At 46.3% G+C, this 110072-nt stretch overlaps 4 protein-coding genes and 2 long non-coding RNA genes across 6 annotated transcripts; 2 read left to right on the plus strand and 4 right to left on the minus strand.

Moving 5' to 3' along the window:
• Positions 1–12704: 12704 nt before the first annotated feature.
• On the minus strand, positions 12705–42442 carry LOC132571071 (zinc finger protein 34-like). The gene is made up of 9 exons (XM_060237733.1): positions 42136–42442; positions 35860–35943; positions 35625–35754; positions 31936–32127; positions 27959–28663; positions 23337–23969; positions 18858–19082; positions 14688–14878; positions 12705–12870 (listed from the first exon to the last, which is right to left on the minus strand). Exons 2-9 carry the CDS (start codon positions 35932–35934, stop codon positions 12862–12864), a joined length of 2160 nt encoding a protein of 719 aa, XP_060093716.1. The 5' UTR covers positions 35935–35943; positions 42136–42442; the 3' UTR covers positions 12705–12861.
• A 5849-nt stretch (positions 42443–48291) lies between these two features.
• On the minus strand, positions 48292–61047 carry LOC132571075 (zinc finger protein 397-like). The gene is made up of 4 exons (XM_060237737.1): positions 60950–61047; positions 53325–54095; positions 52177–52297; positions 48292–50235 (listed from the first exon to the last, which is right to left on the minus strand). The coding sequence occupies exons 2-4, from the start codon at positions 54063–54065 to the stop codon at positions 48983–48985; spliced, it is 2115 nt and encodes a 704-aa protein (XP_060093720.1). The 5' UTR covers positions 54066–54095; positions 60950–61047; the 3' UTR covers positions 48292–48982.
• A 5705-nt stretch (positions 61048–66752) lies between these two features.
• Positions 66753–68161, minus strand: LOC132571139 (uncharacterized). Its single transcript, XR_009555376.1, has 2 exons — positions 67818–68161; positions 66753–67480 (listed from the first exon to the last, which is right to left on the minus strand). It is a non-coding gene; the product is annotated as an uncharacterized LOC132571139 (long non-coding RNA).
• An 8260-nt stretch (positions 68162–76421) lies between these two features.
• Positions 76422–77372, minus strand: LOC132571138 (uncharacterized). Its single transcript, XR_009555375.1, has 4 exons — positions 77267–77372; positions 77123–77181; positions 76978–77032; positions 76422–76885 (listed from the first exon to the last, which is right to left on the minus strand). It is a non-coding gene; the product is annotated as an uncharacterized LOC132571138 (long non-coding RNA).
• Positions 77373–80604: 3232 nt separating this feature from the next.
• LOC132571773 (zinc finger protein 665-like) lies at positions 80605–97394 on the plus strand. The gene is made up of 9 exons (XM_060238565.1): positions 80605–80685; positions 81124–81192; positions 81396–81516; positions 81914–82191; positions 85096–85150; positions 85381–85506; positions 86820–87347; positions 87456–88768; positions 97176–97394. The coding sequence occupies exons 1-9, from the start codon at positions 80605–80607 to the stop codon at positions 97392–97394; spliced, it is 2790 nt and encodes a 929-aa protein (XP_060094548.1).
• A 7854-nt stretch (positions 97395–105248) lies between these two features.
• LOC132571774 (neurotrophin receptor-interacting factor homolog) lies at positions 105249–108920 on the plus strand. The gene is made up of 5 exons (XM_060238566.1): positions 105249–105676; positions 105888–106002; positions 107134–107204; positions 107418–107544; positions 108907–108920. Exons 1-5 carry the CDS (start codon positions 105254–105256, stop codon positions 108918–108920), a joined length of 750 nt encoding a protein of 249 aa, XP_060094549.1. The 5' UTR covers positions 105249–105253.
• The last annotated feature ends 1152 nt before the right edge of the window (positions 108921–110072 follow it).

The following is a 110072-nucleotide window of genomic DNA, read 5'->3' on the forward strand; positions in this document are numbered from 1 at the left end:
CATGCGAGAATGAGCTCATAACAGTCCTCAAGTGGTAGAAAGTATTGTACCCCTTGTGCTTGCAGGAGAGAAGAATCCCATTATTTGAATGGTCTCCAGTGTTAAAAAAAAATAGAAATCAAGCAGCAAGAGGGTAGAATCTTTATTCCTGATCTGCTGGTTTTCTCTTGGCAGGAAAGTGTTTTTTTGATTGCAGAGAAACATTCAGAGCTGGGATCTGCTTCCTGCTGTTGGAAGTGGTGTAATCCATTTTAGCCCTTCCTTCCCACCTCCTTCTTCACGTGTGAACCAGGCCTCTTATTTCATGCAAGCCTGTGAGTTAGACAGAGGGAGGACATCTTGTAATGCTGGCATACCCCTTTGAATCCCTTCTTGAAATGCAATGAAGAAGCACATCCATGGCTCCTCCTCAAGTCTGCTTCCCACACCCTACCCTAGAACACCTGGAAAGCTTGTCTGGCAGGGGGCTGAGGGAAGAGATGACAAAACCAGTGGACGAAGGAAGTGAGGGAAGCTGCGGCTGCCCCATTTCTGCCTATTGTAAACATTTCACAGTATATGAGTTTCAAGGGGAGGAGATTTTATCAGGCACCATGGAGATTTTCTGGTTCTCTCCCTCTTCATTTGGGCTTAGATCTCACTGAGTTGCTCAACCTTGTGTCTGGACTCAATCAATTCTAGACTGCAGTTGATTATCATGGGGGTGAACACTCCCTTGTACAAAAGGTAAAGAATCCCTCTACATAGAAACCTAGCATGTCAGGGTGTGGGAAGGAGGGTTCAAGCACAGGAAAGTTAGGCTAAAACCTTTCTCCCTAACATGATAGGTTTCTAAGGAGAAAGAAATTTTGTTGATGTTTGTTTGTTCTGCACAGTGGAGAGTTCAGTTACGTGTGTCAGCTCTTCAGCTCTGACCTGGATAGCCCAGGCAAGCCCAATCTCGGAAGCTAAGCAGGTCTAACGCTGGCAAGTATTTGGAGGGGAGTCCTCCAGAGATCAGGAGTCAGGAGGCAGAGGCAGGCTTAGGGTTACCAAGTCCCCAGCTTCCTGTAGCGGGGGACTTTCATGCACGCAAAGCGAGTGCACGACGCAGTGACATCATCCAGAAGTGACATCATCAAATTGGCGGCTCTATGGTTTTCCCAGACACACTATGGTTTTCCTGGACACTCTAGCCATTTGGGAGGTAAAAACTCTGTGGTACCTATTGTATTGTAAGGCTTGGCAACCCTAGGCAGGCTATCAGTTGACTTCTCTGAATGGCCTCCATGCCGCAGTAGGAGTTGGCAGAGGTCATCATGACTCCCAGACATGGGCACACATGCACTAACAAACAAAAATGCAAAACAAAACCCCCCAAAACCCAAAATGTGTGTCAGGTCTTCCCACATTTGATAGTTTTAATGTCATGCTCTTTTGACACCTCCTGTATTGTGACTAAGGGATGTAATTACCTTTTGTCAACCTACACAGGGCTTTTTTTTTTGTAGCAGGAACTCCTTTGCATATTAGGGCATACATCCCTGATGAAGCCAATCCTCCAAGAACTTACAAGGCTCTTCTTACAGAGCCTACTGTAAGCCCTTGGAGGATTGGCTACATGAGGCAGTGCCGGATTAAGCCCTGTGGAGGCCCCTAGGCAGTCAAAATCTCAGGGGCCCCCTTGCAAATTATCTCAGAGTTGGAACGCCTGCATTACTGCCTGCAGCCCTTGTGGCAGCCTGCAGGCACTTTCTCAAAAGCCCCCTTGACAAAACTGCAGGGGAGAGACAGAGAGAGGCAAACTTAGTGACTACACCAGCAGCCACTGCTCCAGGCAAGTTGGGCAAAGAGTGGCTCAATTGCTGGCTGGGAGGCTGCAAGCAGGGGGGAAACTGGGGGTGGGGGGTGGGGGGTGGGGAAAGTCACCCTGGGACCCCTAAAGGCATGGAGGCCCATACACCAGTCCCTAATTGTTCATCCAGCCCTGACATGAGGGTTGTGTGGCCTAATATGCAAAGGATGTTTGCTCATCCCTTCAAAACAAAACCTCCCAGCACATAGAAAACTAGCACTTCAAGAATTCCTCCCCCAGCCCTTCTCTATAAAGACTTTCCATGCACAGAATTTATTTATACAGGGAAGTATTCAAACCTGCACTTCCTTCGTTTGCAGACTGAAATGACGGGGTCTGCTGCTCCTGTGTGTTTGATTTCACTGTAATGGTGGGACTTGCTTCCAGGCCCCCCCAGAGTCACATAGGCTTGCCAATTTGTGTGAATGACCCTTGCTTCTGTGCTTTGAACATCACCTTGAGCTACAGGCTTTGGCAGCTGATCATGTTTACCTCCAGCCATGAAATGTTTCACCTGCCAAGTTCTGTGGATCAAGCTATGGTTAAAGGTGCAGGAGCAGTACAGGCTGGCATTTTTGGGTCAGTTGGCACCCTTAGGTTGAAGTGTAGCTCTGTTCACTGGCTCACACTAGTTGCCCCTTTGAAAATTGTTGAAGATGTAAAACCAACCTTTCCTTCATCAGAAGCAGCAGACTTAAGACAATCGGTTTTTAAAAACTTTTCAGGCTGGCGTTTGGGATTTGGTTTCCTAAAGACTGCTGGAACTCATGGGTTCACTTTTACGGTTTTAAGAAGTGCTGATTTTTAAAATGAACTCTGTGCATACCTGCAAAATGTATTTATTTTGTAAATGTGTTTTGAGCTTTTAAATATCAGGAAAGGAAGAAAAGATCATGGGGTTTGGAAAACCTTGTAGGGAGAGACTGAGGTGGGAGGAATCTTGTTTTACTGAAGATACAGGAAATTTGATGGCTTTCCCATTTTTCACGTGCATCTTGGATTGTGTGGCTTTCCCTTCTTCATGTGATGATACAGAATGGAGAAACAGGAGAGGGAAAATGGACCAGAGATGCAACTCTTCATAATGGCAGAGCTGGCTTGTACAAACCAGACAATTCTACAAATGAAAATGTGGCTTAGATCCAACTGACTTACTTCTGCTAAGCAAGGAATCTCCCTCACTTAGCCAAAGAGTGTGGCTGGAAACAAGCCAGTATCTAGTGCCATTGGTTTTCAAACTGGTCCCTGGTGCCTCTTCAGAATGTTACAAGAGGCTTGGCACAGCAGATGAGGTTCCCTGTGAGACCATCTGTCCTCCATAACCATTTTTGTACTCATTCAATGTGGAGCTGCAAAGGATCAGTGCATTCCCACTGCCTCGGAGTCATAGCAAAATGTGAGATATCAATATTTTAATGAATAAGATACAGTACCTCAGCCCTATTTTGCACTGGGGGAGTAAACCTGTGTGGAAGTTGTATGACTGCAGTATTGATTTTTTTTTTTTACTGTAGCAATAACTTCTTCCACTGAGAAGTCGCAGGGAAAAGTGCCTAGTTAGGTATTTCTCTGGTGTACTAGTTTTCTGGATACAGGATTTCACCTTCTCCCTCAAAAATAAATGTTTCATCAAGTGAGCTCACATTTGTGGTCTGCTATGAACTAGACAGGAGGGCCTGACGTGACTTTGTCCATGGGGTCGTAGAGTCGGACTCAACTGTGCGACTGAACAACAACAAATGACCTAGTCAGTCAACAGTTGGCCAACCCAGCAGGAACAGGGATTTTGTGTAGAAGAGGCAACAAGCTAAGCTTAACAAGTCTATTCCCTGCCCTCAGCTCTGGAATGTGCCCCACAATCTTTTGCAGCACACAAACAGGTTCTGTGGTGATCTCTCAGGGGTTTCCTCAGCTGACCTGTCAAAGTGAAAGCAGTGAAGGTGAGGGTTTGAAAACCAACATCTTAAAAGTTCCCTATACTTGTCTACTCATGTTGGGGAAAATACTTTTTTGAAATGGCACTGTATGTGTACCAAGTCTTCAGATGTCTTCTCCTTGCCTTTTTTGAGGGGGAAAATAATCATTGTTACAGAGTCTCCCAAGGCACCAAGTTGTTAAACTGGCTTTTAAAATGACATTTTTCTCCTATGAATTCTTCCCCCCCCCCTCAAGTTTTGGAGATACTCAATAAACTTTGTAATTTTTTGGGTCTTGATTTTTGTTGTTGTTGTTGTTACTCCTTATACTATTATCCACCTTTCCCCCAAGCTGGCATGTGTGTTTTCATAAAGATGTTGCTTCCAACAGGTCTGGCTGGTTTTCATGAAGAAAAAAAATATAAAAATATTACTCTGCTTTGAATTCTGGCTATGAAGAGTATTGTGAGGGCAGTGTAATAACCAGTTCAACTGGGCAAGAAGAAAAGAGAACCCCTACATGCAGCAGAATGGTACCAAAAAAAGACAGCAGAGTCTAGGCAAACTTCCTTTGGTTTCAGAAACCAGAGCGCTGCTTCAAAAGGGGTGCGGGGGGGAGGTACATTCTGCAGTAATAGCTTGTTTCATTTCAAAATGGTACATAGAAACTGCTGGTGAAGTCCCCTTCCCCTTGGCGAGGTGTCATTTTCTTACCCTGTTGTCAAAAATGAGTCAGCATACCAGAAATATCATGCAGCATGCACTTTACGCACGCACAAGAAGAGTCCCCCACCAGAGAGATGGAGGGACTTGGCAACCCTAGCCCTCTCCCAGATCCATCCCAAAGTCTCCAGGTATTGTAGGAGACCACCCTCACAACTTGTAGCATGAGTAGGTCTCCTCTTATTTGGCTGTTTGCAACACTACAGTCTCTGAGGCGTTTGAAAAGAAACGTTTGCAGAGGGTACACAGTTGGCTTTGTATATTTTATTTGTTAAAGGGGAAGTGGGGACATTTAAAAAAGAGATAGAAGAAAAGCAAATCAAATTTTATGTGGGGAAGGCTGATATTGCATCATCAAAATGAATGTGGCATCTGTTTCAGCATGAAAACAGAGATGAACAACATGGCTTCCAGCCCAAATTACTAAGACCCACTTGAATTGAGCTCACTTAATTGAGGCGCAGTTGTTATGGCCTACTGATTTCAATGGGGCATGTGAGACGTGGCAGAATTTAGTATTTCTTAGAATGTACCATTTCAGACTTTACATGGGGATGAGAAAGAACATTTTCTCAGGAACAAAAATTCACCAAATGGAGAAACATAACATAAAGGTTAAGCTAGAACTCCCAAGCAAACTAGTCTTCTAGCTACAGAAGGATTTGTATAGATGGAAAATTCTGATCACACAATACTCCATGTGCTTCCTGAAGTAGTACATTCCAGCAAAAATTACTCTACTCAACATAAATATTGATTCTAACTTATGTGGGTTTAGCGCTTTAATCCTGAGGGCCGTATTAGAAATCGGCAATGCCCATTGTCAGTTCCTTAAAGTGCCTCCACTTTTTTCCCTTGACAATATAACATTGGACAAAGCAGTACACCTTACGAAGCCCAATTTTAAATCCAGAACAAATTCTAGCCAGCAGTTAGTCCTATTGCTATTTTTTAAACTTTGAAGGGATTTTCCCCCTCTTGCAAAAAAAAAATCTTTTCAAATGGTTAGTCCCACATATGTATCAGTCTACTAAAAAAAATTTAAGTGCAGCTAAAATCCCTAACTTTAAACAAACAGACAAAAGAGCAGCTTTGTATACAATTCAGAGAAAGATTAGTGCATTTGAATCCCATTGAATCCCATTGAAGACAAAACTGATTCACAAAGACAACTATCAATCAAGCCTTCATCACTCATGATCCACTAAGCTGAATGCTGCTCATGAACTCAGTAGCTGAACCTCTGCTTTGCATGCAGAAGGCCACAGGTTCAATCCCCAGCATTTCCAATTAAAAGAATCTCCGGTAGCACTACTTAGGAAATGCTGGGCACTTTCACACATGCTAAATGCACTTTCAATGCACTTCACAACTGGATTTTACTATGCGAAACAGCAAAATCCTGCAAACAACCGCTGAAGTAGATTGAAACTGTGTTATTTAGCATGTGTGAAAGAGCCTGCTGTCTCTACCTGGAAAGATGCTCATCAGCCTAGATAATACTGAGGGCTTTTCCACATGGATTTTTCATTGGTTCTGGCCCAACACTGCCTTTAGTTTCTGCTTTTTTGTTGTTCCCTTTTATCCCTCCAGCTCTTTTGAGAACTTTTACCCCCATCGTCTTCTGTTGGCTGATTTTCAGTCACCTTCTTCCTTATGCATAATATTTGTGTCAGTTTTGTCCTGTCTACACCCACCCATTTTTCAATTATTGGACTGTTGTTATCATCAAACCACACCCTTGCCTTCCCTGTGCCCTGAAGTCAATTGGTTTTGTGGTTTTTCTTTTAAAAAATGTGAAAATGCAGAGGGAAGGAAGATGTGCAGAAGAATTCCACCCAAACTTATACTAATGGTTGTGGATTGACTGCCAAGAAAATCAGGAGTAAATTGAGAGTACAGAAAAGCCCTGGGCTAGATAGCCTGACTTTGTACAAGGCAGCTTTGTATGTCCTGAAGAGGAGTCCTTATTGCTTTGAGAAGCCCCCTCACTCTGTTGTAGAATGCCTGCTCCATATACAAGATGATGATATTGGATTTATATCCCGCCCTAATATAATCTGAATCTCAGAGTGGGCACAATTTCCTTTACCTTCCCACCCCCCACAACAGACACCCTGTGAGGTAGGTGGGGCTGAGAGAGCTCTCACAACAGCTATCCTTTCAAGGACAACTCCTACAAGAGCTATGGCTAACCCAAGGCCATTCCAGCAGCTGCAAGTGGAAAAGTGGGGAAAACAAACCCGGTTCTCCCAGATAAAAGTCCACGCACTTAACCACTACACCAAACTGGCTCTCTAAAGGTTATTAGTTCAAACCCAGGTGTTGGGAATGACTGTCCAAAGACTTTCTACCAATCAGAGTTTACAGTACTGGATTAGATGAATTTAGAGTTGGATTCAACCCTTTTCAGCTCTGGCTGAGCTACCGTTTGCCATTTTACAACTGCATACAGCATGGCAGGTCAGACGTTGCATAGGCCTGAGGCGTGTCCCTTGACCCTTATGCCATGATTACTCAGCTGATGAAGTGAACAATTGTTGAACAATATTGCATTAGAGTTGATAGTTGGTAGGGTATGAAGAAAACTCAGTTGGTCAATTGTTCAACAGTTGTTCACTGATGAAGTGAACAGCTGTTGAACAATATTGCTTTAGAGCCAGTGCCAGTTGATAGGATATGAAGAAAACTCAGTCGCCCTGGCAAGTCTACCCCTTGATGACATACTCACAGAACGAACTTGATGGAGGTGCTTACCATTTCTATTTATGTTCTCACATAGCTTTGTGGATCCCCCCCTTGAGGATGCTAGCCTCCAGGGCATCCCATGAGAATTACAGCTCATCTCCAGACTACAAAGAATCGTTCTCCTGGAGAAAATGGATGCTTTGGAGAGTGGACTCCACTGAGGTTCCTGTCCTCTCTAGGGTCGAAACTGCCCCCCCCCCCAAAAAAAATCTCCAGGAGTTTCCCAACCTGGATTTGGTAATCCTACCTCCCCATCCTCTGCTGCTGGTCAGCAGGGACCAGGCAATCCTATGCCCCTCCCAAATACTCCCTCTTGGTTGTTCCTGTTCTGCAGTTTGACTTCCTTTTTACACACTCTTGATTTTTAAGGCTCTGTGGCCCACAAACTGCTATCTGCCTGACCTACTGTTTGCTACCAGTCAAAAGTAGGCAATAGTCCACTCCCTATCCAAAACTGAGGGAAACCCAAAACAAGCTTCAAGCACAGACGGGTCAGGGAAGTAACACCATACACAAGCACACGCTCAGATACCAGACAAGATCTTGGGACAAAAAATGCCAAAGCACGTTTCAAGTGTTTTGCTTACTGAAATGAAATGGGTTAGGCAGTGTGCCCCAATCTGTCGTATCCTCATTTATTTCAGTGAGTACAACAGGGTAACCCCAGGGGCACTGATGCAAGCGGGCAAACAGTGTCCTCCTGTTGATGGAACTGATACAGCAGCCTCATGTTCCCTCCAAGCTGTGGAATCTTGTGAGCAAAAATTCTACTTTGTGAGCTACTGGCATGAAAGTTGTGAGCTACTGCATAAATTAGTGTGCTCAGGGACCAGCCTTCCTGAACAGACTGAGCTAAAACAAAGATATTGATATTGGAATTATATCCTGCCCTATACTCTGAGTCTCAGAGCAGTCACAATCTCCTTTACCCCCCGCCCCCCCACACACACAACAGGCACTCTGTGAGGTAGGTGGGGCTGAGCAAGCTCTTACAGCAGCTGCCCTTTCAAGGACAACTTCTACCAGAGCTATGGCTGACCCAAGGCCATTCCAGCAGGTGCAACTGGAGGAGTGGGGAAGCAAACCTGGTTCTCCCAGATAAGAGTCCCCGCACTTAACCACTACACCAAACTGTGTGAGCCAAAGGCTAAAAAACTATGAGCTAGCTCACATGAAGTCCCAAGTTAAAACGCAGACCACACACAAGGCAAAGAGTTTTGCTACAACATGGAGGCCACAGCAACTTTTTTAAAACAGTGACAAAATAGTCACCAGCCTCTGTGGTGTCTTTATCCACTGGCTGACTTGCTGTGATGACATGGAATAGATCTTACAGCTTCTGCCTTCACAAGGGGCCTAGTAGAGAAAAGTGGGCTGTGTATGAAAGTCTGGATTAAAAGGATCAAGAATTCTCTGATTTTCTAAGGTCAGGTGAGTTCTTGTGGCTGCCATCCTTAGAGGCAAGCTGACCCATTCCACTTGGCAGAGGGCATCTGGAAGAACAAATGTGCTGATTTGAGAAGGTTGGGAGAGCAGCTGAATTTAAAGTAAGCCCACTCAGGCAAGCCATTCTGTGAATTTTTGCAGGTTTCATGTACCTACCCTAAATTGAACTTGCAGCATAGCCATAAACAGACATGTTCTTGGCTCCTTACTTCAAAAATCTACAGTACCCCAACAGAATGTGCAATGCACAAATTCTCTCTTGGGCTGTGTAGCATGCGCTCAGTTGACTACCCAATCAATTAATTTTTTTGGACTAGCTTAAAGGATGACCTCGATTCATCAGACAGATTTTTAAAGCATTGCATTTCTTTTAAAGACAGATGCTTAAGCTTCATTCAACTAAATAGGAATTACTTCCAAGTAAACACACATAGGATGAGGCTATTGGATGAGGTGATTGGATGACAGGCCTAATATATTACAAAATTTGTTTTTAGACAAGGGTCAGCCTGTATTTTCTCAAAAGCCACTCTATTTCCCAGGTAGAGGACAAGAGAAGAAGGAAAAGAGAGTGGATTTATACTCTGCCCTTCGCTACCCAAAGGAGTCTCAGAGCAGCTTATAAATCTCCTTTCCCTTCCTCTCCCCACAACAGACACCCTGTGAGGTAGGTGGGGCTGAGAAAGCTCTCCCAGAACAATTCTTGAGCTGAACAGCCTTGAGAAAACTTGTGGCTGACCCAAGGTCACATCAGCAGGTACAGGGCTTTTTTTTTTTGGTAGAGCAAGCCCAGCAGGAACTCATTTGCATATTAGGCCACACCCTTTGATGTCATCATTTCACACAGGGTTTTTTTTAAAAGAAAAAGACCAGCAGGAATTCATTAGCATATTAGGCCACACCCTCTGACACAAAGCCAGTCAGAACTGCGTTCCTGCTCAAAAAAAGCCCTGAGCAGGTGTATGTGGAAGAGTTGGGAATCAAACCTGGTTCTCTCAGATAAGAGTCCACACATTTAACCACTACACCAAACTGGCTCTAGAACTGCATTTTGTTCAGCAACCTTCACCTCTACAAACCCCGCTATCAGACCACAAAAAAAGGCCACAAGAATGTTAAGAAATGTGACAAAACGCTTTCTAGCCTGCTGGTTCTCATTAGCCACTGGAAAAACTGCTGTGATGTCACACAGTCTTAAAAATTGTATTGGCACAAAATACATACGGAGAGGAGAAGCTGTGTTCAGCTGCAAGGCCTTCCCTGGGTAAGCACAAATGACATATGAAGAATTAAACTTGCTGGTCTTAAAAGTACTTCTGGATTCAAAAGTTCTGAAGTCCAAAGGAAGATATGTAACATGAAAGCATGGAATCTTTTCTCTTGATATATAGCCATTTCTGAAAACAAATTCTCTTTGCTTCGCAAAAGATTGGTTAGTCTTTTAACCAAACTTCATTTTAAGCTACAGTAGGATCCTCTAGAGCAGCGGTGTCAAACTCAATTGTTATGAGGGCCGGATCTGACATAAAAGGGACTTTGCTGGGCTGGGCCATGAGTGCCACAGAACGTAATGCCAAGCACCAGAGATATAAACTCCAGGTTTCCCAACCTGGAGCTGACAACCCCACAAAGACTGAAAATGAAGAGAAGCATCAATGCAGCAGCTTGTACCCGATTGAGTCCCTCCCCCCCTGCTCCCCAAGACTCATAAGAACATAAGAGAAGCCATGTTGGATCAGGCCAATGGCCCATCCAGTCCAACTCTCTGTGTCACACAGTGGCCAAAAAAACCCAGGTGCCATCAGGAGGTCCACCAGTGGGGCCAGGACATGAAAAGCCCTCCAGCTCCAGGAGTTTCCCAGCCTGCAGCTGGCAACCCCATACAGAGTCATGTGGAGTCACCCACAGAGATCTTTTCATGAATTGAACCTAGGTAAATCCCCTGATTATGTAGATGCGCCTATGTTACCTGTGAGAGTGAACAGATCTTGCTGCTTTCTCAATTGTAATGGATAGCAGCATAGGGTAGAAGAACACTTTACTACATTTAAACGATTTCACTTTTGCCCACTGACTGTTCAAAGATTCTGCAACTCCCTTCAATGCAGCAACTGCAGGTGAGTGTTTTGCCAGCCTAACAAACTTCTCTCAAACTGCTGATCTCTTTTCCATCATCATTTTGAATGTTAACCTGACAACAGATATCAGACTGTGAAACCAAACGAGTTAAAAGCATGTTTAAAAGAATACGGTACCCCTTTCAATGCAAAAAAAAAAAAAAGAATAGGGGATTAAAACTGTCAAACAGTTGGCAATCTGGATGCACAACCTTTTTGTCCAGCCGCAGGATCCAATTCACACAATCTACTTCCCACTCCCCCAAAATGGGCTGTAATGTTACATGATAAACCAGTTCTAAAATCAGCACATATGAGTGCATGAGCGCGCACACACAAGTACACAAGAGTGTGTAACAAAAGAAGGAAAGGAATAAAAGGAAACCATTAGCTGCTCATCACAATGGCTGCTGAGCTATATTTACAAATCTATTTTGCTTTCAACGACTAGCCATGCTAGTTTGTCTATAACAGTAGAAAAGAGCAAGGGTATAATAGCACCTTGAAGACTAACAAAATTTGTGGTAGGGGATGAGTTTTCGAGAGTCACTGCTCACTCACAAAAGCTCATATCCTGCCACAAATTTTGCTACTCTTTAAGGTGCTACTGGACTCCTGCCCTTTTCTATTATATTGCTTTGTCTGCTATTGCAAAGTACCGCAGGCCCGATTCATGAGTTCACTTCTGACAAGGTAAATTTTACTATAGCATGACTTTCAGCATTGCTTCTGCATGGTCAGCACTTCTTGCGGAATATATCCTCAAGTGGCAAGGGCTGAGACAGATTGTGCCTCAGAGAGCTGTTTAAGAAACAATACTGGAATTGGCAGGACTCCATTCTTGCCATGCAGGGATGCAATCAACTTTAAAAGATGCCATGGAAAAACAAGGCTGCACAGCAGGCAAAATTTACTGTGGGAAGCATGACCATAAAAATAAAATATTTGTCAGCAAAACTGGAAAAACAAAACAAGAAACACGAAGCATTTCAAGGCAGCATTGATGGTGGATCAATCTATCCCAACCTGGGAAAAAAGACTTTCGAGAGATTGATCTGAATCCCTTTCTCCCACCCTCCCTCCCATTTTTTCTTGACCAAAATTATACAGCAAAGTAGCCCAAATTCTGCCTTGCCTCTCCACTGGGCTGCCAAGAGCTGCTGCAACCTCCCAGAATTCCCTACTGGGCTCTCTTTCACATTCACAGGATCACACACAAAATTGGGCCAAACTGGACAGTGAAATTATCCCGCAGCACTTTACACAAGCCTCCCGGGGTAACCCTGCATCCGCCACACTCTGTGGCCCCAGTCACCCCTTTCCTCAGCAGCCCTGCCTCCCACCATAAAGTTAAATTCCACAGCCTAAGTACAGTATGTAACTTTAACACATATGCAGCTATTTGTTCATTTGCATAATTCATTCTGCTGTTCCTGCTCATGAACTGAGGCAGACAGCTGCTCACGGTCCTGGTTTCTATCTCTCAGGCCACTGGTAATTCTGCTCAGTCCACTGGCTTCTCAGATTTCTTTGCATTCTTAACAGCTAGAAACTTGATATGCCCAAATTCCTCCGGAAGCTGAATTTTCTCAGCTTCTGTGCCTGTGCAATCCACCTGTGGAACAACAAAATACACATTGCCGGAAATGTCTGCGCTTCTGATATCTAAGCCACCAATCTCTCTCAGGATGAATTCTTCTTAAACGCAATCGCAACTTTCTCAGACCTCTGGTGATAATATTAGCATATTCCTAGGTGACATGCAGATTGCTACAAATTATCTTAAAAAAATAAATGTGATCCTTAAAATGTTAATATTTATAACTAAGGAAACTCTTTTTTCCTGTGAGTTATACAGGTCGGATGGACAAAGCCATTAATACTGGCGATGGAGTGAGAACACTGTTTTTCAAGTTTTTTTTCTCAAGACCGATTGCTTGTAAGGTGAACTCTGAAGGTTTTCTTTATTTCTTTCTGGACTAAGAGCTCAGGTGGGGCACACCGTCCTCCAAATGCAGGGTCCTCCAGCAGTTCCAGTGGACTCAAGAATAAAGCTGGAATTTGGAATAACTTCATTTTAAGCCATCTGCGGAAGGAGGGGAGGGGAAAAAGGGAGGGGGAAACAAGCAAAGCTTAGGACAATGGGTATTTGCCAACAAGAACAAGAGATAACTTGCCTTGGACTTTGCCAAAAGAGAAGCTTCTTTGGTTCAACTTGAAGTGGCATCCTGTGGAATACTTAAATTTGCATTGTGCTTTGGTGGAAGCTGCCCTCAGGGGAAAGGTCCTCAGAGGATGAAGCAAGCCTGTCTATTTTAAAGCACTCCTTTATGGAATTCAAGGTGATGGACCTGGGCTTTTCCAAAAAGGTCTCCCATCCAGACACAGGGCTAATCCAGATCCCCTCTAAACTTCAGTAAGGTGCCTTCAGACCACACCTGAGGACTCTTTCTATAAAGGTGCCAGGCAGGAACAAGTTCCCTGCTCAGGAGACTTGTGGGCGAAACACGGAGCAGGGATGGGGTGTGTGTCTCTACATCACTTCTGGTGAAAACCTGGAAGTGAATAAGGTAGCTCTAAGAATCGCTGAAAACTCTGTTAAAAATCATGTGGTAAAACCATGGAGTATCCAGCGATTCTTAAAGCTACCTTATGCCAACTTCAGGTATTCTCCAAAAGTGAAGTAGAGAAGCACAGGAAGGTGGCCTTAAAAATAAAATTCTCCGGCTGTCAGTTGGAGCTGTGGTAGGCGAGGCCAGCTGCTTTCCCCACCAAGTATCAGAAATCCTAACAACTGAACCAGAATCACACTGGCTAAATAAGCTACTCTCTCTCTGCCTGTCTTTACTGCTCATACAGCTATCACTTTAAGCAGAAATTAAAATGGGAAAGACCTTACTTAATGCTGTTTCCCAGCTATCTAATTATTGTCCTCATATATTTTGCCACAGGAAGTGTAAGAATAATAGAATCATTTACCTCTTATAGTAACTATGTTACCTGAGCTCTCATATTAGACAATTCTGTATTTTTAGGTAGAGGGGTGATTAAGCTAGTCCTCAGCTCATTAAATATGAGGCAATGAGCTAATTAAATGCCCAGATTGTGAGGAAAGGGAGGATGAGGATTTTTACCTGAAGATGTTTTTAGCTATTATTGTCAGCTGCCTTCCACCATGACAGAAGGCAGAATATAAATGTTTAAATAAAGTAATAAATAGAAAACATGCATTCCAAGACTTATCTCCCTGACAGAGACTAAGCTAATCATCATCGTGGCCTTTTTTTGAGCAGGAACGTACAGGAACGCAGTTCTGGCTGGCTTGACATCAGGAGGTTTGGCCTAATATGCAAATGAGTTCCTGTGCTAAACAATGGTGGTGTCAGGGGTGCAACATAATATGCAAATGAGTTCCTGCTGGAGGTTTTCTTTTTAAAAAACCATCATCATCAGGGGTTTTGCACAGAGAAGCTTTCAGTCCTGTATATCACCCTCCCAGGGCTCACTTTGTAGCAAGAACTCCTTTGCATATTAGGCCGCACACCCCTGATGTAGCCAATCCTCCAAGAGCTTATAGGGCTCCTAGTACAGGGCCTACTGTAAGCTCTTGGAGGATTGGCTACATCAGGGGGGTATGGCCTAATATGCAAAGGAGTTCTCGCTACAAAGAGAGCCCTGTCACCCCCCTCCCCTTTCAGTCTCAAGCTGTGAAGTCAATAAACAGGTTTACTATTTCAGCATGAACTTTGATCAACAGCTATCCACGGCACTCAAGGCCCACCCTTTGAAGACGACTCAGCCTCCCTTAGGCTCCCAAGACTTTTGTAGCCATAATGATTAGGAAGATGTTTTCTTTTCAACAAAAGCCGATTCCTGGGAGCAGCCATTTTTTAAAAAACCTACCCCACACTCAACAGATCCCCCCAATTCCTTGGCTGGTGGTTCCAGTGATCCAAGTCCATTTTCAGGGGTGTCCCTGGGCTTTAGGGAGAGATCCCCTCGTGATCTGCCCAGTAATGCATCATTGAGTTCTTCTAGCTCAGGGCTCCTTGGCTGAGGATTTTCTCCCAGGTGTTCAATCACCACAGTATGACCTAGTAAAGAGGAGAAGTCAGATGAGTCAGTTGGGGCTGTGGCTCAGTGGTAGAGCATCTGCTTGGCATGCAGAAGGTTTCTGGTACAATCCTCAGCATCTCCAGTTAAAGAATCTACCCAGTTAAACAATCCTCAGCATCTCCAGTTAAAGAATCTACCCTGAGCCCCTGGAGAGCTGCTGCCAGTCTGAGTAGACAATAGATAGATGGTTTGATTTGGTTGGCAATACATACAGGCATTGACAGCTTCAATAGGGGATCGGATAAACGTATGAAGCAGAGGTGCATCAGTGGCTATTAACCACAAGGTACAGATGGAACAGTATGTCGAGGGCAGGGGTGCTCTGTGTCCTTGGTTTTTGGGGGGTAAGAGTGGGAGGGCTTCTGGAGTCCTGGCTCCACTAGTGGACCTCCTGATGGCACCTAGGTTTTGGCCACTGTGTGACATAGATTGTTGGACTGGATGGGCCTGATCCAACATGACTTCTCTTTATGTTCTTATGAAGAGGGGATAGCAGGCCCCCAGGCCTACACTGGCCTTTTGGCAGGTTTTTAATAAATGGGAGCTTGGGCTTAGCAGACAGCCCCTCAGTAAGAGGGAGATCCTCCTGTGTTTTTGAATGCCACTGGGTTTTAGAGAAGACAATGTCCTCCAGTTGACAGACAGCATGAGGTAGAGAAAGAGGGTACAAAGAGTTTGTTCTCCCTCTCTCATAATCCTAGATACTCAGGGGCACCCAATGAAGTTAATGGGTAAAAGGTTTAGATTAGACATCAAGGAAGTGTTTCTTACCTCAGCAAGTAGTTAAAATGTCAAATTGAATGTCAGAGGATGTAGTGATGGCTGCAGCCACAGATGGTTTTAAAAGGAATGATACAGGTTCATGGAGGATAGATCTATCAGAAGCTACTACCCATAGTGACTAAAGGAAATCTATATATTCAGAGGCAGCAAGACCCTGAAAATAGCACTGCCAGGAGGTAACATCAGGGGAAGATCACAACCTCTATGCCCTGTTGTTGGCCCTCTGGAGTAACACATTGGCTGATGTGTGAGACAGGATGCTTGACTAGATGGACCTCTTTTCTTTTTCCCATAGACATGAATGGCTGCAATTAATTTCTATGGGCAAAAAGAAAACAATTGCTAAAGAGGACAAAGTTGCAGAGGGAGAGAGGAATCCTCCTTGAATCTGGATGACGTTAACCTTTGTTGTTCGACCCATGAATACAGACCTTCTCAAGGTGAAGTTGGATATTATGAAAAACTTTTTTTATAGTAACAGTGGAATCATCTACCTAAGGAGGTGGGGAGCTCCCTCTCACTGGCAGTCTTTAAGCAGCGGCTGGACAAACACTTGTCAGGGATGTTGTAGGCCAATCCTGCACTGAGCAGGGAGTTGGTCTAGATGGCCTGGATGGCACCTTCTAACTCTGTGATTCTACGCTGCATCTGTTTGGAGTATTACATTGATCTAGTCTAGGGGTGGCCAAACTTGCTTAACGTAAGAGCCACATAAAATAAATGTCAGATGCTTGCGAGCCGCAAGACAGGAAGGAAGGAAGGAAGGAAGGAAGGAAGGAAGGAAGGAAGGAAGGAAGGAAGGAAGGAAGGAAGGAAGGAAGGAAGGAAGGAAGGAAGGAAGGGAGGGAGGGAGGGAGGGAGGGAGGGAGAGAGGGAGGGGGGCAAATAGACGGGGATGGAGGAGTGAGAGGTGGAAAGAAAGCAACGTTAATTTTAAATGCATTCTCTAAGTCACCAGCTGGCTTGGGTTGGTAAAGTGCTTCTCCAAGCCAGCCAATGGGCTTCAAGAATCACACACTATATGTGAAAAAGCCACATGTGACTCCTGAGCCACAGTTTGGATCTAGTCCTTTTTGGGTTGTGGGCACAATTTCTGTCATAGCTGCAGTAGCTGGTGCTGATAGGAGCTTCCTCTCAACACTACCTGCGGTCAGTGTAGGAAGGTTGCCCTGACAAAAAAACTGCAAGCCAAACAGGCCATTTGCCAACATGGTTGAGATACTCAAGAAGCTCAATAACCAGGAGAAAAAACAGAGTGGAAACAAAATCTCGAGGAAGCACCCTGAACTCTAAAAAATAATCAATCATCATACAACATTGTGTGTCGTATAGCTAAGAGATCTAAAGATTGTCTGGCAGTCTTAAGTTCTAGCTCTTTTGTGGTGAGCTAGACTTATTTTGGGGCTGAGAGAGCTCTAAAAGAGCTGTGACTGACCCAAGGTCCACCCAGTGGTTCATATGGGGGGGATGAGGAATCAAAGCCAGTTCTTCAGAGTCCGCTGCTCTTAACCACCATATCAAACCGGTTCTCTCTAAAAATAATCAGTATATGAAAAAAATGGCAGGCAATGTTTTTTTTGTTTTGTTTTGCTTTGCTTTTTGAGGGACAAAGGGCTTCTTAGAGATGCTTTGCTGAAAGGGAAATCAGATAGAACAGCTGCCAGTAAAACCAGAGTGAATCAGGCGCAGATTTATACCAGTACACTTAAACGATTACGCAGGGTGTGCCTGTATGTGACTTATCATGAGACCTTGTGTATGTGTTTCATTTCCTAATAAAGGACTCACAAAAACTGGTGTTTGGGTGGTAGAAACTTTTACTGCTCAACCACTTCAATGATCGGTAATGTTAAGTTGTGCGTTTTCAGTGCTGCAAATGGGCTTTCTTAACACCAGCTCCTCCTTGGCTGAGAGCCAGTTTGGTGTAGTGGTTAAGTGCATGGACTCTTTTCTGGGAGAACCGGATTTGATTCCCCACTCCTCCAGTTGCAGCTGCTGGAATGGCCTTGGGTCAGCCATAGCTCTTGTAGGAGTTGTCCTTGAAAGGGCAGCTGCTGCGAGAGCTCTCTCAGTCCCACCCACATCTGTGTCTGTTGTAGTGGGGGAGGAAGATAAAGGAAATTGTGACCGCTCTAAGACTCTAAGATTCGGAGTATAGGGCGGGATATAAATCCAATATCATCATCATCAATCATCATCACTTCCACATGGTTTGGCTCTTTCATTGTATGAGGCTGCCAGCCCCTGTATGAGGGGTGACACTGAGATGTCACATTTCATTTTGCTTAAGGAAAAACAAAGGACACGGAACCATGAACCCCTCTGTCCCCTCTCTACTTGTACCTCATACAGAAAATGAATGTGTCATGAGGTGGCTTAGCTGGAACCCTTCTCCCTGACAATTTTAGTTTTCTGAGAGAAGATTTTAAATTTTGTTTTCTGGATTAAGGAGCAACATTCATTCATTCAGCTGCACAAGGGCCCACTCGCAGTTCCAAGTGGCATGGCCCCAAACAGGTTCACCACCTTAAGAACATAAGAACAGCCCTGCTGGATCAGACCAGTGGTCCACCTAGTTCAGCATCCTGTCTCACACACTAGCCAACCAGCTCCTCTGGACAGCCAACAACAGGGCATAGAAGCTGAGGCCTTCCCTTCATGTTGCCTCCTGGCACTGAGATTTAGAGTTTTATTGCCTCTGAATGTGGAGGTTTCCTCAGTCACCATGGCTAGTATTCGCTGATAGACTTAACTTCCATGAATCTATCTAATTCCCTTTTATAAGAACAAAAGAAGAACCTTGTTGGATCAGACCAGTGGTTCCTCTAGTACAGCATCCTGTCTCACACAGTGGTCACACAGTTCCTCTGGAGGGCCAACAAGAGTCCAAGACCTTCTCCTGAAGTTGCCTCCCGGCACTGGGATTCAAAGGTTTCGTGCCTCTGAATATGGAGGTTCCCCTCAACCACCATAACTAGTATTCATTGACAGGCTTACCTTCCATAATTCTACCTAATCCCTTTTTAAAGCTCTTTATTCCTTTGACCATCACTACATCCCCTGGCAGTGAATTCCACATTTTGATCCCTCTTTGTGTAAAGTGGTATTTCCGCTTGTCTGCCCTGAACCTACTTGCCCATCAGTTTCACCTTTGTGGAACAAAAGGTGACTTACAAGAATCACTGGCTCCTATGCCATTGTAAGCCAGGGAGAGGCCTTGAGGTGAGTCTGAAGGCTCTGGTTCTCCCTCAGGTGGACCCTGGGATGGCTCCACCAGTCCTTCAGCTTCCTGGTCACTTCCAAGACCTTGTCTCTCCTTGGCGCTCTGACTATTGGAAAGCCATGGCTCTCCCTGAGGTCTTGTATGGGACAGCATGTCAGGTGTGGAAATGAGGTATTCTGGCGTGGTGAAAACAGAAAAAAAGATTAAATTAGGATAGGAAGGTGGTTGAATTTTATTTGTTTTCTTTTATTAGTTTCCACTTTTGCATCCCATTGGGGACTCCAAATGGTTTAAATCACTCTCCTTTTTATTCTCACAACAACCCTGTGAGGGAGGTCACATGGAGAGGGTGTGACTGGCCCAAAGTCACTCAGAGAGCTTCTAGAATAGAATCAGGATTTGAACCTGAGTCTCCTATATCACAGTCCGACACTTTAATGAAGGAGAGTCCCCAACCCCTTTTGAGCCCGTGGACACCTTTGGAATTCTGACATAGCATGGTGGGTGCAGCTACAAAATGGCTGCTGTGGGAGGTGGAGCCAGCCACAAAATGGCTGCTGCTGTTTACCTTCATTCCCACAGTAAAGATCCTTATGCTGTGGAGAAAGCCAAAATATTTCTTAAAATCTGCACAGCTAATCAGAAGCCTTGCTAGGACACCTCCCATACGATCTCTCCCACTTTCTAAAAACACTTGGTGGGCACCAGAAAAAGCATCAGCAGGCTCTATCGTACCCATGGGCATAGGGTTGCCAATCCCCAGGTGGTGCCTGGAGATCTCCCACTATTACAACTGACCTCCAGGTGACAGAGATCAGTTTACCTGGAGAAAATGGCTGCTTTGGAAGGTGGACTTGACAGCATTGTACCCCACTGAAGACCCTCCCTGCCCCAAACCAGGCTCCACCCCAAAATCTCCAGGTATTTCCCAACATGTAGCTGGCAACCCTACATGGGCACCTTGTTAGGGACTAGGGTTGCCAGGTCCAACTCAGGAAGTATCTGGGGACTTTGAGAGTGGAGCCAGGAGACTTTGGGGGTGGAGCCGGGAGACTATGGGGGTGGAGCCGGGAGATTTTCTTATTCTATATAAATACATAAATAAAAATAAAGCAGTGAAGTTTCCCCTGATTACAGTCTTTATTTCCTTGTCCTCTTTTTTGTTCCCTAGCAGCTGCACTTCCACTAAATGGAAAGTGAACACACACTCACAAAGCAGCCAAAATAAATAGTTTGCATGCCCACACTTTTGTGATCTCCTTGGGGCAATGGTAGCTTTACTCACTGGAGCAGCGGAATGTAACAATCTGCTGTATTTCAACCAACAAGGAGAGAGAGGTCTAGGGGATGGAGTTTTCCTCTATCCCATAATCAACTTCTAGTTAACTTTTTACTATCCCTTTTACTACGCAAACAGCTTCTGAAAGGAATGCAAAAATGAACAGAGGGACTGGGCTCTCTCTCTCTTTCACACACACACACACACACATCTATGTCCACTTGCCGAGCCCCATGAGCTTCAATCTTGCTGAGATCTAAAGGCACACGCACACAAAAAACACCCCATCCAAAACACAAGCAGTTTGCTAGCTTCTAAACTTGCCTGAGATCTAAAGGCATATCATGGATGTAGGGGCGGGGCTTCCCCCTGCCAGCCAACCGGCTGACAGCAGGGAGGAGCCTGCTCGACCGGGTCCAGGGGACTGGCAAGCCTATTAGGGACTCATGCTGTGATCCCGACACCATGGTAATTATTCATTCTCTGGTGAAATTATTGGGCCTGTCTTACTGGGTATTTTGATGCATCCCCTTTTCTCTCTCTCAATTTTTCGCAACTAGTAAACACAGGGGACCTGTGTGGACGCACACGGGAGGGGGGCTGAGATCCCATTTTCCCTCTCCCCCTACCCTTTCATTCCAGGATCCACATTCTTTCTTTCCACATCACTGGCTCCACCACTACCACCACCTCTATCTTCATAGAATCATAGAGTTGGAAGGGACCTCCAGGGTTATCTAGTCCAATCCCTTGCACAATGCAGGAAACTCACAAATACCTCCCCCTAAATTCACAGGATCCTCATTGCTGTCAGATGGCCATCGAGCCTCTGTTTTGTTTATTCTGTTATCATTCAGATTTGTTCACATCAACCCCTTGCCACTTCCTGCTGGCCAACCACTACGTTGCTAGCCGTTTTCCCTCTAAGCTGAGTTAGCGTGAGCAGCTCGCAATTTTTAAGCCCCTGGCTCACACTTTTTTGTCTTAGCTCAGGAAAAAGGGCCCCAGAGCAAACTAATTTATGCAGCACCACACAACTTTCATGCCAGCAGCACACCGTCCTCCAAATGCAGGGTCCTCCAGCAGTTCCAGTGGATTCAAGAATAAAGATGGAATTTGGAATAACTTCATTTAAAGCCATATGCGGAAGGAGGGGACGGGGGAAATTTTTCCTCACAGGACTTGTAGTGTCTTGTGCTTAACTAAAGCACCGCGCAGCCATGCAGCAGAGGCGACCAGGGGAAGTCCCTTGGTCACTCTGCACAGCGCGCGAAAAGCCTCCGCCAATCAAGATCAGTGGCGGGAAGTTTGACTGGCCAGGATTGGACTGGCCAGCTGGAGGGCTGTTCCGGGTAGAATGTATATAAAGCGGGACCCGACCCGCATTGCCCTGTTCTGTGATGTACCATCCAATAAAGCATGTTGCCTTCCACACGTCTCGTCTCCGAGTACATTACAGGACTCCACGCCAACTTTGGTTGCCAGGGCAACTAAAAGCCCTGCTTGAACTCTGCCTGGGGAGTGGTGATGATCTACACACATGCAGTTGCTGCTATTAGCCTTTGGGAGGGTTACTGCCAAATTAGGGGGAACTGAAAATTAAGACTTTGAACACGTGAAGTTGCCTTATACTGAATCAGACCTTTGTCCATCAAGTCAGTGTTGTCTACTCAGACTGGCAGAGGTCGGTCACATCACCTACCACCCTGATCCTTTTAACTGGAGATGCCAAGGACTTGAACCTGGGACCTTCTGCATGCCAAGCAGAGGTTCTGCCAGTGACCCACAGCCAATTTCCCCCAGGTTTGCAAAACCTCACGATAGCTGTAGTTGACTCCATTGCTTGGATTTTCCCAACCACACGGTGCAGCCAGCCCTTGGCTTTTGGATATCATAAATATTAGAATTAGTAGGTCAAAATATTGATGATATTTTAGTCAATTAATTGTATGAATCAGTGCTAAAATCTGCTCAAAAGTGGATGGCGGATTAGGGTACAGAAGGATTTGCTGGCACAGAACGAAGGTGGTCTATGACTGGTGCAACCTTCTGTCCCTCCCTGTGAATAGTACAGCAAAATACGCATGCAAATCTACACCAATAATTTGTGTAGTATATATGGTAAAGTTAACTGTCAAGCTGCACCTGACTCATGGTGACCCTGTAAGGCTTTTCAAGGCAAGAGATGTTCTGAGGTGGTTTGCCATTGCCTGCCTCTGCAGAGCAACCCTGGACTTACTTGGTGGCCTCCCATCCAAGAGCTGACCCTGCTTAGCATTCAAAATCTGATGAGATCAAGTGGCCCTTGGACATCCTGGTCAGGGCAGCAGAGTACATACAGCAGGGGCCCCCAACCTTTTTGAGCCTGCAGGCACTGTGGAATTCTGCCGGTTGGACGGGTGCAGCTACAAAATGGTTGCTGCAGCAGGGGAAGCCAACCACAATATGGCTGCCATGGCTTACTTTCAGTCACACAGAGAATATTCTTGCGTTGTGGTGGCAACTGCTGCCAAAATAACATTTACAAAAATCTGCACAGCCAATCAAACATGTAGTGGCCAATCAGAACCTGTGGTGGGCAAAATCCCCACTTAGCCCTGCCCACTTTCTAAAAACACTTTGCAGGCTCCAGGAAAGGTGTCGGTGGGCACAATGTGGGGGGCCCCTGATACACAGGATGTAAATTTCTTGTTAAGCCAGTATTGTTATTCGATGCCAAGTGCTACAAAGTGCCAAGTCCAACTTTTAGGGTTTCCAAGTCCCCTTGTTGTGCTGGCAGGGGGATTTGGGGGGTGTTCCAGAATGTCCCCAACATGATAATGTCACCTGGAAGTGACATCATCATATCAGGGACACCACACGGCGGTGCTCTGGTTTTGGGGCAAAACTGTTTGGTAAAACCAGCTTCAAACCATAAGAGTTTCACTCTCAAACCAGAGCGTCGATGCACAGCATCCCTCACATGACGACGTCACTTCTGGGTGATACCATCATGTCAGGGGCATTGCATGGTGCCATTGCTGTTTGGGGGCAGGGTTTTTCCTGCCAGCCAGTGGTGCACAGAAGCCCAAAAAACCAGGGGAACCCTTGTCAGAACCTGGGAACTATCCCACTTTTCAGAACCTAATTCTGCAGATTTTGCTTCTCCCACCTGGGTGGATTCCTTCCGGAGGGTCAGGAAAGACAGAGCTGTCATAAAGACTCTCCCCATTGTCAAAGTACTTGTAGGCATTGTCCCCTGCATGGACCCTCTGGTGCTTGGTCAGGTATGGCCTCCATCGGAAACTCTCCCCGCACTGCAGGCACTTGTATGGCTTCTCCCCTGTGTGGATTCTCAGGTGCTCGGTCAGCGTGGAGCGGCGGTTGAAGCTCCGCCCGCACTTGGGGCACTCATAGGGCTTCTCCCCCGTGTGGATGCGCAGGTGGGCGTTGAGGTGCGTGCTCTGGAAAAAGCGCTTCCCGCAGGCCAGGCACTCAAAAGGTTTCTCCCCCGTGTGGGTTCGGTGATGCTTCACCAGTTCGAACTTGTACTGAAAGGCTTTCCCACACTCATGACACACGTGCTTCTTCTCGACTTGAACAATCTTGATCTGGCTGACGTCGGTAACATCGTTCTCGTCTGGGGTCAGCTCTGCCTCAGTCTTGATAGGCCTCTCCAGCGCCTGACCCCCCGAATCTTGTTTGCCATTGGAAAGCTCTGTGTTACACACAGACCCCTGTTGATTGGCTGACCCAGCATTCTGGAGACCTGCCTCGGTTTTCCCACCTGCCACGGCAATGTCTGCTGAGATGGAGGGCAGGGAGAGAAAGAGACAGAAAGAGAGAATGACTGGCAAATATTGTTGGAAGTGAATCTAACAAATACATTCAGCAAAGTGGCATTCATTTCTTGAAACAATGCACAAATGAAGCAAATGTATACCAAGTCAGACCACTGATCAGTCTAGTTCCAGATTATTTCCTCTGACTGGTTATAAGACCTCTGTGAATTTGCCAAGGCCTTTTTAGAATCTATGCAATGCTAATAGCCACAGCCAGATCTTGTAGCAGAGAGTTCCACAAGCCTACTGAATGTTCTGTCTCTACTGAACCTTTTTGCTGCCTGACCTCACTCACCCAAATTCTAGCAGGAAGAGAGACTATTTCTCTCTGTCTGCTGTTTCCATCCCATTTACAATTGTGTACATCTCAGTCCTCCCATCCCTACCTTTTCTCAGCCAAAAAAGCTACAAATGTTTCAGCCTCTTCTTTGAAGCTTGCCTTGCTCTCTTCTGTTCCATGCTGGGATTGCAATTTCGCTGCAGGATGCAGCCAAAATGCTGCAACCCAGAGGTCCAGTTTTTATGACGCCCCCAGCCAAATAAATGTACATTTAAAAATTATATTGATGTGATATAATTACAGGCTTGATTTATTAGATAAAAGAGGTGTGCAAGCGCACTCTGCTTGCAACGTTTATTTAGTTTGCAACTCTGCCTAGGGTTGTCAGCACCTTTTTTTTCTGTTGCCCCAGAAGGCTGGACCAGAACCAACAGGTTGAAATTAAATCAAAAGACTTTTCGGCTAAACACTAGGAAGAACTTCCTGACAGGGCAGTTCCTCAATGGAACAGGCTTCCTTGGGAGGTGGTGGGCTCTCCTTCTTTGAAGCAGAGGCTAGATGGCCATCTGACTGCAAAGCTGATTCTGTGAATTAGGCATACCGGAGAATGGAGAACCATTCATGCAAACTATTGAGATGTAACAAAGTCTATGTGAGCTGTTGCCTTAGCACAGGTTCCGGATTATAAGAAACATGACCAGTGGAAGTAGTAAATGAAACACAACTTGAACCTAGGACTCGCGTAGCCGCACCTGTTGGATTGAGGACTGCTACCCTAGGAAAAATCACACTGGAATCACAGCAGTTGGTACTGTCTGCGTCTGCCAACAAGAGGGATGTAAAAGACAGCAGACTGTGGTACTGTCATAGTATCCAGTGTTGGACCTTTATTTCTGTTGGATTTATGGACAATAGACTTATTGCTTCTTGAAATTGATATGAATAATAGATGAGAATTGCATGTAAGAAATGCGTTTGGCATTTATTTACAACATATAATCACACAGTGTTTTTCTGGCTTTACTGATTCTGTGAATTAGGCAGCTCATGAATGAGGCAGGAAGGGTTGCATCAGTGCTTAGTTCTTGTGGTCCTTTCTTACACGCCCAGGGAAATGCTGTTCATCACTTTGGGGTCAGGCAGCAATTTTTCTCCCGGCCAGTTTGGCGAGGGAGGTTTTGGGCATCTTCTGGGCATGGAGCAGAGGTCACTGGGGATGTATGTGTATGTGTGGGGGGAGGTATTTGTGAATTTCCTGCATTGTGTACAAGTTGGACCAGATGACCCTAGAGGTCCCTTCCAATGCTATGATTCTATGACAGAGATAAATTCCTTTGCAAAAAATATGCCTGCTTTGGAATGTGGACTTTCTGGTATTATATCCCGCTGAGGTACCAACCCTCCCCAAGCCCCACCCTTCATAGGCTCCGCCTCCAAATCTCCAGGAATTTTCCAGCCTGGAGTTGCCTCTTGACTAGCAACAATTCTGCATAAAGAAACAGCCTTTGAGATCATCCTTCCCAGCCAAACTGTACACGAAACTATATAACCAAAGTCAGACCCTGCTTTTTTCCCCAACAAGCACCCAAACTGGCACATACTATTCTCTCCTTTTTATCCTCACAACAACAACCCTGAGAGGTATTAGAAAAGAGCCAGAGGCCAGGAGCACCTTGGAAAGGAAAGGAAAGGAAAGGAAAGGTCCCCTGTGCAAGCACCAGTCGTTTCTGACTCTGGGGTGACATTGCTTTCACAACGTTTTCACAGCAGACTTTTTATGGGGTGGTTTGCCATTGCCTTCCCCAGTCTTTTACTCTTTCCCCCCCAGCAAGCTGGGTACTCATTTTACCAACCTCAGGAGGATGGAAGGCTGAGTCAACCTTGGGCCGGCTACCTGAATCCAGCTTCCGCCGGAATCGAACTCAGGTCGTGAGCAGAAAGTTCAGACCACAGTACTGCAGTACTGCTGCTTTACCACTCTGCACCACGGGTCTGCTAGCACCTTAAAGACTAACAAAATTTGTGGCAGGGGATGAGATTTCATGAGTCACTGCTTACTTCTTTGGGTATCTGAAGAAGTGGGCAGTGACTCAAAAAAACTCCTACCCTGCCATGGTTTCTGTTAGTCTTTAAGATGCTACTGGACTCTGCCTCTTTTTCGGGGCTTTTTTTGTAGCAGGAACTCCTTTGCATATTAGACTACACCCCCTGATGTAGCCAATCCTCCTGGAGTTTACAATAGGCCCTGTAAGAAAAGTCCTGTAAGCTCTTGGCGGACTGGCTACCTCAGGCGTTTGTGGCCTAATATGCAAAAGAGTTCCTGCTACAAAAAAAGCCCTGCTCTTTTCTATTGTGACAGACAGACTAACACAGCTACCTGTCTTGATCTATCTACTGTGAGGTACGTTACTCTAAGAATGTGCGTCTGCCCCAGCACCACTCAGCCAGAAACCTTCAGTAGCAAAGTGAGGACTTGAACTTGGTTTCTAGTCCTAGTCAGACATTCTACCCACTAAACTACATTTATTTATTTAGTATTGGATTTCTATCCTGCCCTCCTCGCAAGTGGGCTCAGGACAGCTCACACCAATTAAAATACAACCTAGCAATAAACAGGGTTTTGTAGAAAAGCCCAGCGGGAACTTATTTGCATATTAGGCCACACTCCCCCAACATCACCATTGTTGCACAGAGGGCTTTTCTGTAGAAAAGGCCCAGCAGGAACTCATTTGCATATTAGGCCACACTCCCTAATGCCAAACCAGTCGAAACTGTGTTCCTGTGCGTTCCAGCTAAAAAAAAAGTCCAGGCAATAAATATAGTTTAACCTAGAGGGAGATCCATCCGACAGGCAGCAATGTATCTATACCACTATCCACGTGATGCAGAAGTGACATCATCACATCCAGGACGTCTCTGGTATCTGGGCAAAAACTCTACGGTAAAAGCCAAATTTACCTTAGAGTTTTTGCCCAAATACCAGAGTGTCACCCCCAACACCTGGATGTGATGATGTCACTTCTGGATCACGTAAGCACTGATGTGGACATACACTGCTGTATGTCAGATGGGCCTCCCTGCTGCTCCTGGTTAAGTTTCCTCCATCCCCCACTGATTGCTAGGAGGGCCCTGGCAACCCTAGTGAGGGATGCCCCTCCCCCAGCTCCCATTGACCATAACAGCAACCTTGTAGGGCAGGGGCAGGTGGTAAGTGATCAACCATTAAGCTTCCAAGTACACTAAAGATTTGAACCCCAGCTTCCTCAGTCCAAGCCCTCTACTATAATGGCCCATTAATAGCTATTTGCACAAATAGCTAAAGAAAGCCTCCATGCCCAAACCAGTCTAACTCTGAGTAACAGCTACAAGGAGAGACACTGCCCTCGTGTTCAATTTTCTGTTCCACAGTCCCTGCGAGCATCCTGCTGGCCAACACTGCAGGGCTGGTCTTATAATCTCACTGAAAAACTGAATGAGAGTGCCAGACTAGTTCTTGGAGGCCCAGATTCAAATCCCATCTGTGCTACAGAGGTTTCTGGATAACCTTGGGCCAGTCAAATACTCTCAGCCTAGAATACTTCATAGGGTTTTTGTGGGAATCTTAACAGAGAAGGAGAAAAACGTTGTAAGGGAGAGTTACATGAATTACCACTGAAGAAAGAATTTGCTCACCTGGGTGGATTCCCTGATGATCAGCCAGGGATGAGTTTTCAAACATGGCTTCTCCATTGTCCAGGCCTTTAAAGGCAGTGTTCCCCATGTGGACCCTCTGGTGCTTAGTCAGGTACGGCCTCCATCGGAAGCACTCCCCGCACTCAAGGCATTTGTAGGGCTTCTCCCCCGTGTGGATCCTCAGGTGTTCGGTCAGGGTGGAGCGGCGGTTGAAGCTCCGTCCACACTTGGGGCACTCATAGGGCTTCTCTCCCGTGTGGATGCGCCGGTGGGCACTGAGATGGGAGCTCTGGATGAACCTCTTCCCGCAAGCGAGGCATTCGTAGGGCTTCTCCCCCGTGTGAGTCCTCCAGTGCAGCAAAAACTCCGATTTGCAGTGGAACCACCGGTCACATTCCGGACACATCAGCTTCTTCCGCCCCACGTGGAACATGCTCCTCTTGGAGTTGGCAGCCCTCAAGTGGCGAGAGGGTTCTCGCCACGTGTCCCCCAGCGGCATGTCCCACTGCCTCAGCAATCCACACCGGGTCTCACAGGTCTCGGGGTTCAAGCTGGCGTTCCCTGAGGATGACCCCAGTAAAGTCCACTGGGGCTCAGCTTGTTTGGGGGTTTCCTGTTCGGGGGTCTCTTCTTTGATCTCCCTCACTATGACCTCACTTGCTGGGACAGAGGGAGAATCCAGACAAATATTATTCCCTGTGATCCCTGTGGAACAGAGGTGGGAAAAGAGTAACAGAGATTCTGGAAAGGAGAACAATCCAAGTTTCTTTTTCTTTCTTTTGGAAATAGTTCCATGAGTACATTTGTTTTAGATTTCCTCCCCAATCAGTCCTAAAGATCCAGATTTAGAAGCAGCATTCACAAGAATTTGAGGGGAACCATGTTCCCTCTAAGCTGAGTTAGCGTGAGCTCGCTCACAGATTTTTAGCCTCCAGCTCACACATTTTCGTCTTGGTTCAGGAAGGATGATCCCAGTGCACACTAATTTATGCAGCAGCTCACAGCTTTAATGCCAGTAGCTCACAAAGTAGAATTTTTTACTCACAGGACTCTGCAGTTTAGAGGGAACACTGGAGGGGAACGTCCCTTTCGTAGGGGCTACAACTGTTGAACTAAAGCTGGGGAGACAAAGGTCAAAACCCCACTTGGCCAGAGCAGGCCTGCTCCACCACACCCCTTAAGAACTAAGAAATCGTGGAACGCATGCAAAATTTGCATAATCTCCTACTGAGGATTCAGCAGACCAGCTCAGGCATTTCAACAGGGGCTCGGCTCGGCATGCAGAATTCCACATTTCGATTCTTCCTTGCTCTCCAGTCACCTCCAGTTGTATCTCCCCGGAATGCTGTTCCCTATTAAAGATTCTCCGCATGCTCGGAAGGGATTACTAGGAATCCACCAGACCTTCCCACAGCTAACCTTCCCCCCACTCCCCAACCAAGCCCGCCATCTCAGGAGCATGTGCTTACATGTCTCCTGCCCACTCAAACTTTGAATGTTCCCTTAACAACACAGTGCAAACCTAATCCCTCCTTGAATCCTCAAACTGAACCTGTCACTATTCATTCCCATGCAAAACAAAGCTCAGTTTGTGCATCGATCCAGCTCACATTCTTCCTTTACTGTTCAGGATGAGTAGCCGTGATAGCCTCTCTGTAGTGGTAGAAAAAGCAAGAGTCCAGTATCATCTTAAACAACAGTCCCCAACCTTTTTGGCACCAGGGAACGGTTTTGTGGAAGACAATTTTTCCACAGACCGGGGTGGGGGTGGAGGTGATGGTTTTGGGATGATACAATTGTGCACTTTATTACTATTAGTTTGGTGTGGCGGTTAAGTGTATGGACTCTTACCTGGGAGAACCGGGCTTGATTCCCCAGTCCTTCACTTGCAGATGCTGGAATGGCCTTGGGTCAGCCACAGCTCTTGCAGAGTTGTCCTTGAAAGGGCAGCTTCTGGGAGAGCTCTCTCAGCTCCACCCACCTCACAGAGTGTCTGTTGTGGGGGGCGGGGGGAGGTAAAGGAGATTGTGAGCCACTCTGAGACTTTGAGATTCAGAGTGGAGGGCAGGATATAAATCCAATGTCTTCATCTTCTTCTTTTTATTATTACTACATTGTAATATATAATGAAATAATTATACAACTCAAGGCCCGGTTGCTAACAGGCCATGGACCAGTACCGGTCCACGGACCAGGGGCTGGGGACCCCTGATCTTAAAGACTAACCAGATTTGTGGCATGGTAAGAGCTTTCGTGAATCACTGCTCACTTCTTCATGAAAGCTTATACCCTGTCACAATTTTTGTTAGTCTTTAAGGTCTAGACTCTTGCTACTCCCTTAAGGTTGCCAGGTCCTCGCTGGCCATGGGCAGGGGATGGAGGGGAAGGGCTGCCTGATCCAGGTTGGGAAATTCCTGGACATTTGAGGATGGGGCCTCGGGAGGACAGGGACCTCAGTGGGGTGCAATGCCCCACAATCCACCATCCAAAGCAGCCATTTTCTCTAGGGGGACTGATCTCTGTAGTTTGGAGATAAACTGTAATTCCAGGAGATCCCCAGCCCCCACCTGGAGGCTGGCATCCCTAAATGTGACCTATGCCTTCCCCCCTCACCTCAAGTGTGTCACGAGCAGGCACATAGCCAGAAAATTCTCATTGGGGGAGCCCATGGAAAAAATTTTGGGGTGGAGGGCCCCATCTCTGGCAGCCCCCACTCTCCCCACCGCCCTTCTCTGGCGGCCCCACCCCCTTCCACGCAGCACCTCCCCCTCCCTCCCACCCTGTCATGTTCTCAAGGTACAGGCAGGCAGGAGTCCAAAGCCAGTCCAAGGTCAAAGTCTAGGAAGTCAAGCAGGAGCCAAGTCACCAATGCAGAATCACAAACCGGAATCAGAAGTCAATGTCCAAAAGCCAAAAGGTCAGGGTGCCAAGGAAATCAAGCAGGTCAGGATCAGGAAGGAGCGTGGATGCAAGCCAGAAAATAGACTTGTTGCTTCCACAAGGTTACCAGGTCCTGGGTGGGGGCTGTATGGGAGCCTCAATCAGCCTGCTCCCTGGGTGGCAGTGACTCTGCTAGAACTCAGGGTTGAGAGATCTGAAGCATCGGCGTGCCTCATGTCTTTGCTCTGAAAGTTCTTTCCAGAGCCTGCTTCGAACTCTTGAGATGGGCGGAGGAGAGCTTGGAGGAGATTGATCGTCAACAGCTGACACTGGTGCCTGGAGAGTGATTGATGGGCCAGCTGCTGTTTGTTCAGCTGAGGAACTGGCTGGCAACTCTTCCAGGTCTGTTAACCCTTCCAGCTCCTTGTCAGGGCTCATGACACACCTACCCACCAACCTGGCGAAACAGTAAAGAGAGGGCTCCTGGGGCTCTTTCAAGTCACCCCTCCCCTGACAATCACCCGATCGTGGGAAAAGCTGCGCCAAGGCCAGCGGTTCTCTACGCCGGCTTTCCAGCGCACACAGCAAGAGAACTGCCAGCCTCGGCAGCTTTTCCCGTGATCAGGTGATTGGCGGGGGATGGCGGGCACCTTGAAAGAGCCCCAGGAGCCTGTTCTTTACTGTTTCCCCGGGTTGGTGAGTGGAGGGGGGGAGGTGCTGCGCAGAGGGGGTGGGACTGCCAGAAAAGTGGCAGCGGAGAGAGTGGGGTCGGGGAAAATACGGGCCATAAAGGCCTAAGGGGGGATTGGGTGGGGGGCCATGCCACCCCCATGGCTATGGGCCTGGTCATGAGGCAATAATTATATTTACTTCCTTACAAGGATCTTGTAAAATGGTACATCATGTAAAAGATAGGAATGCTTGAAGCGTGTTGTATAAATGCAAGTATTAATGTCATAACATGCTATATCTTTGGCAGATTTATAACATGCTACCATTATTAACAACACTATTATAAGGTTATTATAGGTATTTGTTTCACCAAAAACAACAACCACGGACCTAAGTTTGTAAAAAATAATCATCTCTTCTCTCACCTTCACAAATATTTACAGGGATCTTTTTTTCCTCCAAAGGATAGGGGTTTAGGATCCATGGCTTTTTTTCTTCAGACACATGGGGATTTGTGATCCATAGCTTCTTCTCCTCAAAAGCCGGGGGATTTTGGATCCATGGACCTTCCCCTCGCTCTAGCCGAGAGATCAACTCAGGTTTTGGTATCGGAACGGCTAGGCCACACAATGAAAAAAGGAAAATACATTAAGATGACCCACAGACTGCAGCAGCTAGGGTCAGCAACCAATTTAATACTTTCAGTAAGTTTTCCTCAGACTTCATTGCCAAAAAACATGATTAGTAATATACTCATAATTAGTAACACTCAGTTAAAGGAAAGCCATGCTGGTCTTTAGCAGGAGAGCTGGGTTCAAGTTCAGCAGCATCTTAGAGACCAGTAAGGTTTTCTGGACATAAGCTTTCAAAAGTGAACACTCCCTTCATGAGATACAAGTCGGAATGGAGATCTCCCCAATCCCAGCCAGAAGCTGGGAGGGGAGTTGCAGAGAAAGGAGCTAGAATGTAAAGGTACAATGCAAAATGTAATCTGATGAAGGGAACGCTGACTCTTGGAAGCGTAGATCCCGAAAATGTTGTTGGGTGTCTCAAATACTGAGCTAATTAAATACATGAAGCTGCCTTCTACTAAGTCAGGTTGTTGGCTTATCAAGGTCAGTATTGTCTATTCTCACCAAACCGCCTTACTGAGGATTTGCACATCACCTCCTACTTGATCTTTTTAAGTGGAGGCACCAAGAACTGAACCTGGGATCTTCTGCGCACCAAGAAGAAGCTCTGCCACCAAGCCATAGCCTCACTCATTTATATGTCTTTCACTTTGAAAAATAACAAAGATTAGTTGCTAAGCTTTGAATGCAGCAACCTGAAGAAACTATGCAAATCAAGTATATTTGCATGTAGTCCTGCTTATTCTCATTTGACTGGGTCGTAAGATCTAAGCAGAGCACAGAAGCTACCCATCCTCCATCCATACCATTTTGCCTGTTTTTGCAATCTTCAGAGCTGGAAATCTGATTTTTATTTAAAGTGTAAAGAGTTTCTTAGGTCAACACATTCTGTACTTAGTATTAAATATCAATATTAAATTTGGCATACACACACACTCACACCCAGAAAACACACAGAGTCCTGCCAGTGTGGCCCTTGGTACCCAATTACCTATAAGAGCATACCCAAATGAGAATGAAAGATTAAAAAGGTTAGGGCTGCTTAGCTTGGAGAAATGACAATTGAGGGGTGACTTGATAGCTGTTTACAAATTATGCATGGGACAGAGAAGCTTGAGCATAAAGTACTTTTCTCCCTTTCTCACAATACAAGAACTCATGGGCACTCAATGAAATTAATGAGCATTAGGCTTAGAACAGATAAAAGGAAGTCCTTTTTCACCCACAGAGTAATTAACATGTGGAATTCACTGCTCCAGGAACCAGTGGCAGCTACAAGTAGAGATAGCTTCAATAAGGGGTTGAATAAACACATGGAGCAGGTCCATTAGTGGCTATCGGCCACAAGGTATAGAGGGAACACTGTGTCTGTCACTCTAACTAATGTCTGACACTCTAGCCAGTACACCACACTGGCTCCCTAATTAGGGTTGCCAGGTCACTCTTGTCAACTGGTGGGGAATGGGGAGAGAGGGAGGCCCAGTCAACATGCAGTGACATGTCTACATCACTGTCCACATGACCCAGAACTGATGTCATCATATTAGAATGACACTCTGGTAGTTGGGCAAAAACTTAATGGTAGAAGCTAAATTTACCATAGAGTTTTTGCCCACCAAAGAGTTGTTCTGACATCCTCAATATGATGACATCACTTCCAGGTCACATAGACATGTTGCTACACATCGGCTGGGCCTCCCTCCTGCTCCTGGTAAGTCTCTCCCCCCATCCCTCACCAGTTGTCGTGTGACCTGGCAACCCTAACTACAGAGCCACTGTGGTGTACTGGCTAGAGTGTCAGACTAAGACCTAGGAGATCCAGGTTGAAATCCCCAGTCTGCCATGGCTGGGTGACTGTGGGCAAAAAGAGCCAGTGTGGTGTAGTGGTTAAAGTGTTAAAACTAGAATCTGGGAGAACCAGGACTGAGTCCCTACTCTCCTATGGAAGCTGGCTGGGTGACCTTGGGCCAGTCACACCCTCTCAGCCTAATCTACCTCACAAGGTTGTTTTGAGGGGGGGGAAGGAGAGGAGAACAATAACAGCCACCTTGGGCTCCCATTGGGGAGAAAGTCAGGATATAAATAAAGTAAATAAACATCTGGAAACAAACAAAAAAACCCTGATAACACTATACATCCACTGTGTCACGCAGACCTGCTTTCAATCCTTTCGCTGCTAAATCGAAGGAAGAGATTGTTTTTCCTAGAACATATCTATCCCCATTTGCTAATACAAAGCTCCCCTAAGTTTTCGGCAAATCTGACTCGTAGTCAAAGTGAGGAGAAATGTGCATGACTCCTTTTTCCTCCCACCTCTCTGTAGGTGACCCATGGCCTCAGTGACACCAGCAATTCAGACACAACCCAGGGGGTTTCTGTAATGCTTATCAAGCGTGTCTTCACGACCTGTAGATGAGCTCAGAGCTCTCCATTTGGGACTGTTCAAACATCAGAGGCAGTGTGGCATAGGGGTTAGAGACCAAGGTTTCAAACTACCGTTCAGGGATAAATGACATGTAACTGGAATTAGAAAGATGCATATTATAGCCCTAAGAAGCAACTTGGTGGGCAGGTTTGGGATCTTAGTATGGGGACGTGAGTGCCAACTTTTCCCTCAGCACCGTTTCCTAGATAGCGAATCCCACCCACAGCCAAGGTTACCTCAACTCCCAGCAGGGCAAAAAGACAGTTATTCCATCAATCTTTTCTCTTCAGTGGGTTTAAAGCACCCTGCACTGGGCATTTATGAGCAGGAAAAAGGTGCAGCCCCTCCAAGTAGCAATTTAGAAATCTTTCATTGTTGCCTTTCAGAACCAACACCCCCCACCAGATCTGGAGTTCCATAACCGGAACTCCAAAGTCACATGAACCTAATATATATTTTTAAAAATGACTAAAAGATTCACTTCCAGAGTTAGGACCAAGTTCATTTTTTACAGTGCTAAGAAGCAGTTTGGATATTTTCAAACAAAAGGGGCCATACAAATAATCAATATAGCTAATTCTCAAGATGCCATCATCTGTGGGTACTGAAATCTGGATATTGAAGCCATCAACAGACAAGACAGATCTTTTTACAAACCAAAGAAAAACCCCAGGGTTGTGGGAAAATCTGAAATCTTAAAACGAACAAACAAACCCTGATCCTCATTTTTATCTCCACAGCATCCATCAGGCAGTTAGACTAAGAGAAAGTAACTGGTCCAAGGTCACCCAGTGAGTTTCTTGGCAAGAGAGGATTTGAACTCAGGTCATAGTCCAGCACTCTAACCAAGACACCACACGGGATTGAAAAACATTACACCCCAGTTTTTAAAAGTGAGTTCTTCCTACTTTGACATTTAGAATCCCACATTTCTGCCACAACAGACCTAAAGATAACTTCCCCAACTAGCCTTGGCAACAGCCACTGTGAGCCACGCGCCACCTGGCTTCAGAGGTGCCGTGGTCACGACTAACCAAAGGACAAATGAGTTCCTTACCCAGGGAAGCCACATTTTCATAATTCTCCTGCATAACATCCCAGTACAGGTCTCTCTGCTCAGCATCAAGAAGCGCCCATTCCTCTTCAGTGAAGTACACGGCCACCTCTTCGAAGGAAAACGGTGGGGCCTAGAAGGGAAGAGAAAATGGTGTGCTCCATCACTATATCCCCCCCATTTCTTTCTCATTGTATTTTAAACCACAAGTGGTCATTTCCCCCAGTCCATCCTCTACCTGAGCTGTTTCCGCTGCCATCATATCTCTTCCCCCAGGGGGAGGGAATGTTCCAATGACAAACACACACATCATTTTGCCAATCTGTTAGGGAGAAAAGGGGGGAGGGATGTCAGAAGGGATATTTGCATTTGGTTTTTTTAAAAAAAATCTCGCCCACAAACCACATGCTGGACTTCAGAGAATTTCTCTTCACCCCTTCACACACTTCTTCTTTATTTCCTTTGTAATAACACAAACATACCCCACCCCACACAAAAACTGGAAGGAAATCATTTTTTGTTGCTGCAGAAGTCAGACAAAAATAGTAACAAAACACAACGCCATAGGCATCGACAGCTTTAAAAGGGGATTAGATAGATTTGTGGAGAGGTCTATCAGGGTTGCCATCCTCCAGGTGGTGGCTGGAGATCTCCTGGGATTACAACGGGCCTCCAGACAACAGAGATCAGTTCCCCTGGAGGAGATGGCAGCTTGAAGGTGGACCCTACGGCACCGTACCCCACTGAAGTCCACATTGATTAAAATAGCAGATATGATAATGAGATGAACCAAATACAAACCCACCTCTGAAGGTGGGAATTTGATCAGAATATAAGAACAGACTGCAGGTGGGGAACTGAATTCTGGAAGACAGCCATATGTGGAAAAAAGCCCACAAGTAAAAAAACCAGTATTAAAAGCAAGGAGAAGGAAACAGAACATGACTCCCTGCTCTGTTAGTTTTCTGTTTGTGGGGGGTTTTAATGAAAATAAAAGCTGGAACCCATGACCAGCACCCGGACATGTTGCTGTCCCTGCTATCACCTCAGATCTTCTGGAGAGAGAGAAATGTCTTGTCCAGGGGTGGCCCAATTTGCTTAACATAAGAGCCACTTAGAACAAACATCGGATGTTTAGGAGCTGCAGGACATGAATGTCAGATGTTTGAGAGCCACAGACAGACAGACAGGCAGGAAGGCAAATAGATGAGGGGAAGGGGGAGGGAAGAGAGGTGGAAAGAAAGCAGCTTTAACTTTAAATGCATTCTCCAAGCCTCCAACTGATTTGGAGAAGTGACTTAAAGAGACAAATGCCTTCTCCAAGCTGGCCAACAGGGCGGGAGGGCTTAAGAAGCCACACAATATGTATGAAAGAGCCACATGTGGCTCCTGAGCCACAGTTTGGCTACCCCTGGTCTTGTCCTTTGCATACAGAACTTAAAATATGGAAATGGGCAGTTAAAGTTTTTCACACCATGAAGGTAAACAGCATCATTTGGTAAATCTCATCCCATTAAAGAGGCAAGGCATTTCCCCCCAGGTTGCTAGCAATCCTATGTGAGAACCAAGCTTAGAGAGGAATGGTTATAGGCGACATCTGTTTTCATCAGGGTTATTTTTGGAGGGGAGGGGGGTAACTTCAGGAGTAGAAAAGGACACCCAAATCCGGTTTTAAAAATGAATACAGTAGTGAAGAAACATCTGATCCATTAATTTAAATTAAATGATTTTAAGAACCCACACAATTGCAACAGAGCATAAGGGATTTTCACAGGCAAGGTTTTCTCCCAACACTAAACATTCCAACTCACCAATTTTACTTCTAACACTTCTAACATTTGCATACAAACATCTATAATTTCCCAGGCAAGCTAGGCCCGCAATCTTCCTCCTGCCGCCTCGAGACTTTGGCAGACAGTCCATACTGTTTGTCACCATCTCAGTGGACAACTCTGATCCATTACCCGGTAGAAAAGTAACAGCTAACCCTTTATCTCTTTGAGATGAGTCCTCCCGAACCAGAGACATTTCATCTCCTGTCGGCTTTCCCATGGAGTAAAAGGACAGGTCCTCTTGTGGATCAAAAACTGGCTGAGTAATAGGAAGCAGAGAGTGAGTATAAATGGGCAGTCTTCGCAGTGGAGGACCGTAAGCAGTGGGGTGCCGCAGGGCTCGGTACTGGGTCCCATCCTCTTTAACTTGTTCATAAATGATTTAGAGTTGGGAGTGAGCAGTGAAGTGGCCAAATTTGCGGATGACACTAAATTGTTCAGGGTGGTGAGAACCAGAGAGGATTGTGAGGAACTCCAAAGGGATCTGTTGAGGCTGGGTGAGTGGGCGTCAACGTGGCAGATGCGGTTCAATGTGGCCAAGTGCAAAGTAATGCACATTGGGGCCAAGAATCCCAGCTACAAATACAAGTTGATGGGGTGTGAACTGGCAGAGACAGACCAAGAGAGAAATCTTGGGGTCATGGTAGATAATTCACTGAAAATGTCAAGACAGTGTGCGTTTGCAATAAAAAAGGCCAACGCCATGCTGGGAATTATTAGGAAGGGAATTGAAAACAAATCAGCCAGTATCATAATGCCTCTGTATAAATCGATGGTGCGGTCTCATTTGGAGTACTGTGTGCAGTTCTGGTCGCCGCACCTCAAAAAGGATATTATAGCATTGGAGAAAGTTCAGAAAAGGGCAACTAAAATGATTAAAGGGCTGGAACACCTTCCCTATGAAGAAAGGTTGAAACGCTTAGGGCTCTTTAGCTTGGAGAAACGTCGACTGAGGGGTGACATGATAGAAGTTTACAAGATAATGCATGGGATGGAGAAAGTAGAGAAAGAAGTCCTTTTCTCCCTTTCTCACAATACAAGAACTCGTGGGCATTCGATGAAATTGCTGAGCAGACAGGTTAAAACGGATAAAAGGAAGTACGTCTTCACCCAAAGGGTGATTAACATGTGGAATTCACTGCCACAGGAGGTGGTGGCGTCCACAAGCATAGCCACCTTCAAGAAGGGGTTAGATAAAAATATGGAGCAGAGGTCCATCAGTGGCTATTAGCCACAGTGTGTGTGTGTGTGTGTGTGTGTGTGTATATATAGGTCCATCAGTGGCTATTAGCCACAGTGTGTGTGTGTGTGTGTGTGTGTGTGTGTGTGTGTGTATATATATATATATATATATATATATATATATATATATATATATTTGGCCGCTGTGTGACACAGAATGTTGGACTGGATGGGCCATTGGCCTGATCTAACATGGCTTCTCTTATGTTCTTATGTTCCCCCAAGATTTAGTTTAAAAACTGCTCTGCCACCTTTTTGATTTTAAGCGCCAGCAGTCTGGTTTCATCTGGGGACAAGTGGAGACCGTCTCTTTTGTACAGCTCCCGCTTGTTCCAGAAAGCTTCCCAGTGCCTAATAAACTTAAACCCTTCCTCCTTACACCATCATCTCATCCACACATTGAGACTTCTAATTTGTGCCTGTCTCTCCTGCCCTGCACGTGGAACAGTAGTACTTCTGAGAAGCCTACCTTGGAGGTTCTGGACTTAAGTCTCCCGCCTAGCAGCCTAAATTTTTCCTCCAGGACCTCATGACTGCATTTCCCCACAACGTTGGTGCCAACATGCGCCACAACCACTGGCTCCTCCCCAGCACTGTCTATCAGCCTATCTACTACACACGTAATGTCCGCTACCTTCGCACCAGGCAGGCAAGTCAGCATACGGTCAGTATGCGGTTTTGCCACCCAGCTGTCTACTTGCCTAAGGATTGAATCACCAACTACCAAGACCCCTCCTCTCTCCTTGCCCAGGGATGGTTCCTTGGTGCGAAAGGATTCCCGCTCACCAACTGAAAAAGAGGTCCCTTCTGAGGGCGCATTCCCCTTATCCTCAGCACGGTGCCATGTTCCCCCTCGACCCTCATGCTCCTTGGGAGCAATGGGGCTGCCATGTTCAGAGCAGGGCTCATCTAATACGCCCCCAAGAGTCTTCCCCGAGTGCCTAACTGACTGCTTCTCCAGGCCAGTCACCTCGGCCTCAAGGGTACGAACTCGTTCCCTGAGGACCAGGAGCTCCTTGCATTGAGCACACACCCAAGACTTCTGTCCTTTGGGCAGATAGTCATACATGTGACACTCAGTGCAAAACACTGGAAAGCCCCCACTCCCCTGCTGGCATTCTACCTTCATAATAGCTTTTTAAAAATATATATATATATATATACAGTCCCCTTTAAATCCTGTTTGTTTATGTGGCTCCCCTTCTGGAGGATCAACTTACCTTATTGGGAGCACAAGGAAATTAGGGATATGTGTTCCTGGTCCTTACAGAGCCCCCAGGCTAAGAGCCACAGGCCAAGAGCCCTTTACCTCTCGCCCTTCGGCTCGCCTCTGGCAAGGCGCAGCTTAACAATGCAAAGAGGGTGGGGAACACAGCCACTCCTAATCAATCAGCAACAATCACCTTCAATCACCTTCACCCCACTAAACCAAATAAACAGCAGTTCCCCAGCAATCACAAACTCAGAATTTTCAGCAGTCACACAAACTCAGAAATTCTCAGCAACTTCCCCAGCTGCTCACCCTTATATAACTTCTTCTCTGCTCTATCTCAGAGCTTCTCTGCTCTCTCTCAGAACTCTCTGAAATGTGCTCAGCCTCTGGCAAGGTGCAGCTTAACAATGCAAAGAGAGTGGGGAACACAGCCACTCCTAATCAATCAGCAACAATCACCTTCAATCACCTTCACCTTCAGCCCACTCAACCAAACAAACAGCAGTTCCCTAGCAACCACAAACTCAGAATTTTCAGCAGTCACACAAACTCAGAAATTCTCAGCAACTTCCCCAGCTGATCACCCTTATATCAGTTATTCTCTGCTCTATCTCAGAACTCTCTGAAATGTCAGACCAGTGGCCACCCAGTCCAACACTCTGTCACACAGTGGTCAAAACCCAGGTGCCACCAGGAGGTCCAGCAGTGGGGCCGGAACAAAACCATTCACTCTCCTCCCCATAATGATCAAATAATGAAGACAACACTGCCAAGGGCTCAAGACAAAAGAGCATACAAGAAGCCATGTTGGATCAGGCCAGTGGCCCATCCAGTCCAACACTCTGAGTCACACAGTAGCCAAAACCCAGGTGCCACAAGGAGGCCCACCAGCAGGGAAAAGGAATACAGAATCAGAGAACAATCAGCCTATATAAGGCACCGTATATGGCAATGCTAGGGTCGCCAGTGAATTGGGAAATACCTAGAGATATGGAGGATGGAGCCTGGGGAGGCATTGATTTGGGGTGGTGAAGGAACTCAGCAGGGGAATAATGCCATAGAGTCCACCCTCCAAAGCAGCCATTTCCTCCAAGGGAACCAATCTCTGGTTTGTAAATTCAGACATCATTTACAGCTAAAAACAACTAGTACAAATGGTGGCTAGTAAACATATACACTACTTTGAAATCTCAGTTCGCTCTCACAAGAAGCCAGGATTGAATCAAAGCACAATTTATCATGATGTCTCAATGCAGCCACAGAGATCCTTCTGTTTGTGGGGTGGAAAGGGAGGGTGTCACCTCTGCTGCTCCAATAAGGCAAGGATTTGGAAATTCAAGGCATGAACATGTACCTGAGCACTGCACATTCCTGCTTTCATGCACAGAAATTCACATGGGTATAATGGAAAATTGATCTACGGGTACCTGGGGCTCTAGGGGGGGCTGTTTTTTAAGACAGAGGCACCAAATTTTCAGCATAGCATCTGGTGCCTCTGCTCAAAACACCCCCCAAGTTTCAAAAAGATTGGACAAGGGGGTCCAATTCTATGAGCCCCCAAAGAAGGTGCCCCTATCTATCATTATTTCCAATAGATTTCCAATGAAAGGAAGGCATTTGAAAGGCGTGCTATCCCTTTAAATGGGATGGCCAGAACTCCCTTTGGAGCTGTTATGCTTGTCATACCCTTGCTCCAGGCTCTACCCCCAAAGTCGCCAGATATTTCCCGAGTGGGACTTGGCAACCCTAGACTGGCAAGCTTTATAAGCCTTTATAAGTCTGAAGAAGTGACTCAGGAAAGCTCATACCCTCCACAAATTGTGGTAGTCTTTAGGGTGTTCTTGCTCGTCCCAGCGGCTTTTGTTTTTACTGGCCTCCCCCCTAGAATGCAACGGCACCTTGCATTCCCCCACCAAAGCGACTTCCTTTCTACTTTGTGTTCTTTAAAATTATGTTGGCCTCAGGATTCCTCCCCTCCCCGGATCTCTCGCGCGCGCTGTCTTCCCCGCGCGTCTGCTCCAGTGCCTCCGCACTCCCCTACTGATCGGCCCCGATCCTGCCCGCTTTCTACCGTTCCTGCCTTTTCCTAGAAGAACAAGGACCCGGGAAGCCTCCTTTCGGAATGCACCGACCTTTCCCGCTGCAACCTGTTTGTTTCACCCCTTTGCCCACCCTGCCGCCAAAAGCACATTTCTGCCGCAAAGATCGCAGCACTGAGGGGGGTTACCTTTTCGCAGCGCGGCACTTTGCCCCTAGCAGGCGCATGAAACAAGGGACTTGGGGAAGGGCGAGTTCCCAGAAATGTTGCTGGCCGGACTGCAAAAGCAAGTTGGAGGTCTTGCGGGGGAAGGAAAGGCAGGGGGGGGGGGCAACTGCAACCGGATCCCACCCACCCTTCCAAGCCCCTCTGCCGCCGCCGGAGCCCCCCTACAGCGGGGGGGACCACAGCACCCGAGGATCGAGGCTTTCCATCTCCACAGACGCCGCTGACCGGATCTTGCAGCCTCTGCTCTAGGAAGCTCAGCCCCTCCGGGTCGCCGCACAAAAGACAAGAGAAAAAGAGAGCAACGTGGGGGGAAAGGCACCGGCGCTTTGCAAAGCCACAAACCGGAGCCATCTGGCGGTCGGCGCCGGGCAGAAATCACCGGATTCCCACTGATCCTTCCCTGCGAATCTTATGGCTTCTAGAGAGAGGGAGGGGGCTTCATTCGATCTCGAATCCATTGATTTGTCTTCTTGGCAGTTCAGGGCATCGGTAAACTCTCCTCCAACACCACATATCAAATGAACCCACTTGTAAATGAATCAGCTTTTTTCCCCACTATCCAACTTTTGCATCCAGGTTGCCAGCCTCCAGGTGGGGCCTGGAGATCTCCTGGTTTTCCAGCTGATCTCCCCTTGGCAGAGAGCAGCTCCCCTGGATAAGATGGCTGCTTTGAAAGGTGGACCCCACCGCATTGTACCATGCTGAGGCTTTTCCCCTTCCCCAAACCCCTCCCTCTCCTGGATCCACCTACAAAATCTCTGGGTATTTTCCAAGCTGGCAACCCTACATATAGTAATAGGGAATCTTATATTCTAATTATGAAGTTGGCCAAATCTTTGGATATTTACATCAGATGACTGGAGCTGTGAAGGGGCAAGATAGATCCTTCTACACATCTGAAAAGGGCCTCAGGTTTTCAGGGAAATGTGATATCTTAAAACAAAACGAAACAAAACAAAACCTCCCTACATTGGGGGTTTTTAAAACCTAAAAATGATAAAAGGAGTGCCATTAGCTTTAAACAACAGATTCCCTCAGTGGCTGTTGCTAAGCAATCACAGTATTCCAAGCTTGGTTCTGTCAGTAAAAGGCAGAAGGGGGCAGGGCCTTTGAGGGCTGACTAATTGGGGCCAGAGGCCTTACTATGGTTGCCAGCTCCAGGTTGGAAAATTCTTGGGAGATTTTGCAGTGGAGTGTGAGGAGGGCAGAGTTTGGGGAGCAGAGAGGCCTCAGCTGAATATAATGCCATAGAGTCCGCCCTGCAAAGCTGGCATTTTCTACAAGGTTACAGGCATTTAACAACTAATAGAGGCATCCAGTATCTCACCACCCCACAGCATGAATATCTTAATCTATCCCAAATAAAAATGCAAGGCGCTCAATAACATCCAATTGTTGTTGTTGTTGTTCAGTCGCACAGTCGAGTCTGACTCTTTGCGATCCCATGGACAAAGTCACGCCAGGCCCTCCTGTCTTCCACCATCCTCCGAAGTCTGCTCAAATTTGTGTTTGTTACGTCAGTAACGCTGCCCAGCAATCTCATCTTTTGCCATCCCCTTCTTCTTTTGCCTTCTGTCTTTCCTATCATCAGGATCTTCTCCAGTGAGTGCTCCCTTCTCATTTGGTGGCCGAAGTATTTGATCTTCAGCTTTAGCATCTGACCTTCCAGGGAACAGTCTGGGTTGATTTCCCTTTGGACTGACTGATTTGATCTTCTTGCAGTCCAAGGGACTCTCAAGATTCTTCTCCAGCACCACATCTCAAAAGCATCTATTCTTCTGCGCTCGGCCTTCCTTATGGTCCAGCTCTCACAGCCATACATTACTACTGGGAATACCATCGCTTTGACTATATGGACTTTTGTTGGCAGGGTGATGTCTCTACTTTTTATTATACTGCCCAGGTTCGCCATAGCTGTCCTCCAACTACATTACAGTAAACAACGCTAACCAAGAAATAATAATAATGCCATCTAGGTATTAAAGAATTGTATACGCTGAAATGTTTTAATAATTTATTGTGATTTTATTGTATTGTAATTTTATGTTTTAATTTATGTTAACTGTCCTGAACCTGTCAGGGGAGGATGGGAAACAAATATAATAAAATAAATAATCTCTGATGCCGGTTATAATTTGGGGAGATCACCTGGAGGTTGGCAACCATAGGACTGGCAGAAACCTCTGGTTGATTTGATACTATCCAATTTGTATGACTCAACTAGGCCTGGTTGATTGTACTGCTCAACAACAGCCACCCCACAAAGCCAGTGTGGTATAGCTGTTAGAGGATCAGAGTATGACTTAGGAGACCCAGGTTCAATTCTCCATCTTTCTGTAAAAGCTCACTGAGAGGTTTTGGAGAAGTCATGTAATTTTAGCCTTACTTACCTCACAGGGCTGTCGTGTGGATAAAAAGGAGGCAAAGAGAATAATGTAAGCGGCTTTAGTCCCCACTGTGGAAAAAGGTGAGGTATAAATGAAGTACATAATAAATATAACTGGAGGGGGAGCAGACAAAAAGTAGGTTAGTGAGTGGCTAAGAAAGAGAGAATGAGGCAAGGAATGAGGAGGGAACATGGGTTGGCCAAGACAAAACAGTGTGGGGAAATACAGGGAAAAGTGAGACACTTACTCATGAGTCCTTGAGGGTTTCCTGCTATGCAAGTAGGCATGGCCCAGTGGCTGGTAGCACACAACTGAGCCATAGTTTTCCTAGGTGGAGGCTGCCAGGTTGGGGGGAAGCTTGAGATGGAGGAACAGATAAAGGTAGATTGGCTGTTGGGTGGGAAAGAGATATGGCTGCCAGCTCCAGGTTAGGAAATTCCTAGAGACTGGGGAAGGTGGAGTTTGAGGAGGGGTGGGGCAGCCGTTTCCTCAAGGAGAACTAAGGTAGCTCAATGTCCAGGTAGGCTTGAGATACCAAGAATTACAACTGATCTCCAGATGACAGAGATCATTTTCTCTTGAAAAAATGGCTGCTTTGGAGGGTGGACTGTATGGCATTTTACCCTGCTGAAGTCACTTCCTTCCCCCAAATGTCACACTCAAAAGGCTTCACCCCCAAATCTTCAGGAACTTCCCAACATGGAACTGGCAACCCTAAGAGAAACCGATCTCTGTAGTTGGGAGATCCATTGTGATTCTAAGAGATCTTCAGGTTGGCAGTCCTGGAAAGAGAGGAGGAAGCAGAATAGTGGAGCATCTCTGGGTGCTTTCAGGAAAGGGAAAAAGGAAATAATGGGGACGGGGAACATAAGAGAACACAAAAGATGCCATGTTGGATCAGAACAGTGGCCCATCCAGTCCGTCATACAGTGGCCAAAAAATTCAGGTACCATCAGGAGGTCTATTAGTCGGGCTAGGACACTAGAAGCCCTCCCACTGTTGCCCCCCAAGCACCAAGAATACAGAGCATCACTGCCCCAGACAGAGAGTTCCATCTTGTGGCTAATAGCCACTGATGAACCTCTGCTCCATATGTTTATCCAATCACCTCTTGAAGCCATCTATGCTTGTAGCTGCCACTACCTGCCTTCCAAAATCCATTGCAGGTTTTCTCTTGTACTTTCTATAAGTTGTCTTGATCTGGGTCAACAGCAATGTATCCTTTTGCTTAAGGATCTTTTCTAGCTCCTCACTGGTTGCATTGAGCAAGGTTTAAAACAGATGGCACAACTTTCTTAAGCCATTAAAGGTGTTCCATTGCTGAACAGCCTTGTCACGTTAGAGTGAAAGCATCTAGAAGAAGAAGAAGATATTGGATTTATATTCCGCCCTCCACTCGGAAGAGTCTCAGAGCAGCTCACAATCTCCTTTACCTTCCTCCCCCACAACAGACACCCTGTGAGGTGGGTGGGGCTGGAGAGGGCTCTCACAGCAGCTGCCCTTTCAAGGACAACTCCTACCAGAGATAAGGCTGACCCAAGGCCATTCCAGCAGGTGCAAGTGGAGGAGTGGGGAATCAAATCTGGCTCTCCCAGATAAGAGTCCGCACATTTAACCACTACACCAAACTGGCTCTCGTGTTTCCAGATCTACCTGTTTTTCAGAACAGAGAGCAGACCAGGATAAAGGTAGGGCTTCTGTCACACATTCTCCTATACAAGTTTAATCCCCAGCATTTCCATTTAAAAGGATCAGGCAGTAGATGATGTGAAATACCTCATCCTGGTGAGACCCTGGAAAGCCACTGCATTTCTGAGTAGACAATACAGACCTTGGTGGACAAAGCGTCTGATTCAGTATAAGACAACTTAATGTGTCTCTCACACAGGGTCAGCCCTGTCATTAGGCAAACTAGGTGATTGTCTAGGATGCTGGCATTCTGGATGCGCCAAATTGGGTGTCCCCCATGTGACTCAATGACATTATCAGTGGGGTGGGGGGGTGCCAGAAGTTAGAGTGCCAGACAGCCCAGCTCTCACATCATCTACTACCTGATTCTTTTAACTGGAGATGCCAGGGATTGAACCTGGGACTTCTGCATGCCAAGAAGATGCTCTTCCACTGAGCCATGTCCCCTCCCCATTGGTTAATTAGGGGGCTCAGCCCCTGCATGCTTTACAAGCTAACCCCCAAGGTAGTACTTGGACATATTTTTCTCCTATACTGAGATATATTTTCAATACAGTTGCTGCTTCCTCTGGATCTTCCTCTACTGCTTCCTCTTATTATTCTAGTAAGCTTCATTCTTAAGACCTCTTAATTGAGAAATTATAGGAAGGTAAAGGACGGAACACACTCCATTCTCCCCATCTGAGTTGCCTCCACCTTCCTGGCTTCTAGGGAATCAGGTATCAATTTCACTCCAGATAGCAGAGGGATGTTCTGGAGATAACCTGTGCCAGGAGGTTGTGATTTCCCTTGTGTTTGGTCCTGCAACCTCCATGATCAACCTCTAAAGCCAGTGGCAAATTCTGAAACCTCTAGCTCTACTTTTGGATGAATTATACCCACCACAGACAACCTTAGTTTCTACTGCAGACAGCAAGCGTGGGTGTGTCTGAGATACTCTGGGCCAGAATAAGAACACAAGAACACAAGAGAAGCCATTTTGGATCAAGACAATCGCCCATCCAGTCCAACACTCTGTGTCACACGGTGGCCAAAAAACCCAGGTTCCATCAGGAGGTCCATCAATGGGGCCAGGACACTAGAAGCTCTCCCACTGTTGCCCCCCAAACACCAAAAATACAGAGCATCGGTGCCCCAGACAGAGAGTTCCATCTATATCTTGTGACTAATAGCCACTGATGGACCTCTGCTCCATATATTTATCTAATCCCTTCTTGAAGCCATCTATGCATGTAGCTGCCACTACCTCCTGTAACAGTGAATTCCATGTATTAATCACCCTTTGGGTGAAGAAGTATTTCCTTTTATCTGTTCTAACCTGACTGCTCAGCAATTTCATTGAGTGCTCACGAGTACTTGTACTGTGAGAAAGGGAGAAAAGTACTACTTTCTCTACCTTCTCTATTCCATGCATAATCTTGTAAACCTCTATCATGTCACCCCTCAGTCGATATTCCTCCAAGCTAAAGAGCCCCAAGCATTTTAACCTTTTTTCATAGGAAAAGCGTTCCAACCCTTTGATCATTCTAGTTGTCCTTTTTTGCACTTTTTCCAATGCTATAATATTTTTTTGAGGTGTGGTGACCAGAATTTTAACATAGTACTCCAAATGAAGCTGCACCATTGATTTATACAGGGGCATTATGATACTATCTGATTTATTTGCAATCGCCTTCCTTATAATCTCCAGCACAGTGTTGGCCTTTTTTATTGCAGTCACTTACTGTCTTGACATTTTCAGTGAGTTATCTACCATGACTCCAAGATCTCTCTCTTGGTCAGTCTCCACCAGTTCATGTTTTGATACCCCTCATTTTTGACGTGGCAGCTCTCAGCATTATTATCCTGAGGTAGCTGGCCACTTTTCAAAATCCTAACTGTTTACTTCTGGACGAGTTATGCCTATCACAGAAAATCTTAGCTCTCTTTGTAGATATTTTTGATGGTCAGGGTTCTCAAAATAAGCTGGGCCAGGATAGCCCAATTCCCTTCATCTTTGGAACTGCAACTCCAATGATCACTCATGACATCCATGTCCAATAAACACCTATCTTTATTTTCTAATGAGTTATGCCTACCACAGAGAGAGATTATACATTTGAAGAGATTTGGAAAAACCAGCACCATTAACAACATGTACCACACCCTGCCTTATTTCTCAGGTCCTCAAACCGGCAAAGAAGCACACTCCTGGTTTAATTGTTATTGAATGGCAGGTCCCCTTGTGATTCAGCCAATGACTGTCGGAGAAATGAGCATTTCACTGTCAATTCAGAGTATAGGGCGGGATATAAATCCAATATCTTCTTTGCTCTTGGCAGCCATTTTGATCCTTCAGCTGCTCACACTATCTTATGCGAGTAACAGAGATCATGGAAATATCTCATGCCATCATCGAACCCATTCCCTCACAAGTTTTGAAAAAGAGACATTTTGAAAAAGAGACATTTTTTACCAGCTTCCTAACGGTCAAAAGCATTTTAAGTTTATATAAACAGAGTTATGCACACAGACACTAAAAAGGCCTTTCTTCAAGAAACTAATTTCCAATCCCTCAGCACTGAGCAATCAAAGCAGCACCTCATCCAATGGTGTAGGAATGCAAAGATGGATCAAAACTAAGTTTCCTTCCCTACGTTTTCTGTTTAATATAATTATATGCCCCAGGGAAGACCTGTCCAATCATCCGTAGGATTGATGTAGCAGAAATTCTCTCATTATGAAATGAACTACTATGTGGTTTGGGGCATGTGGGTCGTTTCATGTTCATGAAGGTGTGACGGCTGAATAAAACTCTTCCCACACTCCAGACATTGATATGGTCTCTCCCTTGTGTGGATCCTTCGATGCCGCTGAAGGTAGGACCTGATACCGAATCTCTTTCCACACTCCAAACACTCGTAAGGTTTCTCCCCATTGTGGATTCTTCTATGCTTCTGCAGGTAGGATGTCCGACTGAACCTCTTTCCGCACTCTGAACATTTAAAAGGCCTCTCTCCTTTATGTGCTCTTTGATGTACGGTAAGGCTTATGCGATGGCGGAAGGCCTTCCCACATTCTGAGCACTGGTATGGAGTCTCCCCGGTGTGAATTCTCAAATGCTGTTGAAGGTGGGAACTGAAACCAAATCTCTTTCCACACTCAGGGCACTCAAAAGGCCTCTGCCCTGTGTGGATTCTCTGGTGCACAGTGAGGCTTCGGCGGCGACTGAAGCTCTTCCCGCAGTCAGAGCACTCGTACGGTCTCTCCCCAGTGTGGATTCTTTGATGCTGTTGCAGGTATGGCAACCGAGTAAACTTCTTTCCACACTCAGAGCACTCATACGGTTTCTCCCCCGTGTGGATTATCCGATGCTGCTGAACATGTGCTGCCCGCCTAAACCTCTGTCCGCACTCTGGGCATTTGTACCGTCTCTCTGCTGGGTGTATCCTTTGAGGCACAGCAAAGCTGAGGCATCCACTGGAGTTTCCAATCTCAGAGCCCTCATCTGGTTCCCCTCCCACATGGGATCCCCAACTGTAACCATTTTCATACTCTGGAAGCTCATCTGGTTCTTCTCCTTCATCGGTTCTTTGATGTGCAGTAGGGGTCGCTCTCCAACCAAAACTCTCTCCGCACTCTGGAAAATTATACGGTTTCTCTACCAAGTGAGTCTGTTGATGTGAAATTAGGTTCACGCTCTGACTGAAGCTCTTTTGAAGCTCTGCACTTTCATTCTGATTTTCCCCTGGGTGGATTCTCAGGTGAGCAGGGAGGTCTTTGTTTCTTCTCTTTTGGGATGGCCTTTCCTGCTGAAGAGGGATTTCTTGGAATTCTCCTCCTTGGCAAAGAATGGATTTATCCCTTCCCTCTTGGATGCTGTTTCCTTCCTGTCTTGCTGGTCCACCACCATTCCTGAAGCTTCCTTTCATGGTTTCAGTCCTGCATTGTTCTGACAATAATGCCTGGAATCCTCCATCCTTTTCATTCTCAGACATCTCACAGACTTGAACAGAGAGAGAGAGAGAGAGAGAGAGAGATATCCAGTGAATACCCCTGCAAAAAGCCCAATTTCAACTTGATCGCTCCTAACCAGTCTGGGCCCTGACCTATATGTCCCAGGCTAGCCTGATCTCATCAGATTTCAGAAGCTAAACAGGGTTGGCCAAGGTTAGAGCTCAGAAGGGAGACCACCGAGGAAGCCCAGGGTCTCTACGCAGAGGCAGGCAATGGCAAACAACTTCTGAACATCTCTCCAGGGTCCTAGGCGGAGAGAGCCTAGGCAGTGGCTCTCTAGGGTCCTACATCATCTACTACCTGGTCCTTTGTCACCTGGAGATGATGGGACTGAACCTGGGACTTTCTGAATGTTCTGCCACCTAAGCCACAGTCCCTCCCCATAGTTTTAGATTGTTGCTTCACACCATTTAGTTTCAGACCATCCTTGCCATTAAAATTCTGAAGGACACCTTCTGAATATTTTTTTTATCAAAGACAAGCTAAAAAGGTAAAGGTAGTCCCCTGTGCAAGCACCAGTCATTTCCAACTCTGGGGTGACGTTGCTTTCAAAACTTTTTCACAGCAAACTTTTTACTGGGTGGTTTGCCATTGCCTTCCCCAGTCATCTACACTTTCCCCCCAGCAAGCTGGGTACTCATTTTACCAACCTTGGAAGGATGGAAAGCTGAGTCAACCTTGAGCTGGCTACCTGAACCCAGCTTCCACTGGAATCGAACTCAGGTCGTGAGCAGAGCTTAGGACTGCACTACTGCAGCTTTACCACTCTGCGCCATGGGGCTCTTCACAAAGACAAGCTAGGGACCTGCAATAATCCCCTCAGAGGAAAATCCTCTCTCCCCCCACTGCCTCCCCACCTTAGCTTTCTTTACTGGCTCCCCCTAAGCCACTTTTCTTTTCCAATAGCCAATGGTTTCTCCTTCCCCCTCTTTTTTCCCCCAGGTTCCACCCCCCCCCCCCCAGGGACAGCAGAAAAGAGTTATGGTCCAGTAGCACCTTAAAGACTAACAAAAATCATGGCAGGGGATAAGTGTTCATGAATCACTGTTCATTTTTTCAGATAAAAAAGTTACTCACAAAAGCTGATCCCCTGCCACAAATGTTAGTCTTTAAAGTTCAACAAGACTCTTGCTCTTTTCTGCTGCTACAGACAGACTAACATGGCTGGCCATCTTGATCAACACCCCTGCAAGGACAGGTTGTGGCTCAGCAGTAGAGTCTCCACTTTGCATGCAGATGGTCCCATGTTCAATCTCCAGCATCTCCAGGTAAAAGGACCAGAAAGTAGATGATGTAAAAGGCCTCCACCTGAGACCCTGGAGAACCACTGCTGGTCTGAGAAGAAAACACTGGCCTAGATGGACCAGTAACCTGTATAAGGCAGCTTTATTGAGAGCCAGTTTGGTGTAGTGATTATCTTATCTGGGAGAACGGGATTCGATTCCCCAGTCCTCCACTTGCAGCTGCTAGAATGGCCTTGGGTCAGCCATAGCACTCGCAGGAGTTGTCCTTGAAAGGGCAGCTGCTGTAAGAGCTCTCTCAGCCCCACTCACCTTACAGTGTGTCTGTTGTGGGGGGAGAAGATATAGGAGATTATAAACCGCTCTGAGACTCTGATTCAGAGAGAAGGGTGGGGTAAAAATCTGCAGCCTTCTTTTTCTCCCCCTTGTATCTACCTGGCCATTGCAGGAAAGAGGATACAGGACTAGATGGGCTTTTGGTCCCACCCGACAGGGCTCCTCTAACATCCTTAACTTTTCTCTGTTTTTTCATTCATCCACAAACCACCACCCCTTTGGCTAGATATGCAACAGCATGGAGGATATATGAACACGGCAGCTCCTGAACGGAGTGACAGAGGAGGCCAGCTCCAGAAGGAGCTTCTGAGCTACTCAGGTCTCAGGCTCCAGAAGGCCTCCCTCCCTCTTACCCAGCAGGCTGTCCTCTGAGTCCTCCTCTTCCTTGATGTCCACCAACAGTTGCCTCCACTCCCCTTCAGAGGGATTCTGGCGCCCCTCAAAAACACTCCCAGCTGCTTCCTCCAAGGGCACCTGTAGTGGCAGAGAGGAAACCTGTCAGGACAAAGATACACAACCTGGGGGGAGAGGGAGAGAGAAAAGGGGGGGAGAGTTCTGTCCCTAGCTCTAAACTTAGCAGATCCATCACTACGTAAGAGGGACAGATCAGGACACAGGCTCTTTAAAGAACAGCTTCAAGATGGCATTGGATAAACCTATGGAGCAGAGGTCCATCAGTGGCTATTAGCCACAAGGTAAGAGGGAACACTCTGTCTGGGTTAGATGCTCTGTCTTCTTGGTGCTTAAGGGGCAACAGTGAGAGGGCTTCTGGAGTCCTGTCCTCACTGGTGGATCTCCTGATGGCACCTGGGTTTTGGCACCTGTGACACAGTGTTGGACTGGAGGAGCCACTGGCCTGATCCAACATGGCTTCTCTTATGTTCTTATTTTTGAAAAGCTGCATTTTGAGGGTGTGTGTAATTTTAAAATCAAACAAAGAAAATGGAACTAGGACTCTGCGCAATGCACAAGGAGGAGACCCATGAATAGGAGAGGTCTGGCAGAGCAGCTCACAAATGCTGCAGTCTATCTGTCTGTTTAGTTCATTTATATCTCTTTTTAGGTTTGCCAGCTCTGGGTAGGGGAATAACTGGAGATTTTGGGGGAGTGGAGCCTGGAGAGAGGTCTCAGTCAGGTACAATGCCAGAGAGTAGGCATTTTCTCCAGGGGAACTGACTTCTATAATCTGGAGATCAGTTGTAATACTGGGAGATCTCCAGGCCCCATCTGGAGGTTGGCAATCCTACCACTTCCACAAAACTCCCTTCCCCCCCCCCCAAATGACCACAATACAATCTAAGGCCCTACTCTTTTGGGGAAGGTGGACTCCATCCAAGGAAATGCACCCCCTCCTCCTTGACCAAGAAATACTGCTCCCCCCTCAACACCTCGACCTTGTCTGGATGGGACTTCCAGGGAAGGAAGGCCATCTCCTCATGCCTTCACATTTTCCTTCAGAGATCTCAGCCACCTGTTCTACTCCAAACTCCCTTGCACTCACCTGCTTCTCGGCCACTCGCTGCCTTGAGAGGCACTCCTCAGCCAGGACCACTGCCTGAGCGCAGCTCTCAGGGCCGCTTTCCCTCACTTGACTCTGGATCTCCAGAGGGAGGATGCTCAGCAGCTGTTCCAGGACCAAGAGCTCCAGGATCTGCTCCTTGCTGTGATTCTCCACTCTCAGCCACCCATGGCACATTTCCCAGAGTCGGACGTAAGCCCCCCTCGGGCCCTCGGCCTCCTGGTAGCAGAAACACCTGAACTCTTCACGCTGCTTCTCTCTGCTCATGGCATCCCTTCGCAGAATGGCTGCCTTCACCTTCCCATAATCCTCTCTGTCTCCGATATCCAGGCTGATATAGGCCTTCTCGGCTTCTCCTCTGAGGGCTGGCAGCAGGTGGTTCACTCGCTCTTCCTCAGACCACTGACAGACTTCGGCCACTTGCTCAAAGGAGGCCAGAAAGGCCTTGGCATTGTGCCATGGTGATGGTTTCTCTGGCAAGGGAGGGATCCCCCATCGAGACTGAGAAGGCTCCAATGTCCTGAGGAACTCCTGCCACTGGTTTTCCCACTGGGCAAGAGAAAAGGAACCACCTCTTGCCTGCTGAGGAATCAGATCTCCCACTCTCCTCTGAAGGAATTCCCCCATACTCCCTGGCTGGAAGATAACTGCAGTGCTCTGCCCTTCTGTCTTCATATTGAATGATCCCTCAGTGATCTTGTTCCTACTGGAAACTGTGGACATGAATTACAATGCTCTAGACTGGGCTTCCCCCTGGAGAAAAGAAAGAAATGGGAAACAAAGAGAAAAGTGGCATTTTGTCCTCTATTTAGTTTTAACTGGTCGGGTACATCAATTGCAGGTAAAAACACATCAGTATTTATTAAATATCTCATTCTTTATTAAGTGCATACATTTACATTCTTGTTTAGAATTTGTCCTAAGAACTTTCCCACCTAATCTGCCCTGTATTGTGGCACTTTCACACATGCGAAATAATCCCCTTCAATGACTGTTTGCAAGTGGATTTTGCCATTTCACACAGTAAAATCCAGTTGCAAAGTACATTGAAAGCAAATTGAAAGTGCGTTATTTAGTGTGCATGAAAGTGCCCTGAATATTCTGTAGGGCAACAGAACTGTCACATGAACAACATTTGCTCTCCACAGGAGACTCCCAGAACACTGTCCTAGACTGAATCAGGCTGCTAGGCCACCTATTCCACTCGTCTGCTCCGACTGGTCATACTTCCCCAGAGCCTTTCCTGATCACGTTATTTGGATTGGCTTTGGATAGAGATGCCTGGAGACCTTCTCCACACAAGTGTCCTGTGTACACACTCACACCTTTCTCCCAAGGTGACTGTCAACAATAATATAGTTTTCGAGGGTAACCATGTTGCTCTGCAGTAGAACGGCAAGATTCAAGTTCAGTTGCACTTTAGAGACCAACAAAATTCCCTCGTGTCACGACTTTGCTCCTAAAGTATAGAATGCTATCACCAGGAATTTAATTCCAAACACTTTATCTAACATTCTTTGTTGGACTATGTGGCCCTGAGGATGACACTCTTATTTTGAAATCATAGGAGTCCAGGTTAAAATAAAACAAAATAAAACTTTATTTGTGCAATCAATGTATTGGTTTCAAGATGTTTATATTTTAATTCTTCAATGAATAATAATAACTTCTGACTGAGGTGTCACTTTTTCACCTCACACACTCCTCACTCTCAAATCCTTCCTTCCCGACAGCTTCTGTATGTCTCTCACACTCCCCTAATACTCTGAAAATATTGGGTTTTGGCTCTAGCCCCTAATATGTCCTTTGAAGTACTTTACTTTTCTTCCCTAGAATCTTAATGCCTTTCACAGCACTATATGGGATTCTAATCAGAAGACTGCTGCTTCTCAGACTCCGTAGACTGCTGATTGACTATGACAGACAGTTAACTGCTGTCGCTTTGCCGAGAGTTCACTGATGACCCCTCTCTCTCTCTCCCTGCACATATACTTCTTAGCTCTGCCCACTCTCTCAGTCACCAACCAACTCCGCTCACACTCAGTCACCAACCAATTACACTCACTCATTCCTCCTTTTTTACCCCCTTTTCTCCACTGCCAAGAGTCCCATGGTGCAGAGTGGTAAAGCTTCAGTATTGCAGCCCAAGCTCTGCTCATGACCTGAAGTCGATCCCAGTGGAAGCTGGGTTCAGGTAGCCGGCTCATGGTTGACTCAGCCTTCCATCCTTCCAAGGTTGGTAAAATGAGTACCCAGCTTGCTGGGGGGAAAGTGTAGATGACTGGGGAAGGCAATGGCAAACCACCCCATTAAAAAAGTCTGCCATGAAAACGTTGTGAAAGCAGCGTCACCCGAGAGTCGAAAATGACTGGTGCTTGCACAGGAGATTACCTTTACCTTCTCTACTGCAACTTACCAACAGCTAAAGGATCACACCTATATAAATTCAAATCATTACACTGGGGTATAAGCTTTTGAGCATCAAAGCACCCTTCATAGAATCATAGCATTGGATGGGACCTCCAGGGTCATCTACTCCAGCCCCCTGCACAATGCAGGAAATTCACAAATACCTCCCTTCATCAGATAGGAGTAGCAATGCAGTTCTTTATATCCCAGTCAGAAAGTGAAAGAGGTGCTGCCAAGAAGTAGGATGCAAAGGGACAACGTGCATTGTAAGCAACTTGATTAAAGCAGAAGTGAAATGCTTGGGAGCAGAAAATTAACATCTGTAGTGAGATAACAATCATATGTCCCTGACCTGGATAGCCCAGGCAAGCCTGATCTCATCAGATCTTGGAAGCTAAGCAGGGTCAGCCCTGGCAAGTACTTGGATGGGAGACCTCCAAGGAACACCAAGGTTGGGATGCAGAAGCAGGCAAGCGAGCCACCTCTCTGAAATGCCCAAGCCCCACTAGGGGTTGTCAGAAGTCACCTATGTCTTAAAGGTACAAGTACACACACACACAAAAGAATCCTATTCAGCAAGGGGGGCGGGTGCTGTCCATTGTACTGAACCTGGGAATGAACTCGCCTCACATTGTGATCTCCCCTTGAAGTTTCTTTGCTTGGCGACTGCCACTCTTATGTCAGCAATGAAATGACCTGGAATGACCAAAAATGTTCTCTCGCTGTTTTTTGAGTGCTGTGGTTCTTAATGTCCATGGAAATGCTGATCACCACTTTTGAGGTCAGGCAGCAATTTTATTTCAGGCTAGATTGGCCAGGAATCCTGGAGGGGCTTTTTTTGTTTGCCATCTTCTGGGCATGGAACAGGGATCACTGTGTGTGTGTGTGTGAGGTATTTGTGAATTTCTTGCATCATGCAGGAGTTGGACTAGATGTCCCTGGAGGTCCCTTCCAACTCTATTGTTCTACTGTCAGATTTATGTTCATTTATTCTTTCACATAGGCAGGGAGTAGGGACTGACCTGTTGTCTGGTGTAGAAGGTGGAAGGGCATTGACTACTGGGGAATTACACATCTTTTAAGGTTGAGAATGAAGAAACTGAAATTGTTCAGTATTTTCTATTCTGTGGCTTCATTATCAACCAAAAGGGAGACTGTAACCAGGATGTCAGAAGTTAATTAAGACTGGGGAGGGCAGCCATGAAGGAGCCAGGAAAGATTCTTAAGCATATCTCACCAAGCAACCAAGATCAAGTGAATTCATGCCATGGTATTCCAATTACTAGATATGATTATGAAGACAGCAGATTCCTTTGAAATGTGGTGTTGGAGGAGACTTTTATAGACACCATGGATCACCAAAAAAATAGATAAATGGATCCCAGATCAAATCAAGCCTGAATTCTCCCTCAAAACCAAATTGATTAAACTGAGACTTTTGTACTTTGGTCACATCTTGTACTGTTGTCCCCATATTCAAGAAGGGGAAAAAAGAGGATCTGGGTAACTACCGACCCGTCAGCTTGATGTCTATACCTGGAAAAGTTTTAGAACAAATAATCAAACAGTCGGTCCTGGAACATTTAGAAAGAATGGATGTGATTACTAAGAGCCAGCATGGGTTTCTCAAGAACAAGTAATGTCAGATTAACCTGATCTCTTTTTTTGAGAAAGTGACTACCTTGCTGGATCAGGGGAATGCTCTAGACATTGTTTATCTTGATTTCAGTAAGGCTTTTGATAAGGTTCCACATACTATCCTTGTTGACAAGTTGATAAGCTGTGGTTTGGATCCTGTTACCGTTAGGTGGATCTGTAACTAGTTGACAGATTGCACCCAAAGAGAGCTTGTGAAAGGTTCTTCATCCTCTTGGAGAGGAGTGACAAGTGGAGTGCCTCAGGAATCTGTCCTGGGACCTGTTTTGTTCAACATCTTTATCAATGATTTGGATGAAGGAATGGAGGGAATGCTTATTAAATTTGCAGATGATACTAAATTGGGAGGGGTTCCAAACACAGAAGAAGACGGATACAGGATGACCTTGACAGGCTGGAAAACTGGGCTAAAATCAATAAAATGAATTTTAATAGGGATAAATGTAAAGTTCTGCATTTAGGTAGGAAAAATCCAATGCATGGTTATAGGATGGGGAAGACTTGTCTTATCAGTAGTATGTGCGAAAAGGATCTAGGGGTCTTAGTGGATCATACGCTGAACATGAGTCAATGGTGTGATGCGGTGGCTAAAAAGGCAAATGCAATTTTGGGCTGTATCAACAGAAGTATAATGTCCAGATCACGTGATGTGATGGTATCGCTTTACTCTACTCTGGTAAGACCTCATTTGGAGTATTGTGTTCAGTTTTGGGCACCACATTATAAGGATATAGACAAGCTGGAATGGGTCCAGAGGAGGGCAATGAAGATGGTGAGGGGTCTGGAGACCAAGTCCTATGAGGAAAGGTTGAAGGAGCTGGGGATGTTTAGCCTGGAGAGAAGGCGGCTGAGAGGTGATATGATCACCAAGTACTTGAAGGGCTGTCATATAGAGGATAACGTGGAATTGTTTTCTGTAGTCCCGGAAGGTAGGACCAGAACCAATGGGTTGAAATTAAATCAAAAGAGTTCCCGGTTCAACATTAGGAAGAACTTCCTGACTATTAGAGCGATTCCTCAGTGGAACAGGCTTTCTCGGGAGATGGTGGGCTCTCCTTCCTTGAAGGTTTTTAAACAGAGGCTAGATGGCCATCTGACAGCAATGAAGATCCTGTGAATTTTGGGGGAGGTGTTTGTGAGCGTTGTGCAAGGGGTTGGACTAGATGACCCTAGAGGTCCCTTCCAACTCTATGATTCTATGACATTACAAGAAGACAGGAAAATACAATAATGCTACGAAAAGTTAAAGGCAGCAAAAAAGAGGACGATACAACATGAGATGGATTGATTCCGCCAAGGAAGCCCCAGCCCTCAGTTTGCAAGGTTGTTAAAGACAGGAAGTTTTGAGGGTCATTATTCATTCACAGAGTCATAAGCAACTTGACAACACTGAACACACACAAATAGAGAGATAACTGCATCAACTAAACACTAATATATAACTAGGGTCCTTTCATTAGCTGTTGCTACTGATCTTGTACTCAAGTTGCAGAAACACAAGATTAACTGGTTTGTAGCATTGCTGGGGGTAAAGTGTAGATGACTGGGGAAGGCAATGGCAAACCACCCCGTAAAAAAGTCTCCCAAGAAAACGTGATGTGACATCACCCCATGGGTTGGTAATGACTCAGTGTTTGCACAGAGGACTACCGTTGCCTTTTTAACATTCATCTAGGCAGCAGAACAATTCTTTTAAAACTGAGCCAAAGCCTGTTGTGTGCTGGACAGATTATCTTATCTCTCTTATGTATGGAAGTTTTTCTCTTTCCATTGTTTTCCTCATGACAGAATAAACATTAGTGGTTAAGTTCAGTGGTTTTGTACCTGGTTTATACTATACAGGACAAATTGTAATTTGATTCTTAACAGAATGCTTTATTTATATATATTTGACTAAATAATGATTGCTATTTAAAAGAACTCTCTAATGTATTCACGTATTATATATTACATATCCCCCTGAAGAAGCCTGCTGGTGAAATGCATGAGAATTTTAACTGAGTAATAAAATATATTTTTTTCTTTACTTGAACCATCAGTTTTGGCCTTATTTTTATCTTTTAGTGATGACTACTGCAGCCTTTTTGTTTTCTCCTTGGCATTGGAAGCCAGGCCTCTTAGCCGCTGAACTGCAACTGTGTGAGGAAAGCACCCCTGGCTACAGATGCCCACTCCCTGTGGGGAATGTCCTCCCCCCAACTAGGTCACACTTTCCATCCCATGGCTCCCTTGAATTCAGCTTTGCCCACAGGAGTGGCTTTGAGTCTTACGGGGCACCATTTTAATGGCTGTACTTGGCATTTTTCTTCTCTCCAAACAGCCAGCTCAAGAAAATCAGAACCAACACAGAGAGCAGGGATGAAAGGGGATTTGGAAGAGAGGATGTGGGGGGTGGAAGTTGTGAGAGCCCCACAGGAATCACGCACACACAGACACCCCAGGAGGGTCCTGTGGTATCCCCATGCATCTAGGTTGCCTTTGCACACCCCCTCCTGCTCCAAAGGAATCCCATTTACCACACTAGGGAAAAGAGCAGATTCTGAAAATGTAGGGATGCTTAGCCTCCAGGTGGGACCTGGAGATCTCCTGGAATTACAGCGCATCTCCAGACTACAGAGATCAGTTTCCCTGGAGAAAATGGACTCTTTTGGAGGGTGGACTGTATGACACTGTACTCCGCTGAGGTCCCCGACCTCCCCAGGCTCCATCTCCAAATCTCTAGAAGTTTCCCAACTCGGATCTGGCAACCCTACCCCCTCCATCTCCCACCGGTGGACGGGGGGAACTTGGCCACCCTAGCTGAAATCCCCCTTTCCCACATCATGCTACCCACCAGGACTCCAAGGGGGATTCAATTGGCTTTAAGGGCTCTGCAGAACTCCCTAAGGGCAGAATCACAGGGAGCTTTCCTGTCTGTTACACTGGGGAGAAGTGTCTTCTGTGGGGCCAGCTTTACCTGCCCCCCCCCCCACCAATACCTGAATCTGCATTTATACCAAAACACCTAGACACTCGGGTTGCCAAATGTCCAGAGCAGATCCAGGCCACCCCGCTCATGTACTTTTTAACAAGCCTTAGATCCACAGCAGCGGAATCTGTTCCTGACCCAGAGAAAAACCTGCTCCCTTTCTGTCTGCTCCTTGCTGAGGATCTAGCTCCTGTGGCTGGATCCAGAGTTTTGAAAGGGGGGGGGGGGGGCGCCTGCTTTGTCCTTCCAGGCCCATTCTGCAAGCCGGGCCCTGGTTGCTAACCTTCAGGTGGGGCATGGAATCTCCAGCAATGGCAACAGATCTCAAGACAACACAGATCAGTTCCCCTGGAGAAAATAGCTCCTTTGCAGGGTGGATTCTACCCCATTATACCCTTCTGAGGTCCTTCCCCTCCCTAAATTCCAGCTCCCCACCCCCAAATCTCCAGGAATTCCCCAAATCAGAGCTAGCAATCCTAAGTACCAGAGACACACATTTCCTCCCCATCCCCTTGCAGGGCTGCCTAGCCTGGGTAGGGGGGCTTCTCCCTCTCACCACCCTGCAGCTCTTTACCTTTCTAGGCATCCCCCAGTCCAGCTCCTATCAGGTTCCTCCAGCACCCCTGCAAACAACGACGGATCCCAACAAGCGGAAGGGTAAGGAAAAGGGAGGGAACGACTTTACTGTTTCCCCCCTTCCTTTGCATCCTCTCTAGCAAGAACAGCTCGGTCACCTTCTTAACCCTTTACTACCTATTGGAGGCCAAGAGAACGTCGTTCTTTTTTGAGGGGGTGGGGAGAAGTCCAGATTTAGGGTTGCCAACCTTGAGGTTGGGCAACTTGAGCCTCTTTTGGGATTATAACTGATAATGCTTCAGAGATCAGCTGCCCTGGAAGGAATGGCAGCTTCAAAAAGCAGACTCAATGGTATACCATAAATTACATGTGAAATCGCTCCCCAGATCTCGCTCCCCCACAGACACCATTCTCAAATTTCCAGTAATTTCCCCAAACTGGAGTTAGCAACCGTAAATATATTGACCCTTTAAGGTGCAACTGGACTCAAAGCAAGCTGTTGGGGTTCAAATTGGCCAAACTCTTTTCTTATTCCCCCCTTTCTTTACAATTGCCCTTCCTTAAATAATGCTTGACTGAACATTTATTTACTTACTTCATTTGTAGAATCAAAGTGACTTATTTTGTAGTGTTATTTTAAGGGGAAAAACAGGCCAAACATCACTTTGGGGGTTAGCCTGCAGAATGTGAAGGGCTAGAGTTCCATTAAAACAATACTGTGAGTGAAGCAAGATATGGGGTGGCTGCCTAGTGTACAATACAGCAGGATTAGAAAATGACATAAAATAGCTTTCAGACCCATTCTGCAGTCACTCTATTGGCTGGCCATCAGTATAGGGTTCAAGTCAAGGTACTGGCTCAGGGTTGCTAGAAGCCTGAAGAGCTAATGCCTGTACAGAATTGAGGAGACTCTGAGTCTCTGTCTGAATGGCTGTAAATTGTAAATTATGGAAAATTCCTTTCCTGATGAAATTGTACATGAAACAGACATAAATCGACAGTCTGCAGAGGGATTTGCACCCTGTGAGAGATTGCATATTTGAGCACAGGACAATGGAGTGAGAAGACAGTGATTCTAGTGGAAATTTGTGTGTGTCAGGAGTTTTTGGGAGAATGTTGGTGCTTTTGGAACATTGTGCTGTTGCAAGAACGAACTGAAGGACTCTGCCATGATGACAGTGTCATCTTTATTGAAATTGTTCTGCATTGCATTATTAATACAGAGTATCAGTTTAAACACAGTGGTGCTTAGTAAATTGTCACAAGTACCTTTTAGGTTTCTTTTGACATTCTTGCATTGTGACTTCTCTCATTGTTCGTAACCTCCAGATGGTAGCTGGAGATATCCTAGGAGCAGAACTGATCTCCAGGTGACAGAGGTCAGTTCTCCTGGAGAAACCGCTTGCCTTGGAAAGTTGACTCTATGGCATTATACTTTGTTGAAGTCCCTCCCCTCCCCCAAATTCCACCCCCAAATCTCTAGGAATATCCCAGCCTGGAGCTGTGACAAAGAAGACCCTGCATAGACTTGGACCATCATATCTGTAGAACTGCCTTTCCTCCTATGTTTTGCAAAGACTGCTTTGCTCATTTCAGCAGGGCCTTCTGTAGGTGGCACCCTGGAAATGGACAAGTTCAGCAATCGCTCATGCATTCTCTGTTGTAGCCATCACCTTATGGAATGGGCTGCCTGAGGTATTCAGGAAGGTTCCCACTCTCCAGGTTTTCTGCAAACTATATCAAACAGAATTGTTCAGGAGGGTGTTTCTATAAAGTCTACAGGGCTACACCTGACCTGGATAGCTCAGGCTCTCATCAGATCTCAGAAGCCAAAGCAGGGCTGGCCCTGGCAAGTATTTGGATGGGAGACCACCAAGGAAGTCCAAAGGTCACCAAGAGGGGCCTTCTTGTCTTGGCTTGACTTCGCGAACGAAGATTTAAGAAGGGTACAGTAGTCCACGTCTGCTGCAGGCTTGCTGGTGGCTGACAAGACCAATGCGGGACAGGCAGATCCGGCCACATTGGCTGCAGGGAAAAGTCTGATTTGGGGTTGGTGCTGTAGCAGTGCGATTCTTCCTCAATCTCCTTTTGTCCTCAAGACAACCTATGTGTGCGTTCTCAAAGGAAGAGACAGCCTGGTGGATGGTGTGCCTCCATGCTTTGCGATCTGAGGCTAGGTCAGACCACTGGTGATGGTTGATGCGACACGTGCCAAGGGATTTCTTCAAGGAGTCCTTGTACCTCTTCTTTGGTGCCCCTCTATTTCGATGGCCGGTGGAAAGTTCGCCATACAGAGCAATCTTGGGAAGGCAGTGGTTTTCCATCCTAGAAATATGCCCTGCCCAGCGCAGCTGCGTCTTCAACAGCAGTGCTTCGATGCTTGAAACCTCCACCCTCTTGAGGACTTCAAGGACCAAGAGGGGCAGGCAATGGCTAAACCACCCCTGAGCACCTCGTGTCTTGAAAACCCTACAGAGTCGCCATGAGTAGTCTGTGACTTGACAGCAACACACACACGTTAAAAGAATGGTTCAGAGAGGTGCTTTGTACAGACAAAGGGACTGTGGATCATAGCACTATGTGCAGGATGTATTTATTATCTGTTTGCTGTATATATTATCCTGTTGACACTGCCTTATTTTACAGGACAAGGAAAAGGGAGGGAGAGCCAGTTTGGTGTAGTGGTTAAGTGTGTGGGCTCTTATCTGGGAGAACCAAGTTTGATTCCCCACTCCTCCACTTGCACCTGCTGGAATGGCCTTGGGTCAGCCATAGATCTTGCGAGAGTTGTCCTTGAAAGGGCAACTTCTGGGGGAGCTCTCTCAGCCCCCCCCCCACACACACACACCTCACAGGGTGTGGGGGAAGAAGATAAAGGCGATTATAAGCTGCTCTGAGACTTTGATTCAGAGAGGAGAGCGGGGTATAAATCTATGGTCGTCGTCTTATTATTTCTGCATTGGGTCTGTGTTCTGTATCATGTCCCTCATGCTATGCTTATTTAAGTATCTGTAATCATAGACCTGAAAACCCTACAGGGTCACCATGTCAGCCACAACTTGACAGTACTTTCCACCACCACCAATTATAGTTCTAGTTCAAATAAAGAGTGAACAGAGGACGGTGAAATGAGAAAGAGCAGTACCTCACGGCCATATCTGCACCGACAGCATTCCCTCAGAACACCCTCAATATTCCCTTGAATTGCTGGTTACAGGAAAAGAAAATGAGGCCTTCCAATGTGAGTTCTGCATTATTTACTTCTACAGCCTGTAGACATCAGCTTCTGTTCATAAAAGGCCTGATGGGCTTGCCATCTAAGATTCACTTTATACATTCACTTTACAGTATGGCTAATGTCCTGTTTAAATCAAGTGGCTGCTTGTATAGATGGTAAATCTTTCCTCCTAGGTTGCACCCTAGTCTTGTCTCCTCTTCTACAGTCTGACATGGTCTGTTCCCATTTCCTCCTTCAACCTCTGGCTTAAATTTAACCCTTTCCTCGGTGCAGAGGTTGTCCTTGCTTCCATTCTCTGATTTAAGGAGTTTTGTATCAAAGGCAGAGAACCAAGGGGAGTAGTCTAGCTCCCTATACTTCCAACAGAAATACCAACAGATAGCAAAACAGCACATTAACACACATTAAACACAGCACATTAAAGCCCAGTTTCTGCTGGGCTTTTTCTACCAAAAAAGCCCTGATGGTACCAATTGTACCATAGAATTTTCTCTCCCAAAATGCTAGAGCGTCCAGGAAAACCACAGAGTTTTCCCGGAAACACCTAGAGCAGCTGGTGCTCTACATCGCTAGCGCGATGACGTCACTCACAGGTGACGTCATCGTGCTGGCAGCATCGGGGCAGGTTCCCCCCGCCGGCCCAATGTGCGCCAGCGGATTGGGAACCTCCCAGGTGGGAGAACCCCCACCTGGCCCGGGTACTTGGCAGCCCTACTTGGATGGGAAACCACGAAGGAAGTCCAGGGTCACGGAGCAGAGGCAGGCAATGGCAAACCACCTCTGAATCTCTCTTGCCTTGAAAGCCCTACAGGGTTGATCTCCATAAATTGGCTGTGCCTTGAGTGCAAATTAAAGAGAGACTGAGCAAGAGAATGAAGACAGAAGGCCTTTAACCAGGATACAAGGAAAGAGAGATGATGCGAGGAACAACAGGGTGGCAATCAGGGCTTTTTTTTTTTTTTGAGCAGGAACATACAGGAACGCAGTTCTGGCTGGCTCGGTGTCAGGAAGTGTGGCCTAATATGCAAATGAGTTTCTGCTGGGCTTTTTCTACAAAAAAAAAAAAAAGCCCCGATGGTTACCTTGTTCCAAATTTCATTCATGTTCTCTAGCTCCGGGGGTGACCAACCAGCACGCAGTCTACAAAAAGAACTCATTTGAGTCATTTCATAAACTCCAGGTAGTTCAAAATATGACAGCTGAGGCTATTATCTGCAGCTAGGCTGAGCATATGTATTACTCCCCTTCTGCAGTCACTCAGTCGGCTGCCGATTAAATACTAGGCTCCATTCAAGGCACTGACTGTCACCTACAAAGCCCTTCATCGCCATGGCCCCTCTTATCTGCAAGTCCGCCTCTTCCCCTCTGCTCTGCCATGACAGCTTTGTTCATCCCAGCAGCTTCTTCTGTAGGTGCCATCCTGCCCATGGGCAAAATCAATAACTACCCGTACTCATGGAATGGCCTGCCTGACAAGGTCAAGAAGACTTCCACTGTCCTGGCTTCGCACAATGTAAAACAGAATTATACAAGAGGACTTTTTTGTACAAGGAAATAAAACTAGGGATGGGCAGGAACCGGCTGATGAAGTAACATTCACCACAATTTTTGGCCGGTTTGTGGTTTACGAAGCAATGTTCACAAACTGAAGAGCAGCCATGTAGTTCCACAAAATTTGGAGCTCCCTGCCACTCAGCTATTTGGTTTGAATAGCTCGGTTCCCTCTAAGCTAACATGAGCCAGCTCACAGTTTTAAGACTCTGGCTCACACATTTTTGTCCTAGTGCAGGAAAGATGGCCCTAGAACCAACTAATTTATGCAGTAACTCACAACTTTAATGCCAGTAGATCACGAAGCAGAATTTTTGCTCACAAGACTCCGCAGCTTAGAGGGAACATTGCTCGAGACCATTTAAACGAAGCAGCTGAACGGCACTCCCACCACTCAGCTGTTAGGAAACTGCTGCTTTCTGCTCCCAGTGAAAAGCTGTGGAGAGCAGAAAGCTGGGGTTTAAGTTCTGAATGGCTCATGAACTGATACAAGTTAGTGAACCATCCTCTTTGTTCATACAAGTTCATGTTTCAGCGACAAACCAGGGACCTAACTGCAAAAATGCAGCTCATGCCCATCCCTAAATAGGTCTGTCCTGTAATGAAATGGTTCAGAAAGTTGCATTGGTACAGGAATAAGTAAAGGTAAAGGTAGTCCACTGTGCAAGCACCAGTCGTTTTAGACTCTGGGGTGACATTGCTTTCACGTTTTCACGGCAGACTTTTTACGGGGTGGTTTGCCATTGCCTTCCTCAGTCATCTACACTTCCCCCCCCCCCAGCAAGCTGGGTACTCATTTTACCGACCTCAGACGGATGGAAGGCTGAGTCAACCTGGAGCCAGCTACCTGAACCCAGCTTCCGCCAGGATTGAACTCAGGTCGTGAGCAGAGGGCTCCAACTGCAGTACTGCAACTTTACCACTCTGCGCCACGGGACTCTTACAGGAATAAGTACAGAGGCCTATACTACTGTACTGCTGCCTAACACTGTAAGTACGCTATAGACGAGGTAATTTCTCTACCATTTAATGCATCACGTTGAAACGCTTATGGTTTGTTTCAGCTCTGTATTAGATCTCTGTCTGTTTTCAGATTTCTGAAGTCCAAACTCTATTGCACCGTACATTGGATGTCCCATCCTGTTGATCATACTTGACTGATGCTATGTAATCTGCCTTGAATCTCAGGGAGAAAGGAAGACTATAAATAACCTGAATGAATGAAATGAATCAAGGTGATTTTTGTAGACCTCTGATTCTATAGTGTCCTAAGAAATAATTGGGTGGGTGGGTATCCTGTGAACTGCAACTGCAGATCACCTGAAACTGATCAATATGTTTAGGACTCCCCTATAATTGAACCACACTTTCCCCACCATCTAAGATTTCAGAAAGTTTCACACCACAGTCCTATACACCAAGCACCCTTACAGTTTAACTCCTATGTGGATTCCCTGGTGTTTACGGAAACCAGAAAAACTACAAAAACTCTTTTCACACTCAGAGCATTCGTATGGCTTCTCTCCTGTGTGGGTTCTCTGGTGCCCAATGAGGGATGCCTTCTGGCTAAAACCTTTATTACAGTCTGTGCATTTGTGCAGCTTCTCTCCCGTGCAGATCATCTCATGTCTTAGAAGGTCTGAGGGCTGAGAAAACCATTTCCCATACTGTGAGCACTGGTATGGCTTCTCTCCTGTGTGTAGCTTCTTATGGCGGACTAGATTTGGAGCATAACCAAACCTGCATTTCCTGCATTTCAACCACTCGTATGGTTTCTCTCCTGTGTGGGCTCTCTTGTGTGTAATAAGTGACTGTTTATCACAGAAGCTTTTACCACAGTCTGAACACTGGTGTGGTCTCTCCCCTGTGTGGGTTCTCTCATGAATGAGAAGGGACCCTTTTCAACTGAAGTTTTTCCCACATTCTGAGCATGCGTACAGTTCCTCCCCTATGTGGGTTCTTATGTGCATAATGAGGAATTTCTTATCACATAAGTGTTTGCCACAATCTGAGCACAGATATGGTTTTTCCCGCGTGCAGTTTTTTGTGCCTCGCCAGGTTTGGGGTGTAGCCAAACCGTTTCCCACACTCAGAACATCCAAATGGTTTCTCTCCTTTGTGGGCTCTCTGGTGTGTGCTGAGGGAATTTTTGTCACAGAACCCTTTGCCACAGTCTGCACATGTGTGTGATTTCTCTCCAGTGTGGGATCGCTTGTGTCTCTAAAGAACAGAGCGCTGTGAGAAGCTTTTCCCACATTGGAGGCAACTGTACGGTTTCTGGCTTGTGTATATCATCTGATGCTTTCCAAGGCATGAGGAGTCACTGAAGTTTTTTCCACACTCAGAGCAACTATACAATCTGTTTCCCGCACTGACCTTTTCACAATTGACAATATGTATTCTTTGGCTGAGTCTCTGCTCGCAATCTGAGTAGCTGTGCAATTTTTGTTCCATGTGGGTTGTCAGGTGCATAACGTGAGATGTGTTAGAAAAGTTTTCCCCATAATGTGTGCACATGGGCAGCTTCTCTTTGCTTGGTGTTTCCTGAATTTTCAGGACAGAGTTCAGATGGTGGTCAGCTACTACAAGCTGTGTCTGACTGTTTCGTATCCCCTCTTGGAAGACATTTTTACAGAAACCTCTCTCACCATTCCTGCAAAGAAAGTTCTTTTTTTGTCATCTTCCTCACACTGCTATCTTGGTGACTTTCTGACATGTTCTGAATTCCAGACTTTTTGGCGTATTGGAAAAAAGTCCCTTTGGGTCTTCCCAGGAACATTTTACTGACCTCACCTTGCTCAGGTTGTACCAGCTGAAAGGTCCCCTTCCATAAATGTTCATCAGCTCCTGGCACAGAAAAAACATATGAGTCATACAAAACAGAACCTTTAAGGAGTTCAGGCTGTAGCTCAGTGGTAGGTTATCAGCTTGACATGCAGAAGGTTCCACGTTAAATCCCTGGCATCTCCAGTTAACAGGATCAGATAGGAGACATGAATGACCTCTAAGACAATGGAGAGCCACTGCCGCTGTGAGTAGACAAGACTGACTCTGAGAGGGCAGGAGGTCTGATTTCAGTGTAAGGCAGCTTCATGTGTAACCAATAAAGTGAAGTGGATCATTTTTTTAAAAAAAAATCTTTTTTTTTAAAGACTATCATTACGATTCTGCCTCATGTCAAGTCAAGTGGGGAGGGGATTTCCTATTGCTAGTGATAATTTCATTTGAGATGCCAAGGACTGAACCTGGAATGTCTGCCCGCAAAGGAGGTACTCAACCCTCTGAACCAGGGTCTCTTTCCTACTGAGCTCCTTAAAAGCATTGTAATTCCATTGAAAATAATTATAAACTGATTTTTAAAGACTAATCCTCTCAGCTGCTTACAGTATTAAAATATCAATGGGACTACATAACATCCATAAAAACATTCCATAGAATCCATAACAATGGTTGATGTTTAACTGATCCCTATCATAAGAACATATGAAGCTGCCTTCTACTGAATCAGACCATCGGTCCATCAAAGTCAGTACTGTCTACTCAGACTGGCAGTGGCTCTCCAGGGACTCAAGCTGAGGTTTTTCACGCCTACTTGCCTGGACCCTTTTCGTGTTTCAAACAATTTTATTAGTAACATATAGTAATAAATTTCAATTTCTTACATCATTACTTTTTTTTTTATCTATCCCATATATTACTTTCTACCCACCCCTCCCCCCATTACTTGACCCCTGCCGGTGTTATATACTTAAAATCTTAATATTAAAGGTACCCTTAATTAATAAGAACCAAAATTAATATCCTCTTCCCTCTTGTACTTAGTCATTATCAAAAATTGTCCAATGTCCTTTTATTTTCCACTCTTTTTCTACGTATCTTCTGAACTTTTTCCACTCCATCTTAATACTTCTAAATCATAGTCTCTTAAGGTTCTTGTTAACTTGTCCATTTCACTCCATGTCATAACTTTTACAATCCAATCCCATTTCTCTGATATTTTTTCTTGCTTCCACAACTGTGCATACAATGTCCTAGCAGCTGAGAGCAAGTACCAAATTAAAACTCTATCTTCTTTTGGAATTTTTTCCATTTGTAATCCCAACAGAAAAGTCTCTGCAACTTTGTAAATTCGTATCCCAAGATCTTAGAAATCTCTTGTTGAATCATCTGCCAATACTTTTTCGCTCGTTCACAAGTCCACCACATATGGTAGAAAGAACCTTCATGTTTTTTACATTTCCAACATCTATCTGGCATCTTATTGTTCATCTTTGCCAACTTTTTAGGAGTCATATACCATCTGTACATCATCTTAAAACAATTTTCTTTAATACTCTGACATGTTGAGAGTTTCATAGAGTTCTTCCACAAATATTCCCATGTGCCCATCTGTATTTCTTTATTTACATTAATTGCCCACTTAATCATTTGAGATTTCACTACTTCATCTTCCGTAGACCATTTTAAAAGTAACTTATCGCCTGGACCCTTTTCAGTTGGAGATGCCGGGGATTGAATCTGGGACCCTTCTGCTTACCAAGGAGATGCTCTACCACTGAGCCACCATCCCTCAAGTCAGACAGGGAAAAGAGTTTAAGTCCAGTGGCACCTTCAAGACCAACAAAGTTTTATTTATGTATCTGAAGAAGGGTGTGTGCACACATTATATCCAGAATTAAATATTGCTGGTCTTAAAAATGCCACAGGACTCCAACTTTGCTCTGCTGCTTCAGACCAATGTGGCTGCCCACCTGAAAGTTTTATTCAGGCAGGGATCAGAGAGTCAATGGGGTGTAGCAGAGAGTCAATGGGGTGTAGCAGTGTTGAACTAGTATCTGGGAGATCCAGTTTTGAATCTATACCATGGAAGATTGCTTTGTGACCTGGGGTCAGTTGCACGAGGTGGACAGACAAGGAGGAGTTCCTCAGACTGGGAAGCCAGGAAGGTCTCATATATATTAGTCAGCCACCTTGCCTCTCAAGATGGGGGTCCCAAACCAGGGCCCTTAATATAAATCTTAACAGTCATGTATGGGCCCACGTGGTTTTTTAATTATTGTTATTGTTGTTATTTTCTATCCCGCCCTCTCCGCAAGTCCTCACTCTTACCCATAATGCTCTCCATCTCACCCTCTGGCTTGGTATCCATGGAGAACTGTGTCTTCATGACATCAAACAGATCCTCCTCAGATTTAGGGGAATAAACAATCACTTCTTCCACAGGCTCCAGTATTTGAAATACAAAGGAAAACTAGTCCTCAGATGCAGTCAGGACTGGATGGCTTGCTCCATTCTCCAAAGGCAGGGCCTGTAATGATAATATTTACAAACCATTTCTGAACATTCAAAACATGTAATATTTGTTGGAGTGACTGATGCAGCATGTGTGGACATTGCGGGGGGCGCACTACATCATTCTAAGTGTACGTAGGTGTTATCTCATTGAATAGGATGCCTTTCTTGGTCTTAACCTGGTAGCTACCCTCTGACCAGTGTTCCCTTTAAATTGAATTAATGTGAGCTACCTCATAGTTTGTTAGTCTCCTGCTCACACATTTTGTCTTAGCTCAGGAAAAATGGCCCCAGACAGAGCACACTAATTTATGCCATAGCTCACAACTTGAATGCCAATAGAAGTTTTGCTCATAAGACTCCACAGCTTAGAGGGGGTATTGCCTCTGACCCCTCCTCTCTTTTCTCTTGCTTCACTTTCGAAGCTGAAATTAATTCAAAAGCATACATATTCCCTTGGATCCCCACCCCACCCTTTTCCAGCCTCTCGAGGGCACTCCTCCACTCACATTGAGGTCCTGCCTCCCATTGGTCATTTCTGCATGCGGGGGTGGGGTGGGGTGCAGCAGTACAAAACATGCCTGGCAAATCCGATTTTCCCCTTACTTTTAAGCAAGCATTTGTGTGTTATAATCCAGATTTTTAAAAAGAACCCTCCTGGTGGAAGAAGTGCACTTTGTTTTGTTTTGGTTTTTTTGCTAAGCACTTTGGAAAAATAAATGTGTCAGTGCTTAGTGGGGTAGGGAAGGCGTAGAAGAAAAAGACCTGAAGTTGAAGAAAAAGATCTGGAAATGGTAGAAAGAGAAGAGGGGGAAAAGACAGTTTTGCAAACATAAAACCAGCCCCTCCTCCTGTGTGGGTGGGCAGGGGGGCATGAGAAAGAAAGGATGAGAAAACCTGAACTGTGTGTTTCTATGTGTGGTATGAAACTGACCAGGAGAGAGTGGGGAGAGGGGCCTTTCAGAAAGAAGGAAGAGAGGGTGCCAGTGGGTGGGTGTGGTTGGCTGCAATGACAGGGGAAGGGGAAAGATGCAGAGGTGAGTGGGGGGAGTGAAAAGGGATGGCGCTGGAGAAAAATGCAGCTTTGAGGTGAATTTTTGAAGGCATTAGAGGGACTGGAAAATGCAGTGAAGCTGGTTTGCAAAGAAAGGGGCATTGGGAAAGAAGAGGCATGGGTGGTTGGCAAAGGCTGGTCCAAAGTTAGCAAGCACAGGAAAGCTCAGGAGCAGCCTCCACCATCGGGGAAAGAAAGGAACTGGAGGTGGGTGGGAGTCTAATGGGAACCCACATGGAGAAAGGATGCCTGGGTTACTCCCTCTCACTGGGTCTCTCGAAAGCTAATTCCCTCAACTAAATAGGAGACCACCCCCTTTGGGTAACACAGCATGTAACACGGCCCCACTACTCTGGAACCAACTCCCGGAGGAGGTACGGGCCCTGCGATGTGTAAATCAATTTCGCAGGGCCTGTAAGACATACCTCTTCAAAATAGCCTTCGCCCATACCGAACTAAGATAATGTCGCTGTGTATGTTTCTTCTCCTCTACTGAACTATTTAGCACCTCAATGTTAATTTTATTGTAATTGTATATCAATTTTATTGTTTTATGATTTTACTATATTATATTGCATTCCTATGTTGTGAGCCGCCCTGAGCCTGCTTGTGCGGGGAGGGCGGGATACAAATAAAAAGTTATTATTATTATTATTATACACATTGATGGGCTGACAGTGTAGGCTTTTGGCTAGTCACTGCTTTGGGTAGAGGAACCTTTATAGCAATAACACAGGTATTTTCTTCCAAGCTCCCAAAAGGCTGGCCCAAGCTCTTTTCTCCCCTGCCCCATTCCTTTCTGAAGAGGCCCTGAGCTACGGCTCAGTGGAAGAGACTCTGCTTTGCATGCAGAAGGTCCCAGGCTCAGTTCCTGTCATCTTCAGTTAAAAGGATCAGTACAGCCGATTTTGCACTCACCTTACACCGCTCTCGCGTCTGTCTTCTCAGCGCAGCGTCCTCCTGATTTCCCACTATTTGCATTGGGGCTGCAGCAAACATTGTGGTTTTCGTGCAGCAAATGGAAACTGGTTTTTAGCAGTTTCTATTTGCTGTGCAAAAACTGCGATGTTTGCTGCAGTCCCAGTGCAAATAGTGGAAAATCGAGAGGACGCCGCACTGAGAAGACGGACATGAAAGCGGCATAAGGGTGAGTGCAAAATCGGTCTAAGTGTTCCCTCTAAGCTGCAGAGTCTTGTGAGCAAAAATTCTACTTTGTGAGCAGCTGGCATTAAAGTTGTGAACTACTGCACAAATTAGTGTGTTCTGGGGTCATCCTTCCTGAGCTAAGACAACAATGTGTGAGCTGGAGGCTAAAAACCTGTGAGCTAGCTCACTCTAACTCAGCTTAGGGGGAACACTGGCCTAGGAGCAAAAAAAATGACCATTTCTACCACAGAGCTTTTGCCTAAATACAGTGTTGCTTAGATGGCGCTAGCATGATGGCATCACTTCCTGTGCAATTCCAGCGATATGGCCTGAGTCTTCTTTTTTCTCCTGGTAAGTCCCCCTCACCCTCCACCAGTTGCCAGGACACACCTGGCAACACAAGTGTTTAATACTTCCAGGTAGCACCTGAAAATCTCCCGCTATTACAAGATCAATTCTGCTGGAGAAAACGGGTGCTTTGGAGGGTGGACTCTATGCATTATGACCTGCTGAGATTGATCCTCTCCCTAAAACGTGCCCCCTCCAGACTCCACCCCCCAAAATCTCCAGGCATATCCTAACCCAGAGCAGGCAATCCTAATCAAGCAAACCTCACTTTCCTACATTTGTAACATGTTGGCCATCCTTTCCCCTCAAGACACTCAGAACCAAATTCTCCCACCTCCCCTTCCTGTTTTTCATCCTCTTCCTGCCTTAGCAAGAACCCCTCAACCACAGCCACCGCCTGGATGCAGGTCTCTGGATTACGTTCCGTGACCCAACTCTGCATTTCCTGTGGCAAAATTACCATAAACTGCTCCAGGATCAGGAGCTCTAGAATCCTCTCCTTGGTGTGCTGCTCAGGCTTCAACCACTGACGGCAAAGCTCCCAGAACTGCCCATAGACCTCTTGGGGACCCTCCATCTCTTGGTAGCGGAACTGCCTGAACCGCTGGCATTGTGTCTTCAGGTTGCCCTCTTTATCCTCCAGAATTTCTCCCTTCACTTTCACAGAAGAAATGAGGCCTTCTTGGGCTTCTTTAGGGAGGCCTCGTAAAATCTGGGCTGCAGATGCTCTTTTAGACTGTCGTCTGGCACAAGTTACTCCCTTGAAAGATACCAGGAGATTCTGAGTGACCTGCTCTGACCAGGCCTGAGGTGACTGGTGGACGTCTTGTTCCAAGCGTGGAGGCTGCATAGTCTTCAGGAAGTCCTGCCACTGGGATTCTCACTGTTGTAGTCCCTCATCTGGGTCTTGCTTGATGGGCTGTGAGGCAGCTCTAGGCAAAGGTTCCTCGATGGTTCCCACCTGGACAACGTGAGGGTCTCTTCCTTCTATTTTCAGTGACTTCTTTAATTTGGGTCCTGAAGAGTCCTAAGTCCTCCATTTTTATTCCTAGTATCAGCTTCTGAAAAGAAATTTCAGAAAAGAAATTTAAAAGAGAAACAAGAGAAATATAAGCTCTTTTAAGACACTGGGGTTATTTGTTGTAAATTCAGAGGCTGTGGCTACTAAGGCCTGCTAGGGCCTTGATTATTGTGAAATAAGGGTGCCAGGTCACTGGTAGCGGATTGGAAGGAAGGGCAGATAGAGTTGCCAGATTCTAGTTGAGAAGTCTGAGGAGAACTGGGATCTTACAGTACCATAGAATGTAAAGAACCAAGAGGTTAAGCTACTATAAAATAAAATGCAATGCAAATATTAATTACACAGTGTACAGAAATGTCCTACATAGGATACCCAAATCATAATACACAGCAACAAGGTGAAATTGTATGTCCAATAACAAAAAAAATCAAAGTAATGGTTACTCATGTATATTAACCAAAGGACCCAGTGTGTTTTGGCTCAAAGGGCTTCAGTGGTCAAAACTACTAAAATATATGTAGAACGACAACAATGGCAATATAAAATATCCTTTTAAAGCTCAGCAGTTTGTGTATGAGTCCTGAAATTAATAAAAGATACGGACGTTAGAAAATTATAACATACTAACTTATCACAATTTTTTTTTTAAAAACCCATTAATACAGAATGGTAGCTACTTAAAACACACAAAAAGTGAAGCTCCCAGCAATGGTCTTCCTGATCTGGGGCCAGGAGACGCCCTGCTCAGATCAGCTGCAGGACTGAAAGCAAGAAGCTTCACGGGGAGAGTCTACTTGAAATCCCAGGCGATCCACCCATATCCTGCCGGCTCGTTCTCCAATTTTCCGTCTTCCCCCGCCCCATAAATCCCTCTTTGCTCACCTCCTCCTCCGGCCCAAACAGCCTGCCAGGTCGTGGTTGTTTCTCTTGCAATCTGCAATCCGAATGACTGGCCAAAGGAGGCTACTCTACCCCCCACCCCCGGCCCCCTCCCACGACATAGGGAGGAACAGGAAAAAGCAGGCGGAGCAATCCAAATGTCCCCGACCTCTCTAGGAGGCAGATCTTTGCGAGCTTAACACAGGAAAGCAGCAAGGTGAATTTTTCCCTTTGTGCAGAGAACCGGGGAGGGAGGTGGGGTGCTTTTTGCATGGGGTTGCATCTGAAGCCGCAGCCTGCTCTTTGGTGGAGCAGGGAGGGGGAATTGCGCAAGGGAGCCGCAAAGCAGGGATGGAAAGGGTGGCGAGGCTTGAAGGGGTGGCTCAGGCACGGTTGCCAGCCTCTCCATGGGGCCTGCAGCGCTCACAGAATTCCCTGGCAACTGAAATGGCTACTTGCCAGGGTGGACTCCATGACTGTAGACCCCGCGGAGGTCCCACCCCACGCCGCTCCATTCCCGAAAATCATCAGGTGTTTCCCACCCAGGAGTTGGCAACTGCCGGCGGCTGGCCAGAGATGCTCTGCAAACCAGAGGCGATGGGGGGTCGGGTTATCAGGTGCCCCCTGGTGGTGGTGGGAGGTTTGGCAGGTCCAGGTTGCCAAACTCCTAGAAATTAGGGGATGGACTACTGGAAAGGGGAAAAAAGAGGGTGGGGGACTTTACCCAAGAGAATTAAGCCAAAAACCAAAAAAATTAACTGCAAACCAGTGTAGGACCAGTAATTAAAAAAACTGTATGTAAAACCCAGGCCTTTTTTTAAAAAGAAGAAGAAGCCCAGCAGGAACTCATTTGCATATTAGGCCACGCTCCCTGACACCAAGCCAGCTGGAACTTCGTTCCTGTGCATTCTTGCTCAAAAAAAGCCCTGGTAAAACTTAAATATTATCAGAAATACATTATTTATTCTCAGATGGTTATAAACATTTATGGGCCCAACTTTGACTTCATTGCAGGAAAGAAATACAATGTTACAAAGGGAACTTTTGCAACCCAACACGTTTATAGCCCAAATTGGCGTTCTTCAACCGTCAACAATGTCTGTACATGCTCATGATACATTACTAAAAAAAAAATTACAAAAAACAATATACAGGTTGATATAGAACCAAGATAGGAGTTTAAAAAATCAAATATAAATAACAAAAGGCAAAAGAACGTTTGTGAGTCGTCCTTGAATACAGTTTGTGAGAAACCCGACACTTAGGCAAAAAATATTCTAATATTAATTAAGTTATGAAATAATTTGAGTCCAACGCAGTGGTCTTATAGCCCAGTTCCAAACAAAGATCCTACGTATTTTTTTTTTACTTTGCTTCAGATTTTTCTTCCACAGTGGTTAGGGCTCTAAAATATGATACATAATTCCACATTAATCAAATGTAAAGTAAAATTAATTACATAATTAATATAATGTGTAATTATTCATACAGGCTGACCTTCAATCAATTTATGTCCTGGACGTCAGTTGTATGCAACTTAAGTGATGGTATTCTGTTAACAATGAAATAAAAATATTTGAAAATCATTTTGTGCATTTATTCCATAATGATTTATAAACCCATTTATAAATTTAATAAGTACCTGCTGTTGTGCAATATATACTTTTCTTTGAGATATTCTTCTCTATCTCCTACTCATTTCTATTTATAACAAAATAATATAGTTAATTAATTCTGTTCATCGCAGAGATCAGAAAGTTTAAAAATTACAACATTATGAAGTTACCTTGCATGAACTAATGAATCAAGCCTCTTTCTCCTCTGACATCTGAACTTCCTATCTCACAAGCCTACCTAAATACTTATTCAAGTTACAACATTTCTTTACATTTAAAGTTACAGTGCCACAAGGAATCTTATTTCTTGCAGAGCACAAAAAACAGGTGTAATCAATACATTGGTTAAGCCCCCCAGGTGTTAGTGTTGCTAATCTATGTATGTAGAAGGACTCTCTTTGCCATGTTTGTTGTAAATTTATTCTGTTATATTTCTTTTGTTTTAGTGTTTCCAAAACAATAAATTTGAAGTCCTCCGTAGTGTGTCTCATTTCATTAAAATGCTGGGTAAACACTGTTTCAGTCAGACCCCTTCTAAATGTGGATTTGTGTTCAATTATCCATGTTCTAATAGATCTGCTGGAAATTCCTATGTACAAGAGCCCACATCTGCATATTAAAAGGTATACACATCCCTTAGTTGCACAGGTGAATAGTTCTTTAATCTCTTTACAAAAGTTAAGTTCAGGAAATTCTATCTTATCTACGCACCATGCTAATGTGCAAATGGAGCAACGTCCACATTTTCTTTGTCCTGCTAGCTGGCCCTCACTTTCTTCAAACTGTACTATTCACCTGTGCAACTAATGGGTGTGTATACCTTTATATATGGGTTTATAAATCATTATGGAATAAATGCACAAAATGATTTTCAAATATTTTTATTTCATTGTTAACAGAATATCATCACTTAAGTTGCATACAATTGATGTCCAGGACATAAATTGATTGAAGGTCAGCCTGTATGAATAATTACACATATTAATTATGTAATTAATTTTACTTCACATTTTATTAATGTGGAATTATGTATCATATTTTAGAGCCCTAACCAAGGTGGAAGAAAAAATTTAAACAAAGTAAAAAAAATACGTAGGACCTTCGTTTGGAACTGGGCTATAAGACCATTGCGTTGGACTCAATTTTTTCATAACATAATTAATATTAGAATATTTTTTGCCTAAGTGTCAGGTTTCTCACAAACCGTTTTAAACCGTCACTCCCATTTATTATTTGTTGTATAACCTCCTTGAATCCAGCCATGTGTCTTAGGCAGTTTCATAAATGCAGAGCGCGGTCTCTTATTGTATGCCTTCTACTCGTGATCCAGACGGTATAGGTGTGCATTAACTGTGCTTCATTGGCTCCGATATGTGGCCAGATTAAAGGAGTCTTCACAAACATCCTTTTGGCTTGCGTTATCTATATTTGATTTTAAAAACTCCTTTCTTGGTCCTATATCAATTTCCATATTTTTGTATGACTTTTTTGCTATTGCATCATGAGCTTATATATATATATAAAGCTATTTTTTGCTATTGCATCATGAGCTTATATATATATAAAGCTGGTTTATTTTTCTGAAGCACTAAGCAAGAATATATAATAAAGCTTGATACATATTACAGCAGATTGACCCACAAACTGCAACAATGACACTCCTTCTGATCCACTAGGCCAATGCTTTGGTGTCTCTTGACCAGGGTCGGTGATGTAACTCTGTTCTCTTATGGTTTATTTCTGCCTTTCTGATTTCTTTTCCTTTTCCTCTTCATAGCCATGTGAGTAAAAGTATCTTTACATATTTGGAAGCGACCCAAGAGAAGGGGAAGGAGATGGAAGAGGAGGACCCAGAAGGAGCTGGAATAGGCAAGAGATCAAGGGAAAGTCCCCATCCCACCCAGGCTGGGAGGGGTGTTGAATCCTGGGAAAGAGCTGTGCCAGAAACCCTGTCACAGGACACAATGACTGCAGATGGACGCAACCGATGCTTCCGGCAGTTCTGCTACCATGAGGCTGATGGACCCCGAGAGGTTTGCAGCCAGCTCCATGGACTTTGCAGACACTGGCTGGACCCCGAGAGGCGCACCAAGAAGCAGATCCTGGACCTGGTGATCCTGGAGCAGTTCCTGGCCATCCTTCCCCAGGAAATGCAGTGCTGGGTGAGAGGATGTGAGCCAGAGACCAGTTCGCAGGCGGTGGCCCTGGCTGAAGGTTTCCTCTTGAATCAAGCCGAGGAGAAGAGGCAGACAGAGCAGGTGAGGGGGTTTCCTTTGCTCAGTTCCAGCAAGGACCTTATCCTAAAGCTTCCCAGCCAGATATTTCTACCTTGAGAGAATTCACTAGGTTGGGAGGAAAACCCAACCCTGATTCTTGGCTCTGTGGTTGAACCAGCTCTGCTGGTCAAAGTAGGGATGAGGAGTCTCGGAGTGGGGCAGGATTCATCTCCTCAGCCTCTTCTATTTCTTTCTTTCCTGTTGTTTCAGATGTGGGGACCAGCTCTAAAGACTGAAGCAAAGTTCTCTGAGGCAGAAGGAGCTCTCTCTGAGGAAAGTCAGAGAGCTCAGGCCCAGAAGCATGCCCAAGGTGCCCTGTCAAGTGGTAAAGGTGCCTTTTGTCCAGATGGGATTGGGGCACCCAGTCAAGTTGTTGGGTGGAAAGCTTGGAACAGGAGAAAAAGGAAATACTTCTGCTCACTATGCAGAATCAATTTCTTGGACTTTGTGCCCCGAGATCTAGTAATGACCACTCACTTGATGGGGGAGTAGACACATTCCTGGAAGGCCATTACATTCTGATTTACATATTTGCATCTCACTTTCCTTCTGTTAGAGGGGCTCAGAAAAGGAGAGGAAAACGAATGTGAGTACACCTGTTAGTCATGGTGAATAAATGGAACCTCCATATTGCCCTGAGTTGGATGGCCCTGGCTAGGCCGATTGCATCAGGTCTCAGAAGCTAAGCGGGGGCCATGGTTCATACTGGGATGAGAGACCACCAAAGATGTCCAGGGTCGCTATGTAGAAGATGGCAATAGCATACCACTCCTGAATGTCTCTTGCCTTGAATAACTGTGGGGTTCCCATAAGTCAGTTGTGACTTCATGGCACTTTTTATGGGGGACACACCCACCCATGTTGTGGAGCAGTATACCTCTGATCACCTGTTTCTAAAGGCCTATAATTGGGATTCCTGGTCCTTGCTTAAGGTTTGAGTATGGGGTGGACATGATGTCGGGGAGGGACGGTGGCTCAGTGGTAGAGCATCTGTTGGGAAGCAGAAGGTCCCAGGTTCAATCCCTGGCATCTCCAAAAAAGGGTCCAGACAAATAGGTGTGAAAAACCTCAGCTTGAGACCCTGGAGAGCCGCTGCCAGTCTGAGAAGACAATACTGACTTTGATGGACCAAAGGTCTGATTCAGTATAAGGCAGCTTCATATGTTCATATGTCCTCTTGATGTGAAGTCAAAGCATCAGCAGATGCTGTGGAACCCCATCGGTAGTACAGAATGTCAGCTGATCCAGTAAAATCACACCTGGATGTGCTGACAGAGTGTCGTTCCGACCCATCTTTTTCTGCTTCAGCCCTGGTTAGTACTTGGATGAAAGACCACCAAAGATCCAGGGTTGCTGTGAAGAGTCAGGAAGACTCAAGGGCGTGTGGGAGGGCCCAGCCGGCAGGAGATTGGTGTGCCTGGCGGTTTGGTCTGATCCAGCAGGATGACGTAACCTTTTGCACTTCAGACTTCACAGGGCACATTTCAAGTCTCACAGAAGTTTTATTTATTTATTTATTTATTCGATTTATATCCCGCGCTCTCCACCGAGGCGGGCTCAGGGCGGCTTACAACATAAAATCTAGAACGTTTGAAACGTGTCAGTGGAATTTCTAGCCCCACCCCCCTGTCTCCTGGGTACCTGGTGTTTCACTTTCACATCTCCATTAGTTTGTTAAAGAATCATAACAAATTTAACAAAACACACAGCTGAGGCTAGAATTTATCCTTCCAATTTTGTCTCCATTGCAGGCTGTGAAGAGATGTTGTCAGTTGTCATCTTTGCAGTGGAGCACAAATGTCTGCTCCCCTCTGGTCCAGGTAAGGGGGGGGTGAATGGGGGACAGTTGGGCCCTGCTTCTTTCTTAGGGACAGATGCTTTTGGCTGCAGCTGTCTGAGCAAGAGAGGCTCTGAATGTCACTTTCTTCACACATAGCAAGCTCTGCATCCTGCTCCCTCCCAGAATGCCCCTGTCTGTCAAGAGTGTCATCTCTGCCTGATGGGAATCTGTTTTTTCTTTCAGTCTCCCTTTGAGGAGGTGACCGTGTATTTCACCAAGGCTGAGTGGGCCCTGCTGGATCCAGGCCAAAAAACTCTCTATAGGGAAGTCATGGTGGAGAACTATGGGCATGTGGCCTCTCTAGGTAAGGATTTTTCATAGGTTGCCGATTGCTGTCATTGCGATGATGCAGGACTCAAAGTATTGAAAAACAACAAACCATGTAGAAAATAATTCTCTAGGTAATCCACAAAATGCAATTTCTGAATAGCAAATAACAATTCAGTGGTGCAGAAAAAAGACCATCCTATGCATGACACAACTACTGTCCAAAAACCAGGTAACATAGGGTGGCCAGATCGTCCCGTCACCCGGGAATGTCCCGCCGCTGCCCTCAAATTCCCGCGTCACGGCTTGGCAAACGCGGGACCAATTAAAATCCCGGGTTCGCCAAAATCCGCCGCTCTCGCCTAGTCCGCCGCTCGCGCATGCGCGGGAGCCGACTCTCACGAGAAGCCGCTTTCCCCCTCCTCTTTTAAAAGCGCCTCTCCGAGGGAAGCAGCCTAACGGCCTCCCTTCCCACCCCACCGCCTGCCTCCTTACCTTAGCGCGCAGGGCACAGGCCAGCAGCAGGAGCAGCGCCGGCGGGGCAAAGGCGCCGGCGGCCGGGAGAAGGCGGGAGGCGCGGCCATGGTGCGCTCTAGTGCTCCATGGGCAGCAGCAAGGAGGCGACGGCGCGGGCGGAGGCAGCAGCGAGAGAGAGAGTGAAAGCCCCGGCGGCGGCACCAGCAGCCGCCTGAGCGCAAACTTGCATGGCCGAGTAAGTAATTAATGTGTTTGAATGGAAATGGGGTGGGGGAGTGGGGTTTGGTGAGCAGCAGAGGCTTTTCCGGGGGGAGGGGGAGGAGTTTGCTTTGCAGCAAAGGAGGACTGGGGGGGGGGGATGCATAGAGCAAGCGGAGGAGGGAAAAGCCTTGCAGCAGCCGGATCCCGGGAAAGTTTACTTGCAAGTAAGTCAGGGAGGAGGAGATGGGTGTGGGTGCAATGGGTGTGCAACAGGTGTGTGTGCAATAAGGAGGAGAAGCATAAGGAGGAGATGGGGGGGGACTCAGCTGGAGCTTCCTTTTTCTGAGCTGGCTGGACGGCGCGGGATTGCAACCCCCTGCTGCAGCACAGTTACTTCCGAGCAGCCCCATTGAGCAGCCCATTGAGATGTGGGCTGACGGTAGCCCAGCTGAAGCTCCTCCAGGACCCGTTGCTCCTCTGCAGCACTGAAAGGGTTAAGCCCACAGAGCCGCTTGCTAGAGAGGCCGAAGGAAAAGGAGGGCGAAGGAGAAGAAGGGGCTTTTCCGGAGGAGGGGGGAGGAGGAGGAGTTTGCTTTTGCAGCAAAGGAGGACTGGGGGGGGGGGGCTGCATAGAGCAAGCGGAGGAGGGAAAAGCCTTGCAGCAGCTGGATCCGGAAAGTTTACTTGCAAGTAAGTCAGGGAGGAGGAGATGGGGTGTGGTGCAACGGGTGTGTGTGCGCCCCTCTCTGGAGCTCTTTTCTCTGAATGCTGGCAAACGTTTGTAGGCTTTTTTGGGGGGGGGGGGGGGTAAGACTTTGCACCTTTGGAGGGGCGGCCTTGCACCCTGCTCGGTGGGGCCGCTCCATTAACTTTCCCTCTCCCCCCCTCCCCCGTTTTCCCTGTTTGCAACCTGCAGCTGCTGCTGTCGAAGGAGCCCTGGGATGTGGTTCCCTTCCTTCCCTCCTTTTAGGCAAGTTGGGACTCTCAAGTCTAGCCGCGCTAAGATCAGGACGAGTTTTATTTGGGGGGGGGGGGGGATCATGTGCAATCCCGTGCAAGGCTTACTCCTGTGTAGGCCTTTTCTCATCGATGGGCTTCCGCGTGAGGGAACATTGCCTTCACCCCAAAGGGTGATTAACATGTGGAATTCACTGCCACAGGAGGTGGTGACGGCTGCAAGCATAGACAGCTTCAAGAGGGGATTGGATCAACATCTGGAGCAGAGGTCTATCAGTGGCTATTAGCCACAGGGTATTGTTGGAACTCTCTGTCTGGGGCAGTGATGCTCTGTATTCTTGGTGCTTGAGGGGGCAACAGTGGGAGGGCTTCTAGTAGTCCTGGCCCCCCTGGTGGACCTCCTGATGACACCTGGTTTTTTCGCCACTGTGTGACACAGTGTTGGACTGGATGGTGTTCCTGTTTTGTATGCCTGCGAGAAATCCACCTATCTGGAATTCTGTTGAATTGGATCGGAGTGGCTGCGATTGCACACACTAAAATAATGCACTTTCCAACTGGATTTCACTGTCCCCACTGGCAAAATCCTGTTGAAAAGTGCATTGAAAGTGCAGAATTTAGTGTGTGTGATCGCAGAAAGTGTGAGTTTTCCACCTTGGACTCCATCTTTTCCTTTGAGATTTGCAGCCCTGCGTTTCTCCTGTTGCTGCTCCTTATCTGGGGCTTGTTGTCCCGCCTGCAGGCCTCCTTGTTTGTTGACATTCTCCCCTGCGCTCTGCGATTGGTCGAGCTGAGCCGTGGAGTCATTGGTGCAACAAGATCCCATGCTGTTTGGCGCAGGGGACGGGCGGTGCCTTCTGGGAGTTGTAGTCTTTGCGCCTCTCGACAGGGCTTGACTTTGGCTTTGGTGCTTCTGGAGCAAAGGACTGTCTTTCCCAGCATGCCTTTCCGCTTGTCTTTGAAAGGAAGGCTGGATGTTGCATGGGGAAAGGTTATCTTTCCCTTCCCTCCCTCCCTCCCTCCTCCCTTCCTTTCTTCCTTCCCTCCCTTCCTTCCTTCCTTCCTTCCTTCCTTCCTTCCTTCCTTCCTTCCTTCCTTCCTTCCTTCCTTCCTTCCTTCCTTCCTTCCCTCCCTCTCTCCCTCCCTTCCTTCCTTCCTTCCTTCCTTCCTTCCTTCCTTCCTTCCTTCCTTCCTTCCCTCCTTCCCTCCTTCCTCCCTTTCTTCCCTTCCTTCCTTCCTTCCCTCCCTCCCTCCCTCCTTCCTCCCTCCCTCCCTTCCTTCCTTCCTTCCTTCCTCCCTCCCTCCCTCCCTCCTTCCCTCCCTCCTTCCCTCCCTCCTTATGTTCTTATGTGACACAGAATGTTGGACTGAATGGGCCACTGGCCTGATCCAACAGGGCTTCTCTTATGTTCTTATGTGACACAGAGTGTTGGACTGGATGGGCCACTGGCCTGATCCAACAGGTGGCGCGGGGGAAATGATGTCACAGGAAGTGATGTCACTTCCTGCTTCCGGCAGGTGGCGCGGGCGGGGGGGGGAAATGATGTCACAGGAAGTGATGTCACTTCCTGCTTCCGGCAGGTGGCATGATGTCACCGGAAGTGACGTCACCGGAAGTGACGTCACTTCCTGTTTCCGGCGGCGCGTCGCGCGCGCACACCCCTACCTCCCCCCCCCCAAAAGTGTCCCTGGCTGGCCTTCAGACATTATGGCCACCCTAATTTCAACTGTAGTCCAACAAATGATAAAAGAACCGGTCCAATTTCATTTTGGATATGAAGTATCCTTCTTCAAGGGACCATCTTTTGTTTTCATAGGGTCAGGAGAGTTGAGGTGCCATAATTCATTTCTACAATATTTATAAAAATACATGATATCATACACAGACTGGGAAAACCAACAGCAGTTAACTAATGTACATTACAAACTCTACTCACCCTGGCTTCCCACGTTTCTATTTCGTTTTAATTCATTTTCCTAGAACGCCACTGCCAATTACAATCCGTCAGCATTTGGTTGCGTTCATTTTGCCAATGGTGAGCTCAGGAATAAAAAACCTAGGGTTGCTAATGGTATTCAGCTGTTAATCTGATCCTAATCATTGTTTTAAAGGTATGGATGCTCATACATAATTTTAAAATGCTGATCAGTGAATTATGAATTATGGCACCTCAACTCTACTGAACCTACAAATACGAAATATGGTCCCTGACTGATGGCTTGGCTTCTCCCTTGGATGCTGATGGAAACTCTTTTTGTATTCCAGCAGCAGATGTAGAGGAGGCAACTAGGGAATTCCAGGGATTTTCCTTGGAAAATGCCAAGAATGAAGATGCTGAAGGAAACTTGGGAGATGGAGACGGACCACAGAGCCAGGAGGAAAGCCACACAGGTAAGAGGAGGGGTAAGCCCATTCCTTGCCAAGGAGGGGGTTTCTGTAAAATCCCAATCCAAGAAGAAAGAGCAATTAAAAGAAGGGGGAAATCTGCTCCAGGGGAAAAGAGAAATGAAAGTGTGGCCTTTGCAAAGACATTCAGTCAGAGAATTATTATTATTTTTTATTATATTTGATGAATTGCCCTATCCTGGCCAGTGCCAGGGTCAGGGTAATATACAACGATAAAATCATGAGCAGCCGCTCATTAACACAATAAGCCCTGCTTGGCAGCAATATGGAGCCACACAGGGTCTTGCACTGCCCATTGCTCATTTTAAGATTACAGCAGTTATATTCTGCTCAGGATGAGCAGTCGTATTCTGCTTAGTAGGGGAACATCAGTCAGGAAAATTCCCAGCTTCCCTTTCAAGATCTGAGGCCTTCCCTCGGCATCTCCTGCTACCCAGCACCTGGTCACCATGGGGATAGCTGGCTGCCTTGTGCATCCTTGAGGCTTCTTTTCAAATGTAACATGCAAGATGGCAGAGATCTACATGGTACAAAGAACCACTACCAGGATCAAAAGTATTTACTAACAAGACAATGTTTATAAGCATACTCTCAACACAGCACCAGATTGAGCAAGGGATTCAAAGGAAATGGATAAAAAGTTATTCCTCTGTATCTCCTTCTATACATGCCCTATCAGTTGTTAAACATGGCTGGCTCATTAGCTTAGAAAGTTACAGATTTTCACAGGAACTCCACTAATTACATGCCTCTTCCCCAAGTGTAGTCCAGCACCTGGCAATGGCTGCTTCCTCCAGACCTTAGTCAAGAGCTCTCTCTCCCTCGATGGAATGAGCACAAAAGAGCCCCTTTCTCCCAAAGTCTTATCATCTCTCTTTCCCCTCCCACTGATTAGGTGAGGATAGATCAAAGATGCTTTTCCTGAAGTCTCCAGGAGTTTTTTCCTGAAGCCCTTCTAGCATTTATTCCTCCAGATCTCTGTTACCTGATTTCAGGGAGAACTTGACTATCCCATTGTCTCTTGCCTGCTCTCTGCAAAGAGAGAGAAAACTTCTAAACTCAGAATGTAAGTTTTGCTCAGTTCAAACTTCTATTAGAAACTTCTATTAGAAAATGCAGAATCCCAAACAAGCATCTCTGATGCAGGAGGCTTAATGTACTTTGAAAGCATATATTATTGTACGCTTAAATGTACAGCAGGAAGAAGACACTGAAATATTTGGAGTGTGGATTGAACTTCAGGCGCAGATTAGACTTCCTTTGTTTGGGTTCTAACAGGATCTCTGTGTTTATTCTAGCAGGGGATGATTGGCAGAACAAGGAGGATGAGGATCTGCATTTTCTATCAGCAGATGAAAACCAGAATGAAGATATGAGGGGAAACATCAGGAATCAAGAAAGACCTAAGAGGCAGAAAGGCAGCCATGTGGTTAAGAAGAGGGGCAAACCCATTCCTTATCTAAGGGAGGATTTCCAAGACATCATTCTCATGGTAGAGGAAAAAGAGAAGAGCTTGGAGTGTGGAAGGAACATCTCAGACCAAACCCAATGTAATGTCCATTTACAAAGGTACAGTGGAACAAACACTCATCAATGCTTGGAGACTGGAAAGACCACGATTCACAGAGCAGAGCTCCATAAACATCAAAGATCACATACAGGAGAGAAACCTTATAGGTACTTAGGCTGCAGCAAGAGCTTCTCCAAGACATCAGACCTTGTTCAGAACCACAGCATTCACTCAGAAGAGAAGCAGTTTATCTGCTCAGAGAGTGGAATGGTGTTCTCTGCTGGAAGAAAGCATAATGTACACTTCCCAAAGCCAAGTATAATGAAGGCACATAAGTGCTTTCAGTGTGGAAAATACTTCAGAAAAAGATCACATCTCATTGCTCACCAAAAGATCCACAGAGAGAAAGAGTTCAAATGCTCAGAGTGTGGAAAGAAATTCAGTTGGCGTGGCCATCTTAAAGAGCATCAACGAACCCACACAGGGGAGAAGCCTTTTGAATGCTCAGAGTGTGGGAAGAGATTCAGTTGGAGTGGCACTCTTCAAAAGCATCGAGTAACTCACACAGGGGAGAAGCGCTTTGAATGCTCAGAGTGTGGGAAGAAATTCAGTCACAGTTATGGTCTTCAAAATCATTTAAGAATCCACACAGGAGAGAAGCCCTTTGAATGTTCAGAGTGCGGGAAGAGATTCCGTAGAAGTGACACTCTTCAAGAGCATCAACGAATCCACACAGGAGAGAAGCCCTTTGAATGCTCAGAGTGTGGGAAGAGATTCAGTTGGAGTGGCACTCTTCGACATCATCTAAGAACCCACACAGGGGAGAAGCCCTTTGAGTGCTCAATTTGTGGGAAGAGATTCTGTTGGAGTGGCCCTCTTCAACAGCATCAACGAACCCACACAGGAGAGAAGCCCTTTGAATGCTCAGAGTGTCAGAAAAGATTCAGTTCTAGTAGCATTCTTCGAAGACATTTAAGAACCCACACAGGGGAGAAGCCCTTTGAATGCTCAGAGTGTGGGAGAACGTTCAGTCAGAGTAGCCATTTACGACAGCATCTAAGAACCCATACAGGGGAGAAGTCCTTTAAATGCCCAGAATGTGGGAAGAGGTTCAGTGAGAGCGGCTATTTTGAAGAGCATCAAAAAACCCACACAGGGGAGAAGCCTTTTGAATGTTCAGTATGTGGGAGGACATTCAGTCAGAGTAGCCATTTACAACAGCATTTAAGAACCCATACAAGGGAGAAGCCCTTTAAATGCTCAGAGTGTGGGAAGAGATTCAGTTGGAGTGGCACTCTTCAACATCATCTAAGAACCCACACAGGGGAGAAGCCCTTCGAATGCTCAGTTTGTGGGAAGAGGTTTAGTTGGACTGCCTCTCTTCAACAGCATCAACGTACCCACACAACAGAGAAGCCCTTTGAATGCTCAGAGTGTGGAAAGAGATTCAGTCATAGTAGCACTCTTCAACATCATCAGGGAACCCACACAGGGGAGAAGCCCTTTGAATGCTTAGAGTGTGGGAAGAGATTCAGTCGGAGTAGCACTCTTCAACAGCATCAACAAACCCATACAGAGGAGAAGCCGTTTGAATGCTCAGAGTGTGGGAGGAGATTCCGTCGGAAAGGCACTCTTCAACAGCATCAACAGACCCATACAGGGGAGAAACCCTTTGCATGCTCAGAGTGTGGGAAAACGTTCAGTCGGAGTGGTACTCTTCAAGAGCACCAAAGAACTGTTGGAGCAAGAATCTACATAAACCCAGTCTGACAGCTACAGTATGACAGCTGGTGATCTAGCTGCCAGGCTAGGTCACAGTAACCTGATCAGCAGACCGGCTTGAGCCGGCAGAAGCCAAGTGATGCAATCTGCTGAGTCAGCACGGCCAGGATTGGCTGCTTGGACTATATATGATCTGTGTGTGCATCACACAGGTCTCTCCCTGTGAGATGGTGGTTAGGCGAAGCACTTTGTCCGTGGAGGTGATATTGTATAGACTGCACAAGAGAGCACTTGTCGTGTATATATGTTAATACACCTTTTGGCACTAGTTGCACGTGTCTGCCTGATTTTCTTTCCTGAAGCCCTGTGTCGGGCAAGTCATCTCCCTCACTCTGCTACTCCCGCTCCGACAGGGTTATGGGCCCAGGGCGGTTCCGCTGCGCGGAGGAGAGAGTTGAGAGTTGAGCTGACTGTGAGTTTGGAAAGAGCCGGAGGCGAGGAACGCCGGTGAAGGACACAGAAGCACCACCGTTCTCTGTTTGAGAGCCAGAGGGACGTCGGCAGCCAGCTGTGAGGAGGAGTCGGCACGATGGCTCAGCAACAGCTTGGAGTAGCCGTTGAGAAGCTCACCTCAGCCAACTACGCGGTGTGGAGCCTGAGAATGCAACACTACCTCAAGCGTGAAGGGCAATGGCTGTTCGTGAGTAACCCCCCTGCCGACTTATCTCCTGCCGAGACTGTGTTATCGGATAAGGCACTGGCCAACATAGTGCTATCTATAGGAGATGACCAGCTGGTTTATGTGCGAGGGAAGGACACTCCCAAGGCTGCCTGGGACGCGTTGAGTGCGGTGCATGTTAGCACCACTGCTGGTTCCCTCATGGCCTTGACAAGGAGGATGTTCCGCACCGTTATGCCGGCTGGAGGGTGTGTGAAAGATCACATCAAACGGCTAACGGACTGTTTCGTTGAGCTGGAGGCAAGAGGCAAGACTGTAGCTCCAGACGACAGAGTGTACATTTTGCTGTCGTCGTTGCCACCTGAGTACACTCCCCTGATAACTTCTCTGGAGACGGTGGACGTAGCGACCCTGACCATGGAATACGTCTCTGCCCACCTGCTTGACTTCCAAGAGAGAATTGCGGCCGTGAGCTGTCCGGGGGTGTCGGCCGGGCAGCGTGCTGTTATCGGTGTGTCCGGGAAGACAGCCAAGAATGAGCCAGCTTCTGCTGCTGGCAGGCGTCCGAAGGTGGAGGAAGTGGAGCCGACTGCGTTTGCAGTCCGTCGCTGCTATGGATGCGGGTCGTCGCAGCACCTGCTCCGAGCTTGCCCTGAGAGGGAGAAGAGGCGGGGGCGTGTGCGGCGAGAGCGGAGGACCGCCAGCCCGTGTGAGGAAGCAACCCGGCTGGTCACGTCTGCAGTAGAGAGCACAGGGTCTGCTTGGATTTTAGACTCCGGGGCAACGAGCCATCTCTGCTGCGAGAAGGAGTTGTTGAAAAACATTGACAGTCCTGAGCATAAGTATGTGAGATTGGCTGATGGGACCACTGCCAATTCTGTTTGCTCAGGCAATGTGGAATTTCCTGCACTGAAATGTATGTTGCAAAATGTGTTGTATGTACCCTCACTGCAGTCTAACCTGTTGAGTGTTAGCACACTGTTTGACCAGGGATACCAGGTGAGATTTGAGAAAACCTGCTGCAAAATCCTGGGAGGTGGGGGAAAGTTGCTTGTGACAGGAAAGAGGGAAGGTAAACTGTATGTGGTCCAGAGTGATTGTGCCCAGGTGGCTCAGGTGTCGAATGAGCCTGTGCACAATAATTGTATACATTTGCTCCATAGGAGACTTGGGCACTGCGGATTTAGGGCGTTAAAGAAAACCCTGGAGCTTGTGCCTAGTTTGAAAGTAAATCCTTGCAAATGTTACTTGGATTGCCAGGTCTGCAAGAAGACCAAAAGCAAGGCGTGTGCTGTTGCTAAAGAAAGCTCAAGGGAAAGCACACGAGCCCTGGAACTAGTCCATTTAGACGTTATTGGCCCATTGCCAAAGAGTCTGTCGGGGAGGAGATACTGCTTGGTGGCCACCGACGACCACACGAGGTACGCGTGGGTTTTCACCATGGTGCATAAGTCTGAGGTGTATAAGACATTCACCAAGTGGGTCAAAGCAGTGGAGAGACAATTAGGGGTTAATCTCCTAGCTGTACAAACCGACAGAGGGGGGGAATTCTTATCTAACCAGATGAAACGTTGGCTGGAGAACAAGGGCATTGCCCACCGTCTGACGAACCCGGCAACGCCCCGAGAAAATGGGCATGGGGCTGTATTGCAGAATGTGATGTATTGCATGTTAGAGGATGCACAACTGCCAATGACCTATTGGGCAGAAACCATACATGCAGCTGTTTTTTTGCAAAATAGGGTTTGGTGTAATACTGTGAAAAATGTGCCTTACAGGTTACTGTTGAACAAGACCCCAGATTTGAGTTCTTTAAAAGTCTTTGGGTCACGGGCTCGGGTTGGCATCCACTCCACGAGTAGCGGGGAGGGGGATGTCCGGGCAGAGAGCCTAATTTTTCTGGGCTACAAGCCAAGGGCCAGGTGTTATCGTTTCTGCAATAGCAAAAGCAAGATAACACTTAGTAAGAGTGCCCAGTTCAATGAAGAAAGCAGCTGGCCAAGGTTGCACTCCTTGCAGAAACAATTTGTCCTGCTGCCAAGTAGCGATAACGATGTTGGAGCGCAGCCCAGAACTCCAGCCCAGGAGGTGGCACCCAGTGGGGCTGGAGAAGGTGAGCCGAATGCTGGCACAGAGCCTGACGAGCAGAGTCAGGAGGCAGAGCCTCAAATGCAGGAACTGGAGGTAAAGTGTGAGAGTCAGGAGGTTCAACACCCAATTACAGGGGCAGAGCAACCAGCCCAGGAGGTGGGAACAGAGCAACCCGAAGAAGACAAAGCTGGTCCAAGCACAGGGCCACGGGTGTCTGCCAGGTCCACCAAAGGCCAACGTCCCGCTAGGTACAAGTGTCCCTATGTCACTCTGACTGTCAATCCAGACCCACCCGGATTTGAGGAAATGTTAAAAGAAAAGGCTAAGAAATGGAAAGCCTGGGTGGCAGAGTGCGAGGCAAGGGAGAAGGAGGCTGAAGCCAAGCGTCTGAAAGAGCTGGCTGAACAGGAACACGATGATGTGTTTTACAATCATGATGAGTTCCTGAACGAATTCCGGAAAGGGTTCCGAGCTACGTAAATATGAACTGTAATGTTGCTGGTGGACATGTATGTAAACTGTGTAAAGTGTTTTGGTGCACTGGGTTTAAATAGATTAGGAGGTGTGTTGGAGCAAGAATCTACATAAACCCAGTCTGACAGCTACAGTATGACAGCTGGTGATCTAGCTGCCAGGCTAGGTCACAGTAACCTGATCAGCAGACCGGCTTGAGCCGGCAGAAGCCAAGTGATGCAATCTGCTGAGTCAGCACGGCCAGGATTGGCTGCTTGGACTATATATGATCTGTGTGTGCATCACACAGGTCTCTCCCTGTGAGATGGTGGTTAGGCGAAGCACTTTGTCCGTGGAGGTGATATTGTATAGACTGCACAAGAGAGCACTTGTCGTGTATATATGTTAATACACCTTTTGGCACTAGTTGCACGTGTCTGCCTGATTTTCTTTCCTGAAGCCCTGTGTCGGGCAAGTCATCTCCCTCACTCTGCTACTCCCGCTCCGACAAGAACCCACACAGCGGAGAAGCCTTTTGAATGCTCAGCTTGTGGGAAGAGATTCAGCTGGAGTGGTACTCTTCAAAAGCATCAGCGTACCCACACAGTGGAGAAACCCTTTTAATGTTCAGAGTGTGGGAACACACTCAGTCGGAGTGGTACTCTTTAACAGCATCAACAAACCCATAAGTGGTGAAAGCTTTTGAATAATCAGAGTGTAGGAAGATGTTCAGTCACAGTGGCACTCTTCAACAGCACCTAAGAAACCATATGGGGAGAAACTTTTATGTATTTTCATTTTATTTTTCAAATTTATGTTCTGCCCTCCCCACAAGTGGATTTAGGGCAGATTACAGACAAACTTTTCAATGCTCAAAATGTGGGATTCAATCACAGAAGCAGTCTTCAGCACTTCTAAGAACCCATAAAAGGGAGAAGAGTGTGGGAAGAGATTCAGTTATAGTGGCACTCTTTGAAAACATTTTTGAAAAACCACAGGTGAATGTGCAAAGGAAATCAGGTGGAACAGCACTCTTCAACAGCATTAAATAACCCAGAAGAGGTTTGCAAAAAAAATATTTATTTTGGATATGGATCAGTTGGACCAGAAAAATAGAATACTGCTGAATCCCAATATCAGTGTTGTAATGAGATTCAGGAAAATTTTGGGAAACCCAAGTGTATTCAGCTCTATTATAACCTACGAGAACTGTCCCTGTAGAGTATGTGGCAGACCGGTCCTGCGTCTGCTAGCTAGCCCCAGCCCTTCCCGTTATACTGACCTGAAAGGGCCGCTCCACTTTGCTGCCTCAGGGTATTCGCTGCCACCACTGTCCCTCTCTGGGCTCTGGTTAGGTGGGACAGCCTCCTAACCTCCCTCTGAATTCACTAGAAACCTGCCTCAGGGCTTCCCAGGGATCTTTGGGGCTCCCCTGGAGAGTTGGCAACCAGCCACAGTGCCACATCTCTCCACCCTAGGGATTTCCCAACCCACTCCTAGTGTTTCAAGCAGTTGGGGGGACTATGTGGTACAGAAGAACTCCACTTTAAACAGGCAAAATATTTATTTAAAGTTTACAACTATTTACACGCATTTTTTAAAGAGTGAACAGAAGAAACAAATCATAGTAGGGAAAAACGCTCCTTCTCTCCCTGTTAAAATACTTGCCCTAACTAGATGACATGCAGGGCATGACGGCAGGAGCGTGCGCTGACTGCAGGTAGACCAAAGCAGTAACTTGCCTTAGCAATAGGAACATCGATATGAAGAGCCAACACACCAGTTTGGTAGTATAACAAACCGTGTATTATACAGATATTTACAGTGAAGTTATATACATATACAGTTCAGAGTAGCAAAGTGCTTTGCTAGTAATCCATATACATAGAGAGAAAAACCACTCTGGTACTCTGCTGCTTATATAGTACTGCCCACCAATCAGGTAAACTGCTGACTCATGGTGATTCCTCTGGACAGATCCAGATATTGCCAATTCTTGCATCAGCCAGGTTGAGTAGTCCTGTGACTCTTGTCATGTGATTAGCTGTCACTTTGACAGTTCTTGATCTAGCATGCTTCACAGCAGGCTACATAATACTAACACACCTCCTTAGACTGCTAGTGAATGCATGCCTAATAATTCAGCCAGTTTTGCATGTCTTTCATTGTACAGACATTTAGTAAACAGATCAGCAATGTTGTCCTCCGTGGCACATTTTTCCAATATCACAATTCCCCGAGTAACCCACTCTTTCACATTGTAATATCTGATTAGGATATGTTTACTCCTTCATCTGGCACATAAATTTTCAGCTAACTGCTTTGCAGCAGAACTATCATTAAATACAGTGATTGCTTGGTCACATGTTACATTTAGATCTTTCATTAATTGTACAAGCCACTCCAGATTCAATACACATTCATTCAATGCACTGAATTCTGCTTCACGTGTGCCGCAAGCTACTAAAGTTTGCTTTACAGCCTTCTACATAATGAGTGCTCTTCCCAGGTACACTACAAACGCTGAAGTAGACAGCCTCTGGGCGATCTGCCCAGCTGGCAGTAAATTATTCCCTTTCAGCCTCCCTGTGGGAGAAAACATTCTTGTACAGAGATAAATATTCTCTTTCCATGGCTTCCAGCCAGGCCTTTTTCTCCTCATCTGCCAGAGTCATTATTTCCTGATAATTCTCAGATTTAGACACATACACATGGTTTACGCTGTTATCAAAACCATATCATACAGGAGGAACACCTTTTGTACTACGGGATGAAACCATAGGGACGGTGGCTCAGTGGTAGAGAATCTGCTTGGGAAGCAGAAGGTCCCAGGTTCAATCCCCGGCATCTCCAAAAAAGGGTCCAGGCAAACAGGTGTGAAAAACCTCAGCTTGAGACCCTGGAGAGCCACTGCCAGTCTGAGAAGGCAATACTGACTTTGATGGACCAAAGGTCTGATTCGGTATAAGGCAGCTTCATATGTTCATATGCTTCATATATGAAACCCGAGTCTCCTGACAGTCGTTTTGCTCGTTCTCAGATATCTCCTGCTGCACCACAGCAGGTACTGGTGCAGAGCCTTGTTCCTGACTATCATTGGTCAGTGGCAGCAATACATGAGTATTCCCTTCAGTTCTAGGCAGCTTAGCCTAATTGCTATGCTCACTGAAGTTAGCAGATCTACTGAACGTCACCTTCTGTTCAGTGTCACTAAACCTATATGGCTTCATATTGGTTTGATATCCCAGAAATATCAATTTTCTGGATCTGGCACCTCCTTTCCTTCTCAATTTCAGAGGAATATTAACCCAGGCTTTCGTTCCAAACACTCTGAGGAACTCTAAACTAGGCTCCTTCTTGAACATAGCCTTATAGGGGATATTATCTGTAGACTTCGTCCACAATCTATTGACCAAGAATGTGGCTACCATGAATGCCTCAGCCCAATATGCAATAGGTAGCGATGCATCATCTAACATGGCATACATCATTGTTTGCAATATGTCAGCTTTCCTCTCAACCACCCCATTTTCTGAAGGTGTTGCCGGATTTGCCACCCTATGTGCAATCCCCTGATGCTTCAACCATGTACCAAATTGATTTGACATGAATTCACCCCCTCTGTCAGTCTGTAGAGCTAGCAGCTGTACTCCAAGCTGCTTCTGTACTCTTTTAGCCCACTGTTTAAAGCATTGAAACACTTCTGACTTCTGTTTTAGTACATAAGACCAACAATATCTTGTACAGTCATCCACTATCAGAAATACATATCTGTTAGATGAATGGCTCTTTGGAAATGGCCCAATAATATCAGCATGGATTAGAGCTAGCGGTCGCTCAGACACCCTCACGCTCTCCTTAGCTACCGGGAATGCCTTGCTTTTGACCTTTTTGCACACTTGGCAGTCTAGATATGCTTTACAAGATTTTACAGCTACATTTGGCAGCAAAGTCAGCGTCTTGCTAATAGTATGAAAACTTGAATGCCCAAGTCTACGGTGGAGGAGGTATAAACATGAATCATGGGAGCATACAATAGACACTTGATCTGCCTTAACGGCTTCACTCCCCACCACATATACATCATCAACCAACTTTCCCTCTGTGAGAATTTTTCCACCTTTAGACACTTTACAGCCTGTGTCAGAAAACTTCACTAACAGGGCAGGCACCTTACTTGGACTGTTGCAAGCCTGACCATACCTTCCTGAGTCAGTCTGAACTCCCAAGACTGAACTCAACTGACTGACTGCCAACTCTGAACTATCTGTTTACCCACCCAAAACCTTCAATATAAAATCCAGTTCCCGCCCAGGAACTGGTTTACCTCTCTTGCAGCCAGGCCCAGCACATGGGAGTAGGCCATGTAAGCGGCTGCTTTGGGCGCTGCATGGCCTATAGGACGCCGCAAGGCACCCCCTCCCTACATGGCAGCTCTGCCTCTTTCCCCCTCCTGAAACTCTGGCAGAGAAAAGAGGCAGTTCGATCTCGCTTCCGGGTAGGGTTGCCAAGTTCAATTCAAGAAATATCTGGGGACTTTGGGGGCGGAACCAGGAGATTTTGGGGGTGGAGCCAGTAACAAGGTTTGACAAGCATAATTGAACTCCAAGGAAGTTCTGGCCATCACATTTAAAGGGACAGCATACCTTTTTAAATGCCTTCCTTCCATAGGAAATAATGAAAGATAGGGGCACCTTCTTTTGGGGCTCATAAAATTGGACCCTCTGGTCCAATCTTTTTGAAACTTGGGGGGTACTTTGGGGAGAGGCACTAGATACTATATGAAAAATTTGGTGCCTCTACCTCAAACCACAGCTCCCCCAGAGCCCCCGAAACCTCCAGATCAATTCCCCATTATACCCTATAAGACTTGATCTCCACATAGGGAATAATGAAGTGCTCAGCGGACGTTTCCCTCCCCCCACCCCGTTTCTGGCAACTCTGAAACGAGGGATCGGTCTCTCTACTCACAAGTTGCAGCCAACTTCTTCAAAGTACACACAGACATACCATCCCAAGAGGAAGCCTTTCAATCGGAGACTGAAGCCTCTGGAGGTGCAAAGGCACATGGTCCTCTGGGGACGAGGCTTCCCCCCGCCAGCCAGCTGACTGGGGGCAGGAAGGAGCCTGGGAAAGCGGAAGAACCCCCGCTGGGACCTGGGGATTGGCAAGCCTACTTCCGGGCTGCCTCTCCTGCAGGGAAGACAGCCTGAGAGCGAGGACAAGCCCCTGCGCCAGCTCTTTCCCCCGCCCAAGACTCGGGTGGAGAAAAGAGAGCTTCGTTTTGCTCTTGGGCTGGCTCCCCTACAGGAAAGGCAGCCCAAGAGCGAAGAGGACGCCCCGCACTGGCTCTTTCCCGCGCCCGAGACTTGGGCGGAGGAAAGAGGTGCAGGAAGGTTGGAGGGGGCGTTTGCATAGAAGGCTGCTCTCAAGGAGCTCTCCCTGCAAACGGTGCTGGGGGCCCTCCCCCATTGGAGGAGGGTCAGAGCCCACTGCCCTTCCAGACTTTGCCAGGGTCTCCCGAGGCTCAGGAGTCTTCAGCAAAGTTAGGGGGGGTGACAGTGATGTCATTGTGACGTTGCGGGTGCGCATGCTTTGCGCACACTAAAATGACAGGGAGGGGGGTGGATGATCACAGTCCGACCTAGGGGCGCAGGCACCCCTAGCACCTGGCCTGCTTGCAGAGTTCTGGGAAGCAGGCCTCAAGGACTTCCTGTCTCTCTAGGAGGCTCCCCCCAGAATTCCCGGTTCTAGACAGGAGGGGAGGAGGGAGGAGGAAGAGGCTAGGCCGAAGCCTGACCCCAGTTTGACAGACTCCTCCAGCCAACTCCCAGACAAATACATGCAGGGCCCAAAATTGTGTTTTTCCACATATTGGAGAATTTCACTCTCTGAGACATGGTACCCTGGGGGTGCCACTCAGCACATGAACTGGAAGCATTTCAACTTCAAATGTCTTCAGTTCACTTGCCAAGTCATGCCACCATGATAGCATGATTCACCCTGTGGGCAAAAGGCATTTCAAGTATGAATGCCTTCAGTTAACTTTCTGAGTCATGTTGTGATGGCAGCATGATTCACTGAGTGGGCTAACGGCATTTAAAGAGACTATAAATTGAACAAACGAATGATTATAGGCTCTTTAAATGCCTTCTGGCTGCACCAATTGAGAGCTGAATAATAGTGGGTTTTGTTCAGGCTTGGCCGTTTTGCTAGCCAAATCAGATTGTCTAATATATTTGGCTGACCTAGTTCATAAAGGTTCATAAAGAAAAACCTGGGTGTAAAGGTCCCATGGTGTAAGTACTTGCAAGTTAAAAATATTTTTTTTACAAACAACTTCCATGAGATTATTAAGGTTCCTCTTACTCCTTTTGAGCAGCTCCTACATAAATATCAGGGAGAAGTTAAAGGTCTTATCTCAAACATTTTATAAAATTCTGGTTTCAGTTACGTCACAAAAACTTTACAAATCCAACTATTTTGGCAGGATATTTGTAAGCAGAACATCCAAGAGCGGGCTTGGCACTCAATCTATGACTCATATGCTCTTAAGTCTAATGTATTTAACATTTGTTTAAAGTGTTACAAAAAGGGTATCTTCCTCCTTGTAGATTACACTGTATTCAGGCTGGTGTGAGTGCAAAATGTTGGAAGGGATGTGGTCATCTGGGGGACTATGCACTGCTGGTTGTATTGTCCTCGCATATACTCATGTTGGCAGTTGATTATGCAGCATATTTTTATGATAACAAGAGTCAAGATTCCTGCCAAGCCAGAAATTCTTTTATTATCTATGCTACCAGTGGGCTTTGGAAACAAAAGTCTAAAAATTTTGATTACAACTTTGCCATTGCTAGGATTGTTATTGCTACAAAATTTGGGCGGGGGGGGGGATAACAACTTTCCTTCTTTATTATCTTGGCAAAATAAGGTGTGGGAATGTTTTCTACGCTGCAAAATTCCAAGCTAATCTCATGCCAAACTTGCAAAATTATTAGCCTGCCATGACTTGGTCCATGGGGTCCCAAAGAGTCAGACTTGCCTGTGCGACTGAACAACAACAACAATGGTTTCCAGTAATATCTTATTTAATTTATAACTCAGCATAATGTGGTTCCTAATAAGGGATACTATAGTGACTTGTTAGTTTTCTAATACATGTCATTCCTTATTTGTATCAGATATGGTTTTCTGCATTTTGTTATTAACTCTTGTACTTGTTATTTTGTAAATTCTTTCAGTGTATTGGCTTGGTAGTGTATGTGAAGTATAAGTTTAAATAAAGATTATTTAAAAATAATTATATATATAATATATATATATATATATATATATATATATATATATATATATATATATATATATATATATATATATATATATATATATATATATATATATATATATATATATAATTTGGCTGAATAAATATCTGAAAAATACCAATAAGGTATTTTTGGTGTATTTATTTGGCTCAGTATATATCAAACCACACTGCAAAAACCCACCCAGGCAAGAAATCCTTTGAATGCTCAGAGTGTGGGGAAACATTCAGTCACAGTAGCACTCTTTGAAGACATCTAAGAACCCACACAGGGGAGAAACCTTTTCAATGCTCTGGGTGTGCAAAGAGGTAATCAGAGCGGCACTCTTCAGTAGCATGAAAGAACTCACATAAGGAGGAACCATGTAACTATTTAGCTCAGAGTTGCAGAACTCATTGGTTACAAGGGACAAATCAGATGTAAATATCACTTTGGCAGTGTTATATTGTGGCAAATTGTGAATTTGGTGATTTTTTTCTTATTGAACTGAATTTTTAGCTCTATAGTTCTATAGCATAACCCAGGGGGTACCTCAAGCAGGTGAGCTAGAGTTGTACCCCAAAGAAAACTTTAAAATCTAAATGTTAATATTTAGGGGGACTGCCCAACTGCATACCCAAACTCATTGTGTCGGCCTGGTTACATATTTTATATTACAATACACTTCCTGTGTGTAACTCTGCCATATGATAAATAACAATAAATAATACTGATGGGATTGAGTTCAGGAACAAAATTACAATCCAAGCAAGGTAGTGGGAGTTTTGTTTTGTTTTGGTTTTTTGCAAGGAGAGCATAACCAGTGCAATAATGCTGAGCAGCCCAACACAGGGCCAATGGCCAGGGTGACATAAGTCTACTTAAACCCCACCCCATCCAACACAGAGACCCTACCCATGTCACACCAGAAAATCTGTACTTTTTTTTTGTTTAAAGAAGCAGCAAGACCACAGTAGACAAACCATGGTAGAACGCTATACATAGCATGCAGGGTGGCAGGCACCTTTGCTGGCTCACCCAAACCAAGGTCGGCCCATATGGAGAAGGCTAGTGATGCTTTGTTTCTTTGATATGATACACCATTTGTTTCCCCAGGGAAGGCCTCAGAAAGTGAGACGGAGAGGTCATGTGTTGTCCACCCTTATCCCCCTCTCTCAGCAGCAACACACCAGCTAGTTAGTGAAGCCTGCAAGGCCTCATTTTTTTTTAATAAAGGGGGAAGAAGCTCAAAAGTCTGAGCTATATTGCTGTACTAGGAAGAACTGGTTGAAATTTCAGGACCCTGAGAAATAGCTGAATATGATGCCCATGCCAGTATCTGTGGGGTTTTGTAATCCATTACCTTTTTGTAGATTCCTTCCATATCACTCTTTGGAAACCTCCTGTGGTATGACACAGTGTGGAGCATGTTAAAAAACAAGGAGCCCCCCTTCCCCACAAGAGCCAGCCCTTGCCAGCTTTTGACAGGTTTCCAGCAAGTAGAAGAAGAAGAAGACTGCAGATTTATACCCTGCCCTTCTCTCTAAATCAGAGACTCAGAGCGGCTTACAATCTCCTATATCTTCTCCCCCCACAACAGAGACCCTGTGAGGTGGGTGGGGCTGAGAGGGCTTTCACAGCAGTTGCCCTTTCAAGGACAACTCTTGCGATAGCTATGGCTAACCCAAGGCCATTCCAGCAGGTGCAAGTGGAGGAGTGGGGAATCAAACCTGGTTCTCCCAGATAAGAGTCTGCACACTTAACCACTACACCAAACTGGCTCTCAAATAGTCCTGAGGGATGAAGATTCCAAAAGGAAGCTATGTGGGTCCAGAGGTTTGGACCTCATGACTTCCTTATAGAGCACGCAAAAAAGCTGGAAAGAGGATGAGTACTTGAATTATATTTCAACTTATATTAATTGTGTTGAATCAATATAGAAGCCTCTAATAACTCAGCCTTCCATCCTTCCGAGGTTGGTAAAATGAGTACCCAGCCTTGCTGGGTGGAAAATGTAGATGACTGGGGAAGGCAATGGCAAACCATCCCATAAAAAGTCTGCTGTGAAAACGTGAAAGCAGTGTCACCCCAGAGTTGAAAACGACTGGTGCTTACACAGGGGACTACCTTTACTTTTTAAAAAATAAGTTAAACAAGTGTTGTGACAATGAAATGGATTTCAAGTGGCAATGAAGTCACAACAATACAACTCGATAAAGTGCTTGTGCAAAAATGCCTCTACAAGCCTTCAGAGTCCTTAAAGTGCCAGGAATGTAATAATTGGATGTCATTGTCCACCATGCCACCTTCCATAAATGTTAGGTTACCCAGCACCTGAAAGCCCCCATCAAAAGATAGAGATGGTTTAAGAGGAGTGTTGTGAATAGATGGACAGATTTCAGGAGGGGAGGGCAACAGAGGATTGGGTGGGAGTGGCAGGCAGCAGGGTCTTCTGCAGGGAGCCAGGGTGAAAATGCTCCAGAAATACTTTCATCTCCAAATCCCCCTCCCAACTGCCCAGTTGTAGCTTGGGGCTTAAGTCATAGCTTCAAGCTAATCCCAGTGTTTTCTGCAGTACTATGGTTTAATACCCATTCCAGCCTGTTCACTAGGCATTTTGGCCTGAAATGGGTTAATAAAAGTGCAAGTATTTTGCATTTTCATTTGTAAAAAATTGTTCTTGAGTGTCTGTAATGCATTCCAGTGTTTTCTGCGGTACTATCGTGTACTGTTACCCTGTCCCAATTTATATCTTTTTGCAAAACTGTTGGGAGGGGGAGATGTTGTTTTTTGTATTGGGGGGGGGGAGTTGTATCTGAAGCTACAGCCTGCCATTGGGTGGGGCAGGGAGGGGGGATTTGCGCAAGGGAGCCACAGAGCAGGGATGGAAAGGGTTGTGATGCTTGAAGGGGTGGCTCAGGTATGGTTGCCAGTCTCCCAGTGGAGCCTGCAGATCTCCCAGAATTCAAACTGATCCCCCAGCAACAGAAATGGCTACTTGGCAGGGTGGACTCCATGGCATTAGACCCCCAGGGAAGTCCCACACCTCCCCCAAACCCTTCCATCCATGCTCTCCACTCCCACAATCTTCAGGTGTTTCCCACAACCTCTGCAATTAAGGTTGCTTTTTCCCCCTCCTCACTTTCCCCTATCTATTTTCCTTCCTTCCCCTCCCCTCCCCTCCCTACATCTGACATCCATGCCTTGCAGCTCTCAAACATCTATGTGATTCTTAGCTTAAGTAAGTTTGGCTGCCCTTGCACAAGAACCTGAAATACCTTTTCTGTTGATACAATCATAATTTAATAACCCGACCTTATTGATTTGTATATACATTATTATGATTTATCTATATCAATGCCCCTTGGGTGATTTTCCTCATGTTAGTTAACTTTAAAACTCAGTCAACCATGCTATTCTATAATATGTCATATATCTCTAACTCTTCAGCTGCTACATGTTTCCCTTTGTGGGTCAGCCTTCACAATTCCAGCTAGTTTAGCTTGTCTTCAAAGCAGCACTACAACAAAGAATGGGAATACATGCAGTCCCCCCACCCGCCCCCTCCAAGAGCCTTTGCTCTATCACAAAGCTCACACCTTCGCCCTTTGCAGATGGAGGGGGTTCAGAGCGGGTGGTTGCCAATCTCCTGTCAGGAGACAACCAAATCCTTCCTCCAGAAGGGGAAATGAGTTGTGTAATCTGGCAAAAGGTAAGGGTACAAGCAACAGTCGTTTCTGACTCTGGGGTGACTTCGCATCATGTTTTCAGGGCAGACTTTTTAATGGGTGGTTTGCCATTACCTTCCCCAGTCATCTACACTTTCCCCCCAGCAAGCTGGGTACTCATTTTACCAACCTCAGAAGGATGGAAGGCTGAGTCAACCTTGAGCCGGCTACCTGAACCCAGCTTCCACCGTCCGTGATCGAACTCAGGTCCTGAGCAGAGAGCTCAGACTGCGGTATTGCAGCTTTATCATTCTGCATCAGGGGGCTCTGAAGATGAGATGTAATTCTAGGGAATCCGCACGACCCACCTGGAGGCCAGCATCCCTAAGTGAGAGGGAAAAAGAAAATGCGTTTTCTTTTTTCTGTTCATCCATTCCATTTTCTGAGATGGCTGAACAGTACTGTCAGACAAGCCCCCTGAAGAGTTATTCCAAGGTCCCTGAACTGCCCGGGGGTGGGGTCAGGGAGGGCAGCCTGGCTGGAATCCGCTCTGTCCAGGTCTGGGCGCTGCTCTTCGGCTCGGGGAAAGGACGAAAAGCATTTTTCCTCCGTCTGCAGCAATGAAACAGTTAAACCAAGAGTTGCTTGCTAGAGAGGCTGGTTAGGGGGTAGGGACAAAGCGGAAAGGCTCTTTTCCTGTCTGTCTGTGGGGGCGGGGGTGTTGTTTGCTTCTGAACCACCAAAGAGGGCAGGAGGGGCTTCGGGCAGGTAACAGCGGGAAAAAGACGTACAGCCGGATCCTGGGAAGGTTTACTCACAAGTAAAGGGGGGGGGGAGAATCGGGATAAGCCCTTAAATCTTAGAAAAGAGGAATGTTGGCTCTAATGTATAGATTCAGTGGGGAGCCGTGTTGGTCTGAAGCAAAAGGACGAGGTTCGAATTCAGCAGCACCTTTAAGACCAACCATGTTTTATTCACAGTAGGAGCTTTCGTGTGCATGCAGGCTGCTTCAGATACATTGGAACTGAAGTTGCCAGCCAGTACATATCGATGGAGGATGAGCAGCAAATTACCATCTGATGAGATGAAGATGCTTAACGGATTCCAGGACCAAACAGGAATAACAAGCTTGGTTCTTATGGTTACTCTTTGATTGGGTTTCATTCCAGGGGAGGGGGAATAGTGAAGGAAATAAATATATCAACATTGGAGACTGGGGGTTCACTGCCTCCCTGTGCTCTGGTCCATCCCGGCAACCCTTCTTCCCTGACCTGGAGAGCTGGACGACCCTAGGCCCATTCCCTCTGCTGACTGCTTGGACACAGCAATTGCCTAATGCAGGGGTGTCAAAATCAGGCCCCCGGAGAGCTCCTATCAGGCCTCCGAGCAACTGCCTATCATCTGTTTCCTTCTCCCTCTCTTTTGCTTCCTTCTGGATCACAGCTCACTTCGCCAGACTTGCTCAGTCACGCAGGAACTACAGAGCAAAGCCTCTATTTTCTCATTTGACTGAGGCTCCTTTCTTCGGGGAGGGGAGGGACAGCACAGCATGCTTTGCCAGGCTGTCTCAGTTGCACAGCAGAGCTACTGAGCCAAGCTTCTCTTCCTTCTACTGACCACAGCACCTCCCCCTTCTGGTCCCCTGGGAAGGAAAGAAAAGAGCCAGAGTTTCCTTTGCCCAATTCCCTGGATTGCATGGGAAAGTTACAAAGAAAGCACCATTAAGACCAAGTGCTAATGTTTTAAGTTTTTAAAAAGTCTTTAATTCTCTTTGTGTCCTCTATTAAGGAGTACCTCCTCCCTTGGCACATATGGCCTGGTTCAACATGGTCTCATTTGTGTCAGATGTGGCCCTCATAAGAAATGAGTTTGACACCCCTGGCCTAACGTTTCCATCCTCTTGAGGAGATATAAGCAAAGCTGAAGCCATTAATAGTCACTTTATCCCAGGTTCCAATTTACATTGAGATGTAACCCCTAGGACAGACTGATTCCCAGGTAATCTAAAGCCAAGAGGAGGTCATCCAGAACATATGTTTTAAAAAGTTAAATAGAAACAGTTTGCTTTTCCAACAGGCCAAACAGCCATATCTAACAAAGCTTGATATAGCAGAATGATGCTAATCCTGATCCACAAACTGCAACAATGACACTCCTTCTAATCCACCAGTTTCTCTTAACCAGGGCCAGTGATGTAGCTCCATTCTGTTCTGGTTTCTTTCTGCCTTTTTGATTTCCTTTCCTCTTTGTAGCCACGAGAGCAAAGGTATCTTTCCACAGTCCCCAAGAGAAGGGGAAGGAGATGGAAGAGGAGGACTCAGAAGCAACTGGAATAGGGAAGAGATCAAGGGAAAGTCCCCAACCCACCCAGGCTGGGAGTGGTGTTCAATCCTGGGAAAGAGCTGTGCCAGAAATCCTGTCACAGGACATGATGACTGCAGATGGACGCAACCGATGCTTCCGGCAGTTCCGCTACCATGAGGCTGATGGACCCCGAGAAGTTTGCAGCCAGCTCCATGGACTTTGCAGCCACTGGCTGGAGCCTGAGAGGCACACCAAGAAGCAGATCCTGGACCTGGTGATTCTGGAGCAGTTCCTGGCCATCCTGCCCCAGGAAATGCAGTGCTGGGTGAGAGGATGTGAGCCAGAGACCAGTTCCCAGGCAGTGGCCCTGGTTGAAGGTTTCCTCCTGAGCCAGGCTGAGAAGAAGAGGCAGGCAGAGCAGGTGAGGGGGTTTCCTTCACTCAGTTCCAGCAAGGAACTTCCCTGCCAGATATTTCTACCTTGAGAAAATTCACTAGGCTGGGAAGAAAACCCAACCCTGATTCTTGGCTCTGTGGTCGATGCAGGGATGAGGAGCCTGGTAGTGGGGCAGGATCTGTCTTCTCAGCCTCTTCCATTTCTTCTCTTACCAGTCTCCCTTCCTGTTGTTTCAGATGTGGGGACCAGCTGTGAAGACAGAAGTGAAGTTCTCTGAGGCAGAAGGTGCTCTGTCAGAGGAAAGTCAGAGGGCGCAGGCCCAGAAGTGTGCCCAAGATGCCCTGTCATGTGGTAAAGGTCCCTCCTGTCCAGATGGGATTGGGGCTAGTCAAGTTGCTGGGTGGAAGGTTTGGGACAGGAGAAAAAGGAAATAGTTCTGCTCACTAGGCAGAGTCAATTTCTGGAACTTAGCGGCACAGGAGGTAGTGATGGCCATTAACTTGAAGGGAGCATAGACAGATTCATGGAAGGCCATTACATTCTTTTGTATATGAATTAAAATATTTGTATCTTGCTTTCATTCCACTAGAGGGACTCAAGGTGGCTCAAAAAATGACAGGAAGACTAATGTGGGTGCACCTGTGAACATCTCTTGTGTTGAATAACTGAGGGGCAGTGTTCCCTCTAAGCTGAGTCAGTGTGAGCTAGGTCACAGATTTTTAGCCTCCAGCTCACACATTTTTGTCTTAGCTCAAGAAGAATGACCCCAGAGCACAATAAGTTCTGCAGTAGCTCACAACTTTAATGCCACTTGCTCACAAAGTAGAATTTTTGCTCAGAAGACTCTGCATCTCAGAGGGAACATTGCTGAGGGGTTCTCATAAGTCAGTTGTGATTTGATGGCTCTTTACACACATAAACACACAAACACACCCTCATGTTCTGAGGAAGCATATAGATAGATAGATAGATAGATAGATAGATAGATAGATAGATAGATAGATAGATAGATAGATAGATAGATAGATGAATTTATTGTCATTGTTCTCAACAAAAAGAGAGCAACGAAATGAGCAACGAATATCTCTGAAAACCTATTTCGAGAGGCCAATAATTGGGTTTCTTGGCCCCTTCCTAAGAGTTTCCCAGGGACCTTTGGCAGGTCACAGTCAGAAAGAGGATACTGGACTAGTGATTGCAGGTCATGGCTTGGGCTCTCCCCCTGAGGTTTGAGAGTGCAGCATGGGGTGGACGTGATGCCCTGTTGATGTCTTGTCTGGCCAAATACTTGGATGTGAAGTCAGAGCATCAGCAGACGCCCTGGAACCCCATTGGTAGTACAGAACGTGAAGTCTCATATCCTCCAAGCCTCATGGGTACTTGGTGCTTCTTTTCCAACTCTCCCATAGTTTATTAAAAAAAAATTCCACAAATACAGAATTGAAGCTAAAATTCATCCTTCCAATTTTGCCTCCCTTGCAGGCAGTGAAGAGATGTTGTCAAGCCATCATCTTTCCAGTGAAGTGCAAATGTCCGTTCCCCCTCTGGTCCAGGTAAAGTTTGTGTGAATGGGGGACAGCTGGGCCCTGCTCCTTTTTCAGGAACATCTTTGCTCCAGCTGTCCAAGCAAGTGAGGCTCTGAATGCCACTCCCTTTACACATAGCAAGCTCTGCATCCTGCACCCTCCCAGAATGCCCCTGTCCCTCAAGACTCTTGTCTCTGCCTGGCATGGTCTGTGACAAGGGAATCTGCTTTTTTCTTTCAGTCTCCCTTTTCCTTTGAGGAGGTGGCCGTGTATTTCACTGAGGCTGAGTGGGCCCTGCTGGATCCAGGCCAGAAAACCTTCTATAGGGAAGTCATGCTGGAGAACTATGGGCATGTGGCCTTTTTGGGTAAGGACCTTTCATAGGTGCTAATTGCTGCCATTGGGATGATGCATGAATCACAATATTGAAACGCAGTATGTGGTTGTGCCAAGCTATTTGCCCTCCAGTGAGGGCCTCCAGGATGTAGGGTGGCAGTGAAAGGGATATTCAGCATTGCTGCAGAGAGCAACCCAAGCCTGATCCAGGCTGATGAAGGTGAGGCTGCGGCCAGTGTGGCCAAGGCAGGCTGAGAGGCCCTCCAAAATATTCTGGAAGGGGCCAGATCTTTATTTCTCATTGACCAAACTCTACCATATGCCCTTGCCCCAGATGAGATTACAGCCATCTACTCTGCCTCTGATCAGGAAAGGATCTATCAAAAGCACATCAACCCTCTCCTACAGTCGTCCCCTAGACACCTTCATTCCTTAGGTACAGTTGGGTTTGAATGCTTTCTTTGGAGCTGCTCTACCTTGCAGGGGTGGCCTGCAGGGGATAGTCCCACCAGTTAACACTGCAACCCAAGGAGAACCGGCTTCAGCCAAACCACAGAACACCTTCTGTTGTGGTTGTGGGGATCAGTCCTTATCCCAAGAGGGTGGAATCGTGCACTATTGAAGAGATTCCCACTGACCCTGTCAATCCAGCAAACTCAGAGTCAAGTTCTCAGTTGAAGCATAGTTGATTGAGCCAGAACAGGATAGGAAAATCCCTGTAGCTACCTCCCATTTCTCCAAGAGGCAAGAGAAGAAGAAGATATTGGATTTATATCCCGCCCTCCACTCCGAAGAGTCTCAGCGGCTCACAATCTCCTTTACCTTCCTCCCCCACAACAGAAACCTTGTGAGGTGAGTGGGGCTGGAGAGGGCTCTCACAGCAGCTGCCCTTTCAAGGACAACCTCTGCCAGAGCTATGGCTGACCCAAGGCCATGCCAGCAGGTGCAAGTGGAGGAGTGGGGAATCAAACCCGGTTCTCCCAGATAAGAGTCCACACACTTAACCACTACACCAAACTGGCTCTCCAGGGGACTAATTTCTTCCCATGCCCTTCAGGCAGGAAAGTGTCTGTCTCAGAAAAACAGAGACACATACACAGAGGAAACCATGTATACCTGTCCAATCAGTATGCCCCGATGCCCAGGTTTCTCCAATGCTGTCCAGCACTGTCTCCCCTGTCGCTAGGGAAGAGTGTTGACAAGGATGACCACCCTGTGTTGCCAAACTAAATTCCCATACTTCCTTTACATCAACATGGTACTGTGTGTATTTGTATGCTCACTGTGTGTTGCAAAGGTTTGGAGATGGTGAAACAGGACTTGCTGGTTGTTACCTGTCCCCCTAAGAAATGTGAGCTCTTCAAAATCCATGGGTGTCTCTTTTAAACTGTAGGGTTCACTTCGTGAGCTCCTGGCTTTTCATTATCTCATAGTAAACTTGTATTTTGGGGTGGCTGAAAGCCAGTTCCTTCTTGGCTCTCGTGGCACCTAGAAGGACACTCTCTGTGTAGTTGTGGGACTGAATCCTATACAGTATGTCACAGAAGTGAGTACACCCCCTCACATTTTGTAAATATTTAAGTATATCTTTTCATGTGACAACACTGAAGAAATGACACTTGGCTACAATGTAAAGTAGTGAGTCTGCACCTTGTATAACAGTATAAATGTGCTGTCCCCTCAAAATTACGCAACACACAGCCATTAATGTTTAAACTACTGGCAACAAAAGTGAGTACACCCCTAAGTGATAATGTTCAAATGGGGCCCAATTAGCCATTTTCTCTCCCTGGTGTCATGTGACTCGTTAGTGGTACAAGGTATCAGGTGTGAAGGGGGAGCAGGTTATCACTCTCATTCCCTGATACTGCTCGTTGGAAGTTCCACATGGCACCTCATGGCAATGAACTCTGAAGATCTGAAAAAATGAATTGTTGCTCTACATAAAGATGGCCTAGGCTATGAGAAGATTTCCAAGACCCTGAAACTGAGTTGCAGCACGGCGACCAAGACCATACAGCAGTTTAACAGGACAGGTTCCACTCAGAACAGGCCTCACCATGGTTGACCAAAGAAGTTGAGTGCCCGTGCTCAGCGTCATATCCGGAGGTTGGCTTTGGGAAATAGACGTATGAGTACTGCCAGTATTGCTACAGAGGTTGAAGGGGTGGGGGGGTCAGCCTGTCAGTGCTCAGACCATACGCCACATGCTGCATCAAATTGGTCTGCAGGGCTGTCGTCCTCTTCTAAAGACGATGCACAAGAAAGCCCACAAACGGTTTGCTGCAGACAAGCAGACTAAGGACATGGATTTCTGTAACCATGTCCTATGGTCTGATGAGACCAAGATAAACTTATTTGGTTCAGTGTCAAGCGTGTGCGGCGGCAACCAGGTGAGGAGTACAAAGTGTGTCTTGCCTACAGTCAAGCATGGTGGTGGGAATGTCATTGTCTGGGGCTGCATGAGTGCTGCCGGCGCTGGGGAGCTACAGTTCATTGAGGGAACCATGAATGCCAGCATGTACTGTGACATACTGAAGCAGAGCATGATCCCCTCCC

The sequence above is a fragment of the Heteronotia binoei genome, chromosome 5, assembly GCF_032191835.1.
Source record: "Heteronotia binoei isolate CCM8104 ecotype False Entrance Well chromosome 5, APGP_CSIRO_Hbin_v1, whole genome shotgun sequence".
In the NCBI taxonomy this organism is placed as follows: domain Eukaryota; kingdom Metazoa; phylum Chordata; class Lepidosauria; order Squamata; family Gekkonidae; genus Heteronotia; species Heteronotia binoei.

Excerpts from the sequence above, each read along its gene's own strand:
- LOC132571071 (XM_060237733.1), bottom strand. The coding sequence starts at position 35,934 with ATGATGTGTGTGTTTGTCATTGGAACATTCCCTCCCCCTGGGGGAAGA. Across the intron at positions 35,755-35,859 it reads TGGCAGCGGAAACAGCTCAG|GCCCCACCGTTTTCCTTCGA; the intron begins GTAGAGGATGGA and ends CTTCCCTTCTAG. Across the intron at positions 19,083-23,336 it reads TCCGGAAGGAATCCACCCAG|AATACCTCATTTCCACACCT; the intron begins GTGGGAGAAGCA and ends TCACCACGCCAG.
- LOC132571075 (XM_060237737.1), bottom strand. The coding sequence starts at position 54,065 with ATGTCCACAGTTTCCAGTAGGAACAAGATCACTGAGGGATCATTCAAT. Across the intron at positions 52,298-53,324 it reads AGCGAGTGGCCGAGAAGCAG|GTGCCCTTGGAGGAAGCAGC; the intron begins GTGAGTGCAAGG and ends CTGCCACTACAG. Across the intron at positions 50,236-52,176 it reads CTCAGAGGACAGCCTGCTGG|TCTGTGAGATGTCTGAGAAT; the intron begins GTAAGAGGGAGG and ends TCTCTGTTCAAG.
- LOC132571773 (XM_060238565.1), top strand. The coding sequence starts at position 80,605 with ATGTCAGCTGATCCAGTAAAATCACACCTGGATGTGCTGACAGAGTGT. Across the intron at positions 80,686-81,123 it reads CTTTTTCTGCTTCAGCCCTG|GCTGTGAAGAGATGTTGTCA; the intron begins GTTAGTACTTGG and ends TCTCCATTGCAG. Across the intron at positions 81,193-81,395 it reads TCTGCTCCCCTCTGGTCCAG|TCTCCCTTTGAGGAGGTGAC; the intron begins GTAAGGGGGGGG and ends TTTTTCTTTCAG.
- LOC132571774 (XM_060238566.1), top strand. The coding sequence starts at position 105,254 with ATGGAAGAGGAGGACTCAGAAGCAACTGGAATAGGGAAGAGATCAAGG. Across the intron at positions 105,677-105,887 it reads AGAAGAGGCAGGCAGAGCAG|ATGTGGGGACCAGCTGTGAA; the intron begins GTGAGGGGGTTT and ends CTGTTGTTTCAG. Across the intron at positions 106,003-107,133 it reads CCAAGATGCCCTGTCATGTG|GCAGTGAAGAGATGTTGTCA; the intron begins GTAAAGGTCCCT and ends CCTCCCTTGCAG.